Genomic DNA, 144,179 nt, shown 5'->3' on the forward strand with positions numbered 1-144,179 from the left:
AAAGAACCTTAAGTGTGAATATGCTTCCACCAGATTGGGCTGTGGGTAAGCCTTTGCTGCATTTTCTTGATTGATGGTTGATGACTGATGAGAAGGCCCAGCTCACTATGGATGGGCCCACCCTGGGCTGATGGTCGACTGAGCAAGCCATGAGGAGCAAACCAGTAAGCAGCACTCCTCCATGACCTCCGCATCAGCTCCTGCCTGCTGGTTCCTGCCCTGTTTGAGTTCTGCCTCTCACTTTGCTCAGTGATAAAGTGTCATGTGGAACTGTAAGCTAAAATAAACCCTTTCCTCCCCAAGTTGCTTTTGGTCATGGTATTTTAGCACAACAATAAAAACCCTAACTAGGACAGCAGCCAAGCTCAGAAATAAACTCATATATTTACAGTCGATTAATTTCCCATAAAGGTGCCAAGGACATACAGTGGGAGAATGACAATCTCTTTGATAAATGATACTGGGAACACTGTTACCTACAACCCATGACCTGAAGTTGTAAAACCACTAAAAAAAAAAACGATGAAAGGAAGGCTCTCAGGGCAAGGACTTTATACCTACGTAAGCACACACATCTATAATTCTGAAAGCCTGGAGAGCATAAGTCAAAAGAGACAAATGAGGTGATGTCAAAGTGGAAAGCGCCTGCCTGCACAACCGGGGAGCTACCCCATGGAACAGGAGGAGCCCTTTGTGAGTAGAAAATCAGATAAGTGGTTCAAATGCAAAATTTGCATAGACTGCAGAGACCCCAATAGCAAGAAAACCTGCTGAAAAACTGAAGACGAATTTCTAAAAGGTCTTATTAAATAAAAAAAAACCACGGAGCCAGATATAGGGGTGAAAACCTGAGAGATCAGGGAAACAAAGAAAGCCACAGCTAACCTCACCTCACCAACTCTGCAGCTTCCAAAGAGGTGACTTCCTGTCTACCCACGCCTATATGCCTTGCTGTTCTGCCATCTGATTTCTGCCATCTGCCATCTGTCCAGCGACATCACTTTCTCTTCCTGCCCAGCTCGGTCACTTCCTGTCTGTCTGTACAGACCTCCAGACCTCCATGGTTAACTGGTGTTGGAATTTAAGGCGTATGACACCAAGCCTGGCTCTGTTCCCAGTGTGGCCTTGAACTCACAGAGATCCAGACAGATCCCTGCCTCCCGAGTGATAGGATTAAAGGCGTGTGCTAACATTGCAGGACTTTTGTTTACTGTAGTGGCTGGCTTTTTCCTCTGATCCTCAGGTAAATTTTATTGGGAGATACAGTATATTGGGGGACACAATACATCACCACAAAAAACAGACATAGTCCTTGAGCAAACATTTTCCAAAAGAAGACATAAATGGACAATAGATACATGGGGAAGTCTCAGTACCACTAGTCACTAGAGAAATGTAGATTAAAGCACTAGAGATACTACCTCACACTGGTGTAAATCGCCACTATCAAAATAAGACAAAATGTAACAAGTGCTTGTGAGTACGCCAACAAGAAGGGGCACATGGATGTCCTCAGTGGGAACAGACCGCCAAAGGAACTTGGAGACTAGTGTGAAGGCTCCTCAAAATGTCAGAAATAGAATCCGTCAGATCAGCAGTCCTGCTTCTGACTCCATGTCCAAAGGAGCCAGGAGCAGTCTGTTCAAGAAATGTGTGCACGCCCATATTTTTGTGGCAGTATTAATAATAGTCAAGAAAGAGAAACAACTTAAAGCGAATACATAAAGAAACGGGCGTGTGTGTGTGTGTGTGTGTGTGTGTGTGTGTGTGTGTGTGTGTGTGTAAAATGGAATATTATCGGGCTCTAAAAAGAAGCACAAATGTCAGACAACAAACATACAACCTGAGGAAAGTAATTGGAGGGGTTGTCAACAGACAGGCCAAGTCTTTCGTTGGCTTTCTAGTGGATCCCACTGCTCACTATTGTTAGAAATACATACTCTGTTTTCTTTGAAATACCAGTCACTCATTCTGTTGTCACCTCACTGAATGACACAGACAAGAATCCTGAATATTTAAGCTAATGTGAAGAACATTGACAGAGAAGGATGAGGGAGGGCTTGCAGACCTCCCGGTCAGTCTTCATCGTGGTTTAAGGATGGAAACTGATCTTTACATCGTTGAAGGTCACATTCACAAGTTTGGTGTCTCTTACTATCATTCTGCTGATTTCAGTGCCCAACCAAGAACACTGGGTGTAAATACTTCTTCTTTTGCTGTTGTGTGAAGGTTCTTTGCTTCCACCACACTGCTGTCTTTTATTGTGAAAATATCTACTTTATTGTGCAAATATCTACTTTGCTACTATTGAGCTTTGCATCCTATGCTGGATCCTGCCTTTCCTAGACAGCTGAAAGGCTCCAAGAGACAGAACTCATCTCTATCATTCCTCCTTCTATGTCCCCGCCTCTCTCTACCCTTTATTCCCTCCCATTCTTTCCAACTTCTTTCTCCTCCACCTTCCTCTTCTTTTTTCCCCCATTTCTTCTTTTTAACGCAGATTTAAAGCCCTGCCTTAAAAGGTAGAGAGAACAGATCCAGAGACACCTGCCACTGAAAAGGTTGCTGGTTGCTCACAGTTTCCAGGAGACAGGTATATGACATGACCCATGGGCCCTGTGGGCACACACAGGGCTTGGTCAGGAGTCAGGAGGAACAAAGGAGAAGCATGGGCCAGGGCCTGGCTTGTGCTTCTTGTGTATAGAGGAGAAGGATGAGAAGAGGAAGTAGGCTTGAACAGTTTCTAGGGCTCAGCTGTGGGGTTAGTCTGCAGCTGTCCAGCTCCTAGCCTTGGTATGATGGGGGTTGGGAAGATAGTATTCTAGATCGGGATATGGAAAAAACATGCATGCAGATATGGGTTCAGAATCTGATGGTTTACGTACCAAAAGCTTGCTGCAGAGAGGGATTTTACTCGTGTCTAGGAATTAGCTAACCACAGGAAGAGACAACTCTACCTGGGATCTCAAGGTTCTCAGATATTGAATCATCAGAAGATGTTGCAAAAAATAGGGAACATGACAGATAAACCATATTCATCCCTTAGTTTCAGTCAGTACAGAGCAGTGCTCCACACATCTCTCATTTAGAACCAATAGAACAAAAGGAGTAGGGTGCCACGCATCGCCTTCAAACTAAACTTCTCACTAAAATGTTTTAGAGAAAAAAATAATTCAGGAAGTAATAACTAAGTTCTACGAGATGTAAACTTGTATTTCACTCAGCAAAAGATGTGAAGGCAGAGGAAAAACAAAGACCAGCCCACCGAGAAACCAAAGGGCGTGGCACCCGCCGTTTCCGGTTAAAGGAGAAGAGAGATTGCCAGTTTGATTGGTCTCTAGAGTTCAGAAGGATTTTAGTTTTTTCTTTTACAAGAGCAGGTGTGCAGGGCCAGGTGCCCACTGAACAACAATGAAGTTTTACGACCTTACCCTCCTCCCTCACCAACAGCAGTCTCAGGACATTTATGACCCAGCACCATTTTGGGGCGATAACACAAGCGTATAATTAAACAAAGCAGGAGGTCTGGTTTTTTAGTCTGTCGAAAAATCTTTGAAAATGTTCATCCAATTCAAGGCTGAATGTATCTGTGTCAGCTTTCTACTCGCAGAAAATGAATAATGAATGGATAAAGTTGAATCCATTGAGAAAATAAAATTTATTCAGTTTTCCTGGATAAACCATAACTATAATGCACTGATTAGATGTCTATTTACTTAGTGCATATTTTTATCACAGGTCAGAAGAATCCAGGAGGGATCGCCCATGATGGGAATACCAGCTGCTTATAAAAGAGGATTAGAGAAAGGAAACAGCCTTCATATGAAATGAAGGCTTACCAGAGAGCAGGGTGGCTAATTTTAGCAAAGCTTCACACAACCTTTTCTCTGAAATTATTACAAAATAAACTGTCTCACTCAGTGCTGCTCTGGGAGGCCGAATCTCCCCAGTTAGACTGAATAGTGCCCACAAAGGGGTGAAACGGTATTGAGACTAAAATGATCCTGACATACCGTGGCTTTCTGCACTTCCAGCCTCTCAGATTCCAGAACGGCCATGTCGAACAGCTACTGTCTTCCAGGTTGCAGACGATGAAATGTAGGGTCAAAGGTTTACATGACATCCCAAGCACAATGTAAATGGCTTCATTGTAATTGGCTGACCTGGGGTTCAAGTTCATGACTTACTCTTGACATCTCTCACGTTCTTTCAACCACCCTGTCCTACCTCTTTGTCCACTGGGGATGCAGGATTCGGTGTGCTGAAACATATGGGGTTGGGTTTCCAAATCTGAAGACATTCTGAAGTAACACCAATTCGTTATTTATTTTCTTTAACAGATTTTGGATTATACACATGAGCAGAAAGTGGAGTTGGTCCCCAAACAGTGGTAGGATTTAATCATGCTGGGGAACTGAATCCAGGGGATTGAGTTTGCTGTGGTCTGGTTCTCTACTGTCAGGTGCTCAGGTTGCCTGCTCCGAATCTGAAGGTTACATCAGAGACACTCCTTTCTGTCTGGAGCTTTTCTGTCTAGGGCTTACCAGTAGTCCAATTGTCAGCAGAAAAAAAGTGACTGTCCCTCTATCATAGGGAGAGGCAGGAAAAAAAGAGACAAAGCAGGTGCTCTGTTACCTGCCTTTGTGAACACACTGTTCTCATTATGGTTAGAGCTGGTCAGCAGTGATAGCCATGGTGGTGCCCCTTTGTCCTTACCTCCTGTCTTAGTTAGGGTGTCTATTGCTGTAGAGACACCATGACCACAGCAGCTCTTATAAAGGAAAAAAAAAATATTTAATTTGGGTGGCTTACATTTTCAGAGGTTTAATCCACTATTATCATGGTGTGATAGGGTGGTGTGCAGGCAGACGTGGTGCTGGAGAAGGAGCTGAGAGTCCTACATTTTGACCCACAGACAACAGAAAATGGTTTGAGACACTGGGCATGGCTTGAGCATATATGAAACCTCCCATCCCCACAGTGACACACTTCCTCCAACAAGGCCACACCTACTCCAACAAAGCCACACCTCCTAAAAGTGCTACTCCCTATGAGCTTATGGGGGCCAATTACATTCAAACGACCACACCTATCTCCTTGCACAGCTAGCCATTTGATTAAAAAACTCTGTTATTCCAATTCCATTGTATTCACCAACATGAGACAAACCTTCACTTCCAACTGGACAGTGGTCAGCGGCTGCTTTTCTGAATCTAATTAGTCCCTTCCTTGGAAATGACTCTCTGAGGCAAGCCAAGGTCAAGGAGACCTTTCTTCCTGCAACACCTGATAATTTGTTTTTCCTAGGGAAAAATATGTCCTAGACACATATTATTTTCTATGTCAAGATTATTACATTTGAAAAGAACAGATTTAGCACAAGAAAGTGGCTTGTATCTTTTTTTTTCTTTCTGGCACCCCAAAGCCAGGAAGGTTTCTGTCACAAGCCAGGCTGATTGACTGATGAACTCAGTATTGTCAGCTTTTGGGTATAGACCAGTGACTTGAGGTAGCTACTAAACCAGATAGATTACCTTGGTTCTGGAATGTTTAAGATGTAGATAACACTTTCCTTTGTGATGTGTTGTCCACAGCTATTAAAATTGTTGGACTCTTCTTTGGAGAGGGCCCATGGGAGACGGCAGCTTTGAAGACCCCTCTTTAATTTGGTTCTTAGAGATATTAAACCTTCACTTCTTCCCTTCAGTGGACATTCACTCCTCATCCATTCACTCATCTACCCATCTATAAAAGAAGGAGCAGACTCAGTGTTTTTTGTTTTTTTTTTTTTTTTTTGAGGCTGATCATGTGACACTCAGCACAAGTCTTCTGTCAGGATCTCTGTTGTGCACAGCTGTTTTTGATTATGTATGAACTCCCATTGATCTTGAATTTAGAGAAAAGGGGCTTTTCTAACATGCTTTAGAAGTAGCTCTAATAAGCCTAATGGTAGATCACCTCCCCTAAAGGTCAAAGGCAGCATCACAATGTATGGATTGAGTCCCATGGGATTTCACTGTGGCAGACATCCCTAATGTTCCAAGTAAAACCATAGAGACCCTTGTAAGGGATGGCTGCTGGGTTTTATGCCCTGGGAGGAGGTGCAGATTTTTTACCTAACCAAAAAATCGAAGGCAATTTTTATCAAATGGGCCAAAGGGACAGAACTAGTTATAGAAAATGAAAAGATTAAATATATCTTGATGGTACTCATGCCTGAGAAGGGAGTTTGTGCAGGGAAAAAGAAGAGGTATTCCATTTAGCACTTTCTTCCCTGAGCAGTGAAATTCAAGTCAAGTGATGAGTGTAGCCTTGTCCCTCTGTGTGCTGTTGGACCATGCCAAGTGTTTTATAAGGCAGACTCTACTTATTCTAGTTTCCTTTCTGTTGAATAGAAAAACAAAAACCTCTAAGCAAACGTGATTTAGAGGAGGAAAGGATTTACTTGACTGACTCTTTTAGGTTACAGTCTACTACTGAGAGAAGTCGGGGCAGGAACTCAAGTAGAAATTTGAAAGCAGGAACTAGAGAGGAAGACTAGCTAGCTCAGTCTCAGGCTTACACTTCACTACCTTTTTAAAAATGCAGTCCAGAACCAACTGTCCAGGGAATGGTGTTGCCCACAGTGGACTGGGCCCTCCTATGTCAGTTAACAAACAAGACAGTTCTTCATGGATATACTCTCAGGTCAATCTGATCCGGGCAATCCTCTGATTGAGACCTCCTTCCCAGGTGACTCTAGGCTACATCCAGTTGATAGTGGAAGTTGACTAGGACACCAGGAGCCCATATAATAGACACTGAAAAATTTTGATTCCTAGCCTACAGACACGCATAGTTTCTCACCTGGTATCACTCCAGGGTTGCCTCATTTTCCTGTTGCACCTGGCACGTGTAATTTGAAGCCTTTCGCTTTAATGATGCTGATTGCATGACCTCAGTTTTAAGACAGGCTCAGTAAAATATTCTAGTTCATCAGCTGTAAGTTTCAACACACAGATCTTTACTGAAATACATAATAAAAAAAAAAAAACTGTGACCACGAAGTTGGAGTAGTGGTGGGGACTGATAGATAGGTCCAATATAATCATGATCATTTATAGAGAAGGAATAGATAGATCATCAGTGCTCCTGAGGAGCTGGAGTGCCTGGAGTAAGGACTGTTGTTTAGCACTGAAGTGTAGCATGGGCTCCTTAGGTGAAATAATGTTGGTTATTCCAACATGCCCATCAAACTTGTCCAGCATCACCAAAGAGATTAGTAAGGCTGGGTGTCACACTTCCAATCTGACCACAACATATCAATAGTTAAAAAATTAGATCTCATTAAATATTGCACTATGTATGCTTCCCTACTAATATGCTAGACATATATTAAATAGGTTTTAATATATCTGTTTGGAATCTGTCCTACGGAAATTAATAGTAACACAACAGAAATTTATTTGAAGGGCCAGAGGGAGCAGTTAATGCAGGTGATTTCTGAGTTGTTGCTGTTGTCTCTTCAGCTGGATAAATACTTAGGATGTGCACACAAAGTTCATGGATAAGAGGTTTATGTTGAAATAAATTTTTAATTATGTCTATTCATTCCTTCATTTTAGCGTTGGCACATCATGCTGACTGGGGAGATTGGGAAGAATGCTCAGATCCATTCTTCTTGTTTTCATACATGATAATAATTTGGTATACGACATGGAAATTGAGAGCAGGACACTGGAGTTCCTCATAGTCTTGGCTTTGGGGCCACGTATCTCAGTTTTCCTAAATTACTAAGCCAAAGTGAAAGATGGTGGACCATGGCTTCAGTAAAGAAAACTCGCGTCACACAGAGCAGGCTATGCCCAGCTGGGAAGGTGGAGCAGACTACACTTGTTTAAAACCATAAAATTCTCAATGATTGTAGCTCTGTATGTCAAAGGATTCAGGGCTGAAATCATGAAACCCAGAGAAGCAGGTGTTCTGAATGTTAATCTAGGATGTAATTATAGTCTCTGAAGAAATCTATGAGGTGCAGTTAATTAAGAGACTACCTGGTTAATCATAGGGTGATTTATTAAAAATTAAAAATAGACTGCCAAGCTATTTAAAAAAAACACCTATTTCTCAAATCTGTATTTTGGCTAAACATAAGGCTGAAATATGTTACTACTTTGATTAAAAATGTAAACAAGTTAGTCACTTTTTTAAGATGCTATATAATTAGCTCACTTTTTAGGATATTATATCTCATTATTGACGTAATCTGTAGGTTGTTTCTGAGGTTCAAAAATCCACAGTCAGCATAGATTATAGGGATAAGTGGAAGGGCAGCCCCTTAAATTCCACTTAGATTAAAGGATTTAAAATTTAGAATAAAACAGAGATTGAGCCTCCTACCCTCGATAATTGTGAGAACTTTGGATTTTCGTATTTAAATTACTATAATCTTTATGTGTCTACCAGTAATTTAGCCATTTTTTTATTTTTTTCCCATTTCCACAAGTAACTCCTCTAAAGCTCTATGATTATGAGGAAACTTTTAATGGGTGCTGGTGTGGCGGGTTAGAGCAGGAGTCATTCAGAGAAGAGGGATGTGATGGGGACAAGGGTTGCTGATAAGGAAAACTGAAAAATTAAAGCTGGAAAGAGCTTTAATGGCATCACAGTGTACTTTTTTTTTATGCAAATAATAAAATTGAGGCCCACTGAGATCAAGTGATTGTTAGGGCTTGAATGTCCGTTCCTCCCCCATTCACAGACTTAAATTTAGTGACCCGTTCGATAGTATCTAGATCTGGGGCCTACAAGAAGTGAATCATGAATGGGATTAGAGCCCTCGTACAAAGGGGCTTGAGGGAATGGGCTCAATCCCTGCTACCTACCTACCAAGCACTGACACAGCTTGAGCAAAGAGCAACCCTTGCCAGACAGTGCATCAACTAAACCTTCACCTTGACCTGCAGCCTCTAGAGCTAAGGACAAATAACTTCCCATTTATCAATTATCCAGCTTTGTCAGAGTAGTACAAATAGACCCAAACAGTAGCTTTCAAAAATCCCAACTTAGAGTATTAAACTCATGCCAAAATCAGATCAAAAGTAATAGGTTGGCATATCTGTAAGAGCGGCGCAGATCAAATCCTGTGGGTTTCAAGAGGAAGGAGAGAATGACCATTTTCTGCCCAAGAGGCTGTAAGTTACCTACAGAACCCATTTGAATTGTTCCACTGAGGACATTGGACTGATGTGTAACTTTCATTTTGGGGTTTTAGGGTTTTTTTTCTGACCATCTATGAAGTGAGACTAATGAGAGAAAGTCAGAGCCACATGGGGGGGTGGTGATTCTTTGCAGATCATGAATGCAGAAACAGTAAATTAGACCTGCTTTTATGTAGTCACAGCATGGCAGAGTAGGCAGTCGGAATGGTCACTGTCTTATTATCGGGCTGATAGCTGACTAGGATTGAGAGAAGGAAAACCAAGATTTTGGTCTGAATAGTCTGAGATGGCGAGGCACACGATATCGAAGGCATGAGTTCATCTGGGGCAGAAACACGCAAATGGGAGGGCTGATGAGTTCTGCATTGTGCATTAGGAGCAATGGAGGCTTAAACACCAAGTGCACATGTTTCTAACGCTAAGCAGCAGGGGGCTAGAGTGCCAGGAGCTGCTTATTTATAGGAACAACATCACTGAGGCTGAAGAAAGACTAATGAACATCTTGGTGATGAGTCAGAAGCTTTATTCTTTGCTTATAATTGTTAGCTCCAGAAAAGTAGCCTATACATGAGCTGCTGTTGGCTTTTCTCTAAGTGACCAAGTGGGGTGACAACTCTTACTTTTCATAGTATGTGACTGGAAATCAGTAAATGAAAGTCATAATTATTATTTTTATTTCAGAAACCACGTCTTCTATTCCCATCAACGTGGAGCGGTTGCGGAGAGGCAGGAAGACTGTGGTGTGTTAAGTATTGTCTCTCTCCCATCTCCCTGCCCCTTGCTCCGTCCCTAGCAATGCCACCCCCTAACACCATTGGTGGAAGAACAGTCTGCTAGAAGCTCCATTTCTCCACTGGGAGGGATTAAAATCCTTCGAGGGAGAATGGTATGTGCAACTGAGACTCACTTCCGCCGTTGTCATGTTTACCCTCTTTTGGCTTGACAGGCATCTTTCTCATCCAGCAGGCTGGAAGGACTCATGAATTTAAAAACAAAGGATAAAGTTAGGCTATTTTTTTTTAAATGTGTACACTTATGTGTTATTTGTTTATTTGCCTCTTTGTTTTTGAGACAGGACCTTATTATGTAGCCCACAGTAGCCTCAAACTCATGGCAATCTTCCTGCCTCAGCCTCTGGGGTTATAGGCCTGTGCCATTACGCCTGGATGTATTTTTGTCTTACATCACTTGCTATAGTAATATGCTGTAGCATGAATCTTCAAAGTTCTTATTAGTAAGACCAAACCCAAGGCTAGTTATTGGGGGTGAATGCTGGAAGACCAGAGAAACAGAGCAAGCCGCAGCTACCTCACCTTGACAGTTCCTCCGCTGATCCTGTTTCCTCAGACTGAAAACCTCTGAGTCCTTATCCAGATGGATCTCAGCTGAACTGCGTCTCAAAAGCCTGAAAGCTTAACCAGCTAAAAGCTTCTAGTTTCTGGTCTTCATGCCTTATATATCTTTCTGCTTTCTGCCATCACTCCCTGGGATTAAAGGCTCACTTCTTGGGATTAAAGGCATGTGTCACCATGCCTGGCTGTTTCCAGTGTGGCCTTGAACTCACAGAGATCCAGAGGGATTTCTGCCTCTGGAATGCTAGGATTAAAGGTGTGAGTGCCACCATTTTCTAGCCTCTGTATCAAGTGGCTGTTTTGTTCTTTGACCCCAGATAAGTTTATTAGGGTGCACAATATTTTGGGGAACACAACACCACCACAATATGCAATGTACATAAATAAGTAAAATTACCAGATAGACTTTTTAACTAAGTGACTATAAAGTTACCTTTCTGTTTCTTTTTCTTTTTATGTTAATTTTCAGGATAGAATACCAACTCACGGGATTAATCATGGCACTCCTTAACATACGCATCATGATACTTTGTTCTTATGCTTATTGCTACACACTAACAAATAAAATAGGAAGGCAAGCTTATCTCCGAGTTACAAGATACCCCCTCCTCCCCACTCCTTCTCTTCCCATTCTCTTCACTTTCCTTCCCTTTCTCTCTGAAATTAAGGACTTTAAAACAGAATATTTAAATGGCCATCAATTGTTTCACTAGACAGAATTTGTTCAGATGAAGGTCTGCTTTAAATGCACGGGCAAGTGTTTCCCGTCATCAGTGAGTGCTCCAGGCCTTAAACAGAAGGTAATGCGTTGCCTTTGAGTCAGCAGTCAGCATCTCTGTCTGTGCTTCATTGCCTCTTGCCCTGGGGTTGAATAATTAATGCAATGTCAATCTCCAGCTTCCTCCTTCCTCCCCTCCCACTCTTCCCCTTCACACTCCTTCCATCTCTTCTCCCCTGGACCTCTTCTGCCACCATCCCTGTGAATAAACCTGTCATGTACCAGGCAATCGAACACCATTAATAACCATCCATCACACCTTCTTGCATAAATGTGCAGGCACACACGAGCCTCATGAAAATCAGCTTCTGTTGAACAGCAGAATTCCTACACAGTCCTTGCTCTCTCCAGTTCCACTTTCGCTCCTTCCTGCCTGAAATGGCTTCTGCTCAGGTCACAGATCTTCTTTAAGGCCCAACGGGCAGAGCGCTGTTCAACCTTCCCTTCTCTTCTCAGCAGATTTCCCAACACCAATCTATCTGCTCCTGGAACAGTCTTACCCTTGGTCTTCTGAGACTGGGAGATTCTCATCTCCTTCCTTCTCCACTTTCCAGACTCCTTTTGTTGGCTCCTTTTCCTCACCTCCCTCAAGTTCCAGAGTCCCTTAAGGCTTCTTTCTAAAACCCATTCTTTTTCTGTCTTTGACTTCCGAATGCCACACTTATGACTTGCATGTCCATGATTCAAACAAGGCTGAGTTGAAAATCCACATGTCTGGCTTGCTTGCCATCCTCTCCTAATGTCGTCCCCGCCCCCCGCCCCCACGCACCCCCAATACAACATGCCCAAACCTAATTTATGGTTTCTCTGTGACCTCCTTTGGTGTCTGCTCCAACACAAAATGAAGCCAGTCGTCATGTATGTAAGCCACAAATCTAGACGTCATTCTTGGCCCAATCTGATCCTGTCCACCGTTCATCTTGTCACCATTGTAGTCAAAGTTCTCGTCATCTCCTACGTGGAAGGAAGCGGCTCCTGTTAAGAGAGCTCCCAGACCTTCCTTCTTTGCTCCCTGTAATCTGCCATTCCCATGGCAACCTAGGTGTACCGTGAGGAATGTGAGTGTTACCGTCAATCTCCTGTCCCAGACCCTGGGTGAGGACATGCCACTGACTTACCTAGACTCCCAGCATGCACCTCTCTTCCTCCACGTGGCACTTTCCTCTCTGCTTGCTACTGAGTTGATGTCTCCTCCACCATCAAAGGTCAACAGCACTGTTACCATCCCAAAGAGACCTCCCTCGGTCCCAATGGTGCATGTGCTCCTCCATCCTGCTCTTTATCTTTGGGGAATTCACCTGAGTTTACAAATCCATATGGAATTATTTGGCACCCTGTATTTTCCTTTCTAGACCACAAGCCATATGACCAAGCTCTCTCAGACTCTTTCTGTTCAGCCTATTATTAGAAGCTTGCCACTACATGACAGGTTTGGCTCATAATTGATGCTTAATATTGTTGAACCAAAGGAGGGGCTGTTTTCTCTTTCTATTTGTGACTCATGCAAGAGAAAACAAGCTGTTTATTATATTACAAAGTCTTTATATACAAACAAATTTGTAAAACACGAGCTTGTTAGGACAGGTGCTGAAGCTGGGCATGGTGGTAAACACCTTTAATTCTAGCACTTGGGAGGCAGAGGCAGGGGGAGCTCTGTGAGTTTGAAGCCAGCCTGGTCTACAAAGCGAGTTCTAGGATAGCTAGGACTGTTACACAGAGAAACCCTGTCTAAAATAATAATAATAATAATAATAATAATAATAATAATAATAATAATAATAGACATGTGCTGATATCCTTACCTCATGAAGCAGCATGTGGAACCTAGGTAGCTTCTATCCTAAAATTTTCTCTGAGACCCAAGGAACTGACTATAACTGGTACTCTGTGTTTTTGTCAGTGACTGCAGGGTGGCTGAAAGGGCTTTGGTGGGTTGATCAGGGTACGGGTATGAGCCAACACAGCATGGCAGTGGTGTTCTCTATGTAGTGGCCGTGAGAGCCATCTTCACAGAGATACCAGTGGCCAGCTCAGCAAAGCTGCTGCCTGTGGTGGGAGAACGGGTTGTTGCCGCTAGCGAGAAGACCAGGTGCCAATTTTAAAAGCACTTTACAATTCCGCCTTCACCCAAGCTGAAATGAAGCTGTCCAAACCCCAGGTTTGGGCTCGTATTTCCAGAGAAGTCAAAGACTATAAGTCAGAATCTGCAGGTGTTTCCTTTCAGATTTTTGCCTTCAGGAAGAAACTAAAAGTAAATAAAAATTATGGCCATCCCACTGCACCAGAATAACATGTATGTATTTTTAGATGGTTGCATTTTTTGTTAAAGCTATATGAGATACGAGCAAGAACAAAAAGTGTTCTATAAGAGAACTCTCCTTCCTGCATTCCTGGCTTATTTGAATAGCTGTCTGTAATGTGCATTTAGGATTCAGGATTCTAATTCTTGTAACAGAAGTTCAGTGAAGGGGGAATAGACTCTAGTATTTCAGATAGATCTGCCATAACTAGACTTGAAATTCAGTATGTTTCTTTTTTTCTGCGAGAGATCTGTTTTATTCTGTTTATTTTGTTTTACTCATGCCATGAGGAAATGAGGTATATAAGTTAATTATTTTAATCCCAATAAAATAATAATGAACTGGAACCACATTATGCCTGCCCCAACCGTCAGCTATTTAAGCAGAATATAAACTAGATGCTTTTCTGCAAGCTGTAAATGAATAGCCTAAGTTGTTGCACATAGAATTAGATTATTTAAAAAAAAATCACACTATCCAAGAGAATATCTGAGTAAGACACAAAATCCCCATTTTGGACTTTCCCAGAAGGCTTCTACAGCACGTTACTATGATTTTGAAGATTTAAAACAGTTGCTGACACACACAGAAATCCCTGCTACAGTATTTCCAGTTTTACTCTTCATGAGCCCCAGATCTGCTGTCAAGTCACCTGGGGTGTTGGAGAATGCCTGCGAAATACTGTTGTCTTTTGGCAAAGTGGATGCTTATGAGGGAAGAGATGTGAGCCCCACCTAAGAGGCACAATCACTACTGTTTCAGGTGTGACATGAATTCATGTCAACAAAAAGCTCAGAACGTGATCTTATTTACTAAAAGGGCATTTGCAGATGCAACCAAATTTTGATGAAGTCACAACCTGTTACAGAAAGTGCTCCATCCAGAAGTTGATGTATTTGTGAGAGAGACCACCCAATGATTCAGACCTAGTCAATGGCCCAGAGAAAGCCAGGTCAAGGGGGCAAAGACAGCATGATTTAGCTCTGAGCTAAATGCCATTGTTTGGATGTATTTTTCTCTCTAAATATTCACATGTTGGAGGTTTGGACATCAATGTGGTGATGTAAGAGGTTGCATGTGTCATGGTTCTCTAGAGGAACAGAACCCATAGATGTGTGTGTGTGTGTGTGTGTGTGTGTGTGTGTGTGTGTGTGTGTGTGTGTGTGTTATGTATGTATGTATGTATGTATGTATGTGTATATATATATATATATATATATATATATATATATATATGCATGTATATAACAAAGGGAATTATTAGATTGGCTTACACAGTATGATCTGAGTAATTCCACAATGGCTAATTCACACTGGAAAGGCTGAAAACCAGGAAGCAGGGAGTGAGGGAAGACAATACAGAGGGAGAGAGGGGGGAGAAAGAAGAATAAATAATACTAAGGATGTTTGAAAATATCATAGGGAAACATTTTATATTTACTTAAAATACACACACACACACACACACACACACACACACACACATATATATATAAGTATGTGGATATATGCATGTATATGTTTTAAAAAAATAAAGCTATGTTACTTGGGGGTGATTGTTATCCCCCCAAGAACCATAGACCAGTTTTAAAAAGTCCTCAGCACCACGTATGGAAACTTCCCTTTGAGTCGCTGGTCATGGGAGTCCAAGAGAATCACAAAACAACATAGGCTGTCGCTGTTGCTGTTGGTTACTTCCCAGAATTTGAAGGTAAAATGCCATATACTTCTGACACAGGACTGGAAGGAATTTATCTGAATCTGACCTGGGAGGATCCTTCCTAAGGACTAGCTCTCATAGATTGGGAAGGCCTTGTGGAAGCTGCCAAGGGAGAAAAGCAATCAGTATTCCTACCCACTTACAAACCACAATAATAACCAGAACAAGATATTCCAAAGGTACGCTAGTGACACATATATCTTGGAGGCAACCAATAGCTACCTAATTGGACTTAAGGCCTGCTCGATAGTAGGGAATTCATGCCTCGTACTGTAAATCTAGCCAAACGTCTGTACCTGGTGAGGTCATGAACTTGAAAGAACAGCCTGCTACTGCCACTGTGGAACATCAATATGGTTTCTGACAGCATTCTACATACTTACACTCATAGGTTAAGTGTAGTGTTCACCCTTTGTCAAAGAAACTTCTTATAGTGGATGAAGACTACTATAGAAATCACAACCGGTTAAGATGCACAAGAGTTGACTGTGAAGAACACATCCCCCAGCAAAGGCCCATGGAGCAACATGGAAGAGAGAATGGAAAGACTGTAAGAGCGAGAGGACCGGGGTGTGTCCTGAGAGATGGTGTCTCCTACATAGGAGAGGAAAGCTGCGCCATGAAATCTCAATGGTAAGGTTGCTGAAATAAGATCTGAGCAATGACTCCATCAGTTGACATGGGATGTATACATATGTATGTGTATGTATATGTATTTAACAGTAGTAATTAATGAATAGGAGACTGTGAATGTGAGAGGGAGTGGAAGAAGATGAGGGAGGAGTTGATGGTGGAAAGGGAGTATTCATGTATGAAACTCAGAAAAATTACATAGAAACGAGGTGAGACATGGTGGGAGGGCCTTAGGTTCTTGGAGGCCTGCCCTTGGAAGGGATTGTGGAACCCCGGTCTTTCTGACTTCCTGTTTTAAGACATGAGCTCTTCTTTCCACATCTGCTTTTGTCTTTACTGACTGACCCTCCCCAAGGTGACACAGCCTAGGGGGAGTCTCATCATACTGTTTGGATCTTCAGCCTCCTTAGGTGTTTCTTCCTCACGCAATGCTAAACCCTTCTTCACCAGTGTCCTGAACTCTTCCCATCATTCCTTAGATGGCGCTTGGGCTGAATTTACCAACAGCCCACCCTCGTTGATTCTAGAGGACCTTCCTCAGCCTTTGCATTATTTTATCCTCCACAGTTCTTCCATGCTGCCTCCTCCTGAGTGGGTTTCTTCACTCATTTCCTTCCTACCTTCCAGATCGTGCGGTCTGAGTGCACATCTCTACCTTGTCCCTTCAATATTGGCACTTGTCAGGATGCTGCCACGAATCTTCTTTCATTTCTCAGGGCTGGGCATGGTCTGGTTCACACACACACACATCTGTTTCCCAATATTTCTGTAAATCTGCCCTCAGGTCAGATCTCCATGCTGAACTTCAGTCTTAGTATCAGTGCTTCAAATGAAAGGAGATTTTTTTTTCAAATGAAATGTCTCAAAATTAGTATATTCCGAATGAAAAAACAATCAACATTTTCCCTCATGTGTCTGTTCCTCTTTGTCTGTCTCCGCTCTGGGTACCACCTCCCAGTTATTAAATCAGAAACCTGGAAAGCATTTGTTTGTTTGTTTGTTTTTACCTTTTTCTATACTTCTTTTATGGAAAGAAGTTTTTTTTCATACAATATATTATGATTACGGTTTCTGCTCGCCCAACTCTTCCCAGATCCTCCTCACCTCCCCACCCATTCAAATCCACACTCTTTCTGTCTCTCCTTAGAAAACGAACAGGCATCTAGAGAATAATAATAAAATAACATAACATAAAAACTGATATGGGACAAAACAAAGAAACCGAAGAAAAGAACCAAAAGAAAAAGTACAAGAGACACATATAGATGCAGAGGCACACGCATTTGTACACACAGGAATCCTATAAAACACAAAGCTGAGCTGGGCGGTGGTGGCGCACGCCTTTAATCCCAGCACTCGGGAGGCAGAGCCAGGCGGATCTCTGTGAGTTCGAGGCCAGCCTGGGCTACCAAGTGAGTCCCAGGAAAGGCGCAAAGCTGCACAGAGAAACCCTGTCTCGAAAAACCAAAACCAAAACAAAAACAAAAAAAAAAACCCACAAAGCTGGAAGCCATAATATATACATAAAAGGCCATTAAAATAAAAAAAAAATGCCCTGACATAACATTATGGACAAAGAACCTCCAAAGATGCCAATGAGTTCATTTTGTGCTGACCATCTACTGCTGGGCATGGGGCCTAGCCTCAGTAGTGGTTTATATCCCCAGCGAGACTGTTGGAGAAAACTAAATTTTCATTTGCAAGTGATTATCAGTTGGAGATAGTCTCTGGGTTAGGGATGGGGGTTGTGTCTACTTCCCCTCTCGGCACTGGAACTCATTTGGTGCAGAACCATGTAGGCCCTGTGCATGCTGCCACAGTCTCTGTGAGTTCGTATGAGTGTTTCCTAGTTTTCTTGGAGTCATCCATCATCTCTGGCTCTTACAGTCTTTCAGCCCCTTCTGCAGAGTTCTCTGAGCCCTAAGGCAAGGGATTTGATGGAGACATCCTATTTAGGATTGAGTGTTCCCAGGTATTTTACTCTCTGTACACTGTCTGGTTATGAGTCTCTCTATTCATTCCCATCTACTTCAGGAGGAAGCTTCTCTGATGACTAATCAATGACTATAGAAGAATGTCCTTACGAGCCATTTTATTGATACATTCCTTAGTAGAAGAGTAAGTAGTATTTGCTTTCCCCTAGGTTTTTGGCCACCTGAGCAGCATCGGGTATGGATTCCATCTCATGGAATGGGCCTTCAATCCACTCAGATATTGCCAGGAAGCATATTTGATTCTCTTTCTTGTCACGTTCAGAACTCCGTCTGTCCCTTTTCCCTCACAGACAAGACTGTCTGCCTGTTGGCCAACCTGTCTGATGGCCATCATCCCTCCGTCATGCTCCTTCCTCATACACCCTGCAGTTATTTTCGTGAAACTTAATTTTCCTCATGTGACACTCTTGGGTCAATATGCCTAACCTCTGTACCAAGCCAAGTTGAAAAGCACTCCCTTATCCTCAAATACAGAGTGTACACCTTGAACACAGCTGTGATGCTGCACCGGGCCCCCTCTCCAACCCCAGCTGTTCCTCCATCCTGCAGCACCCTCAGCACCCCGCCTTGTGCTTCCTTTTGTATTCTTATATGGCTCCAAAACAAAAAAACAAAACAAAAAAAACCCTCAAGACCTTACATTATATAAAATTCAATCATAATCATTAAAAAACAACACTGCTAAATCACAACATGTAAACTTCAGAACAAACGATTGAAACTCAGCAAGATTTCAGTTCAAAATGCTCTCCCTTGTCATCAGTTTCTTCCCATCACCCTTGCAGGGTCTGACTGTTCATCTTCAGCTTGTTCTCAGCTGTGGATTAGACCACAGGTACCAGGGGGCTCCCTTTCTTCCTCTCTTCTCACTCTGAACTGGTGCCCTGAGATGCCCCCTGCCCATTCCCAGCTTAATCCACGCATTTGTGAGCTCAGACTCAGCTCTGAACTCTCCATCACCTTCCTAACCTCAGAGCTGCCTTTGAAGGGGGATGCCTGTCATGGTTCTGACTCTGGCCCAGCTGTTCCCAATTCTTTCATTCCTAAATGGCTTCTTCCTCAGAGCTGTGCTTGCTTCTCAAAGGGAGAGCTGTGTCCGGGGAGAAGGGAGTTCCTGGACCCCCTCTCAGCCTGGAGTTCTTTCTCTCTACCCGGGCCTCAGCATGCTGGCCTAGTAGGTAATGTAATGGGTGTCTTTGTTTAACTTTGGGGTTTGTTTCAGCAAAATAAAAAGTACTCCTGTGCATTAAGGAAAATTTGACAATAGAAAACAGAAAAAAAAAGTACAAAACACATGTTGTTTTGTGACCACCTGAACACCCCTGCTGCTACTGCTTTTACAAAACTCCTTTTTTTTTCAAGACAGGGGTTCTCTGTCTTGATACAGGATAGCCTTGGCTATCCTGGAACTCGCTCTGGAGACCAGGCTGGCCTCGAACTCACAGAGATCCACCTGCTTCTGCCTCCCAAGTGCTGGCCCCTTTTAGTCTTTTTACACATAATTTACACCTTTAATTTCCACTCCATTCTGGTATTGTATATTCTATATAAGATTTCACTAAGTGGATATACCAGAGAACAATCAGTGTTCTTAGTTATGCTTTTGAGATGTTTCCGGAGTCGCTTTGAAAAGAACAATGATTTAAGTAGACAGCAGAAAAACAAAACAAGAAACAAGAAACAAATCTTCAAAGAACTTCTTCAATCCTCCTTTTGTCTATTAGAATGTTCTCCTTAGGAGGTTTTTGTTTGCTTTTCCTTTTTATCTATTTTTCTTTTATTAAAAGAAGTTTTTTTTGTACAATATATTATGATTACAGTTTCTACTCTCCCAGCTCTTCCCAGATCCTCCCCACCTCCCCTCCCATCCAAATCCACACTCTTTCTGTCTCTCCTTAGAAAACGAACAGGCATCTAAAGAATAATAACAACATAACATAATTATAATAAAATAAAATAACTTCTTAACATAAAAATGTTAGGAAGTCGCCGGGTGGTGGTGGTGCACGCCTTTAATCCCAGCACTCGGGAGGCAGAGGCAGGCGGATCTCTGTGAGTTGGAGGCCAGCCTGGTCTCCAAAGCAAGTTCCAGGAAAGGCGCAAAGCTACACAAAGAAACCCTGTCTCGAAAAAACAAACAAACAAAAAAAACAACAACAAAAAATGTTAAGAAGTTAGAGTCATCAGTGAATGGGAGTATTTCCATGCATGAGTTGTTTCAGATATGTGCCATTCACACATCAGTAACTCCATCCTTCCCACCCGGCTGTGCTGATGTCTTTCCTCTGATTTTGTAGGTCATAGGTCAGATCATTTCTGCAATTCTGGGAGAAGCTGAGCATTTCCTCCTAACGTCTGTCTGTCCACCATTTTCATTTGCTCTGATCACTAATATATTTGGGACTAAAAAGCAAAAGCTTGATTTGCTGAAGGAGTTAAACTCATATTTACTGCAAATATGTTCAACTTTGCTTGCTTAATGAGTTTTGAACCTAAAGATTCAAAAGATTTTATGTAATTGAATTACTCACTGTTGGAATCAAAGAGGCCACAGGGTCAATAGAGCAGAAGAGATCATTCAACAATACATTTGAGAACTGAAAATAGAATTAACAGGCCAGGCCTGGTACAGCAGGTCTGTAATCCCAATTACTTGGAGTCTGAGGCAGGAGGATGGAGAGGTCCAAGGGTAAATTCAAGGCCAAGCTGAGCCACTTAGCTAGACCCTGTCTCAAACAAGGGCTGGGGCACTAGCTTCATGACATTGAGTCCCAGGTTTGGGTCTTTGGCACAGAGAAAAAACATTCTAGAAACTGAGTTCACTTGATTAAAAATTTAGGAACAGTACAGATTCTCACCTTAGTCCACATATCAAAATACATCTAAAAATGCACTGAAGAGTTGTATGTAAAACCACTAAAGATTATAATCCATCATAGATCATAGAAAAGAATATTATTATATGTTTGGGTGGAGCAAAGAAGAGAAGGAGGGGATTTTTAAAGCTTCAATGTAATAATAGTAAAAGAGCTAGCTAGTCTTTGCCACCGCAAGGATAGCTTTACTTACCTTTCCTATTCTTACTTTTTAAGCCTCTGCCTGAACAGAAGCTGTGCTCTAACTTTTTTAATTAATTGATTAGTTAAGTATAGAATGTCTGCTACACACCTGCTTTGTGTTAGACAATCAAGTGAAGTGATACACACACACAAAGCCCCTGTTGTATGGGATTTGCATTGGAGAAAAGTGAAGGCAGACATTCCAAGTATACGGCATGTCAAGATGTGTTCAGAGATGTGGAATAGAGTATGTTAACAGGAGTAGGGAGTGAAGTGGTGGGTTATGGGCCACTAATTGACTGGGGGGAGTGTCTGGGGGAATCTTTCCTGAGAAAAGGACATTTATTTATTTGATTGAATTTAAAATTGCTTCAACTGATATTTAAAACATAGAACTGTGCATATTTATGGGACATTGTGTTTTTTTTTTTTTTTTTTTTTTTTGGTTTTTCAAGACAGGGTTTCTTTGTGTAGCTTTGCGCCTTTCCTGGAACTCACTTGGTAGTCCAGGCTGGCCTGGAACTCACAGAGATCCGCCTGACTCTGCCTCCCGAGTACTGGGATTAAAGGCGTGCACCACCACCACCACCACCACCACCACCACCACCACCACCACCACCCGGCTTGTGTGATGTTTTAACACCTATGTAATGTTTAATGTTTAAACCTCATTTATTATTTTGTTATGGTAAAAACATTCAAAGTCTTCTAGTCTTCTTAAAAAAAAAATACAGTACATCACCATTGTCAATAGTCCCTTTACTGTACAATCGCACACCAGAACTTCTCACCTTTATCTACTCATAAAGTACTAGCCACAAATCAATCTCTCTCCACTTATTTCTCCTTCTACTCCCTCAGCCTCTCTGCTGCGAGCATTTGTAAGATTCCTGCTTTTAGATTTCACAGATAAGTGAGATTTGACATTTGTCTTTCTGAGCCTGGCTTATTTCACTTAACATAATGAACTCCAATTTTATATCCTGTGGTCAGAAATGATGGGATTTCATTTATTTGGGGGCATGTATATGTACCCTGCTTTCTTTGTTCATTGGTTGAGGAACATTCACATTATCTTTATTTCTTGGCTTTTGTGACAGTGTTGCTACAGATGTGCAAGAACGGTTATCTTTTCAACATACTGATTTCATTTCCTTTGTTATACATAAGCAGATGGAGAATGGCTGGACCCTTTGCTCCTTTTTAGTTTTTGACACCCTGTTGTTGTTTGTTTTTTGGCTCTTTTTTTTTTTAAACTTATGACTACCTGGCATTTGTTCGGCTTAGTTTCTAACCAGCTTTCCTTAACTTAAATAATCCCGTCTACCTTTTGCCTCTGGACTTTTCCCATTCTCTTACTTCTGTAAATCTTACTCTTACTCCGTGGCTTCCTGGTTGTGTAGCTGGGTGGCTGGCCCCTGATGTCCTCCCTTCCTCTGGTTCCTTCTCCATCTCTCTTTTTTTTTCCTCCTCCCAGATTTCTCCCTCTATAGATCCTCTCTGCCTGCCAGCCCTGCCTTTCCTTTCTTCTGTCTTGCTATTGGCCAGTTCTTTACTAGACCATCAGGTGTTTTACACAGGCACAGTAACAGAGTTAAACAAATGCAGCATAAACAAAAGTAACACACCTTAAAGTAATACTCTACAACAATACCCCTTTTCAAACTGTTTTCAGTAATAGTTGTACTAAGTTACGCTAGCACCCACAGTGTGCAAGGGCCCCTTGTTCTCCATGTCCTCAGCAGCACTTGTTATCTTTTGTGTTTTTAATAATAGACATTCTTATTGGAATAAGGGCATATTTTGTTTTGATTTGCATCTCCCTGTTTATCAGTGATGTCTGATATTTTAATAAGGGTGTTGTCCATTTCTATGCCTTGTTTAGAAAGCTATTAAGATCTATTGCTTAAGATAGTGTTGCGGGGGTGGGGGGGGGTGGGGGGGATTTGAAGTTTCTTACATATTCTGGTGACATTCAAACAGAGACTCCAGAAGAAAAATACTTACTCAGCTATCCTGGGAAATGTGTTTCAGGAAGGCGAGAAGTATGGGTGCTCCTATGTTTGAATGCAGCAAGAAGATAATGAATGCTGGATACCAACGCAAAGCTGGCAGCTGCGTCCCTGGATTACTTGGGGGAGAGAGGGGATGGTGGTGGGGGTGGTGGAGGGTGGTGGTGAGAACATTGAAGGACTTGAAGGTGTTGTCCAAGATCTTGTTGAACAACTGAATGAGCCAGTCACGGTTTACAGAGGAAAAGGGGAATCTTTTTATCTGTTTTTGTTTTTGGTATGCGATGGGGTGTGCCATTGGCTCGTTTTGTGTACACACCCCTGGAATGTGTTTTCTCATTCACTTTGGATCCCTTAGAATGTGGTCTTACCCAGCCCTATAGCTGGAGAATTTCTCTCCAGCTCCTGCCAACCCCGCCAGTCCCGGAGCCCACTTATAAAATAAACACACAGACTCATATTATTTAAACAGTTTGGCCTAATGGCTCAGGCTTCTAGCTATCTAGTTCTTTTATCTTAAATTAACCCATTTTTATTAATCTATAAGTTGCCATGTGGCCCGTGGCTTACCAGTACCTTACATCTTGCTCGTCATGGCAGCAGCTGGCAGGTCTCTCTTCCCTTCCTGTTTCCTCAATTCTCCTCTCTGTTAGTCCCACCTATACTTCCTGTCTGGCCATTGGCCAGTCAGTGTTTTATTTATATAGAGCGATATCCACAGCACAGCTCCCTTCAGCCTAATCCACGTGGCTTCTTCTGTCCTCAGCATAAGCTCCTCCCCCTCCAAGTGCATCCCCATTTCTAACATCCTATGTTCTTCCTTCCTTCCTGCCTAGAAGAGAAGGCTAGAGAAGACGGAGGTTATATTCTCTTTTTCCCTGTGCATCCTAGCCTAACGTAGTACTAGCTGCCACGTGATACTAATATAACTCAAATGCAGAATGACTGAATAAACGGATGGAGGACGCTGAATGATTATGATAATGTGAAGACCAAAGCAACTTTCCAGATCTGAACGATGGAGTGCTTTGATGGACATGGTGAGACCAAAGCCATTAAAAATTGCTGCAATGTGGAGCGTGTGGCGGTGTTGGGAGGGGAGCAGGCGGGAAGTCAAGCAGACGAGAGGACGATGAGCCGGAGCGGCTGTGTTCTAAGGTTGACAAATGCGTTGGGTCACTACTGGGCTGTGGATAGAGGATTCCTCACGTCCCCATGGCGCAGCCTCTGGTCCCCCCTGAGAAAAAGTAGTTTGTCCCCACGTAAGTTTAATTGAAGGGGAAACCTTTCCACACGGTCTGCAGGTATTCCCTACAGAGCCTGCTTGTGCTGCAGAATTTATTCATTTGATTCTATCATTTTGTGTGGTTTTTTTTAAATCATTAGATAATTAGAAGGACCAGGCCGTGAAGATGCCTCATGTTCTTTTACTGTCCATCAGATTTCTAATGAGAATAAAAGGTATCAGTATACTTAATAATCACTTGAATTTATAATGTCATTTTTAAAAAAAAAATAGTTCAGTTTTTTATGTCTATGCTTATTATTCATTGGTTACCACAGATTTTTCTGCCTTCGGAGGGAAGGTCATTTAGGTGCAATGATACACAGCTGTAACCTCAGCACTCAGGAGGATTCTGAATTCAAGGCCAATCTGGACTACACAATCAGACCTCATCTCAGAGGGGAAAAAAATGAAGCAAAGAAAGAAAAAATAACTTTGAAAGGTATTGTTTTTGTGATTACATGTGACAATTATTTCTATCGTTACAGTCTCTGCTAAGTTATCTCTTTTGCATATCATTATTTACCATCTCCATTGCAGCTGTTCCCAGTATAGGTAGGTCATTTGGGACAATGAAATTCACATTTTTTTCCCTGATAATTCTACTGCTATGTTCTTACTATTTTCCTAGAAAAGCCAGGGTACATGCACATGTAATTATTAGAAGTGGATGCTGGAGTGAGCATTATTACAGTTCTCTTCCTCACCTTTTCACACTGAAATATTTCAAATGAGAAAGATCAAGTTGTAAAATAAATTCCCACCTGCAGAATTCTTAGTGAAGTCCCATTGTATAGAATAACACATGAGACTAGTTTAGACGTTGAGAGTTATAAAAATCATACTCTAAGTCTTCAAGTTTGGTTTCTACCTAAAACTTGCCTCCTCCTGATGGCATGTATCTATGTGTTAGAATAATCAAGCAAATGATCCTCTAATGTGGGAAGCCTTGTCCTTTCTTCCTCTTCTTATCATTCTCCAATTTTCTTATGAGATGTTCTGGGATGCAGGTCCCTCTTGTCTTTGAACTTTTTGGCCGCAAAGCACCTTTGCTTTTAGTGACATTGAACTTGCCATTAAATCCCAACAAAAAGGATGAAATAAGTCAGGGAAAGACTATTTGAGTCTAGGGATTCCAAAGGACAAATACACATACAAATCTAGGCTTCAGAATTCTCCACGGCATGCTGTTGAAGCCGAATGGTTGCCATCGAGTTCTCGGGAGAGTACAGTTGGGTGTGTACCTTGGGTGTGATGGGGGCCACAGCAGCTGCAAATATCCTGTGAGGAGCTGAGTGATGTGGACCCTCTCCAGAGCCTGTCATCAGGCAAGGCCAGGATGAAGGAATTGTTATTGGAGTTTTTCAGGACCCCTCATGGAACAGGATGTACAGGGTGTGGTGACAGTGACAGATCTGAAATATGCAATGGACAATGATGATGAAAATGATGCAGACGAAAATAACATGGGTAACAGAACTAACTCAGGTGCAAAATGACCCAAACCAACATCTTAGTGATAGTTATTATGAAATTAAGACTGTTACTAAGTTAGGTGAGATGTTGTACACTTGTAATCCCAGCTACTTCAGAGACTGAGGCAGGAGCATTGAAAGTTCGATGCTAGCTTGAGCTACATGTCAAGACCTTGCCTCAGAAAACAAACAAAAACAAACAAGCAAACCCAAGACAGTCATCACAGTTAGGACTTGCAGAAGACCTGTATTCTAGCTGAGGAAGTCATTTATTTTCTGTCGTTGGAACAAGTTCATCACAGAGAAAATGTCCTTGTTTCTAACAAAGAAAAGTACAGTAAATGCTTCAGAATGAAGTCTTCTTTTCTCATCCTAAAATAAAATGGAACCATTTATAATGGATGAAATCCAAGTTGCCAAATGAATTTTTATGTTTGCTTTCTCTTTTAAAATGACCATTGAATCAACTGGTGGTGTGTCTATGTCTTTTAGCTCTTACTTAAACTTTTGATGGTTCATAGGCAGTTATATTAGAAAGAATTGATAAGAGTAATATGAGACTCTGTGTCTCTATGTATATACAAGTATTACATAGTACATATGTGAGGAGGCCTGTCGTATGATATTTTGTTTGTGTTTTTGACAAATAAAGTTTGCCTGGAGATCAGAGGGTGGAGCTAGCCATTAGTTAACCATAGAGGCCAGGCAGTGGTTGTACACACCTTTAATCCCAGCATTTGTGAGGAAGAAGCAGGAAGATCTGGAGTTCAAGGCCACCCTGGGCTATACAAGATTGAACCAATCTAAAAGAAAAACAGAGCAGGGGGTAGGAGGAGGTTGGTGAAGGGGTGGTGGTGGTGGTGGTACAGGTACATGCCTTTAATCCCAGCGCTAGGGAGATGGAGAGAATCTAAGAATCTAAGACGGGTAGAGACAGGATCTTGGCCCCCATTTGGTCTGAGGATTCTTAGAGATAAGAAGTCGCTAGTGGCTGCTGCTCTGCTTCTCTGATCTTTCAGCTTTCACCTTTAATATCTGACTCTGGGTTTTTATTGTTAAGACTAATTAGGAAGCCAGGCAGCGGTGGCACACACCTTTAATCCCAGCACTCAGGAGGCAGAGCTAGGCAGATCTCTGTGAGTTCGAGGCCAGCCTGGTCTACAGGTCTACAGAGTGAGATCCAGGACAGGCACCAAAACTACACAGAGAAACCCTGTCTTGAACCCCCCCCCCCCCCAAAAAAAAAGATTCTAATTAGGATCGCGCTTCAGAGGCCCAAGTCAATACATTGATTGCAACTTAATAAAAAACAGCTAGGCTTCAGTTGTGGGTTTATATGAACTACTTTTAAGAAAGGTACTGTTCATTTGTGCTGCTATAACAGAATACCTGAGGCTACATAGGTTATGAACAACGTATTTTCTCACAGTTCTATAGACTCAGAGAATCATAACCAACACACAGGTAGGCTTGGTGGGTAAGGGTTATTTTTGGCACCTTGGGGATGTGTCCTGAGAGAACAAGAACCCGGTATCCTCATAGGCAGAGGATCAGAAAGAATTAACTTCTTTCATCTTCTTCCTGTCTACAAGGCACCTTGTTCTATTCAAAGGAGAGAGGCTGTACTGTACTGTACTGCCCTCACACCCCATCATATTGAACATAGAAGTCTCAGCACCTTCATTCTGGAGGGGCAAATCAAATTGTGATACCTCACAAGTGCAGCTTCAAATCCAAACCTTCTTACTGTCATCTTAAAAACTAATTTACCATAATACATTGAAATCGGCATAAAATTAAGCACTTTAGAGAAAAATGAATGACATAAATCAAGTGGTAGCTGTTCCCAAGAATTTGGTTTCCAAGAGAGATGTGATTTTCTTTTTTCTGCTATGGATTATGTCAAAGCTTCCTTTTGGAATCCTGGAAAGTGCACGCTGGGAGTCCTGAGCTTTTCTGGCAGTCCAGCTTTTGTATCCTTACTTATCCTTCTCCCAACCTAATAAAGTCCCGAGAGAAAGAATATGCGAGGGATGCAGGAATGATTTTGACTTCCCAGCAAAGCCTGATCTGCTCCGGCCAGTTTTACTGATGCAAAGTCTCCACATTGTTTAGTTGAGTCTCCAGCCTTTGGCAAGCTCTACCACAGAAACGAACACTTGCAATTGGGCGAGTGAGCAAAGGGAGAGAATTGGCCACAATGGGAGCCTTTACCACCCTTTACTTAGCTAATACCATTTTTTTTTTTTCTGCTCCAAGATGTGCTTTGCTGTGGGGCATGAGCTAAGCAGTAGGAGGACTGTAGGGATGAAGAAGAGCAGCTCCACGCTGGCGGCTTCACTGTTTACTGTTCCTTTTGCTTTTTCTAGCCACCCAAGAAGGGTGCCCAACTTTCATCATTGTTATGTGTTTTGAACACAAAGGAACTAGCAGGACTGGAGCGGGGAATCACTGATTTGGCCATAGTCAAATAGTGAAGAGGGGAATGAGAGCTTCCAGACCAGGTATGTCCGTCTGCCCACAGCACTCTCCCTCTCTGACCCTTCAGGAACTTAGCATCCCTGAAGATAAGTACGTGTGTAAAACTTGGCCACTGTGTACCGTGTAAGTGACTCTGTAATGTCACTAAGGGTTCTTTTGAGAACCCTGACAAAACAAAGATCAATTCTATCTGGGGTAAATGAAGACATCTATGATAGATCTTAAAAGTGCTTTTAAAACCATTTTTATTTTATGTGTATGGATGTTTTATCTGCATGTGTACTACATGTATGCCTGGTGGTTGGGGCCAGAAGAGATGCATTGGAGCCTCTGGAACTGGAATTACAGACAGTTATAAGCCACCAAGAGGGTGCTAAGAATTGACCTGGGTCCTCTGCAAGGGCAACAATGCTCTTAACCACTATGCTGTGTCTATAGCCCCTACAATTACAGAGATACAGCATTTCAAACAGAAGAAGTGTTTGAAGGAGTCCAAGGGCAAGGTTTTGTGAAAACCAAGAGGCTGTTTGGGTGGGTCTTGATACAGATGTATGACTTGACTTTCAAGGCTATGGGGAACTATTGCAGAACACTTTCACAAGCTGGGCCTTTTCATGTTTCGACTTAGCAGGTATGCAAGTTCTAAGCTAAAGAGCCATTGAAATGTCTAGGCATTTGGTTTCTTGTTACTCGTTGGTGGGCGGTGTGTTTAAGGGGTATGCACTGTTTTCACAGCCTTATGCAGAGTGACGTGTGCCACAGTGATTCTGAGACCGCTCGTGTTCACGGACTAAGACTGAGTCTGCCTAGGATTGAAGCTCAGTTCTAGCTCTCGCCACTTGTTTGTTCTTGTGCCTTACCTGCCCTGCGGGTTTCTCCCTGAGAGAGACAGAGACAGAGACAGAGAGAGACAGAGAGATGTGAGTCTTGAAATGGACAAATTTTGTACTCTCATTTGCTAGCCATGATGTGAGTTGGAGGTGTACTAGATGCAGGCCATGCTGGACCCACTAATGATGGACTGATGGGAAGGTTAAAAAGTAAATTCAGAGGCCATTGTAGAAATTGGTGTGAAGGGCAGTGAGGACCAGACCCGAGGCACCTTCTGTGAAAAATGTCAGATTTCAAATACCGTGAAACCTTCTCCAGGTGAAGAAAACAGTGAAATATGTGCTTTTTAGTGTCCCCAGAGCTAAGCTTCTCTTTCTTCGTTCATTGGCTTTAAAGGTCAAATCCGCGTTAGTTTGCTCCACTCTCAAGATTCTGTAAATACACCAGCTAATTCTACCCTTTGCACCTGTCCAAACAGCAAGGAAGATAAAAGGGGCTAGAGGAGAGTCCAGCCTCTTCCTTCCCCTAATGAGGCTCCATTGATTTTCGAAAACAACTGGAAGACAATAAATCGCCCCCAATGCTTCTTCTTCCAAGGCCAGGCTTGTCACTGGTCCGTGTGTTCCCGGCAGACCCAAGGTGCTAAGGTTCACAGCTGGACCATAAAATGCTTTGGCAGCTCTGAGGATATATATGGCCAATTTCCTTTGTTCCCACTGGAGCCTTGGGTGTTTGGGGTTATAGGCTGTTGGCTTCACGACTAATTTGGTTTATTTGTTTTGTAGGTAAATGAGAGAAATTTCAAAACATTCACAAGCATGCCCATGAGCAGGTCAGAAGCTGTCCACAGACCTTAGGCTTAAGGTAGGCCTGAGCTGGGGTAATTTTCAGGAGCTTGCTGTTACCACCCCCCCCTTACCTACTCAAGGAGAGTTGGCTTCCTGCCAGGGGCTTTTCTTTTCTGTGTTAGATTTTGCCCACAAGTTTCTGAAGACTCCCGATGGTTGCATTGTTTGGTATGGGGCCCATAAGACTCAAGTGACTGCTGAGGGCTTGAAATGTGGCTACAACTGAAAAGTGCCATAGATACAAAGCACACTTGGGTTTGCAAGACATAATGCTAAAAAGAAGAAAGAAAATGTGTCAACTTGTAAAATATTGGTTGCAGTTTGAAATAACAGGATTTGTATGTATTAGGTTATAAGATTCGGATTAAGGGGCTGGGAAGATGGCTCATTGGTTAAGAGCACATACTGCTCTTCCAGAGGACCTGAGCTTGGTTCCCATTACCCATGTCTGGTGGCTCACAACTGCTTGTGGCTCTTGCATATCATAGGGCACCCCACACTCACATGAATATACTTACACACACACACACACACACACACACACACACACACACACACACACATATATATAAAATTAAATATATATATATATATAATTAAAAGTGAAATAAATCATTAAAAATAAACCATGTTATTAAGAAACTAATAGGGTTACAACTAATTAATTTCTTTTAGTTTCTCAAATATGCTAACTGAATGACTTAAAATTCCATATTTGACTCCTGTTGTATTTTTGTTGGAAAGCATCACACCATCAGAAGGAGGCCTTCAATACCCTTCTCTTTTCTCCTCTTTTTCTCTTTATTGTGACAGTCTTGCCAGCCTGGCAGACCTGCAAACCCATTACCTCAGCCTTTCTAGTGCTGAAATTACAAGAACTCCCGTGGCACTTGGACACTCAGATTGGCCTGTCAGTGAGTCTGCAGGATATTTTCTTGGTTAATGATCATTGTCAGAGGGCCCAGCTCACTGTGGACTGTGCCACCTCTGGGCAGGTGGTCCTGGGTGGTATAAGAAAACAGGCTAAGGAAGTCATGGAGGAAAACCTTGTAAGCGGCACCCCTCCATGGTCTCTGCTTCAGTTCCTGCCTCTGGATTCCTGCCTTGAGTTCCTGTTCTAACTTCCCCTCAGGCTGGACTGTTATCTAAAACTGTAAATTAAAACAAATCCTTTTAATTCATCCTAGGCTGTTTTTAGTCATGGTCTTTATCATAAAAGTAGAAATCTAAGGAGCAAATATTTTATGTTATAGACATTGGCTCCAGACAAAGTGACAGTCTTGCTGAGGATTGTTAGTTATTTTTCGGTGCTGTGCTCTTACCCTGCAAGGAAATGTCACAAAACACAACAGAATCCGCTAATAAGAGTTTTATTAAAGATAAAAGGGACAGAGAGTGCTCAGGCCTGTAGGAAACATGTATGTGGAGAAGAAGGAAGAGCCGGAAGCATGGCGCCGGCTTTTAAAGGCTGGGTGGTGTACATGCGTACACAGGTCGAGGTAACCGTTCCACGTCTGCGCAGATCACATGGCTACGCTGAGTGCTCTTATGTAACCATGCAACATCACGGATCCTGGTCACATGAGATGCCTTGACCTGGAAATGGCTGTCTTGACCTGGAACTGACTAGATGGAAGTGTCCAGGTCCGCCAGGCATCCTGGTCACGCGAGACGCCCTGACCTGGAACTGGCTATCCTGACCTGGAACTGGCTAGGCGGAAGTGTTCACCAGGCATATGCAAACACGCCCGACCGTGGGGGCATGTTGTGAACCCTTCAAGGATGGCACCAGACTGTACAGGCAAATATTGAAGAACATCACCTGAGCCTGTGGCTATAGAGCATCAACAAATCAACATTTTCTGCCTTGTAGAGGCTTTTCATTTTGTAGGGAAAATGTAAAAAATTTTTTCTCTAAGCTTTTTGGCCTTCTCCAAATGTTTCACATTGGTCTTAAGAGACAACAGAACAGCTAAACTGTTTTATTTCTAACTTTCATGCTAAGGCAAAAGAGGCCTAATTCAATAGGTTAAATGTGGGGTCTCTGAATTAAACCTTAATTCTGTAATTCAGAAAATTTCATCAAGTGCTTGTACCGTTTCTGGATTCACAGTCAGCCATGGATGCCAAATTTATAAATGTTCATGGCAAGAGAACGACGAGCCAGGATGCACTGAGAATTGTTTCCCACCGCGGTCTTGCTGGCTAAAGCATATCATGTATTAGTTAGCACTAAGGCATACACAGAAATGCTCTCAAGCACAAACTCTCCCCAGAATGAACCGAGAAAATACTGGCTTTGCTACACATCTGCTATTTCAGCTACAAGTGGTTATACATTTAATTAAGACTGGCTTTAGCAATGAAGATAATTTACAGTTTCACAAGACACGGGTTTTCCAAAAAACCAAATTATGTTAATTCTTCAAACTTCTTAGAAACCATGTGACCAAATTATCCCAGGCACACATTTCAACTGCCTGGATGGAAGAATTTGATAAGAATGGATGTATTTGAATGATTTTTGAAAAATTTAAGGACAAATTTTCCTACCTATTTGTGATTTCTATAACTGAGCTCAATTATATATTCAGTAAAAAGCTAACTCTTTTGGGGACAATGTCTATTGTAATTTTTAAAAAATATTTTGATCAAGAGATTCGTTATGTGTCAAAATGATAATAAAGAAATTTCAAGATTGAAGTAAATCATATTGTTCATTTATTATACACATGTACTATATAAATATATATATATGCATGACTACATATACACACATATATAAATATTTATATGTTTGGAGAATCTAAATTCAATAAAATTGTATTCAACAGATTAATGTCAGACATTTTATTTTGTTGTTGGCCATGGAACACTTAAGGGTCTTGCTGCAAACTCTTATTTATATTACTAATTATTACCATGTGCCAAAATGTAAAAGTGTCAGTTAGCACAGTATTTGAGTATAGGAATGCTGTATTAACTAACTCTATTCATAAACTAAAGTATCATTTCAGGAGAATCATAACCCTAGGCATTGTTGGCATTAATAACCTGCCAAATGCTAAATTGCCAACAAACTTTGCTGACTTGTAAATCTAGTTTGAATGATGCAGAATGTACAATATTATGTACAGTGTGAGAGAAACCTCACTGAGCTTCTGGTAAATGTCATGACAATTCTGTGAGAGATGTTTACAGTGATACAAGCCTATACTATGAGAAAGGAAACGTCTCAAACCAACCCTGTATCTCAAGATACTAAAAAAGAAAGAAACTAAAACCAACATTTTAGAAAGAGGAATGAAATAATGAAGATGAAGGTAAAAGATAGCACATAGAAAAACAATAGAAAAAAATTAATCAAGGATGGTTAATAACCACAAATTGATGTGATATGCTACTTCAACAGAATGCAGGAAAACACCTAGTGATTGTCTCAATAAATGTAAAACAATATTTGACAGAATCCGGCAACTTGTCATGATAAAAATGCTCAGTAAATATATAGACAGAAGTTACCTCAACAAAATGAAGACCATACCTGAAAAGAAAACCCCAAATTAACAACATATTACACAATAAAAAGCTGATAGATTTTCCATGAAGACTAAAAAAAAGAATGGGTGTCTATAAAAGCCATCTGAATCAGAAAGGAGATATGATGGCCTGTTTACATTCAGTAAAGCATAAAGAAATTGCTAGAGTCCACCAGTATCTATTAGAATTTAAACATCATCAGATACACGTGAGACAAAATTAACACATGAAACCAGCTGCATTTCTATTTCCAAACAATGAATATTCAAATAAGAAATTAACCATCTCAGCACAGCCAGGTGTTGTGGTGCATACCTGGAATCCCAGCATTCTAAAGGCTGAGGCAGGAGGATGACAGGTTTGTAGACAGTCTGAGGTACATTGTCAGAGTCCAGTTCTGACCTGTCAAAGGGTTCTTGGTGGGAGGAGAGATGAATGAGGAAGTATTAGATAGAAATATAGGAAATGATAAGAAAGACAGAGACACAGGATAGCTTCGGGAGGGCTCTGGGTCTATACCCAGCCTCCTTGAGGTTTATTCAAAGGACTTTTTATACAATGCCAAAGGGCAAGGCAAAAGACCTCCACCTTTCAAGATCAAAGCACAATGTACAGCCAAGTGTAGACCCTTCAAAACACCTGGTAACCATGCCCATGGCCAAATCATCCCATTATACCACCAAGCAATTAGATAACTTACCAGAAAATAATAGTTATTTGGAGACATTACAATGCTGAATTTGGGGGAATGTTTTATTTATTTATAAGCAAGTTCCAATCAGGTAATTGTAGATGTAGGTTCTTTTTTAAATTTTTAGCTAAGTTATAATTTAATGACTTCTATACCTTCCCTTTCTTCTCCCCCATCCTATCCTTGTCTTCTCCCTCCTTTTAACTCAAATTGATAACCTCTTTGTCTTTAATTATTATTATTTTATATACACACACATGAACTAATATATGAATACAACCTCCTAGATCAATTTGTGTTGTTTGTATGTTACAGAGCTGACTAGTATGTACTGGATAACCAATGGAGATTCACCCAGGGAGGGGCTTTTTCTCCCACTCTCATCGATCATTAATGGCCTGTAGTTATTCATCTAGGAATGGGACTCCACGAGAATTCCTCTTTTCCAATATGTCTATTGGTATTTTTATTGTTCAGGATTTGTTTATACAGAACTTTCTGAAAAAGGCAGCTATATGGCAGACCTCCTGATATTCCGACTCTTACAGTCTTTCTTCTTTCTCTTCCATAATGTGCCTTATTGCTATGAGTACTGCTTTTAACACTGTGTTGAAAAGGAGTCAGGATAGAAATCCCTGCCTCACGATTCTAAAGGGATTGCTCTCAGTTTTTCTCTATTTAGATACTGTTGACTATGGACTTGTCACACATGCATGCCTTGGGTTAAGGAACTGTCTTAGTGAGGGTTCCTATTACTGTGAAGAGACACCATAACCACGGCAACTCTTATGAAGGAAAAAAGTTTCATTGAAGCACGCTTACAGGTTCAGAGGTTTAGTTCATTGTCATGGTGGGAAGTGTGGCAGCATGCAGGCAGTCATGGTGCTGAAGAAGTAGTTGAGAGTTCTACATCTGGATCTTCAGGCAGCATGAAGAGAGAGACTCTGGGCTTGAAATGGGCTTTTTGAAACCTCAAAGCCTACCCCTAGTGACACACTTCCTCTAACAAGGCCACACCTCCTAATCCTTCAAAATAATATCACACCCTGGTGACAATGAGCCTATGGGGGTAATTCTTATGCAAGCCATCACAGTCCTTCACCCCATCTTTGTTCTTTTTTATGCTTTTCCTATCTTTTGGGATGGTACCCGATACCTTCCTGCCATTTCCAAAGCACAGGTTGTTTTTAATCTCTCCTTCTCCTTACCCCTCCCAACCCATCTGGATACTCACAAAGTCCTGGTGACAGGTTTCTTGTGTCTCTTACATCACTGCCACTGTAGCATGACTCACCAACAGAAATTTCTCTCCTGTTCACCTTGATGTTTCCTGTGCATTGCCCATTTCCAGAGGTACCACACATGATAAAAACAACAAAACAAAACATAGTTTCTGAGTGAAAAAATTAGTTTTAGAAAGTAGAGAAACATGAAAGGAATGCAGATTTTTAAAAAAAGCCTTCATACTATTATTACACAATAAGAAATTGAATTCAATAAGTTTTTCACATTGTTTTCTGGAACATTTATATGAAAACATACAAAGAGATGTATCACATAATTCATGTGATAAAATGCTATTATGATTTAGTTATATGAATCTTTGGCTGAGATTTAACTTGTATACACTTAACTCAAAAGCAAAATAAGGAAGATGCATACAAAATAAAGGCTAGTACAGTGAAAGCTCCTGTATTGTTGGCTCTTGCAAATCATAATCCACATTTCTGAGAATCTTTGAAACCGGCCTATGAAGTTCATGGGGAGAGGGGCTGCATGATGTATTGCAGTTACAAAGAAGAGCTGAATTCCATGTTAGTGATTAAATTCTAATGATCCTACATCCATAATCAGGGCGCAAGGAATGTGTGTAATTGGGTAGTTCTGTTGAAAATTAAATCCCGATCATCTTCTAAACTGGTAACTAGCAGGTGTGTGCCTCATAGTCCCAAGGCCCAGCTTTTACAGGGTTGGCTGAAGGCTTTACAAGCAGTGTTTTCAGCTCACTGTACATCTTTTCTGTCCATCCAACATGGCAAGCCTGTAAAAACAACAAAAACATTGCTATTATTATTTTATGTGAATGGGTGTTTGGCCTACATGTATGTTTAAGCACCACATGGATGCCTGGTGCTTGCAGAGGCCAGAAGAGTGTTGGATCCCCTGGAACTGTGATTATGAATGGTTGTGAGCTGTCATGTGGGTACTGGGAATTGAACCTGAGTCTTCTAGAAGAGTTGCCACTGCTCTTAACCACTGAGTTGTCCCTCCAACCCTGCAGCACTGCCAAGGCTATAAGTCACAGAAAGAGCAAAATATTGGTTCTGGGGGGTCACACGACAAAAGTAGAATTCCTTTTTAGAGTTGTGGTCACATTAGGTCTGCATGTGGTTTACCTGGTTGGTAATAGAATCCAGAAGCAGATGGCTCTATTTAGGCACCCTTGGTGTCATGCTGAGAGGGCCTATAGTCAGGGGATGGAGAATCTCTAGGGAGGTGAGTGGGAGACTTGGATGTTGCTTGTACTTTGGATTGTAAGTGTCCTCCAGAGTCAAGTGTTAAGACTTGATTCCGAGTATGGTGTTGTTGTGGGATGATAGACTTTAGTGAGCCTAGTGGGAGGCCTTTGGGTCACTGAAGGGCGAAAATGATTGTGGGACCCCTGTTTCTGCCTCTTTCTCTTGTATGCCCCAGCAGGAAGGTGACTGCCTCACTGCCAGTGAGCTGCCATCATGGTGTACTGCTTCCCAGTCAAGGTCTAAAGTGCTAGGTTCTTCTTCCATGGACAGAAACCTTCAAAGCTCTGAGCTGCAAGTTAGCTTTCCCTCTTGAGATGCTGTTTATCTCAGTACTCATTCTAGTAACCCAAGGCTGATCATCTCAACACTTGTTCTAACCCAAGGCTGATCATCTCAGTACTAATTCTAACCCAAGGCTGATCATCATCTTAGCACTTGTCCTAGTCACCTAAGGCTAGCACAGCCGTTGTGTTGAGGTTTATTTTTATAGACTGATCACCGCTGTAGATTCTCTGAGAAAAGAACAAAAAGGGAAGATATCAGCTCAGCTCATCACAGTGAAGATATTTAATAAGGAAGTTATGACCATTGACATTCTGACCTTGACTTGGTAATGAACTGAATGAGCTCATTAACTTCAGGCTCAGATTATTTAGACACAGGACAGGCAAGTGTCCAGGGCTCCACTGGACATTTGCATTTTTTATTTGCTAGAGATTCTTGGGACATGGCGAAAGCCAAAAGGGAGGAAATAGCATTCAAGAAGGCAGAATTTACAATGAAAACCACATGACGTTGGAATTCCCTGTGGAATTAAAGCAGGCAACACCATGCAGGAGTGTGCTTGTGTTTGCCCTTGCACACTTTGGCCTCCATTGCTCACATGGCCTCATGTTAGATTGTCCATGAGCAATGAGCCAGTCAGGGCATGTAAGGGAAATTTTCTCTATTTGTCCAAAATATAAACATTTTGAAATCACATGTGTGTGTCTGAAGTGTTCCGTGAATTTGTTAATGGCTGTTGAGTTCACACATGTCTTTCATTTCATCTGTTTTAAGATGTCAAATTAAAAGGCCATTGGTTTCTAAGATCCTTCCATCTCCTATAGGGGAAAGCTTGCAGAGTACAAGGCATGAATTTCTAATTCAGATGTGGAAGATTTGCTGCAGATGGCTTCTGGCTTCTTTGCAGCAGACGCTATTTTTTTTATTAAAATTATTTATATTGTTAACTAACATTTATTATCTCATATAATGACAGAAATAGCATTTAAAAAGAAAATGAATCACTTACCTATATAAAAATTAACTAGCTGAAACTATTTTAAAAATAAAATTTAAAAAATTGGCATTCTGCAAGTAGAACACGGATTGCTATATTAATTTAAAAGTTAATTAGTTATAACATTATACAACTAGTAACATTTTCCTTTAGCATAAAATGTCTGCTGAAGTTTTCAATCAGATATTACGAATTTTGTATTAACACTACTAAGCTAGATTCATTACCTGTGGTGGTATTTTATTTGTGCTGAAATGTGGTGATATTTTATTTGTATGTTAATAAATAAAATTTGCCTGGAGATCAGACATAGATAGCAAGCCATAAATAAAAGTCAGGTGGTGGTAGCACACACCCTTAATCTGATCACATGGCTGGCAGAGTCTCTGTGTGTTCAAGGACACAGCCAAGCTTGCTGACACATGCCTTTAATCCCAGTACCAACCATAGAGACCTGGAGGTCTGTACAGACAGGCAGTGATGAAAAAGTGAGGTGACTGGGCTAAGAGCCAATGAGAAGGCAGAACAGCAAGTCAATAAAGGTGCAGGTTAGACAGGAAGAAGTTCCTTCTCTTGGGAAGCTATGGCAGTGTGGTGAGCTAAGGTTAGCTGGTGGCTATTCCTATTTCTCTGATCTCTAAGACTTTCACCCCTGTATTTGGCTCTGTGTTTCTTATTTAATAAGACTGTTTAGAAATTCGTCTACAATTACCTATTGTGAAGTGTGTCTAACTGGACAATTGAACTCTGGGATCTTATTAAAGGTTAAATCAGCTCTGCCTATACAAGCCAAAAGCTAGTCCTTTCATCTTTGGCCTCCACATCAGCCAAGAACAATGCAAAAAACTACAACTAATTCATATGCTTTTACTTACCCACCCTCGTTGCTGGTTGGCTAGCAATACTTGGCTAGTCTATGCTTGATGAAATGGTAACTATCCTTCAAAGATAGGTGGGTGCAAATGTCATCTCCCCCAGCCAGCCTCTTTGTTGAAGGAATCAGCATTCCTTCCTCTGTCCTCCCCTTGCTTTAGGCCATACAGTACAATAGCATCTGTGACAAAGATAATCTGTCTGCTGTTTATAATAAAGGTGGGCATGATGCATTACCATATTTGTGGCCCATTGGGTGATATAGTACACACCACACAGAAATGTTGTTGACTTAAATAATGATACATAAAACAAATTGATGGTCTTTGGATGTGTTTCAAATGAAAATACCATCATTTCCTTCTAACTCAAGAAATAAAATTTTTATTTCAGACAAATAAACATTTATTATCTTCATGTCCCGAGTGATGGGATGCAGGCCTGGAGCTTGCATTTGATTTTTGGTTCTCTTCCTGTCTTGGCTTTGTGACATATAAACGATCACAACTCAAAATACCAGCAGCATTCATTTTAAATCCCTGTGCAAGCTCCAGTGTTACTTAGGGCTGGTCACTTGGTATGTGGCCCCGGAAGCAGAACTGGCCAAAGCAAATGCAGACAGAGAGGGAGGATCTCTTGTATGAAGCATGTAAGATGAACCTTACAGAAGCATTCGCGTGAAAAGTTTTTATTGTAAGGTTTCATTTTACTTTTGCTTTTGGAGACATGAAGAAACTTTTGAAAGAAAGACCACTTGTAATAAACTCTAATGTAATTATTTCTCATTACTTTCCTTTTTGTGCATATAGATGCTTCCTCTCATGTCAATATGGTCTTCATTGTAATTGTAAGACATGTATGTTGGTTAATTTATTTTAATTGTCAAATAATTATGTATATTTATAAGGTATAATATCATGTTTTGATATGACCAGATTATAGAAATACTCAGTTAAGCTAGCTAATAAGTATATGACATCAACAGTTGACTACTTTTTGTCACAAGATGTGAAAAAAATGTCTATTTCCTTAGCAATTTTGAATTATAAGCCATGATTAACTACAGATCATTAAACCTCATTACCTCTCTTTCTACCTTGATCCACAGGTCCTCTTTCCTTATGCTATCTTCTCTCCAAGTATTTTTCATATTATGTGTATGATATCTGTGGACTACATTTTGAGACTGGGTCTTACTAAGTTGTCCAAGCTTGCCTTGAACTTACCTTGCAACCCAGACAGACTTTTAACTTGTGATCTTCCTTCCTCAACCTCTGGAGTAGCTGAGATTACAGGCTGTAGATTCTGGACTATGTCAGTATAGAAAGAGTGCTGAGCAGCATACATTCACTCTGCTCCCTGATTGAAAAATGATCACCCGGCTTGAGACTCCAGCGTCCTTCACTCTCCACTGTGATGAACTGTATACTTGAACCATGAGCTAGAATAAACTCTCCATTAGACTGATTTTATCAGAGTATATTTACCACAGCATCATGAAAAAAATTACTAAGACACCCAATCCATCCATTCATAGATATTTTGGCTACATTTATGAATTGTATAATTTTTACCTTCATCATTGTGCCAATAAATACATTTACATTAAAATTATTTCTATTATGGAAATAAGTATCAATCAGTGATTGCTAATATTTATCATCAACTTAAGTAGATTGAGAATCAATAGGAGACATACTTCTGGGTGTCTGGATAGCGACAGAGGTTTAACTGAGGAGGGAAAGACTTACCTGAATGTGGGAGGCACCATTCCCAAGGGCTAGGGCCCCGACTGACTATAAAAGAGAGAAAGGAAGAGAGGAGCTGAGCACCAGCATTCATCTCTCACAGCTTCCTCACTACAATGCTGTATGATCAGATACCGCATACTTGTAACCCCATGCTTTCTTGCCATGATAGATTCTATTCTTTCTTAAATTGTAAGCCAAGACAAATCATTCCTTCCTGAGTTTTCTCATCAGGCATTTTGTCACAGCAATGAGAAAACTGAACGATACCATGTCTGAGTATCACTTCTTGTCAATGTCATAAAACACCCTGACAAAAGCAATATATGGGAGAAAGGGTTTATTTTAGCTCACAGTTCCAGGGTACAGAGTTCCCCTTTGTGGGGAAGTCACAGTGACAGAGAGACATGGCTTGTGACAAAGAGCTGTGGATTCATGCATGTTTACTTATGTTCAGCTCTCTTATACGCAGCACAGAATCTCCTGCCTAGAGAATGGTACCACCTATAGTGGGCAAATCTTCTCATCTCAACTATACAATTAAGGTAAGACCCCATAGGCATCATGTACAGGCCAATCTAAACTAGGAGACCCTTTGTAAAGATTGTCTTCCCAGGTGACTCTAGATTTCATCAGAAATTGCAACTAATCATCATTCATAGTATCTGTGTATCTATGCATCTATGTATCTATATGTCTATCTATCTATCTATCTATCTATCTATCTATCTATCTATCATCTGTCTACCTTTCTCTATCTAAATCCAAAAATCAATATTTGAGCTTCGTACATATAAACTTTCTATGGTTTAATATTTTTGTTGAGCTTTCCAAAGGTCTGAGACAAAATTTGGAGTGTTTTCATTAGTATTCCAGCTGTTGGCTGGGGATATGGAGAACAGAAATATTAAGGGCTGGCATCTCATCACTGTCATAAAAAAATGAACTTGGCTCACATGATCAACAACTCTCACACTTTATATACTAGTAAAGGGAAGAATCAAAATCAAATCAAAAACAAGGGAATAAAATGCTTACCGACTTGTGACATTATTCCTGGGAAGACATGAACACATGTCCACTCACCTCAGATAGGGAGCTGACAACAGGACAATGGACCGACACCACCAAAGTCCAACTTGGTGAAACAATGAGTTTTATTGGCGTAACTGACAGGACTATGGGTGAGGAGTCACTTACAGGAGCAGGAATGACTCAAGACAGATGTATAACCAAAGCCCACCTCAGCATGGGTGACAGCTCACAAAATTTGGAAGCCTGGAGCACACTGAAGAGCCTTCTGTCAGCTTAACAGGTTGAGTGTCCTTTCCAGATAGTTCAATTGCTCTGAGCCTCTTCGAAGCAGTGAGGCTAGCAGCCTCTGCTTTCTTCATATTGCCTGGATGGTTTAAATCTTCCAGGCAGCTCAATTTTTCTGCCAGTGTCTTTCAACAGTCCTTACTTGGGAGGGGAGAGGCCTAGTGAATCTGATCAGATCTGGGGACTTCCTAATGCTATTGAGTTGTTTACTTCCTAGGCTTAATGAGCTTCCCTCTAAGATGGAATATTTCACCTCCTCTTAGAACATCCTATGTTTTAATGAGAGAACTCCAAGATGGGAGGTTTTATCTCCAAGGAGATTGCCACATAACAGACATGGCAAGGGTTTCTAAAAAAGCCTCTAAGTAGGAAATATGGGGTGGAATGAACTGAAGCTGCCAGAGATGTTAGCATGTTAGTGTATGTTGAGAAAGTACCAAGTAGCAGAATGGTGGGAGGTAAGGAATGAGGAAAGGAAGAAAGCAGTTGGAACCTAGATGTTGGAATTGGGGAGCACAAGCCTCAGATACTCCGCTTGAGGGTAGTAGCTTGAGACAAGACTGAAGCAATCCATAGTGAGGGGCCATGTAAGATTCGGCTTTTTTTTTTTTTTTTTTGATAAGTCATTAAATTCCTTTGTGAAGCTTAACGGAAACCATTGAATGGTCAGTCAACTGTAACCGAGCACTATAGTACAGTCAACTTCAGTGACAAAAGTTCTCTTTACACACAACGCGGGGAATGAATTACAGGTGCAAGAATAGAAAAGATACACAGGGGATACTTGCAATCATCAGACTCTAGGAAGGTAGACATTACACCTAGAAGAACAGTGAGCAACATGTGCTTCTGAGATCAGAGACATATTGTGGCATATGCTCACATTAGATATGGGAGTTTACAGAACGGAGGATGAGTTAAGTAGGTGGCTGGAGAAGTTGGGTAGCTGGTGGCAGAATCTACAGAGCTATTGGACGACACAAGTGGCTGAGATGGGTAATTTTGGCCACGCAAAGTAGTTAGGATGTAATGGATTTAGGACCTTAGACATAGTGGCTGACCCAGAGAGGGTGGTGGTCTCATTTAGGGAGGGGAAAGGCCCTTAGACCATTTGTGTCTTCATAGTAACTCTCTCTTAAAATTCACTTGGCTGTGAACTTGGGCTATACACTAGTTTAAGTCTGGATAGAGTTAGAGAAACTGGCAAATGAGATTTGACCCAGGTAAAATCAGCTACATCTGTGAATTCATCTCTAACAAATGTTGAACAAAAATTAGGGAACATATTATCAAATCTGATGACAGATAGATGTTTGTTTGTTTTGTGTATTTTGTACTTTTAAATACTTGAAAGCATTTTAAAATTAAAATTTGGAACACTATGAAAAATCATTCATAATCATTCATAATATAGTGCTACATAAAACAAACCTCACAGATTTATCTATTTATTGCTTTCTTGATGGACTCAAACCATTACTAGAATTGTTGGAATTGATGATGACCATGGATGCTGAATCACATGAGGATAACACACAATATGCAAGCTTGCTTTCCAGCTAACCCTTGATGTAACCTAAAGTCTCTACTTTCGGTTTACTTTCCCAGTTCATATAAATTACAGTTTCCCCAACAGGAAGAAAGAGACTGTGTCATCTGAACATACACATCACATTCTGATGAAGACACTGACTCTGAGAGGTCCTGAGGGCTTTTCAGAGTCTCAGTCAGGTCTTTGAAATCCTAGCTGAAGATGCCATGTGATTTCATGTAAGGACCCATTTATTTAGATGACACATATCCAGGGGTGACTTCATGCTGCTCAGAAGTCCATGTTTTAGGTAATAGTCTGGGTTACATGAAGTCAAGGGAAGTTCATAGAAGTCACTTTATAAAATAAGCTTTGATGTTGACTCATCTTTGTGGTTTTAGGTCTTCTGGGGAGGCTGTGGGAAAAAAAATTCTTTGCAATACATGTAATAAATCCACGAGACTATTTGATTTAAGTAAGTCAATTAAAGAACAAGTACAATATACTTAAAAGACAAAGGTAATTGTCCATATTGCAAAAGAAATGCTTCCATTGTGCAAGTCTCCCTGATGCTATTACCTTAAAATGTCAAGATCTCCCACACAGAAATGGCAAGTAGTCACACTTAAGTGCCTAATCTCTACTCGACTAGTCATGGCTGCCTGGAGGAGGCATTAAGAAAAGACTACATCTGGACTTATTGATATAGTAGTCAGAAGTATGAATTCTTCAGAAATAGCAGGATACACACACACACACACACACATACACACACACACACACACACACACACACACACACACACACACACACACGACTCATTTTGCCCCTAAATCACAAGATCATAAGCCAATTTCTTAAAATGTATCTTTAGTTCACTTATGTTTATTCATACTTTTATAAATATATTCTCTATGAATTTTCTGACTTTTATTTGTAAATTATATGTTGGTATATTTAGATAGAAAGATTCACTTTGAGAAAATGGCTCCTGTAACGAAGGGCACTGGAATGTCTGAAATTGGTGAGGGAGGCAGGATATTCAGGAAGGGTTACTGTTAAGCGCTAACTCTGGTCTCAAACAGCTATGAGGCCATTCCCAACACCAAGGGTTGTATGGTTGTGATCTTGGGCACTTGTGCTTTTAGTCTGGGGGACTCCAGTCAGCTCCGAAGGCCTTTGATTGCAGAATCTCTTATCATGAGATTGTATCTTCCTTCATACCAGGAAGAGAACGTATTCTATTCAAAGTCGGTTATTGTTTGTAAAGGTTAATCACATGCAAACCATACCTTCACAAAAATGTCTCCAGGTAGTTTAACTAAACCTCTGGTGACACATTAGTCAGCTAACTGCCTGTCATGATAGGAAGAGCACCTTCTTGGGGGAAGAGTGGGCAAGTGGCATTATTCTTGCCATATGTCTGCCATCCTTAGACTGGTTGTATTTTAATGCTCTTTTAGTGTAACAAAATCCCTTTTATGGACAAACTTCAAGAAGATTGTTTTATAAATGACATAACTCACATCCAAGAGCTCGGAAATGCAGGAAGACCTTATATCTCATCCAAGCATTTCCAGCAAATGTACATTTCACGTTGTTGTTGCAATACTCCCTAAAGATGTATGTTCCATCCTTCCCTTGCATTCCACCCCTTACATAATCCAGTTCCCATGAAATTTTACTTACTGTTCCCCTCCAAAACCCAGATCTGAGCCACATGGAAATTTCAAGTGGAAATATTTTCACTTAGAGAAATAAATTAGTGTGCGGAGTTTTCAGAAATTGACCACCACTTAGAGTACTCAAAATTCCAAATTGTCAAAATTTGAACAGCCATTTGGCCTCTCTTTCTCTCTCGTCTGCAGTGTCAGTTTTAATCCCACATGTGCTGTGACACACTGTAAGCTTTAGTTAACTTTCTGCATGTCTGCTCTCTCCCAGGTCACCTAATGTCTGTCAAACAATTGGGCTATTGTATCAAACAGTGTGCAATTAAAAAGCCTGGAGGAAGAGTGAGTGGAGGAGCAGGTTCAGCCCTGTGTTGTAGTTAGAGGAGATTTCAAGTAAGCCAAAAAAACAATAACCTCTGCATGGAAACATCTTAATGGAACAGCATTCCAAAAACCTCCGGAAAGACTCCCAGGAAGAAAGCAATGGTTAATAAAGGCATGGTACCTCAAGAATATTTGCAGACCCCAAATCTGATGAGTATTCTCATTAAGTGTACATTTTCCTCCCCTCAGAGACCATTTTGTATTATTTATCTTCCTGGATTTCTGCTCCTGCTAAGAACTCATGGCAGCCTCAGTCTGGAATAATGTTGGGTGGCGCAGTAAACTGTGTGGGGGTCCTGGGGAGTTCATGTTGTTAGATTAAGGTCAGCCTAATGTTATCATCACTAAAAGTTTGCCTTGTGCCATCCTCTGATAGATGATGAACCAGGAAATGAGAAAAAACAGATCTTGTAAAGACCTGTCACCTTTTCTGTTTTAATGACGGTGTCAACTTTCTCTCTGACACATGTTAAGTCTCAAGTTTTTAGCACAAAAAAGTATCATGTGCATAAAATCCCTGAGAGTTCTAGTGGTAGAAGTTTGTACAGGTAGAAAGTTCTAAAGGTTGATGTTTATGACCCAGGAAATGATGATGTCTACTGAGGACTTTAAAAGAAAAAAATTCAAAAACCTGTGACCTGTGAAGTCCCTCTGTCTGCAAAAGTGCTGTGACAGATGGTAGAGGCCAATGGACTTCAGAGACCATCAAAGCAAGGTGGCTGTGGACAGTTGCCCAATACACCAGAACCCAAATGTGCTGCTGGAATTCAGCTCATGTAGTCTGCTCTTCCCTACTTTGCCATGACTCCGATGACAGGGATTTTCTTTCCTTGACGTATTTTAAATTTTAACCATCAGAGAAAAAAATGTACCAATGCTTTGGCTGCCTGTTCCCACCTTAGGACATCACTGAGGCAGCGAACTGGGAAGTGTAGTTGAGTAACCCAGAGGTCAGTACAAACTGTTCAGGAAGGGGTGCTGATCTACCTGGGCTGACCCTGATGTTGACTGCACATTTCATCCCATGCCAGGATGCACCTGTATCCAACCACCTGCATAAGATTCAGGCTTGTTTCTCTATTACACAAGAGACAGCGAGTATATGTTACTCTGTCCAAAGCTAATAATTCTAGACTCCTGACTAACTTGGCATTGTTTCCAAACTCTTTTTTCTCCCTTTACTTTGCTGTGTTTTCATTACTAAACCCAGGCTTAGACACTTTGAGCCTGCTGACCTACTTGTTAGTGACTTGTTCTATTAGTAAAAGAGTTAAATTATACTGACCAGTTGGATGATATTTACTATTTTTACCAGCTTCTAAAAAGCAGGGCATCAAAGCATTTGGAGTCTTGTAGCATCAGCTCACAAAGCTGAAGCCAGGGGGGTTCCCCAGGAGCCCAGATAAAAATCCGTTGCTCCAAATTGATTCGGTTGTGGTGAAGGTTTGAAATTGGTAGTTATTCAAAATTTAGGGCAGATGGTCTTTAGTGCTTTTTGGTACCCCTGGGTATTTATCAATTAGGATTCAGCCATATTGGCCTGTTCGCATTAGGTAATTACATTAAAGATATTCCTTATCGCAGGAAAGAGAAACCTAATTACTAGATCATGATTAAACCCTGTGCTACAGGCTGACCTCTTGACCAATGGCATATGAGTATGATAAGAAAAGCAAGCCAGGAAATTCATTAGGGGCTGACAGTGATGAGCGATCACCCAGACACCCACAGAGGAACTACACTTGCTACTTTGCCCTTTTCTTCCCATTCCTCATGATCACAAGGAGTGTTAGCGGTGCGGAGACAATGGGAACTGGCCGCAACTTAACTTTGATAAATGTATGTCTTCGTTTTTCTTAAAGCTGTATTACTAGGCACGTTGTATTTATGTGCCAGGTCGTATTTATGATATAACTGCAGGGCTTGATATGGTAGATAATTTTTTTTAAGTGCTCTTCCATCTTTACAAGGATTTGAGGCTCCGAAGGTAAGGAGAATTTTCCTAATTCTTAACCAGCCAATTTCTAAAATTTGATCCATCTCCATGATTTAAAATCTGCACGTCTGTGCTATGCCTGTTTATTAAAAACCTGTCATTTCCAAAGTAAATTCTGACATAAGTTGCCCTACTTTCGCCTCTGGGGCTGTGCTAGAATACCCCGACAAAAAGCAACACTGGGGAGAAAGGGTTTATTTGGCTTACAGTACCAGGGTACAGTCTATCCTTTTGGGAAAGTCCAGGCAGGAACTTGAAGCAGCTGGTCACATGCGCGGTCAGGAGCACAGCTTGCGCTCATCTCACTTTCTCTGCTGATATACGGTCCAGGCTTCAAACTCGGGGAATGGTGCCATCCACACGGGGTGGGCCTTCCCATCTCATGACTCCGGTCACTTGCGATGATGTCATCATACCATAAGGACTGTGGGATTCTGTACTCATGAATATCAATAGAAGCACTACCTCTCTTTTAACTCGTTCAGGTCACCAGACATAGGGCCACACGTTTGTGTGTTGTGTTCAGTCCTGTCTCCAGCACTGGAGAGACTGGAACGGGCCTCATGAAGTGGGTGGGCAGTTTCTGAGAAGGAGAGCTGCCTGAAAGGTCAAGTCGAAGGAAGGAGCTAGGATTGAGCTGGTAGCAGGTGACTCAGGCACGTCACGTCATCTGCATTTGACAGACTTTGACTGCCATGATTCTCATGTCTTAGGCTGTGGAGAAGTAGTCTTATCTATTTCCTATTTGAAACTGGCTCCAGATGATGTAAGGTAGAAAGGCATTGTCCTAGAGTAAAGTCCTTGCAATGAGTACCCTTGCTCATGTCACAGGAATTGCGCGATGACACTCGAACGCACATTTGAGATGGAAGAGAGGAGAGGCAGGCCTCTGAGAGCTAGACAAGTCTACCAAGTGATCCGTGTAAATTACACCATGTGCCGATCAGCTGGCAGCCCTGGGTGGTATATAATATAGCATCTGTAGTAAGAATCAGATTCAGTGAGGGCATCTGATAATGAGAAATGTATGTGAATTATAATAAAAAGCCATTTCCAATAGTCACTCTATAAAAGCTTTACCACGTCCCTCCTCACTTCTCAGACACCACAGTGTCCAAGTGCAGGAGAAAAGCCATTGGCCAGCTGCTTCCGGTGAGAGGTGAGTTTTGAAATGCTAGATAGGGTGACTCAATCCAGTTGACTGTGTCCCAACTGTAAGAAGCTACTTGTCTTTGAGTGTCATCTTGACACCTGAAGTATGTGATATACCATTTTAAAAATCAATCAGAATAAAAAAAAAACAGAGAAATATATAGCTTGAACACTTTTTTTTTCTGGGGGAGGGGGAACTGGATGCTGTTGTTTGGAAACATCAGACTAACGATATTTTCTGTCTCCAGAACTAATTTACCTGTAAATTCTATGCACCCGGTAGTTTGAAAAAGCCATGGTTCATGAGATCAAGACTGAGAGACCTATCATGTTTCATCCTGATCTTGTAACTTCATATTTAAATACTTTGAGATTTCAAAGCAGTTTCTCAAGGGAGTTGAAAGGATAAAGAGAATAAGGAAGAAAAGACACTGAAAATAAAGGGAAGCAAAGCAGTAAGTGCCATGGCCACAGAGGACCCGCCTGGGTTAGGATTTGCTCCGGCTTGTGCATTAGAGACCGCACCTTGATCTCACTTAGGCTCAGATCCAGAGAGTGACCGTGTGATACACTATCCACCTTCATATCGCTGAATAGGAACTGTTTGGCAAATATTTGATCTTTGTGTATACGTATGGGTACGAATAGAAGGTATGTACACGTCAGGTTAGTGCATGCAAGTATGCCTCTGTGTGTATGTGTGACTAGGACAGAGGTCCTGTGTTCCTTGACTGATTTCCACATTATCATCATCATCATCATCATCATCATCATCATCATCATCATCACTGTGCGTGTGTCCTAAGTTTCATTTCTGTTTCTATGATAACAAAACAAAAAACCCAAAAAACATTAGTCTGACAAAAAGCAACTTTTTAGAGAAAAGTTGTTTACAATTCCAGGTTGCAGTCCATCACTGTGGGGAAGTCAAGGCAGGAACTTCTAAGAGCTGTTCCCACCATATCCACAGTAAAGGGCAAAGAGAAAAGAATGGATTCATCTCCATTACTTCACTCTTATCCACTTCCGGGCATTGGAGACGGTGCTCTGTTTTCCTACTCCACCAACAGTGGGCTCTGTTTTCCTACATAAATTAACTTCAATAATACAACCCCTATAGACATGCCCATAGTGCCAACCCAAAGTAGACAGTCCCTCACTGATACTTTCTGTTTTGAAACAGGGCATTTGAGTCCACTGCTTCTGCTTTGTCCTGTACTCTACGGCAGCCAACCCATGAGCTTCTAGGAGGACTCTGCTGTCCCTTCCTCCCTTGTTGCCTTAAAATCATGAGATTACAACTGCAGACTGCTGCATCCAGCTTTTTATGTGGGTTCCAGGCAACCAAGTTCAAGTTGTCAGGCTTGTATGCTGACACTTTTATCCATGGAGCTAACTACTCCTATTGTTATTTTTTGAGTTCAGGATCTCTCACTAAACTGAAGTTCATTGACTCAGCAAGACTGGCTGGCCAACGAGCTGGTCTCTATCCTGCTCTAGTTGGCATTATCAAGGCTCAGTGATATAGGTGGCTTTTTTATGTCAGTGCTGGGGCTCTGAGTTACATCATCACACTTCACTGCAGTCAGTTTGCCAAATGAGACATGGCCCCCTGCCTTAGCACTGTTGATTAATTTTGATCAAATTAATACTTGGAAATTTAATTTAAAAAAGTTGACTTATGAATCAAAAACTGTATGTCCAAAGTTGAGTAGCTGGGCTTCTTCAATACCTTGGAACAAAAGGAAGTAATCTACCACAAGTCTGCACATGACTTCCAACCCACTAAGCTGGAAGCATTCTTTGCTTGTCTGTTATAACCTGACCCTCTACTGATTTCTCATATCCTATTCAGCTTGTTGCTCTCTAACTCTATTTGCCCCAAGGCCTGTCCTGTTTTGTCTTATACTCCCTCCTTAGGTTAACTTGTCCACGCCATGGTGTCAATTGTCTTATCCAACACCTTTATCCGCCCCCCCCAACCTCCAGCTAAAGTTCAAGGTCCAATTATTCATCTACTTGTCCTCACATCTTGGACGCTTCAAAGGAAGCTGCAACTTGATACATACAGGAGGGTCTTCTCCTTGTTATGATTTGAATCTGAAAGGAGATAAAACAGGCTTGTGATTTGAAATTTCAGCCCCTAGTTTGTGGTGCTATTCTGAACACCATGGGGCCCTAGTGAGGCAGCACCTGGTGTGCTAAGTCAGTTACTAGTGGCATGCCTTTGAAGGTTATATGACCCTCAGTTTGGGCCCCACTCTCTCTACCTCCTGGGCCACAGCTATGTGAGGAGGTGTTACTTATTTCCACCTCCACAAGATCTGCCCTGATAGACTGAAATTTCTGAGACTCTCAGCCAAATTAAGCCTTTCATCCCTTGTTTCTTTTAGGCATTGTCACAGTGACACAAAGAAGTATTCAATACACACTCTCTCTCTGGTACCTTCATTTGCTGAGTGGTATCAGCACCACCAGGTCCCACAAGCCAGGGACCTAGGAGTCATCACCAACACCCACTTCTGCCTCACCTAAACATTTATCAGCCAATAGTTTTCACACATCAGGGCAGTCCTCTCCATTATCCCTTTGTAAATGAATGTTACTTTCCTCTTAGGGATTTGGAATTTGCACATCAGTCTGTTGAATATTCCTATTTCCATTTGCAGGCTATATTTAATCTTCTTGGGGAGCTATTTCCTGGACACCGGGAAACAATGGTGTCACAATGAAAACCCAACTACACACAAAGACACTGATTAATATAGTGTTCTTTCCTTTAGTTACTGAATGATTCATCAGCTACTTGCTGAGCTTCAGAGAGAGGCTCACAAAAGTGGAAAATAATAATTAAATCCCCCTGAGGATTATTAATTGCCAACAGATTCTCTTGAACCTTTTGCCTTATATAATGAAAACTATTCCTACACAGTAGGCCTCCCCATGTTCTGTGTGAATGTACACACGTACAAACACAATTATCTTTTCTAAGTCATGGCTTTATGTTTCCATTCTATTATTATCTTCAAAAATAGGACTGAGAGCAGGAAGCTACAATTCTTAATTATTTTTCCACAAAACCATGTATAAGCCTCTTTCAGGAGATACTATTTGTATTTAATTATTACTGTCTGTTTCCTGGGAAAAATATAAAATATTACAAACATTTCTTCAGATGAAAGTATTTTAATTCCCTCATATTTGAATTAAGCATTTGCATAAACATTTATTTATTAGCACAGCATCTGGATGGTGAATGTGTGTGTGTATACCTTTTCCACAGTTAGAACTGTATAACACCCTCTTCTTGGAGTGTATCTAGTGTGTTTTCCTTGTGCAGAGCTTATTCTTTCAAAATTCAGTTTTGTTTTCTATTCTTATGCTGAAAGTAGTTTATCTCTCTCCCTTTCCAAATTATCATGAGAAGATTTATCTTAGTATAATTCTTGCATCTGGTGCTCATGAAATGAGGACAGAAAACAGCATTCAGAACATTTTATATTAATACTTTAATGGACATTCCTGTCACTTAAACAGCAGTTACCTAGATCTTCTACATACAGCCACAATGTCAATTGACTTATATGACATAGTCCGTAGTAGTTTGAATCACTAATCATTGGTGTGCCTAGTTACAGTTTCCCTATTCAGTCAGGTTTGGGACAGCCATTTAAGGCACCTCACCTAATGTGGTAAGTTATGATGCACATAGATAAACTGAGGGTCTCGTGGAAAGGCAGACCCGAGACCCAGTTGTGCTGGAATAGCACACATCAAGTTCTGGAATCACCTGGGGTCTTGGCAAATGTAATTATCACTGACTACCTACTCCAGCACTCACAATAGGTCCTTAAAACAAAACAAAGCGATGGTTTACTTTCAAATGGACATATAGTATCTATACATATTTGTAAGGTGCAGTATTACAATCTGACATATGCATACAATGCATAATAATCAGATCAAGGTAGCTGCAGTTCCACATCTTCAAACGTGATCATTTGTCTATAATGGGAACTCTTAGACTCAAATATTTATTTTAAAATGATGAGTAGAGTAGGTAGTTCTTCTTGTCTGCAGTAACACTGTGTTTGGGTTCCCATTATTCACAGTCTTCCCATTCCCTCTCCCCTACTCCCTTCTTGGCCTCTCCTGAACTGTACTCTACTCCCCACCTCTTTGTGATCTGATTTTTTTTTTTTAGCTTCTAAAAATGAGAGAATGAATCATTTATCTTTCTATGTCTGGCTTATTTTACTTAACATGCTTTCTTCTCCAGGCATCCGCAGAAGGCACTCTTTTGGGAGGGGTCACCTAATTCTCTCCAACACAACTAATTCCTCATCTGAGATATGGCACAATGACCCTCTGGTGTCTCTATTTCAGTTACTATTCATGAGGACATTTGCCCACTGGTTGATTTATCTTTAGTGCATTCTAATCTTTCATTGAAAATGTGTAGCATGAATCTTAAAAGGTCTTAATAATAAAAACAAACCCGAGCCAGGTGAACACTGAAAGATTAGAAAAGCAGAACAGGCCACATCTAACCTCACCTCACCAACTTCTCAGCCGATCCTGTTTCCTCAAACTGGAAGCCTCTGTGTCCTCTTCCAGATGTATCTCAGCTGAACTGCTGCTAGAAGCCTAAAAGCTTAACAAGGCTCTAGCTCCTGGTCCTCACACCTTATATACCTTTCTGCTTCCTGTCATCACTTCCTGGGATTAAAGGCGTGGGTCACCATGCCTGGCTGTTTCCAGTGTGGCTTTGAACTCACAGAGATCCAGACAGATCTCTGCCTTTGGAATGCTAGGATTAAAGGTGTATGTACCACCATGTTCTGGCCTCTGTATCTAGTGGCTGTTCTGTTCTCTGACCCCAGAAAAGTTTCCTAGGTACACAATGTATTGGGGAACACAATATCACCACAAAAATGTATTAGGTTCAGACATCCAAGGAAACATGCAGAAGCACTTCTCTTTGGGAAAGTGACTATGTGAAAAGGTAAGGCACTATAAGACACCAGAATGAAAGAGATTCCAAAAGTAAGAGCTGTGAATCAATAGGGAAAATAGATGCTTATAAACTTCTTCATGGAAGGAGGGGTTGAGTTGACACTGAAGGATGGGCCATGTTTCAATGGGGGCGGGGGCGGCTAACATCTAATTTCTGTTTTACCACTTGGGAGTCATAGAAACAAATTAGATCTCATGTCTTACACTTTGTCTAAAAGAAAGGTACGGTTTTAAAGGGTAAATATTGATTAAATAGGCAAGATTATATCTAAATAGCTCATTAAACTTAAGGATATAGGATGATCGCTTTTAAGGGATTCCTATTTCTAGGCAAAATCTACATAAGGTGATAAATTTAGGAATATTTTCTAAAAGGCCCAAACTTCAAAAAAAAATTAAAAAAGAAAATCCAAGGCCAAAGCAAATAGAAAACTACTGGGAAACCCATGAATGATTTAACAAAAGGGAATTGGGATTTTGCCCAATAAAGGCAATAAAAAAATCATAGCAACCATAGAAAAAGAGGCGAGGCTGGATATCACCCATAGAGCTGCTTGGGTCTTTAATCTTGTGATTTTTATTATAAATAATACGTGTGTGTATGTGTGATGTAGCTCATGGCATATTCTGTTATCATTATGGTGGCCCTTTGGGTGTCTAGCGGTAGAGGGGAAGAAAATCAGGAGAAAAAAAGCTGAAAAGAGAAGAGGGAAAATTATGGGGCAGAAAGATTAGTAGGTATAAAAATCATCACCCTTCTTTCTAAGAAACCACATTGGCTTCAACTAACTCAACATCATCTTCCAATAACATTTATGTAATAAAACAAAGTAACCCACAACTTCTCAGCACCTATTTCAGACCCAAAAGGCCAGCACTTGAAATGCCTCAGATATTCTGTGGATACAAACTATCTTGACTCAGCTTCAGAAATCTTGCTGTCTAGAAGGGTCATGAACATGGTCTTTAGGCCAACAAGTCCACTTAGGGAAGGGCAGAGGAGAGAAAGGCTATTTTCCTCATAGTTGATATTAGAGCATATATGCCATTTTCAATTATGCACATGGTTGAGTCACCCATCCAAATGACGAGGATGTTTTGCCATAAGAACAGACCCCCTCCAAATAAACACTTTTGATTTTGAGATTTATATCAATTGTAAACCTCTTCCTTTAACTTCACACTCTCCTCTGGCATTTCTCCATGCTGTCCCTCTACTGATGGAAAATGTTAAAGGAGAGGTAGGATCTTTCCCTACATTCTCTAAATGCCATGCAGGCCCACAACAACCTGCAACCTGGCTGCAAACCACTACATGATTCTCAGGACCAGACACAAGTTGAGTCCTTTAATTATTACACATATCTTCCATACTGAAGTCTGGATTTCCTTTTCTTGAGGCTGTGCGTTCCTAGCATTTTTGTATCCTGGTAGTGGCCAGTCCATCCATACCTGTTGCTTTAGATGGCCTCAACATGCTGACAGTTTAATCAAGGTAGACACAAGAACAAAGCAAGTGTCAAAATCAAGGACACTGAGAAGGACAAGCCTAAAAAAGTAGTCATAGTCAATGGAACAGACTTAAGTAAGTAATGTGCACAGTTAATTTGAAGGACAGTACATTGTCAAAAACAATCAGCTTTCACTGTTATTGTTTAGCAAACCAACTATCCATAGAGAGACATTGTTGTCACTAAAAAAGTGGATACATACCAAAGTCTACTTCAGAGGTGACCATGGAAGACGATAGGCAAGAAAAATCTTCCTGAAGGTGAACCATAAGCCACCAGGAATAGTTACTGTAAAGAACTGGCTCACAGAATCATCAAGGCTGTCAGTTCACACCTGCTGTGTTGACTGGCCGTGTTGAGACTCAAGACAAGGAGTGGTGCAGTTCTAAATCTTGTCAGGCAAAACCCCCCAAAAAGCAGGCAGTGCAGATGAACTCCAAAGGCAGTTTTCTGGGAGCATCTTCTCTTGCTCAGGAAGTCTGGTATCTTCATGGTTCTCAGACCTGCAACTTACTGAATGAGGTGGAGTCAAGCTATAAAGAGAAATCGGCTTTACTCAAAAGCATGCAAATATTTAATTTTGTTGGGACAGTTTCTGTTATTGGTTTATTGATTATATGTTTTTTTTCTTAAAAGATGTTGAATGTTTAAAATGACTTTCTGAAACAGCTGAGTCGCTCATGTGCTTTTCTTCATTCTTTTAATGTAATGTGCTGCACTGGTTAACTTTTCTATATGAAACCATCCTTGCATTCCAGGAATAAATTCCAGCTGGACATGTACACATGTTACTGATTATTTGGATACCAAAGGACTTTCATTATAGAAGTAATGCACGACTATTTATCAGCAATCTTTGAGGGAGCATGAAACTAATGTAAGGACTGGAAATTCTGATACACTTAATTCTTAACCTAAAAGTTTACATCCTAGAAATGAAGTTAAAAATACTAAGTAGGAAACGTAAACAATGAAGCGTGATTATTTATGGAATTCAGTTTTCCTAATGTTTTGAGAATTTTGCCTTCTATCTAGAAAGGTCATTGTTCTATAATGTCTTTTTCTAGCGTTAGGGGTTGGGTAATTCTTACTTCACAGAATGCCGTAGAAAGTGTTCCTATTTAATTTGTTAGATGTTTGCAGATTGATAGTCATTCTCCCCACCACACCAAAAAAAAAAAAAAAACAAACCCCACAACCCTTTATTTTAATACTAATTTACTTATTTTGCCTGTATAGGTGTATGTGTGTGCACAAGGGCCACAGCATGCCTGTGGAGGTCAGAGAACAACCTGCTGGAAGAGTTGTTCTGTCTTTCTACCATGTGGGCTGTAGGGATGAAACTCAGGTCATTCGCCTTGCAGAAAGCATGGTTCCCTGCCAGGCACCTTGCCAGCCTGTTCATTCTTGTAAAAAAAACTCTTTTTACTTCATTAGCAAAGACATCAGGCCCTGAGATTTTGTTGTTGTTGGGATATTTTTGATTAGTGATCCAATATCCTTATTGTTTATAGTCTTAATCAGATTTTCCATTTCTTTTGTAGTTTAATCTTGACAAATTCTTTCCAAAATTTTTATATTTTATCTATTATCCATTTTTTTTGGAGCACAATTATTCGTTGTAGTCTTTACAGGGTTTTGGTTTGTTTGTTTGTTTATTTCTGCAGAATTATGCCCACTTTCAATTCTGGTTTTTATAGTTTATTTGTTCTTATTTTCCTATTTCCCTTTCTCTCTCCCTTGAATTCACAGAGATCCAGATGGATCTCTGCCTCCAAATGCTAGGATTAAAGGTGTGTGCACCACCATCTTCTGGCCTCTATATCTATCTAATCTAGCGGTTGTTCTGTTCTCTGACCCCAGATAAGTTTTATTAGGGTACACAATATATTGGGGGACACAATATATCACTACAAAATATTTATTAGCTCCCAGTGACAGAGCAGAAATTAAGGGCTGGAGACACTATCAAGATATTACTTCATAGACATGAGTTCAAAAATAGTAAATAGGAAAACACATAATGAGACACTGAAAAAAAATCTATGAAGAAAATAGCAGTGTAATATAAAAAAAAAAAACGGACAAAACTGAGACACCGTGCATAGGATTTTCAGGGAGGGGACATCATTGCGAGGTGTGGTACTTGAACTAAGACTGCCAAGTGTTCTGGAATACTGGGCAGGTGAAGAGATGGGTAAGGATGTTCCAGACTGAAGGAGTGGGCTTAGGCAAGTGAGTGGAAGAAACTTGCTGCAAGACGGTTTGAAAGAAGAGACTAAAACGTTTTCTATTCAAGGGGTTTGGAACCCTGAATATTCATTTGCCAGTGACAAATACTACCAATTTAAAAACTACAGCAAATCATGTGCTTTCCCCTTTTCAGATTCTACCTGGTTACCCTCTCCAAACTCCGTGTAGCCCCTTCCATGGAGACTTGAGGAGGAAGACCGAACTGGGCTTTCTCTGATTTTCCTTAGTGGTCGGGTTGTTGCATGGTTATGTCTGTAAAGAAGGGGAGAGCAAAATCAATAGGGGAGGGACAAAGTGAGAGAAGACATGTGGTTGGACAATCCGTGTCCTGAAATGGCCAAACAGAGGTCTGACACTCTGTCAAACTTGACCACATTTCTGCAATGGAAACCCTGCCACCAAATCATCACTCATTTCCACCAGGTGGTAAAGAAGCCTTATGAAAATGTTTCCTGTTGATTTACTTACCAGTCTATCTTTTTTTTTTTTTTAATGAAAGTCAGATTAAAAGGTTGAGTTTAATCCCGGTTTAGGGCAAAAATAAAGGGAAGCTGCAAGTCATTGAGTAGACAAGGAGAATTCTGAGGAATCTGAGCATCCCCACACAATTCCCCAGCCCCTGCACAGACTTCACAGAAATCTAAGGTGGAGACTTTTGATGAGATGGGAAGATTCAGAATGTCCACTTCCCACTCACCTTAACCAGGTCTTAAGGAACGGAGTGACTTCTTTTGATGTCTGGATTGGACAAAACATCATTTATGTTTTAACAATGTTTAGGGATGGATTTTCTTGCCTGAAATTTGAAGCATAACTATTGATTGTTTGGGGTACATCTTTTGTGGGGAGGGAGATACATCTTGAGGTATTGAACTAGAGAATCAATACCTGGAAGAGAAGTCTAGGTTTGGGGTCTCTAGATGGAGGAGAAGGTGGCTGAGGGAACAGAGTCTCCAAAGCCAATTTCATGTCTGCTGTTTGTAGCTGAAGTTTTCCTGTGTCCCACCCAGTCTGCAGCTGCTCAGACCCAAGTAAACACACAGAGGCTTATATTAATTAAAACTGACCAGTCATTAGCTCAGGCCTACCACGGACTAGCTCTTACACTTAAACTCAGCCTATTTCTGTTAATCTATGTGTTGCCACATGTTCCGTGGCTTTACCTGTGTGCCATTACATGCTGCTCCCTGGATGGCAGGCTGGCATCTCCTGACTCAACCTTCCTCTTCCCAGAATTCTCCTTTTCTGCTTATCCCACCTATACTTCCTGCCTGGCTACTGGCCAATCAGCATTTTATTAAACCAGTATACCACAGCATTATCCCACAGCAGCTGTTTGCCTATCTATGCCCTTCCAGGTCTACTCCCCTTTGTCTTTGGCATTGTCCCAGCCTTTCCTAGTGTTGGTTTTAATAAGAGGCGCTGTTACCATGCGAGAAAGGTCATGACACACGACAAAACCCGTTTATCAGAGCAGAGTTTTATTAGAAGGGAGAGGGGAGGGACAGAAGAGAGCATGTCCAGGCCTGTTGGAAAGACACATGAGGAGGAGGGAGAGATGGGGGAGGAGAAGAGAGCAGAAAGAGAGGGGAGAAGTCTGTGACCGGCTTCTTAAGGATTACCCTGCACATGCGCATGTGGGTTTACAGAGCTACACCAAGCATGCGCAGATTGCGTGACCGTGTTCTGAGCTTTGCAAAATCACGAAGCACACAGATTACATAGGACATAATACCCCTTACTTGGCTACTGAACTGCGCATGTGTGGTGATGCAGCTGAAGGAGTGGCCAGAATCCTAACACCTACTGCCTAGAGACTGCTCCTGTTATTAGTGTCATATCCCTCATCCTTCCTAAGGTACCTTTCCTAGGGTTCTTATGTTCATATCTGATCTGGGCACTTGAGCTGACAGAGTCATGACAGGGCAACACAAGGGCCTTCTGGACTTGGCTGAAACTTTCTCTCTCCCTGCCCAGCTTCATGGTTCAGAAAGCTGAACTGAGGCTGCCTAAGCCACCTTTGATGTTGTGTTAAACTCTTCTCTTAGGCCACTGTTATCTTGTTGTGGTTTTCTAGTAGCTATCCCGATTCTGACCTGATAGAATACCAGTGCTAACACTTTCCAGACCTTTTACCTTCAATGCATTACCTCAAGTTCCCTGTTTCCCTGTAGTCAAACGATATTTTCTGTTTAGCATGCCTTCCAATTTAGCGCCTGTGACATTTGGAGGAGAGAGAATCATTTTTTTCTCTGACACTTGATAATTTGGGCTGCCTATGATATCATTTCTGCAACTATTACTTTTACTTATATCAAATTATATTACCTTCATTATATAGCAAGTGCTTTAGGGAAAAATCCTCAGATCTATTGGCTCTACAGGCTACATTCAGCCACCATCTCTACGTGCCAATTGAACAGAGAAATGGTGAGGGAGTAGACGGGAGCATTAGAAAATGTGCATTGCAAAGGGAAGCAGATAAAAGGCTCCAGTAACTCCACATCTGCCTTTGTGGTACTGACATGAGCTTTAGGTTGAAATACAAGAATTGGGGTAGCACAAAAGTTACACATCATTCAGCAGTCTTGGTTAGGACATGGGGCTGTTTAATCATTGCTTCAGCTTTAGTTCTTCAAGGTGGTCCCTGGAAGTCCCTGTTGCTTAGCATGAAAAGCTCCGGATTCTCAAGTGACAATTGCTTCTCTGTGGTGCAAGCCTCACCATCACAGATAATTGCCTTCTGTGGGGGTGAGGGGGTGCCCAGGGCTCTTCTCTTCCTGGAATCCAAGGTGACTGCATGTTTAGGGTTATGACTATTAACCTTTGGGTGCCTGGGGTGGGACATTATAAAGAGCTGAAGGAAGATGCTTCAGTTCCTCTGATCTTTGTGCCTTCTGCCCAGAAGAGGAAAGTAGGGTATGACTGGTTTCTAGAAAGACACTCCTCACATAATCAACATGCCTGTGTGTAAAGGTAAGCAGTGTCTCACAAGTAAGGAGACAGATGCCACAGAGGTGGGCTGCCAGCCTTCCCATTTTCTATCTTTGGAGGACCAAGTGAGGAGTCAATGCCATTTTAGTCAAGCAGCTTCCAAGTGCCTGTTATAATTACAGAGTTGCAGAGGACTTGGAACATTAGATTTTAAGCTAATTGAGGACAGGGATTACATCTCTTTGTAGCTTTATACTCACTTAATTAAATAAAAGTTAAAGAATAGAATATGTAACTTGACAGGCTTAATGAAATTAAGGTAAGCTCTGGATTTGCCTCCAACCTACTGATTAAAAAAATACTTAAATTGAATCATCGAAGAAAGACTAATACATTTTTATCCTATTATGAGCACATTAGAAAAAATGTACTTGTACTTTCCAAGGTCAAAGCCACCCACTTCGTGCAAAAGCCCTTGATGTCAGCTGTCCTCACCAAGGCCAGATGGCCTGACTTGAGGAGCATATCTTCTTGTATCGAGGGAAAGATGCTTAGGACATCTTTTATAATCTGAAGCTATTTCTTTTCAGAACATTTGCAATCACAAGATTTATTTTAAATACTTTAGCACGTTTCTTCATATGGATGTTACTGCCATGGTCCCTTGTGAGGACATGGATTGCTTCGGTTAGAATAAGACTTCAAGTAGGAAATTCTTTTCAACCGCTTTGGAACATTTTTAACTCTCAGCACGAAAACCCTTGTTAGGTGAATGAAAACTGAGATTCCCATGAAATCATGTGAAAATAAGACTGAGGAGCTTTGCCTGTCCTTTGCCTTTGTACAAGGTCTGTTTGTCTCCCAGTTACCTGCCATCCTGTGGCGGCCACACACAGGTGAAAGGATTCTTCCGTGGGAAACAAAAAGATGGCTATGGACCAGAAATCCCAGAAGAGTGCAGAGACAAAGTTCCAGGATGGGCTACTGTAACGAGGAAAGATCTGCATAGAAGATAAATGTGAATGTTGAAACAAGAGTTAGCTCACTTAAAAGAAATTTTCCCTGTACCCCTCAAAGACGTGTCACTAAATCAAACTTCTTGCTTACTTGCACTTTTCCCTCTATAAACTGGACTCTGTTCGACTTACCACAATCATGCCTGTAAATCTATAATACAATTGAATCTGTAGAATCCTCTTCTTCATCTTTTCCCTAAAACAGCAGTGGGAAATTCTTGGTGCAAGACTGCCTTCATCACTCAGGAAGCCAAGGCATGTGGGCTTATGTGAATGTCTTAACAACCAGTGAGTCTCTCATTGGGGTGGGTCATTTGTTTCTGCAACTGATGGATTCCTAAGAAACATTGCTCACAAGCATGCCAGTCTCTTTCTGACCTGGCCCTGCTTTCCTGCTTGGATCTTACTACTTGCATTTTGCAATCTGTTACTCACATGTGGCATCTCTCCCAACCTCAGTTTTATAATCTTTCTGCCTTCTAAGAGTTTACTCCGGCCTTTCACATTCTGTTTACTGGTTTTTTTTCCCCTAACTCCTGGGTGATCTTCACATTTTCATCTCGTGAATAATGTCTTTCAGAAACCTATGCCAGCCAGTTACCACCCTTCCCACACACACACACACACACACCTTCAGGTTACCAGCTCTCCGAGGTACCGAGGCTGCCTTCTGTGCTCTATCTGTCACACATAATGTGTGGTAATTGTCTCCCTGCTGATTGTGAGCCTTATAAGGACAGCAGATCTCATCCTTTTCATTCCCAGCGTCTGGTTCAGGAGAGGTGCTCAGTATTTATTTTCTTCCTGGCTGACCCTCAGGGCTTACAGGGAAGAATGTTCCACACTGGAAGTCTTTCTTCTAGCCAATCTTCACATCTCCTTTATTACTTCCTTAAATATTTTAGCCAAATTACAGTTAATTGGATTTAAAAGTATGTCCTATATTTAGAAATTAAAAGACTCTCTAGTGAGTTGTTGACCTTGAGAGACCAATGCAAAGCCTGGATGTCACTTCCAGTCCAGGAAAAAAGATAAATCAAAGATACCACGCTGTTACCCTCCTGGTTGCATTTTTTTCTACTATCTACTTTCTAGCCTCAGATTCCAGTCAGTTCTATCTTTAGCTCATCTATCAAGATTCATGAAACATTGCTGTGAACCATTTGTTATCTCTAGAGAGCCAACTCCCAGGTCAAAATAACAATAAAAATGCAAATTCGTAGGAGTCTCTCACTATGGAGAAAAGGTTATTTGCTTTCTTGGTCCAAGGATGTTGCAATCTTGGACTCTTGCTAAAAATCAGCTCCTAAACATTTACCCACCTGTATGTTTTGTATGTCTTCCTAAAATTCTTTGTTCAATTTCTCCATCCTAACACACAACTTTGAGAAACTGGGTACATTCTGGTAAGAATTGCTTAATCCAAGGATTGAAGCTTCTTAAAGGTTATGTGCCTTGAATTACATCCAAGTTCTCCACGAATGAGCTGTGTAAATCTTGCCATATGTTCTTGCCATATTGGTGCATTTCAGTAGATTAAGATATTTATAAAATGATCTAGGTATATTCATTGATTGAGGAAACCTGTTTTCTGACTATTGAGATAATTTAGTATCTGGCACTACTTAATTTACCTAGATAAGAGGAAATTGGTTAAAGCAAACCTATAAGGCCTTGCTTTATTCTGTCATGGAGCTTTTTTTTTTTTTTTTTGGTGTGGAAAAGGTCTGGGGAGCAGCTGGCCACCAGCTGGAGCCTTGTGCTGTTTTACTGAAGTGAAATTGGGGCTTTAACAAGCTTAATTATAACAAGATTTCACCTGCCTCTCAGAACTAGTAACGCTCACACCCCTTCTCCCCGCCCCAACTCCCTACTGCTGGTTGTTTGGGGGGCCTGTTTTCAATATTTCTACCCAGACTATATATGATCTGAAAGCTTTATAGTCAAACCCTGGATTTAATTATAACGACAAAATGTGTAAATTAAACCTAGCTTCTTTTGCGAAGGTAAGATCAGGACTAGAGGTAGGTAAGCTTTGAGGGAGTGGTCGGTAATAATTTAAGCTCTCAGAGATTATCTACAAACTGAACTCAAGTGATGAATCTGGCTAGATTTATGTTTCAATCAATTGATGGGAGCCATATGCTTAAACCGTTAGTCTCGAGAGAATACCTTTATTTAACTCCAGGATTCTCTTCAGCACAGTACATAGCAGAAACTTCACATTTGACTATGGGCACGGCAACATACTTCTCAACATAGCTGTTACAGTTCCTGACATAAAATTGACCCTGAGAAAATACCACTGGCTTCTTGATATATTAAAAATCCATTTGAATTGGCAACTAAGACTATTAATCACACACTTACACACGTTAATTTTCCCTGTATTCCTTTTAGCACGAACTGTTAAATGCTGTGTTTAACTACTCTGTCCTTGGTGGTATGGTTTTGGTACATGAATAAATGTTGCCTGCCTCTTTGAGACCATGACGGTCAGGACTGGCTAGAGAGAAATTTAAAATGATCTTTTAGTAGGAAGAGGAAAATGTGATGAGAGTCTCTTGTTGGTGACAACAGGAATAAGACAATGAAAATTTTGACAAAAAGTCAATCCCCTGTTGTTTTTTCACATTAAAAGACTTCTGGGACTGGAGCAGCCCAGAGAAGTCCAACATTATGAGACTAAATTAGATACTGGAACAAAAGAAGCAGTGTGGCCCTTTTGGGTTTGTGTCTACAGCTTTCTTCTTATGGCTAGGATAGCTATATGTTTATTTGCCTATTTCCCTTGGGGTGAGAGGTAGTTACAAATCTTGGGAAAAGAGTCTTGGACAGTTGGCTCAGTTCAGCGTTGTAATAGACAGGGTTTTCCACACTGAAAACATGGAGGGATGCTCTACGATTTTCACTATGGCTTTTGTTTTAAGAACTAGCAAACACGTGATGTTTAGTGAGAGCTAGGCACATGTCACCGTGGGCCATCACATGTGGAAGTGTGGAGCTTTAAGAGAAGAAACGTTTCTTGAAAATATACACATCACACAATATGACTCTTAGTCTATTTTCAAACAGTTAAGTTCCAAATTTCTCAAGCACCCAGGTTTAGCCTCAAACTGAAATCTGCTTCTTTGACTGTCCCTCCTGGCCACCCCCACATTCCCTCTTCAGCAGGATTACCACGGCCTTCATCTCTGTCAACAGTGCATTCCTCCGCTCTCTAGCCCTTCTCGAATGGCATTGTAATTATTTGTTTACATGTCTGTCTCCCTCACCAGACTTCTAGCTCTTTAAGGACTGAGACAGCATTCTATTTAATCCACTTGGTAGACCCACACCCGGATGGTGTCTGGCACATGATCGGCACACAGCAAATGTTACAGGAAAAAGAGCGTGCGTGAGGGGGGTGGCTGTTGTTAATGAATGAGTCTAAATTGTCATCTCTGATGTATTTGGCAGCCAGATCATAACAGGCAAGAAAGAAACCCCAGTCCCACTGGTTCAATGTCCTATGGTTTTTTCTGGAAAACTCTAGAGCACTTAGCTCATCAAGTTAACTTCTTAACTCGTTACATTATTCCACAGCAGTGATAACATCACTGTAATTAAAGCTCGCACACTATCACATCATAAATCACTAAGGTGTGACCTTGGAATCTACAGGTGTGTTTTATGTTTCAGCTGCTCTAATTTAGTCTTTTTGAAAAAAAAAAAAAGACATGGCATCTAGTTGGGTATAAAACTTGGTAGCTAATGGCTAAGATTTTCTAATCTCCTTGCACTTACAATGTATAAATGATTCAAACTAGAATTTATTTATAGAAAAAGAAGAGTGTTAAGTGGAAGCATTGAGGTGATCAGGTAAGTCGGTCACTAAATGACATACTTCAAAGACCCAAACTGCCATCAGTGTAGAGGAGCCATTAGGATGGCAACTGTAAAGCTTGCTGAGGGTTAGGTTCATATTTCAGACAAAGGTTTTAGTTCTATTAAAAGGGAAAGTACATTTTACTAGGCTTTCCTCTTACTATGTAAATTTATGAGTAGCTAAGAAAAGAATCACTATTATATTTCATTCATTTACACGTGAGTCATTAAAAAGTATTTGGTAATTGATAAGAAAGGCCCTTTTATCGCCTTTACCTTTATTATTTTAAACCCCCTAAGGTTTTTTTTTTTAATTCTGACATTCAACGAATTTAACCAATCAGATGGACTAACAGTGCATATAATTGCTCCTAATGCTTACTTTGGCTAAAGAAATAGAAAATGCATTCACTCTCCTTAGAAAATGATGTCTATTGGGTAGATTGCTGTTTTATAAAGAAACTTATGTGAAATGAAACATCTCACAAAATTGCAGCAACACATAGGACTTTAGGAATATATGTATATATAATCCAACTGTAATATACATATATATATATATATGTAACTTACAGTTGGATTATCAGGTGGTAGCACAGTGTCTGGGAGAAAAGAGAAACAATAAATACTAATATGGATTAATTGATGAAGGTATCAGCCAAGGTCAGAGAAAAATCTAACATTTTTGCTTTAGTGATTGAAACAGTAGAAGGGAACAAGAGGGGGCCTTTATTTATTTATTTATTTTAAGTGGAGGCATGTAAAGAATCTCAGCTGTTGTGGGAGGTCTCAGAGAGGCACACGTTGATTTCTATGTAATGCATTGCATATTTTGTACCCCAGTGTGCGCACTGTGTGGCTGATGTGACTTGGCTAGAACAAAGAAAAGGGTTAACTAAAATGGCGACGACAGCCCTTCTGATCAGTCAGTGTTGAGATGAGAACAGGGCTGGAATGGAAAGACAAGACATTTTCCTCCTTTCCCCTCTCCCAACATTCCTAAACTGATCTAAAGTGATTGGCATGATTGTATTCTCTGAGAAAGGGCATCCAATGAGCTGTAAAGATATATATTCCTGTATCCCCTGGATCTGCATTTGTTTTCTCTTGGACTGGAGTTTTTACACTCTTTGAAACTGTTGTCTGGGAGGAAGTCTGTTTTACCATTTTCTCACTCCAAACCAGTGTTGTCTAAAAGGTGGTGCACATTCACCAGTGGCTCCCCAAATCAGGCAGCAGGATGATGAAATGTTCATTTATATCTATCTACAAAATGAATAATGTATATTAAACTTTTCTCATGTTTTTAGCTTGTGATACACATGGCATATATTCTGAAAAAAAAATAAAATGAAAGGTACACAGATTAAGTCTCACAAAGACAACACACCCACCTAACTCACACAGATCAAAAACACGGATATGCTAGTATTTTTTTTTCTTTCAGAATTTGGTGCATGCCAATGGAAACTTTTGTGGGCTTTGTTGTTTGTTTGTTTTATTAAGTCTGACAATTTTCAACTCATCCGTGTGGCTGTAAGATTTACCTTTCTCCTTATGTTACCATCTAGGGGTCTTGATGGGCTTCATTTTCTCTGCCAGTTACAGAGTCAAAATGCAGGCACAGTCCCTAGGGTGACAGGTAGCAGCAGAGAAATCTTGAACCCTGCAAACAGGAGCAGCCAGAACCAGCAGTTGGAGGAAGGCGTTTAGTAGGAATGAGGGAACACAGGTGTTCATGCAGCAGACACACAGAGAAAAAGGACTGCAGAGCAGATGTGGGATTTATGCCCTCATTTAGTATGGGTCAGTTTGAAGAAAGATAGAATGGCCGATGGGTGGTGTCCTTGAGGAGCCAGTCCGTTAGCAGGAGGGCACCATATTGGTTGGAGAAAAAACCCACAAGGCCTTGGTTTTAAGCGGCCAGGTTATTGTCTCAGGTCAGAAAGGTGAGGAAGAAGCTGAGTTGCCATTTTGGAAGTTCCTCACCTTTATTACCCAGCCACAGTACCCTCCCCCTATCTGCCTATCAGGGAATCTACTCCTAGTCCCTCAGTTGAAGTTCATTCATTTTCAATATTGTGTGTTGCTCTATTATATGAAAGTACATACTTAATCCATCCTATTATTGACACATGTTGGGATTATTTTGTTCTTACAAAATTTGCTTCTCCTTAATAATGTTGCTATAAATAGTTTTATCTATCCACATGTCTTTGGGATGAAACCTAAGAGTGGACTTCTTGAGCTATAGGATGCATATATATTAAATTTTAGTAGGTAGTGCTGAATAATTTTCCCAAGTGGTTTATCAACATATGCTCTCAGTGGCCGTAGTGTGAGATGTCTTCATCAATTCCCTCCTCCTAAGGCTCAGGAAGATATACAAAAGAGGCAGAAAGACTGTAAGAGCCAAAGGGGATGGAGACACCAGAGAAACAAGTGTCTTGTAGGCAGAGCAGGACTGACACACATATAAACTCAGAAACTGTGGCAGCATGCACAGGGCCTGCCTGCACAGGATCAAGGCAGATGGGGTCCCAAGCTGAGAGAGGGAAGTAGACACAGGCTCCCACCCCGAACCAAGAAGTTATCTGTAATCAATACCTTCGGCAAAGGGAAATTTAGTTTTTTCCAATGGAGTCTCACTGGGCATACTAACCACACTTAAGGATAGGCCACATGCCCAACAGTAGATGGCAAACACAAAACAAACTCAGTGCTGTTTTTAGAGACCTTTTATCTCAACTTTCTTTCTTTGGGCATTTTTTGTCTTATTGGTCTTTTGCTTGTGCATTTAGATTTCTGTTTCTGTGTCTCTCTGTGTGTATGTTCCTTTTTTCGCTGTTTGTGATTGGTTTTGTTTGTTTTCTAGAGGTAGGAGAAGGGCAAGGAGTTGGGGAGGACTTGGGTGGAGATGGAGGAGTGGAAAGCATGATCAGGATATGAAAAATATTTTCAATTACAAATGGATTCTCCCTGTCTGTCTCTCTGTGTCTCTGTCTGTCTCTCTGTCTTTCCGTCTCTCTCTCATTAAAGACTGAACTCATGCCTGTTAGGAAACCCCTGAGCTATAACCCAGCCCTGATTTATATGAATTCTTTCTCAAAGTCTTGCTGGTACACCTTGGCAAACATTTTCTCCCTCTGTCTGGCTTGGCTTCTCACCCTGTAAATGTCGAAACACCACTAATGTGTTGTATAGAAAGAGATCATGCTGTCATGTCATCAGATGGTCACTACTACATCCTTAAGGTGTAGAGTACAGAGGGGGTGGGGAACCAGAGAGTTCAACTGCCCTAACCTTGCTTGGCCTTGCCTGTCAATCATTGCTATGGACTGAGGGTGTGGTTCAGTGGTCAAGTGCCTGCCTAGCAAGTCTGAGGTTCTAGGTTCAATTCCTATCACCTTTAAATAAATGTAAATAAAAACTTTTCTAAAGTTCTCTCTTTAGAAATATTTATTGCTGTGTACTCAGCATAACATATGTGCGATCAAATTAGCTGAATTATTATCCAGTTTTTAATAATCTTTACAAAATATAGAAATCATTTAAAAATATTTCTGTGATACAAACTTATGTTGAAGATCATATAAATAGGGCAGGCATTTGAGAACAAGAAAATGGTTGGCCTGTAAGCTCATCTTCAAGTTAGAACTGTTCTCCAGGTTTGTAAGGGGAGTGACAACTTACTGCCATCTACAAAACTAGTGAAAACATCAGCAAACCCATTCCAAGTAACAGGTTTATGCTTACTTTAGCTAGCAGTCACATTTGTCCTAGTATATTTCCCCTGATGTATTAATCAATATACAAAGCCACTATGATTAGTAAAACTTTAAACACGTTAATTTCATTTTATCCAATTTGTTTAAATGCCTGGGGCTCTGTTTATTATATGTATATACATATCTGTATTTATAATATATACACAATATATACAATACATGCATTATAGATGATATAAATATAAAATTTATAGATAAGTAAATTTACATCTATTGATATCATAAAAGAAAATGTGGTGCACCAGCTAAAGCTACGTACACCCGGGACTGAGCAAACCCTCTTGCAGCCTTTGAAGCAGAAATTTACAAGGCACCTTTGCTTCCTAGTTTGAACAGGCTGCTAAAAAGCCTGGCAGGATTTCCTGGTGCATACTGGGCGGTGAGTGCCTGCAACAGAGTCCCAATAGGGCTGTGCGCACAGACTCAGTTGCTCCAAGTTTCCATTGTTCAATCAAAGCTGTCTTGAATCTCCTGGTGTTCTTGGGAAGGGCTGACCTCTGAGACTGGAATATGCTGAAAGAAGTGGGTGTATTTCACATTGGAATGTGGGATCTGGGCCTACTGGCTATTGTGGGGAATGTCCAATCACAGCTTAATTGTGGCAGTCAGTCCAGAAGCAGTGCATCTTGGGAAGAAAACAGCTTCTCTAAAATTACCTTCAAAGCCCAACTAAGCTTAAGCAGGCCGAATTGTGCAGACTACTACAGGGCTTAACTTCATATATAACACCAAAAGAAAATGATAATGTGTAAGTTTGTATTTGCTTCTACTTTTGAGATTCTTTCAATGTAGTAGAGCCTCTGAGCAAACGGTTTCGTTTGGGGCATTTTATTACAATATCTTCTTTCACTGATACTGAAAGTAGCCTTAATAATCACCTGACACATTCTGTCAACTGTTGACAGACCAGAGACTCTGGGCACACGCAGAACTTTGGTCCCTTGGAGAGGAGGTCCAGCTTGAGCCACAGCACATGGTGGCCACTCCGCGTAGTTAAAAGGGAGGTTTATTTTGTGGGGTAACTTATAAGTGAAGGGATAGTTTACAGGGTCTGGGAAAGGTGTGGCGCAGTCCGGCGGTGTTCTCTGGAGAACTCTGCTCAGTCTACCTCCAGCGTCCAGGAACCAAGAGAGCCTGCGCACTCGGATCTCGGGTCTTCAGGGTGCTCTCTTGGCCCTGCCTTGTAGGCGTGACAGTTATCGAAGCCTCAATGGGGGTTGAAACTTCCAGATCAAAGCTGGAATGGCTACCCACTACAGGTGAGTGTTCCTGGCCATGCATTCAGTGGACCCTTACCTTCTAGCTGAGCCTCATCTCACTTTGGTGGAAGTTCCCCACCCCCAGACCAAATACCAAATACTCTGGAAGAAAACGCTGTGGCAACATGAAGCAGTATTTTAGGAAGCAAATCTCTGCTGTTCTGAAGCTTTTGCAAAGCTCTGTCTGTAGGTGACGTGCCTGCCACATCTGTTTCTGCGTGTGGGAGACACTCTATATTTATCATTCGGGATGAGTCACCTTGTAACGGAGCACAGTCTACTTCGGCTTTTGTGTTTAGACTGCTCTTGGGTAGAATGTGCTGTAGTGTTTAAGCTTTTAAGTAGTACATATCTAGCTCCCTGGTAGCCTGCTGCCAAGAGCAACAATGGCTATGAAGGCACAGAATCTCCTTCCTTCTTTCCCTTTTCTCTCAGTCCGACTTTGAAGACCTAACTGGAGAGGAGGTACAAGGAGGATCTTCAAGGGATGCTGGGAAAGACCCGCTGGTCTTTGAATGTGTCCAAGCGAGGGAAGAGTAAATACAGAGGTAAGAAAGGGCATAGAAATGTTCGGAAACATCAGCGGAGCAACTTCTGCCAGTCACTCAGCGTCCAGTGCAGCTGAAACCAGAGAGTCTAAGGACCGCTCTCAGACAAGACCGGAGGACCGTTCTCAACCTTCCTAATGCTGCGACCCTTTAACACAGTTCGTTGCTACTTCATAACTGTAATTTTGCTACTGTGATGAGTGGCAATGCAAATATCTGATACGCAGGGTATCTGATATGCTACCCCTGCAAAAGCTTCAAGACTCACAGAGGTCAATACCCACAGTTTGAGAACCACTGCCCTAGGACATCAGTTGTAGTATGAAGCAGCAAGAAATATTGCAGGGAGCAGAGGAAGCCCTGATTGTGACATTCTGAGTAGGTACATGATGGTGACATGAGCTGGCTATGTCAAGGACTATAGTTTCCGACCCATGGGAGAATAACAAAGTCCCCTCCTCCATTAGGGGGTTGAGTCTCAGAGGGATGATACAGCCTTTTGTGTACAAATGTTGACAATGTGTACAGACAGTGTCCACCCAAGCGTCTTAGCTTTCTCCTTTGTATATTTACAGCCTTAAGACTGCTCCCCTAGAGATTGCTCCTACTGAGGGTAGCTGGACCTGTCCTTAATGCAGCTGTATGCATAAATCCCGCCTCCTTGTTTATCTCTGTGAAATCACCCCACGCCCTGTTCAGCTGTATGCAACGACCCTGGCTCCTGTTCAACTTGTATAATAAACACACTGAGCTACTGAGGTCCGGTGGTTTCTCCCTCTGAGAGCGCAGTCCACCTGATCCCAGCTTGTCTGTGGGGATATCTGTTTGCGTTTTATCATCCCTTGGCACCCCAGTCAGGCTTGTGCCTGGAGTCACACTGAACATGGCAAAAGATTGGTTTTTTTTTTTTTCTTTTCTTCTGGTTTAGTTTACCAGAATCTAAATAAAACAATGAGTTATGCTTTTTTTTTTTTTGCAACTTTATCTTGGAGGTTTTCAAAAATATTTTTTTAAACAAATTATATTCTTTGTATAAAGAATACCATTGTCTACAATTCTAAAGCTTTCTTAAGGTAAATTATAACTAAGGAAGTCAGCATGTCTTTCCAAAGGAAATGTGCAGCTTTTCAAGGTAGAAACGGTTGTTGAGAGAGTTGATCCTCTCCTCTGACTCTTCTCTTGCTCACTCTAAGTATGGAGTGGGGAGACAGCAGAGCGTGAACAAGGAGGGAAATTTCTGCATACGAGACTAAGGAGTTAAACAGCAGAGTAGAAACCTCAGTGGGGGAGTATGGCCTCCAATGGCAGCAGAATGTCCCCCAAGGGAGGCGGCAATCCTTATAGCTCTGCTCTCTGTGCAGGCTTCAGGGTACCAGTAGAGACGGCCAGCAAGTGTTACTGCAAGGAGACTCTAGGGATGCTGGCCTGGAGAGCAAGTCTGCAGAGGGCAGGTCAACCACAAGAGTAGTAGCGCAGTGGGTCTCCCATCTCTGGTGCATCTCAAAAGCTGGAGAAAGCCTCCCTGCTTGTAGATGAAACGATGGATCTTAAAGGTCAGAGCAGGAATGGTGGATCTTTAGCAAGGGCAGGTGAGAAGTAATAAGAACCTGAGCAGGTCTCTGCCTGTGTGGGCAGGGGTTGGGGATGGGGATATCTAGCCAGTCCCAGTGGCTCTCAGGAGCCACCTTTCTTCTCCAAGGTGCATGTCAGGGCTTCAGCCTTTCTTTGGGCATCTTCCTTTGGAAAGAGGACTGCTGGGAAATGGCCCTTCACTCCCACCACCACCCAGAGTGGGGAGCCTGCTAAGAGTCAGGAGCTGGCACCCAGTTGCACTTGAGAAAAGATGTCTGTAGCCTGTTACATAAACCAGGGAAGTCCTGATTGGTGGGGTGTTGGTGCATACAAATAAAGCAGAGACCGGAACCTGTTGCTAGAGTTTTCCTGCCTGGCCCACAGTCAGGACAAATCTCTCTCACCTGCCAGTCCCACAGCCACTCAGACCCGACCAAGTAAACACAGAGACTTATATTGGTTACAAACTGTATGGCCATGGCAGGCTTCTTGCTAACTGTTCTTACAGCTTAAATTAATCCATTTCTATTAATCTATACCTTGCCATGTGGCTTGTGGCTTACCAGTACTTTACATCTTCCTTGTCTTGATGGCGGCTGGCAGTGTCTCCCTCACCCAGCTTCCTGTTCTCTCAATTCTCCTCTCTGTTAGTCCCGCCTATACTTCCTGCCTGGCCACTGACCAATCAGTGATTTATTCATTGACCAATCAGCAACACATTTGACATACAGACCATCCCACAGCAGGAACCAGTCTGGAAAGAGCTCTCAAACCTTGAGGGAGAAGGGGAGACCCAAACCACCAAAAAGGTTCTCCATGGGTCAGAGTGGCTTGCTCAGCTAGGTTTCCCTTCTCATCAAGGTCGTGGTAGGGAAACAGTTACTCAGCCCTCAGCAAGGGTGCCTTAAGACCACCTGTCCCTGGAGTTTCAGAGCTTTCCAGGTGCAGCTTTGCATGGGGGGGCTACATGCCCTCTCCACCTGGAGTTGTCGTATGGCTGCCAAGGGCACAGTCTGATGCGTCACCGTTGTGGGCTGTGAAGCACAGCCTGCTCCCGGCTCCCATTACACCTAGTTTTTCCGTGTTGTTTTTCCTGTCACTTAGATGACATCTGGAACCACCCCACTCCTTACTTATCCCCACATGGATGGTTTCTCTTCTTTCCCTGGGCTTGTCTTTTCTCATCCTTGCCTAAGAATTCTCACCGAGACCAACTCAACCTCGGATAAGTCACGGGTGAAACTATTCCAGGTTTGTGAGTGGAGTGAACTTGAACAATACCCCACATTTTCAGTGCCTTGTTTCCACTTTAGCCTTCAGAAAGGGCTGGGAAGTCAGTAGGTGGGCCCAGGGATTCGCTGACATCTTTTTCCTTTTTCCTTAAAAAGGAGGTCTTGGCCATAGTTCAGTACCATGTTCAGTTTTGAGATCCGGGTCAGTTCTGTGATGATGTAAGTTGCCTGCCTTAACTACATGGTGCGATTAGCCCAAGAATGTTCCCTTTTTCAAGTTACGTAGGCAACATTGTCTTTATCCTTACCATTCACACTCTCTCCTTACCCCTTCTTTTCAGTTTAAGGAAGAGTTCCTCCTAAAATGTAAACATAATTTGGAAATTGTCCCATATTGGTCTACCACTAACCCTCAAATTTGTCTACAGGATTTTTTCCCTCCATTGTTGAAATGGGAGGAAGTAGGAGAGGCAAGATGGGATAGGAGGAAGAAGAAGCAGGTCACTGAAAGATAAGCATCTCTAGAAAGAGGCAGTGATACCACACTGGCCCTGGGAGCTGAGTGGAAACTTGTGAGGTGAAAGACCCACACTGAAGGGAAGGTGGCAAGGACCAGGGCACTGACCCAAGAAGATGGCTAACTGTAATGGGAACCATGAAGACACCCTGGATGGCTCAAAGAAGAATTTCATGCTGATGGAAAAACCCAACCAAACCATCTTCCTGCAGTTGAAAATGCTCCAGAGAAAAGAACAGACCACATACATGCCGCGTTCACCCTGCTTTGTCCTCGCTCACTGCTTTTCCTCAGTCATTCCTCTAGCATTAGGAGGGAAGTACCTACGTCTCTCACTGTGCTTTCTCTGACACTGGCCCACCTTGATATCGCATCTAGGAGTTGATAGGCAGTTGTAGGCTGTTTTAAACCATTCCTTGTGATTTCAACTACTGCTGAATTTTGACCCTTAACAAGGTGACAAACACTTTGGGGTGTAACTGTAATCCTATTTGTTTCTCTATGTTCCCATTGGCCATCTGAGTACTAATGAGCTTTTAGTCAGTGTGAAATGAGTTAGAGGTAGTTCATAAATACTGGTTGTCATTCCTGTCTCAGACAAAAAAAAAAAGTAAATGTATTTGCTATTCTATAAAGAAAGAGTATGAAAATGATTTATTGATTTTTATTTGCCGTGCTCCTAGTCATTCCCTGTCACACCTATCTTGTCGTCACTGCTCCTACAGAAACAATGGAAGCAATCAGCAAAATCCTTATAGAAAATAGGGAAACTACAAGAAATGCCTCAGCAAGAAGTCCAAACACCTGTAGGAAGAATTAAACTACGAGTAACACATTCGGAGGGTTGGCCCAGAAAATCAAAGCATCGATTTCATCTGGGAAGGAATTAACTCTGCCAAGGTTACATTTGTTACCCTGGAACCAAAGCAGGTACTTGAAAAGAATTCACAATGGAGAGAGCAACAGTAGATTTTTTTTTAACCGCATAATCTATTTTAGATCAAGAGTAATTTGAGGCAAGAAAGCACCATCAGCAGAGACTAGCTGACCTTTATAAAGAACTGCGGCTGGTTAACGTCATAGTTCAGTTCATATTGTATTTGAAACATGAAAGGAAAAAATCTCCCAGTCCCCATCTGCTGAATTATGCCCCTCCCTGCCTTCAAAGTCGGAGCAGAAACCACCTCTACCACAAGCCTCCAAGTGGAAGTTGCGTGTGAGTCCTGTGCTCCCACATTCCAGCTCAGAGACAGCCAGCTGGATCCAAGCAACAACAAGACAACTGAACTAAAAACGAGTAAAATGTAGCAGGCCTTCTTTTCCTTCTGTTAAAATCTGTTGTTCTTGTGACAACCCTCATACTCTGTTAGCGTCAGTTTAGAATTAAGCATATGACAAGTGGGCATTGACATTTTAATCATGCTTTAATTCTCAGGCTAAAAACATAACCTCATTATATCTGCTATAACTACAATACATCCAGTCAGACTCTTTTCACATTTTACTTCTTGTTGACTAATATGAAAACTGTTTCTAACTGCCTCATAGCACACAGCTTCCAGGCATTGCTAGTACAGACCTGCAAGAGCCCACGGTGTGCCATGCCGGCAACAGTCTGTCTCCCTGGCTGAATCCTGCTGCTCAGGCTCCTCTCCCAGGCCACAGCTGGGCAGAGACCAAAACCATTCAACTCCAAATGCTTGGCCAAAGGAGATAATTTACAGAAACTCCACCACCACAAGACATTCCACTGGCCTGGTGGGGCTTTGGTTTGGTGTTGAGCAATGAATCACCCATCATGTCTCCCTCTACACCTATTTTGTTACATCTGTAAACTTATAAGGTCTTGTTTGCTCCATGATACCTAGCTGACTACCATTTCCTCTTACTGAAGACAATTATCTTTTTTTCCCTCATCTAATTTAAGCACTGCTTTTTTCACAAAGCCTCTCTTTCTTCCCCATCACTTCTTCTGCTGGGGAGGTCACCACCTCCAAGCCCTGGTGAGGTGAGGTTGTAGGAGACTTGTCTGTGAACACTGCCCCTGATCAGTATTCTAGCTACCTAAGTGTAGCGCACTCTGAGGAGAGAGGTGCTGGTCTATTTTCTCTGACTTTACCGTGTTAGATGTTGGGGTGAAGGCCCTTGGCTTTCTGAAGGTGCTCTCGTTCTCCTGACCTTAAGGTCTTCTTCCTTGGTGTCATTTATTTCAGCTTGCATGAATGAGTTATCGGGAACTTTCCTTCCTGTGGTGCTCCCCATGACGGGCCTCGGGAGTTTCAACACTTAACCGTTCGACCCTGAAGTTTCCTTGTTTCCATTCCCTTAGAGTCCCCACCTGCAGCTCCTTGCTCCCCGAGCCACATAACCCATACACTGGGCTGGATATCAGAAGTCTGTAGTGTGCAGGTCCCTGCTTCAATCACAAGTTTTCACTTGTATCCTTCCTTCCCTCATTAACCTGATATTTATCTCTGGGTATTTTTTGGCACCTTTACATAGGCGAATGATGAGTTTTGTGTCTTGTGTTCACCTGGCTGTCCACAGCCAGCTTTTATTGTTGGCCTCTCTGGTCATTCTCCCCAACTGTCTTAGTCAGTGTTCTATTGCTGTGAAGAGACACCATGACCACAGCAACTCTTATAAAGGAAAGCATTTAATTGGGGCAGGCTTACAGTTTCTGAGGTTTAGTCCATGATCATCATGGAGAGGAGCATGGTGGGATGCAGGCAGACATGGTGCTGGAGAGGTACTGGAGAGTTCTACATCCAGATCCACAGGCAGCAGGAAGAGAGAGACGCTAGGCCTGACTTGGGCTTTTGAAACCTCAAAGATTACCTCACAAGTGACACACTTTCTCCAACAAGGCCACACCTCCTAATCCCTCTTAAGTAGTCCACTCTCTGATGACTAAGCATTCAGACATATGAGTCTATGGGAGGGGACCATTCTTATTCAAACCACCACACCAATTCATCAAATCACACCCCATATTCTTAGGGTTTTTATTGCTCCTCCACATCACTGTTCATCATCTAAGACAGTCAGGACAGAAATTTAAACTGGGCAGGAACCTGGAGACAGGAGCTGATATAGAGGCCATGGAGGAGTGCTGCTTACTGGCTTACTCCTCATGGCTTGCTCAGCCTGCCTTCTTGTAGAACCCAAGAATCCCAACCCAGGGGAGGACTGGGCCCTTCCCCATCAATCACTAATTTTAAAACTTCTCTACAGGCTTGCCTCTAAGGGGATCTTAAGGAAGTGGTTTCTCAGTTGAGGTTTCCTCCACTTAAATGACTCTAGCTTGTGTCAAATTGACATTAAACTAGCTGGGACACTAGATAACCCTCACCAGTTGCCTTTCCAGCCTTGTTTGATTTTTCTTTATGAAGATCATAGAGTGAAGGCTTCCTCTATTTTCACTCTCATCCTGTCCAGCCTTGAGTTCATCACTGTGCCCTCTCCTCTTCCAGCATCATCATAGTTCCAGCTTCCATGGAGAAAAGGCCTGTAGGGACTCCACGCTTTCACACGCCTTCTCCATCTTCTTCTACCCATGTCCTTCTGTATTCCAGTTTTCAGGTTACACTTCACCGCTCTCTCAACGTCTTGAACTCCAAACATCACCGTGTTCTCAGCATATTATCAGAAACTTCTACTGTTTCTCAAACATCTTCATCACGCTGTGCTGATCTACAGACACATATTAAAAAGAAGCACAAGCAGAAACAAAGCTCGTTCATTTAAGAAGTGTTTACTGAACACTGCTGTGTGCAGGTGTTCCGTATGTGCCTGGGATGCAGGGAGATGAGTCTCAGCAAATATCCATGGCTTTGGGGCTGGCCTTTTCCTCCACCTGCTAAATACCTGCTTCCTTTCTATGTAACCCTCCAAACACGGTCCTGAGCTCACCCCCTCTCTTTTTATTATTCTCTTTAGAAGTCTCTTATTGTTTTTTGCCTCTACTGAGGTAATTGCCTCCTGGATTAAGAAAGATGATGAAGTGTCTTTTTGTGTCACAAGAGCTTTTCATCACTTTTGCCTGTTTGTTCATAACACTATAACTCCCTTTTCTATCTTTTCTTCTCTCATTTCAGACTTCTCTTACTTCTTAAACCTTAACTAAGTCTGAATGTCCTCAAAGTGTTAGAAGAATCATACCATAAGTCACTATACCAAGGATAGACTGTATTAAAGTTTGTTTGTTTTTTTTAACTAGTATTCCTATACTCATCCTCTAAAGTTCTGTCCACACTGGCCTCCTGCCTCCACTGCAGCCCGCTTTTCAAATCACTCATCCAACATTCCCCTCAGGTACCTGCTGTATTTTGCAGTCTTGAGTATAATGTCAGTCTGGCCCATGTTGAGTGGAAGAGCATGAACTCCAATCAGGGAGTTGATTTTTCTGAAAAGGCAGGTCCACAAAGACCAGTCGAAAATATCTCAAGTTCTGACTCTACGTGTCTAAAGCATTATTAGGGACATGGTCCTGTAGTACGTCAGGCCAAGGGTACGAATAGCGCCTGTGTGGTCGGGGCCATGGTGCAAATGCATTCCCTATGCCATGTAGTTCCCTTCTGGCTGGACAATTTTCAAGACTGATGCTATGGACCAGAATAGAACTTTCAAAGTACTGACATCCAAGGGGCTAGTGTTTTCTGAATACTTATTTTCCTGAATAGTTCTCCCTAATCTTACACACCTGCTGTTCTTCCTCTGCCCCCCCCCCCGAATTATTCTATTAGATTCTATCTTTTTACCATTCTCACTCTCCCTCAGCAACTACCGCAAACTACATCCTGTCACTTTGTGCTCCAGGGCTACACTTCCCCTAGCTACTCCCTCACACACACAACTACCTTTTAGTCAATTCCATTTGGATGTCTTACTCATCAAGTACATAGACAACATGTTCAAGAGCTGATATTTTTTTTCTCTTTTCAAGCCTACTCTTCCTTCCTGTGTTAATTAACTGCAGCATTATTCACCTAGTCCCTCTAGCCAGAACTCTGTACTCATCCCAACCCACTTCCTCTTCCTCCTCCCCCACAAATAATTTATCAGCCAATCCTCCCAATTTCATCTCATCATTATTTGTCAGTCTCTTCCTTTATTCTCCTGGTTCAGGCCATCATAACTGCATCCTTAGAGGGTCTCTCAAACAAACGTTTGCCCCTCCCTGCCTGCTGACCGGCACCATGGGTATGTTATTCGAAATACAAATCTGTCCAGGTCTTTTTCCTGCTTACCACATTGCCAGGATTCTTGACTGTTGACTTCCTCGGTCCACGGTTCTTAGCACAGCTTCTGAGGACCCTTGGCCACCTTTCTCTTGCCTGAATTCCCAGCAACATATCCTAACATCCTTTACCTTAAGCTCGTGTCCAACATGGAATCCATAATTTATTTTTATCCACTTATCTCCCAAGTCTTCCACCTCCTGTGTTCACTATCACTTCAGCCACACTTCTGAGTTAGATATCGGTGTGTGCCCTTCTTCCTCCCTCATCATTAACCCCACGTCACTACTCACCACATTAGATGGATTTCATACCACCAAGTGTCTCCAAAGTCCAGGCCCTCTACTTATTTTGGTTCTTGTTATTTCTTCTCTGACCTACAAATCACCATGGTGCTCACAACAAGCATCTCATCATTCATTGGCCCTAATTACTGTAAGAAGTTGGTGGGTCATCCTGAAAATATTGAATATTTCTGGCAGAAAAGTACATATCAAAGGTATATAATGTGTGCTCTTATTAGGTCCTAAGTGGCTTGAAAAAGAGATACTTTGCAGAAATTACCTAAGTAGGTAAAAAGTAAATTATTTCATTATTTTTCATGGAGATAGGATGATTCTTATTTCCCAGTTAGTTTTTTTTTAATGTCTGTGTTTGTGGTGTATATGTGTATGCGTGTGTGTATGTTTACACACATGTGTTCATGTTGTTTGTGTGGGTTTGCACATGAGAGTGGGCATGCTTACACACATGTGCGTGAATGCCTTTCTCTACTGTTCTACACCTCATCTTTTGAGACAAGGTCTTTCAGTAACCATGGAGCTCCCCGATTCAGAGACTGGCTGACTACCAAGTTACAGCAATTCCCCATCTCTACTGCTCCAGTACTTGTAGTACAGGCATGTGCTACGGCCTCTGACATTTTATGTGGGTGCTGTAGGTGCAAACTCGGGTCCTCGTGCTGTGTGGCAGACACCTTATGAAATGAGCCCTGGGCCAGGCTCTATGTCTTAGTTTTTAGTAACTAAAAGAACTAGCTAGTAGTATTATGTAAAAACAAAAGAACATTCCACCCCCTCGCACCTCCTGCATAACAAGAACCAGAGAGACTATGACACAATGGTCCTCATCTAAATAACCCGATCTCTTCCTCTTTACTCATATTCTTGCCAATCCAATAGGCAGTATGAATATGCAGTACATATTTGACAATGTCTAGGTTTTATGAAAACTCTAAGCATTTGACTCCATAAAATTGGGGAGAAAATTTCTTACAAGGGAAATTTATCTTCATGGAATTCCAGGGCTCCCTACAGTGATGTTGCTAAAAATAACTTTCTGGGAAGCAGTTTCCATGAACATTCATTTAATTTCTTCATGACAACTCGACAAACCAGCTCTCAATTCAGTTCTCCGGTTGGCTTCAGTGGAAAGGGCATGCTGGTCTACCAATGACGCAATGGCCGCACGGGTGCTCCCGTGGGCAGGGGCTTCAGGGCAGCACACACTGCCAAAGCAAAGAAGAAGTTTAGAAAGTTGGAGAGACATGCATGGCTAACAACCTCAGCTTCAAAAAGACTGTGGTGGTTTGAGTAGGAATGGCCCCCATAGGCTCATGGATTTGAATGCTTGGTCATCGGGGAGTGGCACTACTTGAGGGGGATTAGGAAGTGTGATTTGTTGGAATAGGCGTGACCTTCTTGGAAGAAGTGTGTCTCTGGGGATGGCCTTTGGGATTTAAAATGCTCAAACTAGGGCCAGTTGCCCTCTTCCTGCTGCCCGTGGATCTGAATTTAGAACTCTCAGCTACCACCCCAGCACTATATCTGGCTGCACACTGCCATGCTTCCCTCCAGGAAGGATAATGGACGGAGCCTCTGAAACTGTAGGCGAGCCCCAATGAAGTGTTTTCCTTTGTAAGAGTTGCTGTGGTCATGGTGTCTCTTCACAGCCATAGAACAGTGACTAAGACAAAGACGCTCTTTGTTTCGGTTTAGGTGTCAGTCACAAGGTGGGACTACCCGGGGTGTCCAGAGGAAAGGCTTTCCTTCTGTGGAGGGCCCAGATCACGCTCTTTTTCCATAGAACCGGAGCCCTCCTCTTCACATAAGTCTCTCTAGCTGGGCTTAATGATCCAGACCCAGATTTCATTTTATACTCACTCCTGACAGTACCAGCATAATCAGAATGTAACACTGCAGTAGCCAGGTCAGAACACAGGGAAATCTTTCCTACATGGCATTGAGTCAAACTCGTTGGCTCTCAACGAGAAAGCTGCCTTTAGTGTTGGCCCCTTGGTGATGGGGAAGAAAAAGAGTCACCCGAGTCCCTTGACAAGATAGCCTTATCTTGAATGGTAGGTTTGTTTAGAATGTCGGTAGCCAGTAGGAACAAAGAATCCCTTGTTTGATGAAGAACCTTTCTGATTTATTTTTCCACCAAAGAAATGAAATGAAGAAAAATATTCTCTGGGGAAAAGTCGCATCGAAAAAAATTAATCACATTTTGGATTGCTGGCACTTACAATTAATATGGCTTTAGCTTTTGCGGGTGATCCGTATGGCAGGTAGAGGGTATTTTGATTTAATTATCTGCTTGCAGCATTTTTCCCATACCACCAATTTAGGCCGTCTAGACAGTGTGGTTGCTCTATGGTGAGTGGGCTTCCTTCTGGGAATTCCTTTCTTTTGGACCATGGAAGAAGTCTCAGCAGACCTTGAAAACCCTTCCCACACAAGTCTTTGTGCCATTATACTTCAATATCTGTGATGCCACAATACATTAATACATCTGTATCATATTAATACTGTATTAGAGTAATGCATGAGTAATCCGATACAATAAAAACACGGCTAACCCCTGAAATTCTCACGTGGCTCTGTGAGATGAGAAACAGTGCTGTCAGTTCCAGCTCATGGACCTTGTGTCTGCAGAACAGCAGAAGAGGCAGCATCCTGGGTGCTGTGAGCAGGATAAACTGCCACGTTATCCACGCCAGTGCAGGATGAACTGCCACGTTTTCCTCGCCAGTGCTGCTGTCCAGAGATAAAGAAAAGCAGACGGGCAGACTAGCTCCTTGTGGGTCCTGAGTGTTTTTCTAACTCCCAACACTCTCCTCTCTCACAGTGTTGGTTTGTCATCCTCTAGTAATTGTTCATAAATCATCACTCAAATTGCTCATGACTCTGTAACACTCGCTGCCAAAAAAGTATCGCACTGAATAGTTGAGAGATGTTTCCACAATAATGTTCTTATAAGAACTTGGATCTAACATTTTCAAAACGATAGGAAAAAAGCATAAAGAAAGAGAGAGAGAAAAAAAATAGTATAAGGCTTTTTCTAAAAGCCAAGTTTGCTGGAGATAATTTCATTTCCAAAGTGAACAACACAATGGCCTGAGTCCCAGCCCCACGCCTTCCCTCTGACCACATTTCCATTCCCTTCCCAGCCTTGGCAAAGTGCATTTCTCCTCCATTGACTCTTTTCACAAAACCTTTCCAAAGAAAGAAATGCCCTAACTTTTTGGGTTAATGAATTCTATTGTGTTGTGAGGACTTTACTAGGACTCAGCTAAAGCTTCTATGCTCCATTTGAAATGAATTATCCTGTACTTCAACCATCATAACTAAGAATTAAAACCAGCCGCTCACCTCTGCCTGGTCACATTCCTGCAGTATGTTGGTAGGCTTGCCCTTTCATATTTCCTTGCTACACAGGCCCAGTTCCTGTGACCTTTCTTCGGGAAGATAATCTTCCAACCTCTTCATCACTTTCATTGCTTGGCTTTGGACACAGTCCAAAGTCTCTTTCCTTGGGTGGGCCCACAGCTTTGTGAAATCGATGACCCAGCCGTGGAAGTCACTTCACTGGAGATGCGTAGCATGTGAGCTAGATGCCATTCTTTGCAGGTGGCCGCACTTCATTTTACACACTCCTGCTGTGTGAAAATCCAGTATAAATTAAAAATAAACTGTGTAAGAGTGTTCACCATAGGCCCACTTCCAGAAAAACACTCTCATATAATTAAAATAGGACTGTTTTCCCAAAAATCTATGTATCTACATAGATTTCAGAGAACATCTCTTATGGGAGGTGAGGGATATAGTAGCCATACATTTATTTGTTTATCTTTTCATTTATTCAAGAATGTTAATCGAATGCCTGGTTGGTATACCCTGATACGGTCTAGAGACAAAAGAACTGAATGTATTCTCTTGTTTTTCTGGCTGCTTACCCTGAAAAGTATTCAACACAGAGAGACAGTGTGTGAATAATTTGGGCCACTGATGTCTTCAGATCGCTTTTAAATTGTGACCCATCAGTGAATAGCAGCAACTCACTTAGTATGTACTTACCTTGATAGCCAGCTTTCTGTCACTATAACAGAGTGCCCGAGGCAACAAATAAAAGAGCAAAAACCATTTATTTTTGTCTCAAAATTCTGGAGGTTCCAGTCCATGACCAGTCAGCCCTATAGGCTCGCGCCTGTGGCAAATCTGTACATCAGGGTTAATGCACGTGTTAAGCAGAACGACACATCTCATGGTCAGAAGCCAAGGGGAAATGATAAGGAGATGGAGGCAAAGGGTTCTCCCTCAAGAACACACTTTCAATGACTGATCGAGCTCCCATCAGGCCACACCCATTGAAGGTACCACTTACTTCCTAATAGAGCCATCCTGGAGACCCAGCTTTGTCATATGTGCTTGGGAAGGACATTTACGATTTGAATTGTAACACTTACCTTCTCCAAGTGAACGTTCTCATCTTTAATGGAATAATGATAATGTCTATCTCCTTTGAGGTTGTAATGTTTGCGTGAGACATTAGATATGTATATGATATACATAGGTAATGTGACAGAGTGGCTGGTTATTATTCTATCCCAAGCAAAGGTGCTTTTTTTTTTTAATTCATTGATGAAAATGATGAAGTGTAACAACCAGGGAAACTGGTTATTACAATGCAGTATGATACACGCCATAATACAGTTAGAAACAGAACGTCTTGGAAGAACAGAGAAGCAACAGGCTGAGCCTGTATGCAGATGCTTGGAAACAAGTAAGACATATTATTTGTATTATTTAAATGATGTAATTAAGGACGTGTAGAAATGCAGCGTGTGGAAAATAGGAGAGAGTAGGTATCCCAGACAGAGGACAGGAAACATTCCAAACACTGGCGTACAGAAACAGTGCCAGGTGGGGGAATCATGAGCGACTAGGATTGTTCTGGAAAGAAAGGCTGAATGGGGGTATTGCCTGTGACATGGACAGACAGCTAGCCTTGGCTTGGAAAGAAAAGCACAACATCAGAATTTATGTGGAAGTCAAACAAACCAGCAAAAATTATAGACAAGTATTGTTCTTTTTTATATGTCGATGAAATTGAACTATTCTTAGTGAACGTCTTTGGTACAAAAATCAAGTTATTTCTAACAATTAAGGCATACATTATAAGATAACAGATATTTTAAGGTTTTAAATCATTTGATGCATTCCATTTAATTTCTTTATCTCACTCACATGTATTCCTCACTGCAGTCATTTTCAATCTCTAAAATATTTTCATGATTATATAGTTATTAACTTTGAGCATATTGTTTACAGAAGCAGAGATGCCAAATAGTCTTATAAACTTTGTGATTTTTTTCTCCTCCCCTCCAAGATCTTTAATGGTTTAACTCTTGGAGTTTTCACGGACTAGCTTACTTCAGTCCCCCAAACCTAGAAAAAAAAAATCTTGCCGGGCGGTGGTGGCGCACACCTTTAATCCCAGCACTCGGGAGGCAGAGCCAGGTGGATCTCTGTGAGTTCAAGGCCAGCCTGGGCTACCAAGTGAGTTCCAGGAAAGGCGCAAAGCTTCACAGAGAAACCCTGTCTCGAAAAACGAAAACAAAAAAAGTTCTGTAAAAAAAAATCTTGAAAACAGTTCAATTTTTTTCTCTGCTTGATTTGAGGCACTGTCCTACTATGTAGCTCGGGCTGGCCCTGAACTCACCATTCCTCTGCTTCAGTCTCTGGAGGGCTAGGGTTACAGGCATATGCCATCATACCTAGCTGATCAATATTGTTTTAATGGAAAAAGATAGGCTGAACCAAAGACTTTTCATATCTATCTATCTGTCTATCTATCTATCTATCTATCTATCTATCTATCTATCTATCTATCTATCATATTATCTATTTATCTACCCATGTGCCTAGCTATCATTTCTCTTTTCTGAGTGTATATGTATGTGCGTGTGTGTGTGTGGCATTGTGACCCCATATACACACCCATCTTAGTTGAGCTGTGCTGATTTTGTAAAGAAGGATTAGAATATGTTGTGATGCTTAATACTATTTGTCCACTCAGTAGGATCGGAAACTACCAGGGAGACAAACCTCAGGGCATGTCTGTGATGGATTTCCTTAGCTTGGCTTGACTGAGGTGGGGAGACCTGCTCTGAGTGTGGGCAGCACTATTCTACGGACTGAGATCCTGGAGTGAATAAAAAAGAGAGAGCAAGCTGAGCACCAGCACTCATCCCTCTGTGGATGAAATGTGACTGCCAGTGCCAAGACTCTGCCTCCATGACTTCCCACCATAGCTGACTGCACCCCCGTAGACTGTAAGCTGAAATAAACCCCTCCTCCTTGAATTTGGTTCTGTTCAGGTATTTTGGCACAACTAGTATGTATGTGAAATGTTTAGGTTAGGGTGCATGTGTGAGGCACGCACACACACACACACACACACACACTTGATTATGTGCTCTGAGGTCATAGTTGTCTATATACCTGCAGTACAGATAAAGGAGTAGGTATGACAAATGAAAGGACAAGAAAGGGTTCCGTTACTCCTAACAAGATGTGGATGCACTTGCATTCCTGAATTATTTATTTGCTGAGTGATTGTGCGTTAGTTGTTCGGTCCCTTAGGGTCTTGGTTACCACATCTTCCAAACGGGATAATATGAAAGGTTCTCCAGACAAACAGAACCTCTTGGCTGTAGCTAGAGTTTTCCTGCCTGGCCCACAGTCAGGACAAATCTCTCTCACCTGTCAGTCCCACAGCCGTCAGACCCGACCAAGTAAACACAGAGACTTATATTGGTTACAAACTGTATGGCTGTGGCAGGCTTTTTGTTAACTGTTCTTACAGCTTAAATTAATCCATTTCCATTAATCTATACCTTGCCACATGGCTCGTGGCTTACCGGCATCTTCACATGCGGTCATCATGTGAAGTCATCATGGCGGCTGACAGTGTCTCTCTGTCTCAGCCTTTCACTTCCCAGCTCTATTCTCCTCCTTGTCCCGCCTATACTTCCTGCCTGGCCACGGGCCAATCAGTGATTTATTTATTGGCCAATCAGCAACACATTTGACATACAGACCATCCCACAGCACTTGGCCATATATAGAGCAAGCTTATTGTGGGAAATTTGCTCCTACCATTATGGAAGCTGAGGAGCCCCATGGTCTGCTATCTGTAAGCTAGAGGTCCATCAAGGTTCTGGCGCAAAGCTCTTGAGAACCAGGAGAGCCAATGGCATAATCTTGGTCTAAGGCCAAAAACCCAAGAACCAGGAATACCAGTAAATGAGGTCAGAGGTGAAAGTAGAAAGGACAAATACACACTTCCACCTGTTTGGTCTATATCGGCAATCATTAGATTGGCTATCTCCCACTGTATTTGGTGAAAGTGATCTTTCTTCAGCTACTGAGTCACAAGTTAATGTTTTCAGAAACACCATCACAGACACACTCAAAAATTACATTTTACTTTCCCACTCAGCCAAGTTGGCACAAAAATTAACCATCACAAGTCAATCTCTTATCAATATGATACCCATGGACACATCTTCTTAAGCTGTGTTTAATAACAAAGTCATAATTCTAGCTAATATGATACAACTATCTTATTTACAATATTCATACCTCCTTCCCCAGAACAACATGCTAAGTCTTAGAAAGATGCTTATTCATCTCATATCCTATAATTTCAATGCTATGATGTAAACATTATGATAATGCTTAAATAATGATATAAAGTAATATCCCTTATCTTACGTGAGATAGGAATAAGAGAAGCATACAAAGCATACAAATAAGCATACAAAGACACACATTCATAACAACACAATCCTTAGACGGGACAACAATGTTCATATCAACAGCTACTCACTCAGTTACTAGTATAAACTAGTATTTGTTCCATTACATACACTGCATTCTCTTTGCTTTCAGTGAGCACCCAAGTTAGCCATATTTATTTATGTGATGTCTTCCTTAAGAGCCATTGACTGTACCTCCAGGGAACTTAATCACAAGGTATGACGATATGAGGAGCTGCCTTAAGAACCATCTGCATCCCAACACAATTTTTCTTGTATATTATAAAATAGCAATATAACTTCCTCTTGATGATCTGGATCAATCACTCCCACTAATACTGACTCTGGTATTAGTTAATTCTCTAGAGGAATAGAACTTATAGAAAACACACACACATACACACACACACACACACACACACACACACACACACACACACACACACACACACGGGACTTATAATGGCTTACAGACTGTGGTTCAGATAGTCCAACATAGCTGTCTACCAATGGAAGTTCCAAGAATCCAGAAGTTGTTTGATCCACAAGGCCAGATGTCTCAGCTGGTCTTCAGTATATGCTGGAATCCAAAAGAAGTAAGCTCAAATGCCAGTGAAGGTATGGACTTCCTAGCAAGAGCAAGCAGAAAAAAAAATGAGAGAGAGCTTCCATCTTCCATGTCCTTTATATAGGCTGCCGGAAGAAAATGAGGCCCAGATTAAAAGTGGATCCTCCCACCTCAAAGATCCAGATTATAAATGGATCTTCCCACTTTAAATGATTTAATTAGGAAAAAAATCACTCACAGGTTATGCCCAGCCATTTGGGTATTAGTTAATTCCAGATATAGTGAAGTTGACAAACAAGTATGGCCATCACAACTCCCTTCTCAGCCTCCTGACCCATAGGAAGGAAGAGCCTCAAATGGCCAGATGAAAGTCTTAACTTTCAGTTTGGAGGAATTATTCTGGAGTCTCCCTTTCTTTCTGGAATGAAGAACTTCGCACAGCAGAGAGAAGCACTCCAGGACCAGGAAACCAGTGTGCCGTGTGGGAAACCATGGATGCTGCCCCTCCTGCGTCCACCCTTGCTTCCTGCACTGGCAAGGACAGATGCTGGAGAAAGATCACCCCAGATTGTGTGCTGATTCTGGCACCTGGAGCCTTCTGGAAAAGCTTGATCCAGTCTTTCAAGGTATTGCCACCCATAGGGCATTGTTAACTGAGTCTTCAAATGTCTATTTCACTGTCCTATCAGTCAACTGCCTTGGATGGTGGCATGTCTGGTAAGCTCAGGAATCCATGAGATTTGACCTATCTCCACGGTTTTTTGTTTGCTTGTTTGTTTGTTTGTTTGTTGCTACAGAGTAAGTTCTTGGTCAGAAGTGATGCTATGTGGAGCACCATAATAGTAGATAAGGCATTCTGTAAGTCCACAGACTCTAGTTTTGGAACAAATATTGCATGTAGGGAAGGCAATTCCATATGCAGATTCAGTTTTTATTCTAATAAACACTGTTCCTTTCATGATGAAAATATTAAGTTTATGCAACTAAGTAACTGGCTGATTCTCCTGGGAGAACAGTACCATTCATGCAGCTCATTAGTACTTTGTACTCCTGGAAGGTCTAGAGGCTCAGCCAGGTCTACTTTTGGGAGAGCCCATACCACCTCCAACCCTACCACTGGGATTGGTCATTTTGTTCGTAGGCACACTGGGTGACAGCAATATGACCAGGGAAGGAAGTTGACTGTCAGTTTATAGAACTGACCATTCTATCCACTTACTCATGAAAATATCCTATGCCCAGGTTGCCTTTATCTGAGCAGTCGTTTGGGACACAAATAACTTGGATTTTCTTTTCCCACTTAGAGATGTCTATCCATAGCTATTTCCCAAGTTTCTTTGTTTCTGATTTTTCCAATCATTTCATTTAAATTCATGACCATCATGCCAAATTGTTTATACCATCCTTCAGGCATGTGTGCATGGGTGCATACCTGCACACACGTAACCACAGAGATGAAGGAAGAGTTTACTCTATTTTACTCCCAGAGAGGGCAATGAATCTAGCTGGTGGCATAGGTTTGCTCAAGTCAGACCATTGAGGTCGCTGCTTTAGCTCTGCTATCCATGACACTTCTCATTCTCACCTTGATTTGGTGGTTGAATGACAACCCAAGACCCAAGCACTCCCATTGCATTGCTGCAGCTCCCATAGGAAAGTTTGCCCTACACCACAGAGCATCACAGAGATGTCAGAGGGTGCTTCAGAACCCCCTTAACATAGTACACGTCAAAGAACTGGTGAAAGACATGTTTTCTGACCTGTGCTTGTGTGGGTCACTAGATCTTACATGTCCACACAACTTTCCAGTGTAAGTCTTTGCAAGACTTTCATATTAAACTGAGTGATGTTGGGATTTCCAATTCACTCATGGTCGTCCAGTTTTTTCATTATTTAGAGAATGCTTTGTTGTGGTGGTGGTTGTTATCAAACCCAACTGGAGGAAGACATGGGAAGGACTATATCACTGTGGGTGGGGAGGCTGCTACCATTGGCTACCATTTGAGGGAGGCAATGTCACTGTTCCACGGGGATGGTGAGACCTCTTCTGGAGTGGGAAAAGCCCCCTTATCTGGAGGTCAGGAGACCTCCTCTACTAGCAAAATAGACCATCCACCACAACTTAGAGATACCATGTCTCCAGCTTCAACAGGATTTTCCAGTACATTCCCACCTCAATACATAGGATCTCATTCTTCCCCTGCCAATACCCTTGGCTTAACTGCAGGTACCCTTTGAGGCTCAGACTTGCACTTTCATTACAACTCAACACATAGCAGGAGAAGGGCCTGAGTTTGATTTTCATTGCCTCAGTGTTATAACTACAGGAAATAAGGCTCTCACTCAGGGCATGTCTAGAAGCTCTTGAAATGTTTTTGCAGTACTTGAGCTCAGGATCAAAACCCCGAAGTACATTCTTCATTTCCACTCTTCCGGGGGCATTAGGAACAAAGAACAAATATAACTATGTCGCAATTTTAACAAGTGATTGGTTAGGACTACCCAACGTAAGTGTGTTATAAATCTAAAAAGAGTTAATGGCTTAGACTACCGGTGATCTCTTTCTACTGAATATGGAGCCATCGGCATTTGCTTAAATCGAACCAAACTAGAGAAACAATACAAAGACCTTATCATTAATTCAGAGCACATCTTTGTACTGCTGTTCCTCTGGGACTATTCTCACCACCAATGCCTGCATTAAAGTTTTCCAGAGAAGACCAACAGCCAGGGAGCCTGCATGGGACCGACCTAGGCCCTCTGCATGTGTGTGACAGTTCTGTAGCTTGGCCTGTTTGTAAGGCTCCTAGCAGTGAGAGCAGGACCTGTCTCTGGTACTTAGCTGGCTTTTGGGAGGCCTGCCCCTTTCTGACTGGAGATGGAGGAGGAGTGGATGGGGATGGGGGGGTAGGTGAGAGGTGTTAAGTGTGGGGGAACGGGAGGAGAGAAGGGAGGGGGAACTGTGGTTGGAATGTAAAATAAATTTTAAAAAGTTAATTAGCTAAAAAAAAAAATAATAAGTTTTCCAGAGAAGCAGAAATAGTACAGGAAAGGGTGTGTAGGAAGGGACAAATGATACAGATCTTTTAAAGGAATTACTTCATGTGGTTATGGAGACAAATTCCTGTCGTCAAATTGGAGGTTCAAAAAAGCTGGGGGTGCTGATACAACCAACGACCAAAGTCTGAGAACGGTAGAAACCAGAGGTCTGAGGTTAAAGGTGTCCTGACGTCTGTAAGGAGGAAGAGCCATGTGATCTAGCGTGAAGAGAGCCCACTCACCCTTTCTATTATTTTACTCTAAGTGGGCCTTTGATGTGGTTGACATCATCCACAGTGAGAGGCTCAATTTCTATATTCAGTCTACTGATTCAAAGGTTAATATCCTCTATGAGCACCCTCAAAAATACCAAGAAATAACATTTACCAGCTACCTGAGCATCTTTAGCTCAGTCACGCTGGTATGTAGAATTGACTATCATAGACCTTGTAATATTGTTTACTTAACTTCGATGACTGTTGTATCTAACACAGTAGACCGTACTAATTGTTATTCTTAGTCACGTCTGTTGTCAGCTAGCCCTTTTGTTTGGGAATTTTGAGAATCAATACAATGACAAACAGAATTGCAAGGGCATTTTGAGCAGCTTGTCACTAATAAAAATGATTTTCTAGAAAAGTTTTTTCTTTGAATGAATAATAGCCATTTGGATAATCACAGAGTGAACTGGCTATTCATCTAGCCTTGCAGGTAGAGTCACACACAGAAAAAAGAATATAAACAGAAGAATAATATAAGATTTTCTATGTAAGAGTTCATAGATTTTTAATAAATAAATTATAGCATTTCCTAAATGATATGAAGTTATTTATTCTTAGTTAAATTAAAAAAAATAAAGTGTCATTCTTCAATTTTATCTTCTTAGCCATGACTTATAGATCAAGAAGTCCAATTTTTCCATGCCAGCATTCTACTCTTTCTAATGTGTTCACTGCTTATCCACAGAAAATGGTAGAAAATCCTGCATGTGGACGTTTTATGACAGTAGCAGCATCAACATCCTTTTATCTGCGGTGATGGCGTGATAATCCACATGTGAAAGCCCTTGGTGCCTCAGCTTATTCTGAGTGACAGGCGCACAATGGGTCCTCCTAAGCATTAACATTCTACAATAACACCACATTGTCATCCTTTGTCTGATCTCGGCTCACACAAACCGTCCTCAGTGTTTCAAATTCCGATAAAAAAAATTAGAGGAAGGCACCTCAAAGCTATCATGTGGGAACGGATTAGGTCCAGCTCTAAACCATTAAACAAATGATGTAGAAGTCGCATTTACAGACTCCTTAGAGGATGCCTACTGACAGGCAGAAAACAAAGACGCTACGTCTCACGAGCAATTTGCACACCTAAATCCCATATGTGTTTTGACTCTTGAAGTATTAGCCTCTTCTGGGCTTTATCTACAGTTGCTGGTTTTGTTTTTTAATGCTGCTTTGTAAACTGTTTCAGGAAGGTGGGGAGGAGAATTTTGTATTCATTTGCATTTAAAATCAAAGACAGCTCACATTTTTTCCCTATTATCTCTCTCTTGTTTTACAGCGCTTTTTATGTGTGTGTAGGTGTGTGTGCCTGCTTCCCTATGATGCGCATGCAAGTATCTGTGGAGGACAGAAGGAAAGGACAGCAGAATATCAAGGGACCAAAGCCCAGCATTGAAATTACTAAAACTATAGTGCTGTGTCTGAAGATCAGAACATGTGGTGTCGTGATACAAGCTCTAACAGGTTTGGAAGTCCTCGGATAGCTATGCTCACGTCTTTGGCTTCTCTGGGCGTCTTCTTCATTGTCCTGAGGTAACTTTGCATCTTAGGCTCCCCACTAAAGCTTCATGCATTATGTTCTCAGGGCCTTCTTGTAGATATATTGACCCTGATATATTATCTGGTTTCTTAGGATATCCTTTGTAATTTTGTTTGAAGCCTTCAAGATACCCTAACTCTCCCACTCTTCAGACCTGTGAAAACCAGCATCATGCCGACCAAGCCACGGTCTGGCATGGCCAGTGACGAGGAAATCGAAACAGAGCTCCATACTGTCATTCTCAGCCACCTGACAAGTTCCTTTAGTCTTTTAGAATCCTGCACTCAAGCTAAATTGACACTTCCAGCTTTGATGTGAAGAATTTCAGACACAGCCAGTGTGAAGCAGAATTGGAGATATATTAAGAAAGATATTGCCTCAAGAGTGAAAGCGTGGTGGTGGGTAGTTTATGCTATTTAGACTCTCAGAAGTACTCAACTTAGTAGTCAGGAAAGAACAGATTTCTCCCCATCCTGTACACTAGTTTATGTCATATTAAATTTAATCACATGATTACAAAAACAAGCATAACTAGCATAAAGACATTTGGCTTCACAAATCCTAACTCTTGCTGGGCACATAACTTAGCCCCTGAAGATGGGAGCTACCTACTAGTCATGTGCTCAGAGATAGGCAGCACTTTGCATCTATGGGTTGGTTGTCTGGAAGTCTCTCAGAGTTCCTATGGAAGTTGGCTTTTAAGTTTGACGTCGTGGAGCTTAAAACATTTAGTCAAACAAAGATAAGAAATGGTTAAGGCAGGGGCTGGAGAGAGAGCACTTGCTTTTTATAGAGGACCTGGGTTCAGTTCACCCCACCCCCCACCCCCCACCCCCCCCCGCCTGAGATGGCTCACAACTATCCATAACTCTAGGTTCAGGGGTTCTGATGCTCTCTTCTGAACTCTGTAGGCACCAGGCAGGCACATGGTATACATATACACAACAAAACACTCATTCAAAAAAAACCCAAAAAAACAAAACCAAATATCTTATCTTAAGAAAACCTTTTTATAATGTCAGTTTTTGGTTCAAGGAGCAGGGATTATGTAATACAGGGGGACAAGGAGAAATCACAAAAGGAATTCTTTCTTTTTCTTGGGCTTTGGTATCTGGAGGAAATTCCACTGTACATTAAAAACCATGTGAGTCCAGATGCTTGCATGCATTTCTTCTAGCTTCTATTCCATATCTACATTTCAGTTTTCAAAACATTTAACCTCTGAACATTATTCAAAAGGTCCTGGTTTTAAAAGCCATTTTTCCCTCTTCCTAAAGAGATCCAAATAGAATATAGAGCTATGGATGGACAGTGGGTGGGGAACTGGAGTAGAAAGATCAAATGTGAAGGGGGGGAGAAAAGGGGAGAGAGGGAGGAACACATGGAGGGACAGCTAGAAATAAGGACCATTTGAGGGGTCATATGGAAACCTAATACAGCAGAAGCTTCCTATAATATGTACAAATATGAAGGTGCTCTATATGAAATCACCAAATAACATAGAGACTAAGCCCTAGCTGGACATTTCTGATCACCAAACAGAGCTCTCAGTACTGGAAATGTGTTACATATAATTGAGTTGTTGGCCAAAGGGTCCCCTTGGGAACCTCCAAATAACCCAAACTATTGTCAAGGCTATTGCAAACTGGTGGTAAGGCCCTTTGCTGAAGGTAACATCTACATAACTCATTGAACACAGAGACATCAAGCTGGTGCCTACCTAGAGCCTTTACCCCTATGGACTAGTGTTCATGGCTGTGGAAGAAGGCATTCCTCACGTTACTAAAGGAGAAAGGTAAACATCAACTTAGCAGCAAACCCTTCAATCTACAATGGGGACCTTCCTTTAATATGCTCAGGTGCAGTAGGGGCACAGAGCTTGTGGGAGTAACCAAAAGAAATCTGATTGGATTTAGAGTTAACGTCATGAGATGGAATCCATGCCCACTGCCATTCAGATGGCCAAGAACCTGAGACCAGATAGACTAGGGACCTAGGGGAAAACAAACACCACTGTTCTGTTAAAGGAACACATCAATAAAATGGCTCCTAATGATGTTCTGCTCTGCCCGTACATTTGTGCCTTGTTCAGCCATCATCAGAGTCGCTCCCTCCTGCAGCAGATGGGAAAGAACACAGGGACCCATAACTGGACAACGTGTAGAGAGGGAGAGACTTTGGAATACTCAGTCCTAAAAGGAATGTCTCTATCTAATCCCTCCCCTCAGGGCTCAGGGAACCCTAAAGAAGAGGAAGCAGGAAGAGTATAAGAGCCAGAGGGGACAGAGGACACCCAGGAAACAAGGCCTTCTAAACACAGCAGGACAGATGCATATACTGTGCTCATAGAGACTATGACAGCACGCTAAGGGCCTGCATAGGTCTGCACGAGATGGTTTCCCAGCACTGAGAGAAGTGGACAAATGCCCCCATTCCTAACCCAGAAGCTTTTTCCAGTTGATAACCACTCACAAAGGAAAAATTGGTTTTCTTCCAAGGAATCTCACTAGGGTACAAACTATTCTTAAGGGCAGGCCTCATGCCCAGCAGTAGATGCCAACAGAAAACAATGAACTCAACGGCGTCTTTGGAGGTTCTCTGTTCCATAATGTTGTGTCAGGGTATTTTTTAATTTTTGTTTTTGTTAACATTGCAGGTCTGTGTCTGTGAACATGTGTGTCTGTATATGTTTCTCGTGCTCTCTTGGCTCCTTTTCTTCTCTTTTGGTTGTTTGTTTGGTCCTATCCCAGTCTGTCTGTCTTTGTTTTATTCTTATTTTATTACTGTTCTCTGGATGCCTGTTTGTTCTCTAAGAGAGACAAAAATGGTGTGGATTTGGGTAGGAGAGGAGGTGGGGAGGATCACAGAGGGGATGGGAGAAGGACAAACGTAATTAGAACATATTATATGAAAAGAATCTATTTTCAATAAGAGAAAATAGAAAAAAACACTAAAAATATTTAAAAAAAATTTTAAAGCCCATTCTTTGCTTATTGGCAAAGGGCCATTTTAACCTTTACACTGATATTTGTCAAATACACTATTTTATGCATCCTGGCTATTTGATCTACATGTTCTAGGATTTACCTTTAAAAATCATTCATTGTACAATTGCATATTTCATCTGTCAAGCAAACTGTCTAAGGAATGAGTTAAACTAAGGTTGGAGCTGCTTCTTATAAAGTTATGTCTCTCATCTTTAAAAAAAAAAACTACTTAGCTCTGCAATCATTAACCTCTTGGCAAGACTTAGTCACTGTCCTCACTTTAGGGGGTTTCTCTGAGATAAGGTATTTCCCCACTACCTGCTGGAAATTTAGGCTCAGTGTGCAGATATCTATCAAAAGTCTTCCCTGCTTTTCAGTTACTGGAGCTAAGGAGGCAATGTCTTCCACGCTGGATTCTCTATCCTTCCCAGGAATTAGAGGCAGGGATATAGAGTGGGTTTGTTGCATAGAAATGGACAGTCACCAAGAGCCAGATTTCAAGTCACTGCCCAGGACAACAGAAGCCAAATCTAAAGCCTGTCTAAGAAAGAGGTAGTAGCAAGGTGGCCATGCAGAGAGAAGCTGTGGGAGATGTGGGACACAGAGGTCAAGTGGCTACATGCTCACTTTTGGACCAGCTGAAACCTGAGTATACTGCTAGCATTCTCTTTCCTTGAGATTTCCCTAACATCATCTCAATAAGCTTCCTAATTTGCAAAGTGAACGTGGGAGTGTTTTTTTTTTTCCCTTGGATCGTTCTTTGTACCATATTGAGAATTTGAAAACAAATAAACTTCCATATGGAAAAAAAAAATGTGAGTCATCCAAGACCACGAAAGACATGCAGAACATCGCTTCCTCTACCCCCATCTTGGCATTTGATAACACTTCTTATAAATAATAGGGGCCAAACACAATAGGAGGCCAATGCAAGAGACAGAAGTTTGTCTTTGATGTTCTATTTCTTTTTTAAAACATGCATTTTAAGTTTATATTTGAGAAGTTTACATATGTATACAATGTTTCGATAAATCTATCCCCAATACCAACTTCCAAGTCCCCACAGACCCTCCCTCTCGCATGTCCTCAACTCCATGTATTTCTTCTTAACCATGGAGCCCCGTTGGCGCTTCTGGTATGTGCATGGGTGTAGGGCCATCCGTTGTTTTCTGGATATGACAAGCCCTTTCCCACATGTGCCACTTCCTGTTCCTTTCATCTATTGCTCACCTTATAGAGGTGATACGTTTGGTTTCTTAACCTTAAGGAACTCATGCCCCTATCTTTCTCCCTCTTATCATAGAATGTTTCAGAAAAACATCTGCTGAACTTACTTACCTAAAAAGAAAATATTAAAGCTACATAAAATATAACTCTCTATGACTGCATGTTGGAAAATTCCAACTTTAAGGGTGTTCAAAATATTGACACAATGGGAATCTTGAATTCATAATTTCAGATGGTACAAGGATATATGTTAGGGCCCTAGGTCATATGGACATGTTTGAAATCTCTGTGAAGAGCTGGAGTCTCCGTTATTTCTGTGTTAAGGGTCGCCCTGACTTGAGGCATGTCTAGGACAGTATGTGGAATGTGCATATTTGAGAAGAGACCACCCTGACTGTTTGGATTAATGTCTGTATCTAGTTTAGCAAGTGCGGTGCTGGTGAGTTCAGTTCTTATGAGGTCACCTCTAGTGTGGGGTTCTGCATACATTTCAAGGGTAAAGGGCAAACTATTTGTCTTCTTTTCTCTATGCTCTGTCGGATTCATTGAAATGTAATATTTTCTTTTAAGTGGACACATCTTCAAAATGAGCCAGCTAGTTGACAGATAGCTTGCATATGCTTGAGTGTAAATACATTCATGGCATACGACTACTCAAAATGCTAGAATTGTTTTCTCAAAATTTAATTTTGCATAGTTCTGGTAATTAACTCACTGTCAAACTCTCCATAAATTTGAATTGCTTCAGTCTGTAGTTTCCAAGCTTTTAAAAAGCTTGAATGGAGATCAAACAAAAACTCTCAACCTCATGAATGCAAATGACAATGTAAAACTAACTCCAAGTTTTTTCCATCATGCAATCAATAAAACCTTATAAATTTGTAAACAGAGCTGTCAGATCTCTGAGTTTATATATTTACAGACTCGAGGTAGCCTGCAAGATCACAGAAAAAGAGGTAAAGCTTGTAGTGTTCTTTTGCTGTTAAACTCATCTAGACCTAAGTTGGATTTGGTGTGCTAAGATTCATTTACTTTAAGGCATTATGTCACAATTTTCTGTAACTGAAATATGATGCCCAGAGTTCTTTCTACCCCAGTCCTTACTTAGGGCACAGTAAAAGATGAGAATGCAGTGAGTGTAATTAGAGATGGGAGACTGACATCGAGCCTAGATGCTTGCCTCGGTCATCCATTCTATTCCCACACCTCATTTGAAACCATGTGATAGAGTGTCAGGGTCTAGAATTTTCAAGGGGGTAGCAATACTAAATTATCAGGACTTACAGATTTTAAGCCTAAGTCAGGGATATTGTATTTGTCCCTAATACTACTGTCTTAGTTAGGGTTTCTATTGCTGTGGAAAGATACCATGACGACAGCAACTCTTATAAAGGAAGACATTTAATTGGGTCTGGCTTACAGTTTCAGAGGTTTGGTCCATTATCATCATGGTGGGAAGCATGGCAGCATGCAGGCAGATATGGTGCTGGAGAAGAAGCTGAGAGTTCTACATCTTGATCCACAGGCAGCAGAAGGAAATGCTGTCACACTGGGCATGGCTTGAGCATATATGAGACCTCAAAGCCCAACTCCACAGTGACACACCTCCTCCAACAAGGCCACACCTACTGCAACATACACACCTCCTAATATTGCCACTTATTATAGGCCAAGCATTCTAACACATGAGTCTATGGGAGCCATACCTATTCAAACCACCATAACTACTATTGCATTGTTTTCTAAGGTGAGGTCACTAATCTACTCATTTATGTGATGATAATCCACAGTCATATGCCAGGAAGCTCTGTGGTAAAGAAGTTCAGGATGGAATAATCTAAGAAGCAATGGTTGTGACTATGGTTATAGGACAGTGTAGGGTTGTTAGATAATCCCATGTTAGTGTGCGGTCATGGAAGAGGATAGGAAAGGGCAGTGACTGGAAGAGTATATAATGCTACCTAAATATTCAATAATAATCAGGAAGTAACAAAAACCAGGGAGACACCTTGAGCAAAGAAAGCATAACAAAACAAAACAGTATGTCAGTGGAATAGAATCTTAGGGTTTCTATTGCTGTGATGAAACACCATGACCAAAAAGTAAGTTTTGGAGGAAAGGGTTTATTAGGCTTAGACTTCAGCATTGCTGTTCATCACTGAAGGAAGTCAGGACAGGAACTCAAACAGGGCAGGATCCCAGAGGCAGGAGCTGATGCAGAGGCCATGGAGGGGTGCTGCTTACTGGCTTGCTTCTGCTGGCTTGCTCAGCCCACCTTCTTATAAAACCCAAGACCACCAGCCCAGGGATGGCACTACCCACCTTGGGCTGAGCCTCCCCCCATTGATCACTAATTGAGAAAATGCCCTACAGCTGGATCTCAAGGAGGCATTTTTTCTCAGCTGAGGTTCCTTCCTCTGATGACTCTAGCTTGTGTTAAATTGGCACACAAAACCACCCAGTAGAGAGAGCCACAGTAAAGATGGAGTAAGAATGCCGAGGGTTAGTGAGCATGAGAAGGGAGCAGGAGGTTGACCATGAAGCCTTTGTCCAAATATCTTCCACGAATTACAGAAAGATCACTCTTTGTCTCACCTTTTGAGCACCCAAGCACACCTCAGACCTCCTGCTGAATAATGCTTAGGAAATGTTGTCTAGTGCAATTATCTATTTCCATCTCTTTTTATTTTGTTGTTGCTGGAGAGAGGGAGAGAGAAGGAGGCAAAATGAGAAATTTTGTAGGGTGTAATGATGTAAATTCAGTGGAATCTTGGGCATACAAAATAAAGTGAGAGATAACTTCATTATTGTACCACGTCTTACAACGTAAAAATAAATGTGAATAAAACAAATACTCTTTAAAAAGTAACAGACTTTGCTTGATAGAGTGGGTATAGGTGCTAAGCCCTGGTAAGAGACAGGGATGTGAAATAACTTACTTATATCTAGGTATTATACACAAGTAGGGTTTCAACTTTAGTCCTTTGGTTTTGAGTCTCTAGTAGGCTATGGGACCTGATGTATTTCATGCTAGGCACCCAAATAAACACAAAACAACCTCTGCAAAAAAGATTCCAGGTAGGCATTATTTGGGGTTTTGATTACTAGATAGTTTCAAGAAATATTGGACCCTAGAATTTCTCTAGAAATGGACCTTATATACTTTAATAAATCGAGACACTGTGATTTGGAGTTACTGGGGAAAAACATCTCAGTAAGTCACTTCAAGATCCTTTGAACATACGCCTTGATTGAAGGCACTTTGAGTGGAGCAGAGAAGGGACCTGGTCTTTCCCTCCTGTCGGTTTTGGAACGCTTCTGTTCTCTGTGGTTAGACATGCCCCTGGCATGTTTTCCTCCCAGGGAGACTGAATAGCAGTATTCAGGCTGTCAGGACTTCATGCCTGGAACTATAAAGTAGAAGTTTGTAATGTACAGATTGCTGCTGGACTCAAAGGAGTTTAGCTACATATCTAGTGTTCACTCCAGACATGAACTGGAGACTAAATGGAGAACAGTTCATTAACACTAGAAAAATAATGCTAGACACATAAAAATTATGAAGGGAAAGAAAACATTGGGCCAATCGTATTTGTATTTTTGATTGTTTATCATTTATTTCATTTTGCTAGAAAAAGACAAAATAGACTCTAATCTCTCTGCATATGACTGGATTTCTCATTTTGAAAAATTCTTCAACTGAAATGTTTGGGTAAAAGATTATGAATAAAAATAAAAACCGACTTTTTTCAGCCTGCCAGTTAAAAATTGGCTTTCTCTTCAGAGATTTTCCCCTCAATATGTTAGCTAAAGACTGATTTATTCCCATTGCCTACCTCAAAGCTTTTCTGTCTTCCCAGAAGTCATTCTCCCTTCCTCTCCTTCTCCCCGCTTGGACATTCTCAATATTCCTTAGCAAAGTTTCAGGCCCTCCATAGGAGCCCAGTCTACACTCGCACTGACCACTGGGAGGGCAGAGGGCAGGGCAAACTTTAGCCTTTGTCAGGAGCACAGGTTTGGCTTTTGTGCCAATATTCCGTTTGAATCCTAATTGCACAAACCTAGGGTGTGCACGGCGGAGCAGGCCTCACCCACCAAACTATCTTCACACCTCCTGTCCTCCCCCTCCAAAAGTGCAGATGTGACTAGAAAGAGGCAAACCTAGCCAGCCCCCTCTTGCTATCTTTTTTTTTTTTTACTTCCTCTTGCTCTTACATAACACCCATCTGAGACTGTTGGCCTTTCTTTCCCTAACACCATCATCCGAGGCAACTAAGCAAGTAACCTCATTCTCTCAAGTTCACGGGAATTTCATTTGTAAAATAATTCAAAATACATCATCAGGTTTATGGAAGCTGCTTTGAACGAGGTATATCTATGCAATCCTCTTGCAGATGAAAGGTGAAAATTCTTCTAGAAGCTTCAGCAACTCCTTGGTAGGGTGAACATTCCTGTCCTCAATTCAGGTGATGGCTTCCTCTGGATCATGACTCCTGCTGCTCAGACACCTTGGACTGCTGTGACCTTTTCCCATCTCTCCTTTAAGACTTGGGTGAATCTAAAAGATTCTTCATGTGCTGTAGTAGTGATATGCAAGTACCATGTTCTGTGCTGTGGTTTTTGTCCTTTTTCTTTTAGATCAAAGGCAGATTAAATCACCTTTACAGAATCTACTATAAAGGAGCACTTACCAATGCTTCATAATTATGTTTTCATAACAGATAAAGCAATTACAACCTGAAGTATATCTCAAAGTAACCAGAGAGGAACACACCACTTTTACATTAAGGCAGGATGAGGGATTCTGCTTGACATGTGGTTTCTAATCATACACAATGTAAGATAAGCTCCTGTTTCAAATGGCTCCTGCCCAGTGGGTGGGGTTACGCTGGTATTGCTTTTAGAATCTTTCTATAAACAACTCACCGCTCACCATAGCATCTTCGAAAAGAGTCATGAGACATACCGGCATTGGGTATGTTACACATACAAACACCGTTTTTTTCTGAAATATGGTATGAGTTTTAGATTTATAAAAAAAACATATAATTTCAAGAATATGGTCCCTATAATAAAATATAAGAGCTATAACCCAATAATTTGAATCCAATTCTTGTATTCTCTCTCTCTTATGGAATGATGTTTATTTTTCTATGTTATTAAAATGCCTGAAGAATGGCTGTCAGCATTAAATTTATACAACGTGACTTAGGAAATTGATTATGAGTTGGGAATGTCATTTAAAAGGAGAGTTTAGTACTCAACAGTAATAGAAACCTTTTTTTGAAAGCTAGTGCAAGTAATTTCTGAGATTCAATAACAGTCCCACTGATACTATAATTTGTGAAATGAGAGAAAACTCAACATTATGCTGCCTATAAGGTACACAATTTTGGCTTCACAGAACTGAACAGGTTGAAAGCAAAAGATTGGAAGAAGTTATACCAAATAAGTAGAAACTATTAGAGACGTATGAAGATTATTATCAATGGGGCACAGATAGACTTAACACACCAATATGTTTCTAGTGTTAAAGGAGATTTTTATGATAGTAAAATTGTCAAGCATGAGACAAAAATTGATAGTGTAGTTGTTTTTTTTTAACTTTTTACTCTTTTGGCTTTTTTGGGGGGGGCCACCACACAGTTCCTAAATAATAACACACAGAGGCTTATTCTTTCTCATGAATGCCTAGCCTTACCCTGACCTGTTTCTAGCCAGCTTTTCTTAACCTAAATTATCCCATGTACCTGTTGCCTCTGGGCTTCCATCCCTCTGCATTCAATATACATTTCTTTACTTCCTACTCTGTGGCTGGCCCCTGGTGTCCTCTCTCCTTCTTTTTTTGTTCTTCAACCTCCTCTTCCAAGATTTCCTCTATACATTTTCTCTGCCTGTCAGCCCCATCTATCCTTTCTCCTGCCTTGCTATTGGCCATTCAGGCTCTTTATTAGACCACTCAGGTGTTTTAGACAGGCACAGTAACACAGCTTCACAGAGTTAAACAAATGCTACATAAAAAAACGCAACACAACTTTGCATCATTAAACAAATGTAACACATTTTTAACTAATGTTCTACAACATGATAGAATTAAAGAAATAAACATAATATTTAACAAAACAATTTGATTTTCAATGTCCCATCTTAATAGAGTAGGATAATCAATAAAGATGTTGTAGAGTTCAACAAGAGTATAAGCCAACTTAGTCCAGCCAATGTCTGGAGAACAATAGCAGAATACGAACTGTTCTCAAGTGTACATGGAAATTTCTACAGGGTAGACCATACACTAGGCCCAAACTAAGATCCAACCAATTTGAAATGGTTGAAATCGTATGGAATGGCTTAATGAGCCAGGTGGCTACCCACAATGCTCTCAGGCAGGTACTTTAGACCCACAGCGTCAGTGCTGATCTTGTGAAGGAGTTGACTTGGACTAGCTGCAACCCACCCCTCAGGAGACTTGATTTTCAGAGTCTTTAGCCCTGAAGTTCCTGGATGAAGGGGAACAGAACCCCTAGATAGATCTTATTTGGAGCTCAGCTATTCTGCAGCATCTGTCAACAACGTCCTAAAATTCTGTCATTGTGTGGGCAGGAACTCAGCTCCAAATTTTATATAGAAAGAGCAAGTGGATCCTAGTCTTTCAACGACTTGAAGACAGCCAGAAGTGGCTGCTCCTAGGCATCGTGTGGGCATCCAGGCAAAATGTCCCTTCCCACCAGGAAGCAGCGAGTAATTCAGCTAAGGCGATGCCTTTGGGGACTCCATACCCATGACTCCTATGTCACTGGACATGGACAGTGATTCCAGAAAGCAAGTCAGCAGCACTTCATCAAGGCAGAGGAAGGAAAAAAAAAAAAAACAGTGTCCTTCATTCCCATTCCTTTGTGTTATCCCAACACAAATTAGGAAATCCCTGTGCTAACCAGAGTTAATGGGGTTGATTTAGGTTAGACTTTGGAAGATGTGGGTAATGTGTGACCATGTGTGATCATCCAGGAGCATATGCAGTGTTTCTAGACTTGAAACTCCAGCACTCAGCAGGCTGCAGCTCGGTTTTTGTTTGTCTGTTTGCTTAATAGTAAACAGTTCTAATAGAAAAATAGAGTTTAGTAGAAAAATAGAGGTCTCCTACAACAGTGAGGACCAGGTCCTTGGGGTGAAGGCTAAAACATGCATCCAGGAGAGCATCCAGCATTTTAGACAGCAGGCAAGGCTAAGCAATGCTGGGCATGATCTGGTTACAGTGGAGGCTTTACCACTGAGGAGGACCAAGTATTAGAGCTCCACAAACTCCAGAACTAAAACTTCAGAGTAGAAAGACACGGAGAGAAGTGGCAGCGTGCTTCATTCCACTCTGTTCTGAGCAGCACCCTCACTCTTCCTCTAAGCTCAAACACAAAGGTTGTTTCACCTCTGGCTCATCTACACCCTTGCCTGGTCCAAATAATAGCACCGTGCATCTTTACAGTGAGAATAGCAAGGGTGGAAACTCATCAGATAAACAGCATCTCTCTAGGTCAAGGCACCCCCCCGGAAGTCTGATTCTGAAGGTTTTGCCACCTAGGAGACCAGAAGCCATCTCCCTTAGAGCTAATGAACATATGGGCCACCCAAACAACTGAGGAGCCAGCAACCATCAAGCTACCCAACTTGGACAGACCATTGAAAGGAAGGAAGAAATAATCATAGGGGCCAACAATGATGAGTCCTGTGATTTGTATGTGTAGTGGGTAGCCATTCCAGCTTTGATCTGGAAGTTCCAACCCCCACTGAGGCTTCAGTAACTGTCACGCCTACAAGGCGTGGCCGAGGGAGGACCCTGAAGACCCAAGATCTGGATGCACCGTCTCTCTTGGTTCCTGGACCCTGGACGCTGGAGGTAGACCGATCAGAGTTCTCCAGAGAACACCTTTCCCAAACCTTGTTACCTATCCCTTCACTTGTAAGTTACCCCAGAAAATAAACCTCCCTTTTAACTATGTGGAGTGGCCTTAATAATTTCACCAATATATATGAGCTCGTGTTCATGTTTCTAGAGCGCTTACTTCCCCAAGAGCTCTTCATACATTTCCAAGTGCCCCATTCCTCTTTTTATTTGGATTTTGATGTAGGAATGGTATATTAAAACAAATAAAAAGTATCTTAAACAGAGCTTAGAGTTGGAAACAACTAAATTTTGAACAACATTAATGCAAAATTTGTTCTTATTATATGAAAAAAATTGTGTTGCTTTAGATGGAAAATAATGCCAGTGGTGAAATATCATTTATCCTAGATAAGAATTTTGAAACTGATTTACTGTGTAAATTATGTTAAACAGGAGTACTATACCCTAAAATGTATACATTGATTCCTAACAAATTTATTTGGATACCCTAACTCTCAATGTAACGGTACTGGGAAAAGGGCCCTCTGGAAGAGGGTTAGATCATTAAGGAGGAGGAGTCACACGTGATGTTAGTGCCCTTAGAAAAGACGTGTCAGAGAGCCCCTGGTACCTTCCATGACTCATAGCTGTAGTGAGAGACTGCCGCGTATGAACCAGAGAGTGGTCACTGTCTGAGCCGTGAGTCTTCTGGAGCCTTAGTCTTGTATTTTCTAACCACTAGTTAGTCATTTTCTAACCATTAGAGCCATTAGAAATACATTTTTGTGGCTTATAAATAACCTAATTAATGGTATTTTGTTATAGTAATTCAAATGTAATCGGATTATAGTCATTCTGTATGACTATAATTTTTTTTGATCTATCTGATATTGGCTATTACTATTAACTCAATAGTAAAAACAGAAATATGCCAAAGATTTCAATAAATATTTCCCCAGAGAAAATAAGCAGTTGGCCAACAAACATGAAATATGAGAAGTCTAATACCATTAGCTACTAGATAAATCAAAAATATAAATGAGATACAATTTTAAGCCCATCACAATGGCTAAAACAAAAAAGAACAGGTAATAGAAGATATTGGGAGGACATTGAGAAATGGGAACACTCATACCTTCCTGATGGGAATATAAACTATACAGCCATTTCAGAAATAGTTTGACACTTTCTCAAAGGTTAAAACTTAGAATTATCATAGGGCCTAGATAGTCCATAAATATGTATTTGAGGGTTACGCCTTTGATAAAAGTAGCAAGACAAGCTATTGTGGTTACAAAGGGAGCTTGTGGTATAGAGATAAACTAAACTCCAACTACAGGAAAGGTAGCTCTGAATTATAAACTATATACTATAAATTAGTGTCTAGTTAGGATTTCTATTGCTGTGAAGAGACATCATGACAGTGGCAACTCTTATAATGAAAACATTAACTAAGGTGGCATGCTTACAGTTTCAGAGGTTCAGTCCATTATCATAATGGCAGGGAGAATGTCAGCATGCAGGCAGACTGGGTGCTGGGGGAGTAGCTGAGAGTCCTACATCTTGCAGGCAACAGGAAGTCAACTGATTTACTGGGCCATATTTTGAGCATAGGAAACCTCAAAGCCTGCCCCCACAGTGACACATTTCCTCCAACATGGTCATACCCACTCCAACAAAGACATACCTCTTAATAGTGTCACTCCCTATGAGCTTATGGGGGCCAATCACATTCAAACTACCACAGCTAACTATAAGCATACTGAAGGAGTCAGTGGATCAAACTGTGAACCAAGATGAGCTTGTTTTGACATCATGAGTTGGGGATTTTTGTGAAGTGGCTTACCAGGATTCTTACAATGGTAGGCAGGGACTTAGAGTAGAGGATGAGGAAATTACATAGCTATGTAGAATGCTGGAGAGGCTTACTTAGGATCCTAAAGTGGATTAGAAGCCATGGGCATGATAATAGGACAAGAGAGCTCTGTGGAACCTGAGAAAAGCTGAATTCAGGAGAGTGTGCTGATCAGTAATTGGCAGCTGGACAGAAATTAGAGTTACCTGGGAAGAGGGAACCACAGTTGAGGAACTTGTTGCATTAGACTGGCCTGTGGGCATGTCTGGGAGGCATTATATGGAGTGATGATTGATACAGAAAGACCCAGCCCAATGTGGGTGGTACTGGGCTGTCTAAGAAAGCAGGTTGAGAAAGTCCTGAAGAGTAAAGCCAGTTAGAAGGGTTCCTCCATGATCTCTGCTTTAGTTCCTGCCTCCAGGTTCCTGCCTCAAGTTCTTGCCCTGGCTTCTTTTCACATTGAACTATGAGCTATAGCTCAAATAAACCCCTTTCTTCCCCAAGTTCTTTTTGGTCATGATATTTATCACAGCCACAGGAGGTAAACTAGGACAGAGAGAGTCTTTGTCAGTTTCTGCTTAAGACAAATGAAAACGTTTTTTCAACATAAAATCTGTAGGCAAGCTCATAATACATTATCCAAAATAGCCGACTGATAACTTCATTAAAGGAGTAAGTAAATAACTGTCGACATACAAGTATTATTTAAATCACAAATATTAAAGAAGATTGAGGTTATAACACAGATGAACATTGAAACATTATGCTTAGTGTCTTAATTGGTGTTCTATCTCTGTGAAGAGATACCATAACCATGACAATTCTTATTAAGGAAAGTACTTACAGTTTCAGAGTTTAGTTCCACAGCAGGGAGCATGACAGCATGCAGATGCTGTAGAAATAGCTAAGAGTTCTACATCTGGGTCCACAGGCAGCAGGAAGAGAGAGCCACTGGGCCTGGCTTGAGCTTTTGAAACCCTAAAGCCCACCCCCAGTAACATACTTCCTTCAATAAGGCAATGTCTACTCCAACCAGGCCACACCTCCTAATCTCTCTCAAATAGCACCATTTCCTGATGACTAAGTATTTAAATGTATGAGTCTATGGGGCCATTCCTATTCAAACCATCATACTTAGTGGAAGAAGCCGGGCACAAATGACCACACATTTGATGATTATATATATGTACGATTTCAGAATAGCACAGGAAGTATATTAGTTTATACCTAACCTGGGGTTAGACAAAATGCAGTTATATGGGGCAACTACTAATGATACAGAAAGGTTTAATTAAAATGCCTGAAATTCATTGAAAGAGGTTTTTTTTTTCAATTCTGTGATTATAATAAAATATCAATAAATGGTGTATTTTAATGTTGCATGCAGTAGAGCTCTATTCGGTCTGCTCCTGTCCTGACTCACTGCTGTTTGCTCCTGCTGAGGACAACTTGGTCAAGAAGTCATGATGCAGCCATGGCTTTTAAAGATACCGGAAAGATGCCCATGGAGCTCGAGGTGGTGATTCACCGAATTCGAATCACACTTACCAGCCACAGTGTGAAGTCCCTGGAGAAAGTGTGTGCCGACGTGATCAGAGGCACAGAGGAAAAGAATCAGAAGGTGAAAGGACCAGTGCGCATGCTTACCACAAGAGCGCATGACCCCTATTCCTCTGCTCTTAAGCGGTCACATCATCAGGCAAGACCATGCCCTAAGGCTTTCTACCCCAAAGCCATTGGCTGAATGGAACAAATTCCCACAACATAATGATATCTTGAAAAACACTTCTTTTACACTCTTAAGAAAAGTCTAATGTGATAGCTGCCTAGTGACCGGAGTTCAATTTTTGGGACCCATCTGGCAGAAGAGAGAACTGATTTCTGTTAGCTGTCCTCTCACCTTCATACAATGAGCAAGCAGAAAAACAAATTGGACAAAAGTTGTTTTTAAAAATCCCCAGGAAAGCTGACTGCTGAAGCAGGCCTTACACTTTCATTGCTGGGTAACTTTTTCTCTATTTCACATATATTGACAGAATTTCATAATCTCATGAATAACATGATAGAATAGAGTGGAAACGAAGAGAAACCAGATTTGAAAAACAGATTTATGCTTTTGTGCTTCTTAATGAGAATCCCCATGATGAATTGCGACATACGGTAGCTTCCTTTTCTGGTAGATTACTCAGACACAATGCAATGTGTCTTAAATGGGGAGCCTTGGAGATGTATTAGAGACTTGGATTTTTTTTTTAAAAAAAATAGACATGGAAAATTGCTCCAAATCAGAAAAGGTGACCCTGGTTCGTGCAGTAAGAGTTTTCTCGAATTTATGAAGTCCTGGGGTACTGAAAGAGCGGGAAGGGTGCCTCCCTGTTTATTGCTGCTTTTGCATTGGTAGTTATTGAAAGAAGTAAATGGAAGGATATTACATGGGCTGGTGGGGGTAAACTGGTACCACAAGGTAGGTATCAGTGCAACTTCCTCCCCAGCTTGTGGGTCTGTATTCACACCAGGAAAGGAGTAGACACCTGCCATGCCCTCTCCTTAGCAAAATTTAGAGTACAAATATGGAAATGAATCCTTGCAATCTCTGAAGTCAGTTCTACCACTGTACGGTTTTCATTGCAGGTTTCTTGAAAGCCACCCTCAAAATTCTTTGAATATATTTTGTGTGTTCACTCCAGTGATGACAGAGAGAGTGTCCTTTTTCATAACTATTCTCACTAAAATTCAAGAGGAAATGTTGAAAATAGTCCCCTAGTGTGTGCACAACATAGAAAGTTTAAGGTGGCCTTCTGGAAACATTTGATTTTTTATCCATTTCCTGGATACAGGTGCTCCAGCCATGCTTCAAAGACATGAGTATGTGTTCTTGGTGGCTGATTTGTCCCTGTTAAGATGGTTTGAGTGGCTTTGAAGGGAAATCTCTGCTTGGCTCTATAGTGCCTTAACTCACATTAAAATGTCTCCCAGGTGGTCTCCAAGCCAAGGGCTCATACTTGCTTGTTTTCTCTGTCTTCAGGGGAGAATGTAAATTCTACTTTCAGCTCAGCTGCTAAAGCCCAAATACAGACAACAGAGGATAGTTGTGTCCCTGAACTTGCACTGAAGTGTAATCCCTCAGCCACAGCACCGTTAAAGGCTCAGCTGAGAATGATGTTTGTGGGGAACCTCAAGGAACAGCTTCCCATCTAGATGCTCACGGCATTTCCCTCCATTAGGCCAGACAAGCTTGGAATTTCGTGTCCTGGAGAACATTATACTGAATTCTAAACAGATTTGTCTACCACAGGACTCACTCTTACAAAGGTCTTGGAACCAAGTAAGAAAGCTGATCACATGACACAAACTTTGATCTGTGTATATCAAATGAAGAAGTTTTTTTGTTGTTGTTGTTGTTTTTTGTTTTTTGGTCTGTTTGTTTGTTTTAATTTCAGCACAGGATTAGCTCTGAGTGACTAGTTCACTTTTGCTGATGGACCTCCTGAGCCACATAAATCAAGCTCTCCTTTCTGAGAGTTGAGAGCAATCTTGCGTAGCCATGCTCCAGCATGTACAAGAGACTTCGGGACCCCGAGTCATCTGCACTGAGGTGACACTTGTTCCTATGACCTCCCCTGTAGCACAAATTCTAATTGGTCTTAATAATAAAAACCTGGAGTCAGATATCAGGAGTAAATGCTGAAAGATCAGAGAAGTAAAGGAGCAGCCACTAGAGAGACTGCTTACTTCTACTGAATCCTCAGACTGACAAAAGGGTGAGCTCCTGTCTCCTCCTGCCTTATATTCCTCTCTCCGCCCAGCCATATCACGTCCTGTGCTGGGATTAAAGGTGTGTGACTCCCAAGTACTGGGATCAAAGGCATGAGATCCCAAGTGCTGGGATTAAAGGTGGGTGCCACCACTGCCTGGCCTCTATGGCTAACTAGTGGCTAGCTCTGCACTCTGATCTGCTGGCAAGCTTTATTTGTTAGAGCACAAACAAAATATCACCCCACTCTCCTTCTCCTGCTTTCTACTTATCACCAATTTGAAACAGTTTAAACACATATTACCTTGCTATAGTTTTGGTGAGTCTATCATTCGCTTTAGATAATTTTGAGAACAAGGATGGAGAACCAGTGAATAAGGCTCAAGTGAGTAGGTGTAGGGGAAGACAAAGTTGGTGAACTGCTCTTCATCTGCATGGGGAAAAGGCACTAGCTGCTTCTGGGAGTGAAAACGCTGGTGGACTAGAGTTGTTCTTTTGAAAATAGAAAGGAACAAGAATGCTATGGTAATTATCAGAGAGAGAGAGAGAGAGAGAGAGAGAGAGAGAGAGAGAGAGAGAGAGAGAGAGAGATGACTTCTATCATACAATTATGTGGGCAATGACAGGAAGAAAGAGCAACACTCTATCCCCTTCCCAACCCCAAATTTTCCTGTTACTGCCCAGCTTGCTAGAGTGTCTGGTTGAATAGCCCGGGACAACAGATTCCTGGCTGGTACAGACTTTAAATACCACAGCCACAGTGTACTAACAGACAAATAATGGTGAAAAAGTACCACTGTATAGCTGTTCCATACGTACCCACGTGGTGTATAGCTGTTCCATACGTACCCGTGTGGAATGGTATGGGTATATGTGACACAGTAAACACTACTTTTGAGCTGAAACAAATACCTCTTCATTATTTCCCAACATGACTTTCACAAAGAAATGTTTTCCAAATCACCTTATTAGCAAACTTTCTGAGCAACATGTACCTATGAGTCGGTCACCTTCTTTGCTTGCATTTGTGTTTGTGTTGAATCTGGTTTCTGCGGGATAAGAAAATGGCCATAGGCTGCTGGGGCTTCAGGTGCGGGAGGAGGAGTGGAGCAACTAATACCCAAAATGCCGCCACTAAGGTTTGACTATGGTTTGCCACCTGACTGTAAGCAAGAAGTGTCAGTAGAGCAGAAACATCCCCACCGTGTGGTGATAGGCAGGGCCTTGAGGAAGGTGTTAGGGTTAGATCAGGTGGGCAGGGTGACACCCCCATGGCTGGTTTGGATTTGGTTGATAACTCTTAAGAAGAGGAAAGATGACCAGACACACAGACATGCCCACCTCGTCTCTTTCCATGAGAGGCTCTGCATAGAGTTCTCCTGGAGAGAGGCCAGCACTGTGACTGAGCCAGGGCACTATTAGGTCCTCAGACATCCAGAAGTGTGAGCTAAGTAAACATCTTTTCCATTATAAAGTTATTTTGTTATAGTAACAAAAGTGTTTTGTTTTAGTAACAAAAAAGTCTAGCTAACCTGGAGAGATAGCTCAGCAGGGAAAGGCACTTGATGCCAAACTTGGTAACCGGAGTTTGAGCCCAGGGATCCACATAGTGGAAAGGGAGACCTGACTTCAGCATGCCTTCCGTGGAAAGTTAGCACCCTTACAAATGCACACATGCATGCACACATGCAAACATCGATCAATCCATAAATTTAAAAGCTGGCTAATACAGAAGCTACTTTAAATTACTCACCTAATGATTTTCTTGCTTAATATTTACGATTTCTGTTTCTTTACAAAACCTTAAAATGTAAATCTTTCTTTGGAATTATCTTTGTTCAAGATATGAAATGAATATGTGGCTGAGTTAGAGTAGAAATGAAAAACATTTAAACCATTATCTGTTCAACAATCACTCAATTCAAAACTGCTCAGTAAGAGAAGGAGAAATGCATAAAATTACATCAGGAAATGCATTAAACCATAAAAATTGGAATTTTTTAAAAAATAAATAAAATTCACAAAATAGTGAAAACTTCCAGAATAATGGCTCTTAGCTACCCTGCTGATTAGAGGAAATAATCACAGTAGCATCCCCTCACAAGAAAATCATACTACTGTTATGACAACTTCTCTCCCTGGATGAGCTGTGGGTACTCAGAAATTTCTAGACTTGGTCCCAACAGGCAACGTTACGTTGTTCAAAGATAGTGTTTTGATAGACTGACTTTTGTCTAAAGACTCATTTAGCAAATGGTATAACAAGGTGGTTTATGGCATGCACTGTGTCATCACGTGGATAGAAAAACAGCTCTCGTGTTGTCTCATGATGAGGTTGTGGTTTTCGTTTTCTAGGTAAGTAGACTGCAGCCCAGAAAGCAGACCTCGGAGTTAGCTGGAGCAGTCTCATGAATCCTGGTCTCAGGACTTCTGATCCTCAGAAGCCCAGAGTTTTATAGAGCAAACTCAATCTGCTTGAATGAGGAGTGCATTTGAACTAAGTTACTTTGCAGATAACTGGCTCAAATTATGTCAGATTTCCTAATACTGTGTGGATAACAGTTATGTTATGAGCACAGCATTCCATGGAATGGATTTTTAGGAAACTTTGCAGTTTCTGCTCTTTCATAGTTCCATCTCTTCAAATAGCTTTATTGGATCATTTTATTGGGGTTTAATGTCTGCAGAAGGGAGAAGGGAGAGTGTGAGAACTTTAGAAGCCATCCATCCATCACAAGAGTCTCAAAAGAGCAGGTTTTAAAAAGTGGTTTCATTACATTTGCAGGAAATCTCAAAATCTTTATTTGCTTAGTATTGTCTATTTAGTTACTTTTCTGGTTCTGTGATAACGCACAATGACTAAGGCAACTTATGGAAGAGTTTATTTGGGCTTATGGTTCCAAAGGGATAAGAGTCCATGAGGTTGGGACAGTGTGGCTGCAGGCAACAAGCATAGATAGCATCTGGAGCAGCAGCTAGAAATGGACATCTTTACAATGAGCAGGAAGCAGAGAAACGGAAATGGAACAAGTATTTAAACTCTCAAAGCCTGCCTCTGGTGACATCCTTCCTCCAACAAGGCCACATCTCCTAGACTTCTCTAAACAGTGCCACCAAATGGGGACCAAGTGGCACAGCACACACCATAGCTCAAACCACTATCCACTGTCCATCATTATAAATAACATAAAGAACCTTCTAAAGGAAATGTGGTGTTGAAAGTTACCATGCTCTGATCATTCCCTCATAGTTTTTGGAGGAATGGGATGGCTTAGCAGCCCATGGAAAAAACCAAAGGCTGAAAATAGAGATGATGTGTTTACAGTCATTTATCCCATGAACAAAACAGGTGACTTGGTGCTTGGATCGGTAGTAACAGGTCACTTGGTTGTGCAGTTTAGGCATAAAGAAAATGGAGGGTCTTGAGCTCGAGAGGAAATAATCTGGTGGTTTTGGGAGTAGTCTCACTGTAATCATTGACATCCAGCCTCATCTCAAACACCGTTAGCAGCAACATCCCTGACTTTGTTACTAAGGATGTATCATAGTAACAGTGACCTCACAGAGATGATGAATGACTTCATCAGAAATGGAAGAGGGACTTCCAAGCACCAACTCAAGCACTGAAAATAACGAACATAACCTCTTTTCAGAAGCCAGTCACATTTTATTACAGTGTGTGCTGTAGTTCCTTGACCAAAGCTTGCATGTAATTATTTCACATCCCCTTATTTATAGCAGTGGACTCTTAATGCTGAGCATGCTTTTAATTTGGGGAGAAGACTGCCCATCACGTGATTTCTTAGATTCTAAGCTTTTGATGTTGGATAGTTTGTCCTTAGTAATGGTCTAATTATCCCACTAGAGGAGACGTTTTGTTTCAAAGGGATTATTCATGGCCTGAATTGGATACCCTGAAGCTGCCAAGTAATAAAAGAGATGGTTAAAACTCTAAATCATCTTGCCTAACTACTAACTCAAAGCCAGTTAGTTGGTGTTATTTTGGTGACCGCACTGTTGCGATCCTCTTGCAGAACTACAGAAGTGAAGCAGTGGGGACTGGTGTGCATTTCATTTCCAATGGTTTCTGCAGGCCATAGAAAACCATGGTTCTGCTTCCTGTTTATCATCTCTTTCCACAACAATTTAGCCTCATCCATCTTCCACTTAAGTCCCTAGAAAATATCTCAAAGTTACAGTGGATGAAGAGCATGAAAACCCTTAGTATCCTTAAAAAAATAAATAAATAAATGTTGAAATGTCTCCAACACAACCTTCCCTTGTTGATTTATTACTTTTTTTTTTTTTTTTTGATTTTTCGAGACAGGGTTTCTCTGTGTAGCTTTGTGCCTTTCCTGGAACTCGCTTTGAAGACCAGGCTGGCCTCGAACTCACAGAGATTCGCCTGGCTCTGCCTCCCAAGTGCTGGGATTAAAGGCGTGTGCCACCACCACCCGGCTGATTTATTACTTTTATGTTCAGTCTTAATGTCTCTAGTAGTTAAATTTTCTCCTAATAAGTAGTGAGTAATATTTCCTTGGTGAGCTCATGCATGTCTACTCTGAGCTTTGGTGAGCTGGAAGTTCCTACTTTGTGAGAATCATATTTAAGCACTGTTCTTCCAGATTTTGAATTTTGCATGGAAGAAAATTCATATATAATGTATATGGGTGTTTTGTCTGCTTTTATGTCTGTGCACCAAGTCTGTGCCTGGTGCCCAAGGAGGCCAGAAGAGGGTGTTGGCTTCCCTGAGACTGGAGTCACAGATGGCTGTAAGCTACTATATGGATGATAAGAACAGAGCCCAGGTCCTCCAGAAGAGCAGCCAGGGCGCTCAACTGCTGAGCCATCTCTCCAGCTTGGAAAGAAACTTCTTGATTTCAAGATGCAACTTCTGTCTGGCTCCCTACCTTGCATCTCCCCACCTGACTATTAACACCAACGTACCAAGAACAAGAGAAGAATCCATGAGTTCCTAGAAAAACTAGAAGTGTCTGCATCAAAAATCAAGGCAGGGAAAACACTGAAATGGGAAAGTTAGAAACAACAGAGAAAGAAAGAGGAACAACAAATCCAGGTAAGCTCCGAAAGTGCTTCAAAGAAAGGCTTGAGCCGTCCTAAGTGGGTGTCTAGCTTGTTCTTCCCCACCTGAGTGAATGAGCTTCAGGACTTGAGCTTGCTTTTTGTTCTTACGTAACCTCAGAGCCAGTCAGCATTCAACAAAGCGTTACTCTTCTCTTTCCCTGTGTGATACAAAAGTAACTAATTGCTGTTTATAAGGGAGCTTTCAGCCCCAGGATAGTGAGGAAGCCGCCTCTCAATAAGATCAAATCACGCCAGGCTTCCTTTCAAATACAGAGTTCCGAGGCTTTCTAGACCGCATTCTGCACAGCTAACGTGATTGTCATTATGTGGCAAATTATAACATGAAATTAAGGTGACTTCAGTGTTAGTTAAGTGTTAGACACAGCACACTGGGCAGCACGCCATGTCCTCCATTAGCGCTATCTTTTAATATTTTGTGCCTTTATCCCTGAGAGGAGAGAAAATTCTTTCTTGTAGCAGCGTTTTGAAATAAGCCAAATACCCTTGACTAAATAAACAGTTCTAGATTCATTTTTTTTGTTGCAAGTTTGTGTCTCTGTAACTCCCATTTGCTTAATTTTGAAACCTTGTTTTGGCTCATTTTTCCGTATCTCTTTTCCCCCCTCCAAAAACTGCTGTTAAAAGTTGCATTTTCTGGCTTTATATTTTATGTCTTATCAGGCTCTTGGTTAACTGTGGGTCTTACTCATGTCTTATCTGGTGAATGATTCTCAGATTCTTGGAGTCACTGTCAAATTTTAAGTTAATACTTTATTTTTTGGAAAGTTCTTCTGACCACTTCTGAACGGATATATAGTTAATAATTCTTGACCCCAAAGGATTGGGTGGGGGTAGCAAAGTGTGTTTGTGCTTTTCAAAGAAAAACCTTTATCTTTCAGTCTCACAGATTGCGGTAAGATTAACTCAATCATACTGGTAATTGTCACACACAGGGCTTTTATGAGGAGGTCATTGCTCCGTTGCCTTAGCCTAGTGTGAGCATGCCTGTAAGGCCCAGAAGGAGCAAAGCCAGCGGCCAAGGGCACCTGTTTGTGAGAATGAACTCAGGTCTAGCCACGGCATCACTCGAAAGACCTTTGCAACATCCAAGTACATCAATATAAGCCTTTCTCCACTTCCTTTTGGATAATTCAGTTTGCTGTAATAGGAAAATTTTTGGAGCCAGAAAGACCTGGATTAGAATTCCAGTCCTACCCTTGCACAGCCTTGGGTGAGGTCAAAACTCAAGCCTTCCGACCCTTGGTTCTAACAACCAGCGCCAATGGGGCCTCGTTATTACTACGAGAGACACTCAGGTTATCTGCTCTGGACCACATGAGTTAAAAATAATCCTTTTTGTTTTCTATTTTAAATCCTTTAATAAAATTATAGGTGAGTCTCATCTACTTACAGTGTTTTCAAACAGAAAAGTAGTCATTAACAATACCGTATCCAAGTTTGTGAACCAGACAGCTGTTAAGACCAATGCTCTTAAAAGGCCACTGGCTCTTGGAAGCAGCAGGAGCTCTCTTAGCTGTTCTCAGAGACTTTACCCAAGTCAGAGAGAGGAGTTCACAGTGAAGGCGCCAGATGCCTACATCACTTGTGTCAATAGACTGAAAAGCTTACATTAATCCAGTTTTTACTTTGGAAATGAGGAATTTGAATCTGGTTGGCTTCCCAGTTGGATTCCCTCTTTTATACCATGTAGAGTTATTTTGAGTCAACCAGAAAATCTGCAAAGACATCAAAATGATGTCCTCTCTCCCTCCGACCTCAGTAATCACTGGTTGGGGCTTTGGAAAGCTTGGGAGCGAGGCCTCAAAGCAGCTGCAGAGCCTCGGAGTCCAGAATACATGTTTCAAGCCCTCCAAATAAAAGGGCCCGATAAAGAACTTCTTTGCACAGGAACTAAAACAGCTTCCAGCTCTCCCATGTGGACCCTGAGACCTCAAACATGGGCTGGGTTCCTTTGAAGCATCCACCCTGAACCCCACACGGGATGTCAGAGAGCACCTGGCTCCTGCTTTATTTCCAGCTTTCCTTTGATGTGGCGTGAGACGAGCTGCAAATATCTAGGGCTTTAAAGTTATTTTTGATTCTTATTTTCGCACACATCCCACCTTCAGTACAATTACAAAGTCTCGATGGCCTTAGCGCCAAATTACATCTGGCCACTGGATACCGCCTTCAATGTTGCCACCTTCATCCCAGCTAGCATCACGCATTCTCTGGAAGACTGAAGATGTATCCGCTTGGCGATGGTCCAGATGCATTTTCAAAAGTCTGTTTGTGGGAAACTCGATGGTCAGTGTAGTTGTGAGGTAATGACTCTTTAAGAGGTGGGGCCTTGTGGGAGGTACTTGGCTTGTTGTGGCTGTACCTTAAGAAGGGATTGTAGGGCCTCTGATCTGATCTCTTTGGCTTCTTGTTTTGAGATATTTGCTGTGAATATGTGTTGCTCTGATTGGTTGATAAATAAAGCTGCATTGGCGTATGGCAGGGCAGGATGGAGCCAAGCAAGAAATTCCAAGGGAGATAGAGGAAGAAGAAAGGAGAGTAAGGGGAGATGCCAGCCTGCCACCTCGGAAGGAACAGCAAGATGCCAGCAGACCGGTAATGCCACGACCACGTGGCAACTTATAGATTAATAGAAATGGGTTGTTATAAGAGCTAGCTAGCAAGAAATCTGCCATAGGCCATGCAATTGGTCATTAATATTAAGCCTCCGAATGATTACTTTATAAGTGGCTGAGGGACCTTGGGGCCGGGCAAGATGGAGAAATTTTCAACTATAGTTATCTCTTTCTTCCTTTGAGGTTGTGACTCCCCCACACTCTATCATTGTGACCTCACCAGGGGCAAAAACAATAGGCTGCCCAATTTTGGAGCTTTGAGCTTCCATTCAATTATAAGTTCACCTGTTTTCCTTACAAGGTTAGTCTACTTTAGTTCTTTAGTTACACCACTTCAAAACTGACCGGCAACATCTTGTGAATAACCCAGCTACTGCTTTTCTCTTTCTTTACATAGTCTCACAGAGTGTTAGCCATGCTTCCATAATGAAACTGGCCCTCATTTGGCAACCTTAATTCATTCCTAGAACACCTGACACTAAATTAAAAAGCAGCTATATAAAAACATTTTATTCATTTATTCATTCATGCTTGAAACAGTCTCATATAGCCAAGGCAAGCCTTGAACTCTCTCTATAGCCCAACACGATGACTTTGAACTTCTCTGGTCCCCTTGCCTCCACCTCCTGAGTGTTGAGATCTCAGGTATGTGTGTCATCATTCTGGAGTTTATGCAGCTTTGGGAATTGGACCAAGGGCCTCATGTATGCTATGTAAACACTCTACTAACTGAAACATACTCCTCACCCTATTTCTTGCCAATTTTGATGGGGGGAAAAGTGATCTATTTCATTCCAACCTAAGATAGTTAAATAAATTTTACAGTTAGAAAATGCTTTAATTGAATACTCTTCAATTTTCATTATACTGTATAAGTAACACCAAATTAAAGGTGAAACAGTTTTTTTGTATAAGATGTAGTGAAACGAAGGTTTATGGTCCTGAAAAGATGGCGGAAAGACTAGTGGTGATGCCGGTTGGTGGAGGAATATGGAAGACAGTTGTTTGTAAGGTATAGTCTGCTTTCTGTATCAGTTCTTACTTACTGAACGATGTTTTCAGACACTGGAGGATGATGGCTAACTTGCCCTCAGGCTGCACTTAAAACTGGCAAGGCTAGCAGAGAGTCAATGTAACTCCAAATAATAGCTAAGCAGAAGGGCATTGGGATAGACATAAAGATCTCGCTGCACAGAGAATAAAAAGTTACAAAATATGTCAACTCTTGTCATTGTTAGGCCAATAAAATACTTTTAGATTATTCAAATGTAGCCCCCAGTTCAAATTTGCTTTGACATTTGATGGTGAAGAATTGATTACTAAGCCAGGCACGGTGGCGAATGCCTTTAATCCCAGCACTTGGGAGGCAGAGGCAGGTGGATCTCAGTGAGTTAGAGGCCAGCCTGGTCTACAGAGTGAGTTCCAGGACAGCCGGGGCTACATGATGAGACCTTGTCTCAGGAGGGGGAGAAAAAAGAATTTATTACTAAAAGCTGGTGGGGGGAAATGTATGCTTTTCTTAAAACTGTAATATCAAAATGTCAGCCTTTGCACTTATTTATGTGTTTTGGGGTATAAGGATCAGTGTGTGTGTGTGTGTGTGTGTGTGTGTGTGTGTGTGTGTGTGTGTGTGTGTGTGTCTTACAGCCAGTCCCCTGTGGATATTGAAGGACAAATTTGTTATTAAAATCAGAGTCATGAAAAAGAGGCTTTTCCTTCCAAAATTAGAGCTTCTCCATTTGTCAGCTTTAACCAATAGACTTGTGCTTTGTTTCATAACAGAAAGGTGAAGACACAATGCTGTGGAAATCCTTCCCTAGCTTGGGCCATCTTATTGCAAACCAATCGATTGTAAAATCCGACAGCATAAGAAATCATGTGATTATGCTCATGAATAGTGTGCATCAGGAATGTGAACAAAAAGCAGCAGGCATGTGTTGTCTCAGCTCTGTGGTATCTGAGTGCTCTCCTGGCAAGGCTGCAATGGCTTGAAAGAATTGACCAGCTACAAGCGACTTACACAGTTGGGCTCTAGAATCATCGGGAGGCTCTGTCACTCCCTCACCTGCATGTAGGCCAAGGAGGTTTAAAAGCTGAGTGCAGTATGACACCTGTAGTCTCCCTGGGCTTCTTCCAGCATGAAGGTGTGCTGTGGGATGGTCTGTATGTTAAATGTGTTGCTGATTGGTCAATAAATAAATCACTAATTGGCCTGTGGCCAGGCAGGAAGTGTAGGCGGGACAAGGAGGAGAATAGAGCTAGGAAGTGGAAGGCTGAGTCAGGGAGACACTGCCAGCCGCCATGATGAGAAACAGCATGTAAAGATGCCAGTAAGCCACGAGCCATGTGGCAAGGTATAGATTAATAAAAATGGATTAATTTAAGCTGTAAGAACAGTTAGCAAGAAGCCTGCCACGGCCATACAGTTTGTAACCAATATAAGTCTCTGTGTTTACTTGATCGGGTTTGAGCGGCTTGGGACTGGCGGGTGAGAGAGATTTGTCCTGACTGTGGGCCAGGCAGGAAAACTCTAGCAACAAATGGCGTCCAACGTGGTGGCAAGAGTTTCCACCTAAAAACTAAAAAAAAAAAAAAAAAGATTCTAAAACGGAGCTAAAAACAGCTTCCTAATTGTCTCTCTCAAATGAGCGGCAGCTGCTGGTTTGAGCTACTGGTGGGTTCCTAGTGTGCGCGCTCGACCTGCGGTATGGCGGGAATGAGGCCTCTGCAAGTGGCACATTAATCTGCTTGGTGAATTTAGCCTTTGCTAGTACAAAACAAAAAAAAAGAGGTTTCTGGGCTACATGCTGCTTGGATAAAAACATAGACCCACGATGGCTCCCAGAGCTGGTGGTAAGCATACCGCCGCCATGTTGGAAAGCTGAGGTGGGCGGAGCCAGCAGCCACAGCTGCTGCAGTTTAAGGCAATAGATTCACAATAAGACAGATTCAAATGTAATAGTTTACAATATGTGTAAAATATACGTAGGCTTGAAAGAGATTAAAAAGGTGATATATACAGTTACAGAAACAAATACATAGTTTTAAAAAATAGTCTTTAAAGAGACAGTAAAATTAATATAAAAAATAAGCCCCATAAAGATGGATATCACACAGAGAATCTGGATTGTGTTGTCTTTGGGATTCTTAACTACAGAGAGATATTTGATTGTAAAGGAAGCTGAGTTAGACCAATATGCATATTTTAAAGGTACCTTGACTTCAAAATTTGGATATAAGGATATGTTGCTTTAAAAAAGAGTCTCTGCTTTTGTTTCCACAGAAAGCCAGAGGCTATGGATTTGTTCCAGATTAAGATACATCAGGTTTGACCAGCCAAGACCACCTGAAAGGTCTCCGATGACACCATGGCCCAGATGATCCAACATCCAGAACCGTTTCAAGGCAACTGGCTCAGACGATACACCCTCATGGACTACTCCATGATCCTAAAATTTTCTTTGTTTCCCCAGAAGATACAGCGCCCCCCTCCAGCAGGAAGTAGTAAGAAAAGCTACGCCCAAATTCCCAAATATACCAAACTGACTTTGGAGATGTGTAAAGGTTAAAACCTTCCTTTTTAAGAAAAGAAAAGGGGAAGTGCTGTGGGATGGTCTATATGTCAAATGTGTTGCTGATTGGTCAATAAATAAATCACTGATTGGCCCGTGGCCAGGCAGGAAGTATAGGCGGGACAAGGAGGAGAATAGAGCTAGGAAGTGGAAGGCTGAGTCAGGGAGACACTGCCAGCCGCCATGATGAGAAACAGCATGTAAAGATGCCAGTAAGCCACGAGCCATGTGGCAAGGTATAGATTAATAAAAATGGATTAATTTAAGCTGTAAGAACAGTTAGCAAGAAGCCTGCCACGGCCATACAGTTTGTAACCAATATAAGTCTCTGTGTTTACTTGATCGGGTTTGAGCGGCTTGGGACTGGTGGGTGAGAGAGATTTGTCCTGACTGTGGGCCAGGCAGGAAAACTCTAGCAACAAAGGTGCCATTTTAGATGGAGAATCTCAGGGGTGATGTCCCAAGTGCAGTAGTTTCAAGAGAACTGGATGGAAGCCACACAGCCTTTCCTGAACTCCCCCACAAAAGTCACAGAATGCCACTTCTCCCTTATCCTGCTGGTTGATGGAAAAAATCATAAGCCCTATCACTCCAGAACAAGAGTGTCAAAAATCTGTAGCCACTAATTTAAATCTCCGCTTCTGCCACATTAAAGAGCAGCAGTAGATATGCTACAGTCCATCAGTAGATATGCTATAGTCCATCAGTAGATATGTTATAGTCCATCAGTAGATGTGCTATAGTCCATCAGTAGATATGCTATAGTCTATCAGTAGATATGCTATAGTCCATCAGTAGATATGCTATAGTCCATCAGTAGATGGTAATGGGAGCCTCTCTTTTTCTTTTGCAGTGTAATGGTGGGATAAAATGGTGGCTTCTTTGCACAACCGTGAGAGCACTGTGTTCACCTGAATCAGAATACTGACTATTTTTTGTGTTAGTCAGTATTCGTTGTTGTGGCAAATGTCTGAGATAAATCAACTTATGAAGAGAAGTGGTTTATGTGGGGTCACAATTTTGAAGAGTCGGCCATCACTGGATCCATTGCTCTAGGCCTCTGGTGGTGGGGAAGAGTGAGGCAATGTGGCCGAGCCAGCAGAGTCGTTCCACTGGTTCTCAGAAAGAGAAGAGAGGGGGAGGAAAGGGCCGAGGCCCATAATGGCTCCCTGGAAGGCCATTACATGAAGATGCCTCACTAGGCTCCACCTTTATAATTCCCCTGCCTTCCTCTCGAACCTGGGCTGGGCCAAGCCTCCACTCCATGAGTATTTCTCCCGAAGTCTTGATCTCCTGGTGTATATATTTACGTGGGATATTTTTAAAAGCAGGCTTATAGTGAATGAAAAACTAAAATCTGTTGCAGATGATTTTGATGGGAGGTTGGTGTGCACAAAGGGTCAATGAGAAAAGTTGTAAAGACAGGCAATGGCACGGCCAGAAAGAACATACCTGTTCCGGAAAGGACCACAGCGCCGCCACTTCACCTCAGTTTCCTGCGCACGCTGTGGTGTCCGAATGAACATCGCGAGTCTCTAAAGAAAATAATGGAAATTAATTGGGTTTGTTTTTTTAATTTTAAAGTTCAGGAGCAGCACAACTGAACTATAGCTACACAATTTTTATTTCTTTCCTTTCAGCCTCTTTTCATCTCTCTTTTTGAACACCACGAACACTAGGTTTTTACCAAAAAAAAATGCTTTTGGAAGGAAAGAGAGCCAAGTCTGCTTGTGGTGAAGGGGCCATTTCATTTGTTGTTTTCAGTGTCACTGGCTGAGTTCCGCCCCCCCTCAAAATATAAACTAAAATGTAATAAAATTACATGAAAAATGAAGTGGAAAAAGGCGTCTAAAATACAAGCCAACTTTTATTTTTTTATTAGATTTTACAGTTACAAAATTACTTTGTCAAATTGCTGTAAAGTTTCTAAATGCTTACCTTCCATCTCTATACTTATCTCAGATGATTCCTGGACCACCTCCCATGGACGAAGACCCTCGGAGCAACAGCATCCTACCAAAGAAGGTTTCGTATGGAGATGATATCAATTTTCCCACCTCATCTCTTACAAACACAGCTGTTAGCCGACACATTCAAACACATTTCCAGTTCTTTCCCTTTTTCATCAGTAGTACCTACGCTCACCTTTTGATGCTTTTGCACAGGGTTGAATTGTCCCCTGTCGTCTGGGGCCTTACCCATTGTTCAGCCTCAGCTGGAATCCAAGGGTAGGAATGATCCTGAAGGGCTAGCAACAGGCGCATGCGCACTAGCCTCCTAATTTATAGGCCACTGAGTCCTTCACGCCGAGGAGTGCTGGCTTGCCTTGAAAGATAAGAGAGTCTGTGTATGGAGTGGAAAGTACGAGGTAGCCTTATTTGTGTTTGCCAGAAGAATACTCTGAAAATATCATATGTCCATGGAAGATTGAGTGTAGATGAAGAGCTTTTCTTTGCATAGATTGGTTGAATTCTTGCTGGGGTTTTGTGGTAGACTATAAACTACATGGGTACTTTCCAAGCTGCTTTTTTTTTTTTTTCCAAGAAAAAGAAAGGAATGCAGTTTCAGTTTCTACAGGAAGAATGTGCCAAGGTTGGCAGCATGGAGTTGGTATCACATTTTCCAAAGTGCCTTTCAAAGGGTCGCAGCCTTTTATATCCCGATTTTCCTCCTTCAGGATATCGATAGCTTTTGAGATTCAGTCATTTGGTGAGACACGTGAGTGCGGTGGATCTGCCCAGCAGCAACGAGGAGGTTTTTCAACTCTGTTAATGGCTTTATTTCCTAACGCAGCTAATAGCTCCGATTGTACATTGAAAACAGCTGGGGGAATATGGGGAAAATACTGATGCCCACGTTTCATCACCACATCTGGAATTCACTGTTCCAGATCGCACCTGACCATAGATTTTATTTTTAACCATCACCTTATAATTCTACAATTCATCATGGTTAAAAACCACTCTCAGAAGCTCAGGGCTACAATTATGGAAAAATCAATACCGTTGAGATTTAACCACGTTTTGATCTTGTCTCAGGACAACATTGCTTCAATAGTGGATGAAAGCAATATCTATGCTAAATACCCTCACTGTGGTCATGTATATATGATATGTGACGATCTGAGATATAAAACATGATAAATGCGTCACTGAACACTATTATGGACTGGTGATGTAATCTCTGTTCATTTTCATGTTATTAAAACAGTCTAGATATTATTTAATTTTTTAGAATGATAGATACTGATAAAGGAGGTCATTTTAAAACAGTATTTTATTTTCATTATGTCTTTATTGAAAATAATTTTTTTCTACAACATATTTTTATCAGTTTCTCCCCACATCTCCTCTGAAGTCCTCCCCACTGCTCCTCTCTCCCAACTCCATGTCTTCTTTCTTCTCTTTCTTTAGAAAACAAAACAGGCAACTAAAAAAAAGACTAAAAAAGTAAAAAATAAAATAGCATAAGAAACACACACACACACAACCTGTAAAAACATAAAACTGGAAATCATAATCTACAAGCAAAAGACCAGTAAGGTTAAAAAAAAAAATCTCCAAACGAAGCAATATGAGAAAAAAAATCTCCAAAAATACCTTAGAGTTCATTTTGTGCTGCATATTTATTTTGTGTTGGTCGTTTACTGTTGGGCATGGGGGCCTGCCCTTAAGTATGGTGTGTAAACCCAGTGAGCCTCCATTGGAAAGACTAATTGTTCCTTTGTAAGTGGTTGTCAATTGGAGATAGCTTCTTATTTAGGACTGGGAGCTTGTGTTCATATCCCCCTCTCAATACTGGGACTCTGTCTGGGTTGGACCTGTGCAGACCCTGTGAATATATATATATATATATATATATATATATATATATATATATATATATATATATATATATATATATATGAGAAAAGATGTAAAGACAGGCAAAGTTGTGGCCAGAAAGGACATACCTGTTCCAGGAGGACAGCAGCTCCACCCATACCACCGTACCATACCCCATGAACTTCATGAACTTGAACTTAAATGTTGCTAATGTGTATCATGCAAGTCACAATTAGCGTGTTATTTTTAATAGAGAGTAACATAATTTGGGGTACAAAGAAATGTTTTAATGCATTTATTTATAAGGTATGGAATGACAAGCTCATTTCCATGTGGGACCTAAAACAATCACATTGAGAGAGGCCGCACTGTGTGGTGGTTACCAGAAGCAGATGGGCTCTGGAGTGGGGAAGGAGTAGGATTTGGTACAGAGTTTCAAATGACAGGAAGAACAAGTGTTAGTGATCTACGGTACCCGTGATGACAGGGTGACTTAGATAATGCTAAGGCATGGTATATTCCAACCGCTACAACAACAGTGTTCACCCCACAAAGGTGATAAGCACAAGATGATGGGTATGTTATAACCATGGCATTTTTTATGATGGGTCAAGCCTTTATGATGTAAATTGTCATAGGTATTTGAAAGTACTTTTAAGTCATTTAGTCAGTACATACAGTTTACCTGGAGCAGAGCAACATCAGCACAGATTGGAAAGCCCCTGACACATCTCCCACACGTCCCACATCTGGAACATAACTACAGCTTGGCATATTCGGTGGTGTCTGTGGACAGTATACAAAACCACTTCCCTAAACCTGTGTCCTACATGTGCAGTCATGTCGTCGTGATCCAGTTGTTCTAAACAGAAAAGCTGTTAAAATGTGTGTCGGAGGAGAGCAGAGGGCATTAAGATTTCACTAGGTTCTGTTACTAACAAAATTGGAGCTTAATCTCACAGCTAGTTTACCCAACATCATCACCATCTAGCAGCGGTTGGTTCTCTGCTGCCAGTTATCAAGGCCATTAATAAATCAGCCTCACAGATCCAGTTACAAAGCAAAGGGTTAGCATTCATGTGCAGCCAGATGTTACTCACAGGCACCCAGCAGACAAGAGGGAATCACTCCAGTGAAAAATAAAAAAAATATATAGGAAAGAAAGCCATGAGGCTACTCTTCTATTTCTAGGAACCTAACTGTATTTTTATAAGATTAAAAAGAATTGTCCAGAAAAAATTCTTTAACAGTTTCAACAGACTATTAATAATCCCCAAATCACTTCAATAATACTAAAAATATTTGTATTCCCTAGTTCATGTTTCCTGTTATAAAATAAATTATTTTATTTTCCAAATGGGATTGTTCTGTGTAGATAAAAAAAAAACCCTCAATTTCAGGGTTTAGTCTTTGAATTATTATTTTTTGTTCCAGAAGACAATTAGTTTAAGAACACGTTACTCTCGCATTGATATTCTACAACAAATTCCCTGGTTCATTGTTCTGTAGAATGTGTGCAATACAATTAAGTGATTTGTTAGAAGCAATTGGGTCCAATTAGCACCTTAATTTCTTTCCTTACCAGTTGGACTCATTTGCTTAATACCAGAAAGATTCTAACTATTTGCATCTAGTCACCAGGAAATTGGATATTTTGGGCGTTACCACAAAATAGACAGCAGCAATATTTTTAAAGTAGAGATGTAGCACTGGGTCCAGAGCTCAAAATTTTAATAAGAGATACCTGAAGATATCTGATAATATGGCAAAGTAAACTGATTAGGTGCTGGCTTGATCTCTCTGTCTCTCTCTCTCTCTCTCTCTCTCTCTCTCTCTCTCTCTCTCTCTCTCTCTCACACACACACACACACACACACACACACACACAAATGAGTGAACAAAAAGGAGAAAACACTTCAGCTAAAAGTGTTTTAATGACATGGCTTAGCTCAAAGGGAAGAAATACAAAATTCTCAGTCAGCACAGGAAGGGGACCTGGAAGGACACAGGTGCATTTGGGCACCTTCCAGGAGATGTGACTTGGATCGTAGTTTCTTATTTATGAGGACACAGGAGATGCCTTTCCTTGCACGTGGAGGTAGAATGAATGCCCAGAGCCATGCAGAGCTTTCCCATTCCTGACAGTGAGTGAGCAGCACTGTGAGCAGGTGAGCCGCAAGACACGCTTCCTGTCAAGAATGTTTTCCTACAAAGAGAAAATAAAGATCCTCACAGAACTAAGTGTTCCAGTGAAGTTGCATGCCGAGCTGTTCAGGGTTTCTACTCCAAAGCTCTTGCTTTGGTCTGTGCAGAAGCCCTCTCCTCTGAATAGATGGTATGTAATGAGAGCTGTGCCTTTGAATCCAGAACCCACGAGTCAGAGTCCCTGTGCAGGAACAGCGCAACTTCTTGAGATTTCCTGCTCCACCAGCCTCTTTAAATACTTCTCCCTCCTCCTCATCATCTCCCTCCTCCTCCTCCTCGTCTCCTTCCCCGTCTTTTTCTTCCTCCTCCTCATCTTTCTTCTCTTCCACCTCCTTTGCCTCTTTTTCTCTTCTTCCCCTCTCCCACCTTCCTCTTTGTCGGAATACAGTCTCTATGTATCTTTTTCTACAATTACTTTCTTGTAAAGACCTCAAAGGTGTGTAAATGAATGAACAACAGACTCAACAGTAAAGGTGTGTAAATGAATGAACAACAGACTCAACAGTAAAAAGATTGCCTCAAATCACAATCAAATCAGAACCTGGATTATATTGTGCCATGGTACAAGCCCCATGGTAGATTTCATTAATTGCTTCTCCCTCAAAATATACATGAACTCGAAGAAACCATTGACATTGCCAAGAATGCTAGCCTAGAGAAAGCATATTTTGAGAAATGCTAGAGATATTCGTGTAAGATTTGGGTGCTAGGGTCACCTGAAGTGATGCTATACTTTCTTTATTTGAAAAATGAGCAGAAGGCTATGACTGTGTTACCTAAGGAGCTCTGAGTTCTTTGTTTGATCAAGTGTACCATGTAGGCAAAACCACCTGTAAAACTGTACGAGCATGTATAAGTAGCAGAAAAAAAAAAAAAAAGAAATGAACGGTAAGATGTATGAACAGCAAGAAGGAATGAGTGGTAAGCAGGCATGATTACTAATTCTTTTACTTTGCACATCTTTCCATGAATTACAGCTATGAAAATGTAACAGTATCATAAAATGGTTCAGAAATCTGAGGCTGTGGGAACAGAATGAATTCTAGGCCAGTCTGGAAGTGGACATAAGCGTGGAGAGATGATCTCATTTCACCCCTACTCCTGACCCTTAGCCTCACTAGGATTTACCATGAAGTTAGTGATGGACATGTTTATCCCCAAGTGTAACATGAATGTTAAATTAATCCTCTAATAGACGGACTGGAATAGGATGATACACTGTAGCACTTAGCTCTAGAGTGATTTATAAGCACAGGAGAGTTGAAGCAATGAATAGACACCTTTACAGAACAGAACAGTGCTTTCTAATTGTAATCATTAGAATGACACTTCCATGCTTTTTTCATATCTAAATAATTCATGAACTCACTTGCTTAAGTCATTTTTAAGCCCGTGCACTGCTCTTTTTAAGTATGCTTCTCCTGAGAAGGAATGTGACGTTCTTGCCACACATAAAAGCAGCGTGACCTCTGCCCCATATCTGATGATCCACACATATCCATCTGGTACTTTTTTCACAGCTCTTTGGTAGGTAAGGATGACTTGGTAACCCCTGGGGGTCACTACCCCTCCCTGTTGATGCCTCCCAGCATGCTTTTGGGTTAGTTTCCATGATGGGTCACGCTGCAATTTGGATGGTACCCCAACGGCTCATGTATGGGGATATGGTTGCTGGTACATGGTGCTTTGAGAGGCAATAACCTGTGGGACATGGGACCCAGAGGGAGTTACGTCATTGGAAGTTGGCTCTTGAAGGTGATATTGGGACCTGTCCCCTTCCTCTTTCTTTCTGTCACTGTTCCTTGGATGCCAGGGAAAGAACTGGGCTCTTCACCACTCCTTCCCCAGTTATGTACTGTTCCACCAGAGCACGTAGGCGAAGGATCAAGTGGTCATGGGTTCAAGCCTCTGAAACTGTGAACCAAATAAACCGTTCCCCTTTTTAAGTTGCTTTATCTGAGTTATTCTGTAGCTATAAATAGCTGTCTGATGTTGAGGATAGTGCATGGGGCAGGAATCTGGGATGTCATTGCATGCAAAGCATGTTGTGCATAACATCTTTCATGTATTTACTCTGGCATAGAAACTGGAAGAAGAAATGGGAGCTCGGCTAAGACTTGGCAGGATGACTTGATGGGTAAAGGAACTTGTCACCAAGACTTACTACCTGAGTTTGAGCCCTGTGACCTGCGTGCTGGAAGAAAAGAATGAGCTCCTCCCTGCAAGTTGCCCTCTTACCTCCCCACATGAACCAGACACATACACAAGCAAACACACGAGTAAGTATAATTAAAAATATCTTCAATTAGGAGTTAGGAGACTGTGTTTCCAATTTTAGGCTCACTTTTGTTCATAACTAGTCCTTCCTTCAGGGAAGACACTCACCTTTGGGGGTCTTGTAACCTGGTCTTGTAACAGGGCATAGGCACCACTGAGAGCCAGTGAAAGACTCAGGTGACAGAGAAGGAAGCGTGGCTGTGGCTTCCAGGCAGTTTCTGCTTGGGATGCAGCCACAGTTAACAGCGCTGGTGTCTCGGCGCCTGGAGAGGGCAGAAGAATGGTGTCTGCTTACTCTAGTGCAACTTCGTAGCAACAAGTAACGGCTGTTCCACCCCCTTTCTCTGTTGTTTCTGCCATCTTGAAGCCAGTCTGGCGCCTTGCCCACCTTCAGTCCACAGCTCTCCATACCTGCTCTTTCCCACCGCCTTTCTGTTTTCATCTTGTGCTTCTTCAGATTTTGTTTAGTGATTTCTGATCGTTTTGTTGTCTATGAGTCCACACTATTTCCTGCATTTTATCCCCTGTTCAGCCAGATAGTTTCTGAAACGTAGTTAATTTTCTAAAAACTGTCAATATGCTTATATATGGATATTTTCTTTTATGAAAATATAACATATATTATATAGACAGCAACAATATAACTAATGTGTATTGAGAATTTACTATAATTTAAGCATTTTATATACAGTTTACACACATGAACTCACTTAATTTTCTTAATCTCCCTTGATCTAGGTATTTTATTCAGCCAGTATTTTGTCCATTTAATCCACAAGTCAACAATAAGGATTTAAATACATTGTCAAAATTACATAAAAAGTATTGGAAGCATGATTAAAACCTAACATTTCATTCCAAAATGCATGCTCTTAACATTACAACATAATGCTCCAAAGCCACTTAAATATTGACCCTGCTACAGCTCACAAGATTTTACATATAGAGGATACAATTCCAAGGAAAAAAAATGGCAATATGTTATAACACAGGGAAAAAAACCCACAGGAAAAAAAGGCAAGAAAATTTTAATAAGAAATATGGCTATAATAGATGAAACTCCATTTATGTCATTAATGTCTTAAAATCAAATGGAGGTTTTGAGTTCTCCTGAAAATAAACAATGGCATGGACATTTTCCTTTCATTTAAATTAATTAGTTTGGCCATGTTTTTTAATGACTGTTAAAAATAGAAAGTATGACGCATTGTGTATGCATTTTTTCCTTTCCTCTAATTACTAGCTTGCAAAGGAAAAGCATTGAATAGGTAATTCAAAATTTCATAGAATTGAAATTGATTCTGGAAAGCTACTTCACACAATTATGATTAACTTTTCAATGGTGTGTGTGTGTGTGTGTGTGTGTGTGTGTGTACATTCTTCTGCACCAGGGAGAAGACACCTATCATTAGCCTAAGATGGTTTCTGTTCAGTGGCAATAAATGGTGACAGAATTTATGAAGGTCAGGTACATACAAAACAAGGCTATAAATCCTAATAATGTCTTAGCAGGAAATGTCCGTTTGTGCAAGCCTCATGACCTGAGTTCCATCTTCAGAACCCACAGTAGGAGAAAAACCATCTCCACGGTTGTCTTCTGATAGCCACACATGCACCCTAGCACATATACCCCCACTCACAAAGGCACCACACACATACAACCACAATAATGATAAAAAACAAAATACTCGCCGGGCGGTGGTGGCGCACGCCTTTAATCCCAGCACTCGGGAGGCAGAGCCAGGCGGATTTCTGTGAGTTCGAGGCCAGCCTGGGCTACCAAGTGAGTTCCAGGAGAGGCGCAAAGCTACACAGAGAAACCCTGTCTCGGAAAACCAAAAAAAAAAAAAAAAAAAAAAAATACTCTAAGAATCCTAATACCAAGAAATAAATCCGGATTAGCATTGTATATGTTATACTCTCAGACTTGCAAACCGAACAGACAACATCCTAGAATCTACTTTTAAAATGACAATCATTCTAGTTCTAGAAAAGGCATTAAAATCCGAATCAAGGGGCAAGGGGCAATTGTCTGTCTTTAGCTTATAACAAATAACCATGATGGAAATTAGGTTCTTCAGATTGTGACTAAACCATCACTCAACTTTATACAACAGCGCTCAGAAGCAAATTACCCTCTAAGTCAAAATTGTGAAAGGATGCACGCTCCTTAGTTTTGCTGTCCTTGTCCACCTGTGTGGGCAATGGAGAGACAGACGGGTTAGGAGATGTTTGTATTTCCAGCTTTCTTTCTCAGAGTCTTCACAGAAGAGGGCCAATATGAACTTTGTGTGCCTTCTCACTGCCCTACCTCGAGAGGCCTTCATGCCTTGATTCACTATCTGACTCCCACAAAAAGGTCAAACCAAAGTCGGCAACCGTGGTGGGTAGGCTCCCTGGCTCAAAGGAGTTCTTCTGGGAAACATCTCTTACTAAAAGAAAGCTGTTCCCACCAAAGTTGAGTTTTTAATTTTTGTCTTGTGTTTCTAGAAGTTTAATATTTACTTAAGGACATTTTTTGAAGTCTAGAATTTCAGCGGTGACTCAGACCAACAGAGATTTGTTCTGTGGGTTCAAATGGGAAGACACGATTCATTTCAGAGAACTTGCTGACATTGTCCGTGTGCCCATCAAGGGTTAGGATGTATGTAAGGTAGGAAACCAATGTTAAGGAGAGAACAATTCGTGGTTTACTGAACACTGTGTGAAACATGAATATGTATGCTTGTGTACCCATACCTGCTAGGACATGGAGTCATACACATGCTGTATCCCAAGCTAAAGTGATGCATGTGGCATCTAAGTACAAGGAGTCATTATTAAGGACTTATACTTAAGGCATTATCTCATAGTATATTTAGTTTTAATTGCAAGTGACAAAGAGGTGCTTCTTAGCCATTTGTTTTCTCTTTTGAGAATTCTCTGTTTACATCTGTACCTCATTTTTTCATTGAGTTGTTTTGTTTTCTTAATGTCCGGGCTTTTGAGTTCTTTATATAGTTTAGATATTAGTCCTCTATTAGATGTGTAGTTGGTGAAATCTTTTCCCATTCTGTAGCCTGCTGCTGATGTCCTTTGCCGTGCAGAAGATTTTCAGTTTCAGGAGGTCTCATTTATTAATTGTTGTCCTTATTGCCTGTGCTAATGGTTCAGAAAGTCTTCCTGGGCCAATGAGATCAAAACTATTTCCCACTTTCTATCTTACCAGATTTAGTGTATCTGCCTTATTTTGAGGTCAGCAGCCATGGAGTGGAGCCAGCCTGAGCCTAGAAGACAAAAACACGTGTTTTGCAGAGGGCAGAGCCCGAGAAGATCATGAGTGAATCCCAGATATTGGACAATGAGTAATTTACACTATTAGAGTCTGGTTTTGCTTTGATCTGACTGTGACTTTGCCCTGGGTCTTCCTTCTTAAAGTAAGAAAATAGTTAATTTATTTTTGACTTTATAGGAACCCACCATTGAGAGACTTTAAACTTTTAAAAGAGAGATTTTGGAGTTTTACAGAGAGCTTTGGATTTTAAAAGAGACTGGCTGTTTTTAAAGAGATGACTTTTAAAAGTGTTTGAATTTGTACGGTTATGGGACTTTTTAAGTTCATAAAATATTTTATACTGTGATTCTTTATGAATGCGTGATCTTAGAATATGGCTTAACAGTTATGAGTTTGTGTGCCAAGTTGACGAGTGGTCAGTTTTATTGGCTATTTTTATGTCAGTTGACACAGGTCAGAGTCACTAGAGAGGAGGGAGTCTCAATTGAGAAGATGCCTCCATCATATTGGGCTGTAGGCAAGCCTATGGAGTATTTTCTTAATTAACGATTCATGTGGGAGATCCCATCACATTGTGAAAGGGCTCCTTACCCCTGGACTTTTGGTTCTGGAATCTACAAGAAAGCAGGCTGAGCAGGCCAGGTAGAACAAGTCAGTAAGCCGCATTCTTCTATGACACTAACTAGGATAATGAAGTCTTGTTCAGGGTGACAAGTGTGGATCTATTTCCATTCTTCTACATGCAGCCATCCAGTTTGACCAGCACCATTTGTTGAAGATGTATGTTTCTGGATTCTTTATCAAAAATCAGGTTCAATAGGCATGTAGACTTATTTGTGGGTCTTCAATTCTATTCCATGGATCGATGTGTCTGTCTTTGTGCCAATACCATGCTGTTTTTTATTACTATAGCTCTGTAGTACAAATTGAGAACTGGGATAGGGATTAAAGATCCAGCAATTCTTTTATTTTTCAGGATCTTTTTAACTCTCCTGGGTTTTTGTGTTTCTATATGAAGCTGAAAATTGTCATTTCAAGTTCTGTGAAGAATTTTGTTGGAATTGTGATGAGGATTGTGTTGAATCTGTGTATTGCTTTTGATAATCCTACTGATTCATGAGCATGGGAGATCTTTCCATCTCCTGATTTTCTTCTGTTGATTTCTTCAATGTCTTACAGTTATCATCATATAAGAGTTTTACTTGCTTGGCTAGAGTTACCCCAAGATATTTTTTGAGGTTATTGTAAAAGGTACTGTTTCCTGAATTCTTTCTCAGTCCATTTGCCATTTGTATATAGCAGTGCTACTAATTTTTTAAATTAATTTTGTATCCTTCTACTTTGCTGCACAGATGACTGAGAAGCACTAAAAGAGATGTTCAATAACCCTGCTCATCAAAGAAATGCAAATCAAAACTGCTTTGAGGGCCTGGAGAGATGGCTCAGTGATTAAGAGTACCAGCTGCTCTTCCAGGGGACCCAGGTTCAATTTCCAGCACCCACATGGCAACTCATAACTGTCTGTACTTCCAATTCCAGAGGATCTGGCACCTTGGCTGAGACATACATGCAGGCAAAAAAATTAATCCACATAAAAATAAATAAAACTCTAAAAAAAAAAAAGCCTACTTAGAGATTTCATCTTATGCCAGTCAGAACAGCCAAGATCGATAAAGCAAAATACGGGTCATGCAGCTGAGAATCAGGATAAAGGGAATACTCATCCATTGTTGGTGGGAGTAAAAATTTGCACAGCCACTGTGGAAATCAGTGTGTTGGTCCTCAGGAAGCTGGGAATTAAGCTATCTTAAGATAACTATACTACTCTTGGGATTATACCCAAAGGATGCTTCATCCTATCATGGAGACACTTGCTCAACCATACACATTGCTGCTCCATTCATAATAACAAGAAATTGAAAACAGTCGAGATGTCCATCAACAGATGAATGGGTAAAGAAAATGCTCATATTCACAGGGAAATGCTACTCAGTTGTTCAAAAAAAAATGAAATCATGGAACTTCCAGGTAAATGGATGAAGCTAGAAAACAAAAGTCATCCTTAGTAAGAACTCAGGCCCAGGAAGACAAATATAACATGTATTCCCTTATTACCTGTGAAGTCTTTGATAAACAAACAACAATCCGTATAACCACGGAGGTTAAGTATAGAATAAGGGACCAGGTAAGAGGGATGGATCTCCCTAGGAAAGGTAAATAGAATAGATAGTTAGGGATAGACAGGGGAGGGGGGGGTAATTGGAATGGGAAAATTGAACAGTGATGGGGAGAAAAGAGAGGGGTAAGGGAGGGAATACAGGGAAGGACAGCTAAAACTAAGGGCCGTTTGAGTGGGTCATATGGAAACTAATACAGTAAAGCTTCTTAAAATATATACATATATAAAGGTGAGCTAAATGAAATTGGCAAATAATAGGGAAGATGGAACTCCAATTTGACATCTCTCATCACCTAATGAAGCTTCCAGTACTGAGAATAGGTTACATCTAATCATGTTGTTGGTCAAATGGACCTCTGTGGAACCCCCAAGCAACCTAGGCTACTGGTTGCTTTCCACAAACTGATGGTAAGGCTCTATTGCTGAAGACAGCACCTATACAACTCTTGACCATGAATTTAAGCTGGTGCCACCTAGAGCCTTCACCCCTACAGACTAGTGTTTACAGTAGTGGAAGGAACTCTGCACTCTACTAAAGGAGAAGTGTAAACACTAACTAGGCAGTAAACCCTTTGATCTACAACAATGATCTGCCTGTAAGGTGCACTAGTCTAACAGTGACACAAAACTTATAGAAATAACTAACCAATATCTGATTGGATTTAAGGCCCACTCCATGCGATGGAACCCATACCTGACACTGCTCAGGTGACCAAGAACTTGATACTAGATAGGCAGATAGGCCAGGGACCTAGGGGAACCCAAATACTACTGTTCTGTTAAAGGAATGTAGCAATAAAATGACTCCTAATGATCTTGTGCTATGCTCATAGATTAGAGCCTTGCTCAGCCCTCATCAGAAAGGCTTCCTCCTGTAGTAGACAGGGTTCAAATACAGAGACCCACAGCCAGACAATTTGCAGAGAGTGAGAGACCTTGGAGCACTCAATCTAAATGGGATGTCTCCATCAGATCTCTCCCTTCAGGGATCAGGGAACCCTGAAGATGAGGAGGCTAGAAGATTGTAAGAGCCAGAGGGGATGGAGGATGCCAAGAAAACTAGGCCCTCTAACCACAGCAAGGCAGATGCATGTATGAACTCACAGAAACTATGGCAACATGCACTGGACCTGCATAGGCCTGCACTAGGTGGGATCCTACAACGAAAGAAGAAGTGGACACAAGCTCCCATCCCTACCCCAGAAGCTTTCTCTAGTTTATAATTACAAATGAAAAATTAGTTTTCTTCAAGGGAGTCTCAATGGGTAAACAAATCACTCTTAACGGCAGGCCCCATGACCATCAGTAGATGGCCAACACAAAACACTCAATGCATCCAGGTTCTTTGTTGCATAATGTTTTGTCATGGCACTTTTTTAAATCTTGCAGCTCCTTTGTATATTTATGGCTTCCAGTTTTGTGTTGTTATGGGAACAAGTGTGCCCCCATGTCTATATGTGATTTATGTGTAGAGGTTTCAACTCATGGATGGTTGGCCCAGATGCTTTGGGGCCTGTGGTAAAGCTAAGCACACAGCAGGGAGCATGTGATTGAGGAAATCTGTTCATCTCAAGCATCTGGGAAGGAGGTGGAACTGGAAGAGGAGGAGGGAGAGTAGGAGGGAGAGTAGGAGGGGGAGGAGGAGGGGGAGAAGACAGCTGTGCATATTCCCAATATACAATTTGATGAGTTTTGATAATGAAAACCCTTGTGAAATCATCACTACCAAATAATGAAAATATACCACAGGTCCTAAAAGTTTCTTCACGCCTTCAGTAATTGTTATACCCTCCACCTCTGTTTTGCTGCTCCCACCCACCTCACCAGGCCAGCCAATGATACCTCTGTTCCTGTGTACATAGTGTTTCCAGATGCTTTTGAGAGCTTTTTATATGTCACAAATTTCAGGACACTATTGTGTTGTTACTGGTAACCTCCTTGTATTACTTGTGTTGGAGTTTGTTAGACTTTTGGGGCCTGTGAATTTTGCTATTTTTGTCAAATTAGAGTAGGTAATTATTTTTTATTTTTATACTGACACACAAAGTAATTGGTTTCACTATGGCAGTTTCATAAGGACCTGTCATCTTACTTTGATTTTTATTTATCTTCCTTCTGTACTGCCTTCTGAATCTCCCCTAACAAGAGTATCTTGCTGGCTCCCAAACTCTCATAAAATAGCCCCTCCTTGGGTTACATCATCTAATATTCTCTTCTTTTCTCTTCTCTTCTCTTCCCTCTCTCTCTCTCTCTCTCTCTCTCTCTCTCTCTCTCTCTCTCTCTCACCTTCTCCCTTCTCCTAACTCACAGTCCCCTTTCTACTTTAACATTTTTTCTTTATTTTTTTAATTATGTGTATGCATGTGTAACTGTGTGCAGGTATATGCACATGATTGCTGGTGCCAGAAGAGGCCAGAATAGGGTGTTGGATGCCCTGGAGCTAAGAGTGATAGGCAGTTGTGAACTTCTTGATATGGGTATGGGGACTGAATTCAGTTCTGCAAGAGAAATATATGCTTTCACTGCTGAGCCATCTTTCCAGCTCCATGCCCTTTCTCCCCCCACCCATCCCCACATATCCCTCTGTAGCAGGAATCTTAAAAGGTCTTATTAATAAAAATAAACTGGAGCCAGGTATTGGGGGTGAACGCTGGAAGATCAAAGAAGCAGAACAAGCCACATCTTCCTCACCTTGACAGTTCCTCAGCTGATCTCGTTTCCTCAGACTGGAAGTCTCTGAGTCCTCATTCAAATGGATCTCAGCTGAACTGCTGCTCAAAAGCCTAAAAGCTTAACCAGTCAAAAGCTTCTAGTTTCTAGTCCTCACACCTTATATACCTATCTGCTTTCTGCCATCACTTCCTGGGATTAAAGGCGTGAGTCACCATGCCTGGCTGTTTCCAGTGTGGCTTTGAATTCACAGAGATCCGGGTGGATCTCTGCCTCCTAAGTGATAGGATTAAAGGTGTGCGTGCCACCATTTTCTGACCTCTATGTCTGTCTAGTGGCTGTTCTGTTCTCTGACCCCAGGTAAGTTTATTAGGGTGCACAATATTTTGGGGAACACAATATCACCACATTCCTCTCTCCCCATAAAAGAAAATATGCTGTATTTTTCTTTTATGTCACTTAACATAAATCTCTGGCTGCATCATTTTTCCTGGAAATTTCTCTTTTGTAGTGGAATAAAATTCCACTGTATATAGATGTCACATAGTCTTTAGCAATTCATCTGTTGGTGGGCGTCTAAGCTGGTCCCATTTCTTAGAATAGAGAAGCAATGGGCAGCAAGTATCTCTGTATTATGTGAACCTCAGTGCTCTGCAGATAAATCTAAGAGTAGCACTTTAAGTATTTACTGGCTATACATGTGTTTTTATTTGTGAGCTGTCTATTTAGTGTACTAGCCCACTTATTAGTTGAATGGGCTTTCTGGTATTTCATTTTCGTAGTTATTTATATATTCTACATATTAATCCTGTCTCATGTATAACTGATAATTTTTTTTTCACCCTGTAGACTGTGTCTTCACTCTGCTAATTGTTCCCTCCACTGTAGGTGGAGTTTTTATGTCCTGACAGCTACTCCAAAATAATCACTCAGAGACTTAATATTAGTTATAAATGCTCAGTCAACAGCTCAGGCTTGTTACAAACTAACTCTTACATTTTAAATTAACCCAAACTTTCATCTACACTTTACCATGTGGCTTAGTACCTTTTCTCAGTTCATGCCCATCTTGCTTCTCTCTGTATTTCATCCCTATTTCTCTAACTCCATCCTTCTTCTTCCCAGCATTCTCTGTTTAGCTCTCCCCCTAACCTTATCCTGTTCAGCTATTGGCCAGTCAGCTTTTTTATTAAACCAATTACTGCAACATATATGCACAGAGTGTAAAGGAATATTCCACACTCTACTGTTCACAAGCTTTTAAATTTAAAATAAGCACATTGTCAATTTTTTGGATTATTTTCTATTCTATTGTTTTCTATCTTCAGAGAACACTTGCCTAAATCTTGAGGTGTTTTATCTGTGTTTTCCGCTTGAAGTTTCTAGGTTTCAGGTCTTACATTAAGGCCATTAACATGCTCATGTTTTCATTTAACCCTAAACATACAGACACAGTTCTAACACTTGTTTGAATATTGTTGTGTTATCATCTAGATAATTTTTGGATTTGTCTCTATTGATTTGAATTTCTCTTCATTATTTATCATATTTTTCTGTCTCTGCAAACTGAATGGTTTTGAATAGAGTGGTTCTGTGAATTTTAATTTGTCATACCCTGGATACTTTTGTAGTTTCATAATCATTATTGGGACTTGTTTTGAGACCCAGTTATTTACTTAGAAACAAACTTAATCTTTTGGAGGATTTCCTATTATGCTGTGTCACAAATCTCTGTTCAAGTCATTTGTCTATTTTGTATTAGATTGCCCATCTCATTTTTAATGATTTGACCATATTTTAGTAAATAGTCATTTCCTAAGTACATGTGTATATGCATATATATATATAAATATATATAAATATATATATAAATAAATAAATAAATATATAAATATATATATTTGTGCACACACACATGCATGCATGGATGTGTGTGTGTGTGTGTGTGTGTGTGTGTTAGGAATCTGTTCTGCTAATGTGTGGCATGCTTTTTTATTCTCCCAAATCTCTCTTCCTAAAAAACAACATAATAAATATTTCTTTCCCAGAACATGATTTGCTGCACTGCAACAGGAAAATTAAAGCTGTCAGGAAGATGAAGATCTACTGGTGTGCTTTGGTTTCCAGTGCCCAAGGTAGGGAAGTTCACAGACACCCTACCTGAAATCTCAATAATAGCATAATAATCTACCCTGTTCGCAGATGGGATTGATGGATCCTAGGTATGGAAAAGTAGAGATTGGCTTTACCTATGGAATATGTTTGCCCAGAGTGGGTCATATAGGTATCATAAAAGAAAAAAAAAATCCCTGGAGATCACTCATCGTAAACATCATAAATTTGTTCATTTTCCTTATTATTAAAAACATACTCTTGAAGAAGAATGCTTCATTCAGAGATGGAAGTTCCCACAGGAGTACTTTCCTAGAAATATGAATCATCTAGCACTTTGACTTTTCATTTAAAAAAATGAATCTTTTTTGTCTAAGTGCATCCAGTGGGAGATATTTTATTGGTTATTTGTATTCCAAAGGGGAGAAGATTAATTGTCTTCAAATTCAATTCCAAATTAGTTAACTTTCACTTCTTTGTCTATGTCAGTTCCAGGTAGTCACTGAGCCTAGATTAAAATCATTGGAGAATTAACCCCTTAGTTTTTACCTAACCTACACCCTAGACAATTTGCATTCATTCACCCACTCCAAATTATTTGCTGGCTCTGAGCCAAACACACGCTATACCACATAGTTGCTCAGCCAAAGAAATTAATCATGTGAGTAAACAAGCAACTTTATACTGTACTGAAGATCAGTAGAGCCTTTCAACAGGGGTTCCAGTGGGCTACCTGTTACAGTCTGGTGCCTGGGGGACGAGGCATCTAAGTGGAAATACTGAATGAAACTTTAAAATGCTACATATTGGCACATCATGATGTCAGTGAAGTCACTTTTAGGCAGTGGTTCTCAACCTGTGGGCTACAACCCCTTTTGGAGGATGAATGACCCTTTAACAGGGGTCACCTAAGACCATCAGAAAACACAGATATACGTTATGATTCAGAACAGCAGCAAAATCACAGTTATGAAGTAGCAATGAACATAATTCTGTGGTTAGGGGGGTCACCACAACATAAAGAACTATACTAACAGGTCAGAGCATTAGGAAGGTCAAGAGCCACTGGTCTAAGGCATGACTGTCCTTTCCAGATAAATTAATACTCCTGATCAAGTATGACTGTGCTTAATCTGACTGTAAAAGAGGGAAGAAGCTAGAAAAAGGAAGAAATCTATAGAAAATAGTAAGGCCTTTCAGGAAAAGACTGTATAAAACCAAGGAATACTTCACTGCTAATCACAATCATCATTGTCATCACTAAACTGCCATTTACTATGCCAACTCTGTCCTGGTGACAATAGAATCTAAAACTTGGTCCTCTGAATGGTGCAGTTGAAGAAATTATTGCTCCTAGTGACTTGCAGAGCAAGTATGGGATTCAAAATGTCCATCTCCCCAAGGGTATGGTTTCTCTACTTCACTGACATTTCAAGAGACATATGTAGATGGTATGGACTAATCCAGAAAAGTGGAAATAAAGCACCCATCTGAAAGAATAAATTGATCCCATGGGCCCACAAGGGATATATATGCCCAAGGCTTTGACCAACAGGGTGGCTGCTATCTAGAAACTAAACAGACAGTAAATATTAGATAATGTAAAGGCTGTGACAGTTAATGCAGAAAGAATACTGGGAGCTGAAATTGGGCATGGAGGCCACTGATCATGTCTGGAGGGTTTGCCTTCCATTCACTGCATTATCAATGTGAAGCTATAGTTGGACATACCTTCTCCCCCAGGAGGTTGAGAACAATTTGGATTTGCCACCCCCAAATATGTAGCTTTTGCATAAAATTATTTTGAGAAATAAAATATAAAATTATTTTAAAAGCCAATTGAGAAACAACAGATTCAGGGGAAAAAAAAAGTCCTTTCCTATTCTTGTATGTGCCTATAAATAGGACATAAGTTTCCTAGGAAGGAAGGATCCTTCACGCCAGCAAAAAGGGAAGAACTCTAGAACCAGAATGGAAGTCACGGCGAGAACCTTCACAAACCTTACAACGGGCTGTATCTTCCTTTGTGTACTTCCTAGTCGCTTTCGGCAAATTTATCATCCCTAGAAGCCCACGTCCATTGGTCCAGTCCCTTCATGAGTTATTGCCTTTGTTCAGAAATGGTTCTTAGGGCCCGGAGTCTAACTGCTCCTTTGAGCTTATGTCTTTGGCTGCATAGCTCCAGGTGCACATAAAAACGCCATTGTCTTTAGAAATTGCCCCCCTTTCCATGTTGACATCTTGTCAGCTTAATTCACAGCCTCCAGGCACCGAATTTAAAACAGGAGGGGACAGGTTTGTTTGTTTGTTTGTTTTTCTCTCTAGCACACTATAGATCCTAGACTTTCCTCACACAATAGGTGACATACACTGAAGAAAACATCTGCCTGACCAGTGTAGCACAGGCCTTTGTATGGACATTCACTGTCCCTGTGAGTTAAGTGAGTCTTCTGAAAATCTTAGGGTCTTTACTTTCTTATTAGCGTACTGAAAGAGTCATGCCAAATAATGATTATAAACAGGCAGGTCTCACGTCACGACAAGAGGCTTTATCAAAGAAGGCTGAGAAGCCACGACTCAATTGCTACCATGTACACTACAGCTGGGCACAGTCATCCCAATGCATGCGCATTGCAGGCATCACCCATGGAATCGGAGATGGATGGAATTTCTTCCACTCCTGGCATTTAGTGAATCGTATGGAGCCTGTAATGGCATTATTGATATAGGCTAGGAAAACTCAACATATTCTAAATTCCACCACAGGAAAAAGTGACCAAAATCCCTAAAGCAGAAACAAAATCCCTTTTGAGTTGTGGTTAGGAAAAGGTGTAGTAACCCAAGGTCTACCAAGGGTGCTGCTGCCACAGTTTATTCACATGCTGAAAGCTTGGTCCCAGACTGGTGGTGCCATTGATGAGTGATTGGAGTGTGGAAACACCAACCACGTCAAGGGCTAATCCTGTGAGAAATCCCTTGCTAAATGAGCTATCAGGAGATGGGCCTGTTTGGAGGAAGTAGGCCACGGAGGATGAAGTTTAAAGAGTATTTCTTGCCCACACCCACCCCCTGCTTCCTGTCTGACATGAAGTAACCAGGCTCCTCGGACGTATGCTCCCACCATCATGATCTTAGGCCAAAATAATAGAGCCAGTTACCCATAGATTGAAACCTCCAAAGCCAAGAACCAAAAATGAGCCTTTTCTTCTTTCAAATTGTCTTCTCAGATACTTTGTGACAAGAACTTAATATGACTAATATAGGCGTGATATTCTATTTCATCTTTTGTTTCCAAAAGTTATGTTTTGGTGCTCCAGAAATACTTGCCCAATTTGAATACACACACACACACACACACACACACACACACACACACACACACACACACACTCATTCTTCCTCATTCTAACATTCAGGCTAACAGGCTTTCCTGAAAGGACTCTAATTAATGTTATCAAAGACTCACTTTCAACAAACTAATAATGGACACCCAGTTTGAAATAATTTATTTGAATATGACCATAACATGTTGCATTTGGAGAAGTAGTTCAAACAGTTTTTTGCCACCTCTTTATCCCAGATGTGGATCTAATTTGTATAGAAGCAGGCATTAACATAAGCCGATCAGTGCTGACTTGCTTTCATTTACATAATGTTCTTTGAGAGGAAAGTATTAAATTAATT

General features: G+C 41.3%; 1 long non-coding RNA gene across 4 annotated transcripts; it reads left to right on the plus strand.

Annotated features, from left to right (window-relative positions):
• The first annotated feature begins 23,229 nt into the window (after positions 1-23,229).
• Positions 23,230-71,613, plus strand: LOC128116989 (uncharacterized). 4 transcript variants are annotated; one of them, XR_008220649.1, is made up of 7 exons: positions 23,230-24,088; positions 24,435-24,509; positions 24,612-24,775; positions 28,178-28,312; positions 29,025-29,209; positions 29,906-29,984; positions 30,782-32,675. It is a non-coding gene; the product is annotated as an uncharacterized LOC128116989 (long non-coding RNA). The 4 variants fall into 4 exon arrangements; XR_008220651.1 differs by lacking the exon at positions 30,782-32,675 and adding an exon at positions 70,757-71,613 and having other exon boundaries at positions 23,230-24,509; XR_008220648.1 differs by having other exon boundaries at positions 23,230-24,509.
• Positions 71,614-144,179: the final 72,566 nt, after the last annotated feature.

The sequence above is a fragment of the Peromyscus californicus genome, unplaced genomic scaffold (assembly GCF_007827085.1).
Source record: "Peromyscus californicus insignis strain IS unplaced genomic scaffold, ASM782708v3 Scaffold_20__1_contigs__length_68692818, whole genome shotgun sequence".
Lineage (NCBI taxonomy): Eukaryota > Metazoa > Chordata > Mammalia > Rodentia > Cricetidae > Peromyscus > Peromyscus californicus.